This window comes from Argopecten irradians, chromosome 10 (assembly GCF_041381155.1).
Source record: "Argopecten irradians isolate NY chromosome 10, Ai_NY, whole genome shotgun sequence".
NCBI classification, from domain to species: domain Eukaryota; kingdom Metazoa; phylum Mollusca; class Bivalvia; order Pectinida; family Pectinidae; genus Argopecten; species Argopecten irradians.
Window position 1 is genome coordinate 37,406,800 of NC_091143.1, and position 122,946 is coordinate 37,529,745.

Below are 122,946 nucleotides of genomic sequence, written 5' to 3' on the forward strand. Positions count from 1 at the left end.
TTGAGGTCATAGGTATAATTTCTAGATATGGGCCAGTGCATGTGGTCCTAATTGATTCAGTATTCCCTTATCTGGAGTATGGAACCACAGATTTAGTAAGTTTTATATATTTTTGCACCAATCTCAGGACTGATTGATAAGACTGAAAAAGTATGGATTGGAAGTAAAATATAAAGCCAGGAAAATATTCCTACATGGGCTTCATGTAAATCTAAAATGGTGAAAAGAAAAACATACACTTTTAGGAATAGATTTCAATGTTGATTCACATGAGATGATAAAATTGAATGTTGATAAAAAATTTAGTGAAACCTAAAAATACTGTTAAAGAGTGGAATGGAGGTAATCTAACTCAAATAGGTAAAGTTCATCCGATCAAATCACTAATTATTTCACATTTAACCATATATATATTTCATTACCAAATCCAGGTGATAAAGTGGTGAAGAAAATTAATTCTATTTGAAGTTTTGAGACACAGATAAAAAGATGAAGCTAAATATAAAACAGATATAATAACTCAGGATTATGCTCATGGAGGATTAAATAAACATGATCAATATTAAAAATTTTGTTGAGTCTTAACAAGGATTTATACGTCCCGACTCTTTAAAACTTGGATGGATTTAACTTAATCTATCTTGTTGGAAATGGAAAACACTTTTAAGGAAGCCTGTAGATCTAATAAGCTTTTGAATATTGGAGGTAATTATATAGACAAGTATCAACAATATGTTAGTTATAACTTTTGGAAAGATGTACTTAAAGTGAATATTCGGGCAAAGAAAACCAGTCTAAATGCGTTCATTGGCCTTCCAAAAGTTCTCACATATTAATACGACGGTCAAGTTCTGCTTAGTTTCCCAGTTCTGACCATTAAAGTAAAGGAAAGTTGAAAGCATTGAAAGCGAGGCTGCGTGGAAATGTAACCACGGACATAGTGAGCCGGGAGGACGTTTTAGAATTTCCATACTTTAAATTAATTTCTTCGTACGCAGACAGATTTTGACGAGAGATTTTATTTTTCCATTTCATAAGAAATTATACTGGATAAATTCACACCATTTTTACCGACTTTAGCTATCCTTGCCCGACTGTTCACTTTAATGGGTAGATGAGATTGGATAGTTCAGATAACATGAAGATGGTGGAAGGGAGGTCACTCTTGCTTGCACCAGTTTGTCATATAATAAAGAGTTTATTAAAAAAATATAACATAAACACTGACTTTCTCAAATATAATGGAATCATTACTTCTGTAAGGAAATGTTTACAAACTTTTGATATCGAAGAAGAAACATGTAACCTTATCCGACCAATGTTACCAAAAAAGCATTGCAATATTTTTTTCAATAATACAAAATGCTCAAAGCCTTTTTATGATTTGGTAAATGCTAGAATAAATGTCTGCTAAAGATGGAGAAAAAGGATTGATGTCTTTGAATTAGATGAGAATGATTGGTTTGATATTTATATTCTTCCCTTTTAAAATCTAAAAAAAAGACTACAGTGGTTACAATCTAGAATCTCGTAACATATTTTAACCACAAACTCTTTTCTGTTCAAAACTTAATTGTTAAACAATCTTTTTTGTAAACTGTGTCAGTCAGAAAGAGAATATATTATACATTTGTTTTGGAAATGTGACAAAGGTCAAAACCTTCTCGAAAAAATGACATATTATTTGATGCATTATATATTCAATTTAGACTAAATTAAAAAAAAAAAAAAAACAAACAAACAAAACAAAACAAAACAAAACAAAAACCATGTTTTTGATAGTCCAGTTTTTAAAAAATTGATAACGAAATTATTTTGCTTATAAAATATATCTACAGTTGCAGATGCCAGCTTAAATCAATGAATACTAATTCTCTATTATATTGCGTTATATTATCAATAACAAAGGGGAGAAAGACAAAACTAAATTCCTAGCTGAATGGAAAAAGAATGGGATAAATTAATACAGATTCTTGACTAAGCTTTTATAACTATATAGAAATGAACATTTTCTCATGAAACGATAAAACATTCGTTTTAGCATCATCAAGTTTCCTCAAGTGAAACGTCTGTTACTTAAATTTGATACAATGATTCACATTGATTTCGATTTCTTTTTTAAAGTTACAAATTCAAATCTTTCGTTGAAGGTTACATGTAGTGAACTATTTCCTATAGGATATTATCATATAATTTATTATGTACCTCTAAGTTTTGGAAATGGTGCTTATTTTGTCTGAAACATAGTCGAAAATTCGATTTCCTAAAGCGAGACTTGATTGTTTGATATGCTTATTTTTAGCAGAAACATACATAATTGTATTATGAACACGTATAATTTCTCTTGATTACAATAGCAACGACAGGCTGTGGATCAGGGGAAGTAACTCGAGCAACCTTAGAAAACTAAATACTCTGTACGTAGGTCTACCCGGTAGTAGTACATTCATTTTTTTTATTATTTCCATATTAGATAGATATAGGATCGTACATGAGTGTTCATTTCATATCAGATTTTATGAAACGAGTCTAAGAAGTTTTTATTTTTGCGAGACTTGAATAGATAAACTCAACACAAAGAAAAACAGGAAGAGAAATCACTATATTTGGAAGTAAACACACAATCACGTGATCACTACTTACCCATAATAAAAGGCATACATATATTTCGGCCAATGACACGAATGTGGTATAGCACGTGACTTGTTTACTACTTTTTTACTTGAAAAAACAACAACAGGAAAAAACCGCGTGTTTTGCACCATAATAGGGGAAATCCCTCGCTGATCATGGTTTCATTTTCAAAGCTGGGAAGCAAATTATATTTCATAAATATGCATACGATGTATGTTTGCATGTATTTTTGGCCGAATAGGTTGTTATGTAATAGGGGCGTGTTGGGCCAAGTTTGTCAAACCAGAAACATATATTAGATATGTTTCTGGTCAAACTACTCTCGACTCGCCCCTGTGTATAAAAGCAATCCAGGTTCGATGGTGTTATATAACTTTTGCTTGTCTCTCTGCTGAGAGGAAGAACAAACAACTCATTTTAATGATTAACTATTTATTAAAAATACATCATGAAATATCTAGAACAAACAGAAAAAAATATCTAGAACAAAAAAAAAAAAAAAAAAAAAACCCAAACAAACAAACAAAAAAACAGACAACGGCATAGGCCTAGCCGAAAATCCTACCGTACAAATACTATGACCAGCCCCCTATTCCTATATCTAACTGCCTATAGCAGAGATATGCTAAACTCACGGGAAATAAATGCAAGAGAAATATGCTACCACATTATGGAGAAATACAAAGTTCATAATACAGGTACACAATACACTTTGGGAAACCAGCTTAACTTGTTAGTTTGCCCTGTCCATATATGTATGAACAAATCTTTGATACAATTTTTGCTCGTGGAAAACTTTGTACATTTTGCAAAAAAAATGTCCTTTTATGAAAACCAGCAGTTACCTAGACTATTGGGATATACATCCTCTTCTTACTTATTGGCATCAGTAACACAAATTCTTTAAAATCATTATCATAATCGGCACTTTCAGATTTTTTTATACAAAACTGAGATAGATTTTCTGCGTAAACAATCTGAAAGTACATAATGTGATAATGATTTTAAAGAATTTGTTGACTCTGAAGTGAAAGAATTCCTTGATAGGTTTTCTACAATATCTAATTTTAACTTTAATGATTTTACAATGTTTGAAATCTTCAGTGTTTTTAAGGAATTATCTTTAAGTAAAGCACCGGGTCATGATTCATTAGTGTATGAACACTTTCTATATGGAGGTGATTATTTAAGGTTTGTGTATCTCGGGAGTTTTTCCCATTGTGTTTGAAAACAGGTATCATATGTACACTGTTAGACTGGCTACCAGTCTCTAGAATATTAAACAAATCACTAAAAATTGGCTTGATTATTTTTGTCTCTACTACATGCCTGATTCTAGAGACTGGTCAAATCCGGATGAGGTTTGTAATTTGATACACAAGGTTTGACAAGGTGTGAAACCACAAACTCAGTAGGAGAATTAGTCTCGCTTTAGGTTCCTCATTAACACTGGCTAGCCATAGTGTTATCTGATGATATGGTGTAACCCCCACTCCCTCAAGTTATAATTACTGACCACACAGCTGGAGAAAACTGGTAGGTCACAGATAACCTGTTTGTAGTCCAGTCAATTCAGCCAAAATTTAGCCTAACTTAGAAATAATTGCGATAACTGTGTTTATTTCAGCTTTTAGGATTAGTTCTCAGTACTAAAACACTAACAGGAAATAAATATTGGAAAATCCAAATCTATGAAATATTTTTTTCGCCCATCACAAGATCAGGAAAATAGGGAAATTCACACAAATGACAATTTTTCAAGAATGATGTCTGCCTCATTTGTAATACTGCGGGTAAAAAATTAACTGTATGTGGAGTCCAACTTAAGTATAGTACATATAAGCCAAAATGGAGAGAATTAATTAATTGAACGATTAATCATTGAGAAATCAAAGTGGTAAAATATGTTTTGGAGCATCGTAATTTTAACATTTAAGCCCTCTTCAGATACAAAAAATACTAATATTTCACTCTAAACAAAACAGTTTGTGATTAGATTCTTCAAATATGACCTTTTGTCTAGTATCATTGCATATAAGACCATGCATTCACATGATACAAACGAACAGGAACCTTCAAAGCTGGTCGATCATGTCAGTGTTACATGGAAAACAACTATTGATATTATTTCCTTCACCCATATCCATATCAACAATTTACATAATGTTTTAGCAAGTAGTTTAAGAAATGGAAAAGCATGTACCTGGAATTACAAATTTCTAAAAATCACTCCGGCATTGGTGTTGGAAATCACAGGTTAAGGTTTTGATGTTGGTTTTGAAAACTCTTATCTAACACAACTGACCTTAATTTCTACAATCAGTTTGGATTATAATTGTGTTGCTATGAGTCTGAACAATCATTTAAAGGACCTAAATGCTGGATTTTGAGAATTTTAAGAGGCCCAATAGGCCGAAATAGCCAGGTTAAGGTTTTGGTGTAAGTGTTGAAAAATTAATCTATCACAACTGACATTTATTTCTACAATCGTTTTGGATTATAATTGTTGGAATGGGTGTTGATAATCATTTAAAGGAGCCAAATGGTGAATTTTGAGGAGTGTTGTAATACTGTTAACTGTCACAACTGACATTGATTTCTACAATCATTTTGGATTATTATTGTTTTGATGTGTATGGACTTCTACAATCATTTTGGATTATTATTGTTTTGATGTGTATGGACAATTACTGTGAATTTTTGTAATGACACTGCTATATTTTATAATACTGGTAAATTACAAGGAAGCTGATTTAAATAAAAAAAATATCCCAGAGGCGAACTTTGCTGTTCTCAAACAGCTCTTGTTATATGTTGAGTACATATTGAAAATGGGCCCTTGAAAATGTATACACAGTATAGAAACCCCCTCTCATGACCTCCTCCCACCCCAGCTCTTTGTTGAGGGTGTCGTAAAATCTGCCCCAGGGCTACACATTGACCACAGCCTAATCACCAGATCAACTCCTCACAGTCATGGTAATGTAATAGGGATTTGACCTTTCTGTACTCACCATTATTCTGGGGAGTGATTTCCAGATTTGGCCAGACCCTAAGTTTTAAACTAGGGGGAGATAATCTAGTAAAGAACCCTGGCTGTATGCATTGTTTATTAATGATCTTTTGGAAGAATAATGTAAGTCAAAGACTTAACTAATGATAGAAGATGTTAACGTTACATGTCCCATTCAGGCTGACGATATTGTACTTTTATCTTATACTAAATGTAATCTAGATGTTTTGATGAATATATGTTATAGATATAGTTGTAAATGGAGGTTTACGTATAATGCTTCCAAAACATGCATTGTAGTTTTTTTAATGAATCAAAAACATGTTTTGCAAGATCCGCACGCAACTGGAGTTTGGGTGGTAAAACTGTGAACGACACATGTTGGAATATTAATGTACTTCACAAATTCAGAAGAACTTGCTTCTCGTGTTTAAATGGAGGTTTAAACGAGAATTCGATATTTCGCTCTATCACACTTCCGTGCAGTTTATTTGGCTCTGAGTTATAGTTTTCATTAAATTCGGAAGATTGGTCGCTGCTTGAAACAATTCAACATTTTTTTGCCAGAGTCATTCAGGGGTTTTACTTTAAAAACTCGATCGGACTTGGCACTTGGTATGTTGGGTTTTACTTCTTTGAAGGCAAAAATCGAACAGATTAAACTTAATACTTTTGGTTCCTTGTGTCGTCTAAGATCTTCGGCTGCTGTAAAACAGCTATTTCGGTTAAGGTTGTACCAGAAACACCTTGGTGTTTATAAAAGTACTATTTAAAGGTGTCATTAACGACATCTGGGTTATTATTTTTAGGTACGGTCTAGAAGAAGACTTTAACATGTTTCTGGAAGATGGGTTTTTCCCTTCTAAACAGTCTTGGAAATTGTTTGTTGAAAATAGGAGGGGATAACAGTAACCATACAGTGTCTACCAACTTGGTATGAATTATATGAAAATAAAAATGTTAGACATAAATGAGCATACTAAGCAAGTGGACATAACGGCAGTGATAGTAGCCCCTGGAATATCGGGGATGACATTTAGTTATACATCTGTTTATTCTACAGCTTTAAGACAAATGTGTTGTCAGTTAATATAAAATAAATAATTTGGGATCAAATTATTGAGTATGTCTCTGGCGAATTGAAATCGTTAAAATCAACCCCCGTAAATATGTGTCAGTCATAGACACAGCAGAACCATGACTCCGAATCACTGAATTAAATCGCATTAATAGACAAATTCTGGTTGAAAACGTGAAATAAGACCGCGATAATAAGTTTAGAGCATGATGAACCCCATCCTCGATACTCCAGGGGTTACTTTTACTGTGGTAATATTTACTGTTAGATTACGTCATAGTTAAACTGAAAACTGAGACAACTAGTTTGGTCATGAAAATAATTGAATAATGCTACTCTGTGGTTGACTTTGTGACTTTGAAGTCGGTTTCGCTCTCTGTAATCTTCAAAGGAGGTCTTTGCAGGCCTGTGATTGGTCTCTTCATTTTTACTATGAGATAGTCCTGGGGTAGATATGACGACAGTGATAGTAACCCCTGGAGTATCGAGGATGATGATATGCACTCAGTTTTTTCATTATAGCGAAACAGAAATATTCCGTGACGTTTTCCTTGTTAACGAGTTGTGATTTGTCTCGAATTGTTACGTTTCACATATAACAGATGTGTGATCGATGAGTGGAACAAATAATGCTTTCATGATACATTTCAGAATATCAATTCAAGCAGCAAAAGAAATTCATCGCACTGGTTTATTGTTTCATTCTAGACAAATAAATTCACCTACAAAGAAGGTTTCTGGCAGCCAAGAAAAAATCGATCGTGTCTTTCAATTTAACCACAGGTTACCTGTTTCCGATTATTAAAGATACTAGTTTAATATCACTTACCGTACTACGGTGGTGCAGTGGTGAATGGAAAAAAATATTTAATGTTATATGACTGTGCGTTTTGCCGTTTTCTGATTGGTCTAGACCGCTCGGACAGGTCTTGACTAAATGCAATGTCAACCTTTGACCGATGACCACCTGTTCAGAGGTTGACATTGCAAATCTGGTAACCTGGCCATAAATAGACACAGGGAATTCCCTGTCTCTTCCACGTTTCTGACCAAACAAAATAGAGCTTTGCCGATCAACAGTGAGGTAGGATTAGGAAAGATGTTTTTTTTAACACATTTTAAATGTAGCTATTATAATTGTAAAGAAGTACTAAAAGTACCTACTTGTGGTACGTGGATAAAGATGTTCTTAATTAGCCATTGCGGTGTCCTTCAAAATTGTTCCAAGTAGCAAAACTTGTATCCTTGTATCGTGTCAATATTTGTATAATGGTGTGCTAAAAACGATGGTTATGTAGAGTAAAAAATATTTCTATTTATGTAAGACGAAATTGTCTATTTTTTTTATTCAATGACTTTTTTTTTACTTTAACGTAAAACTTACTAGGGTTGCTCACGTTATGAGTTTTACGTGAGCACGTAAAGAAAACATTTTACCCACATAAAACAAATACTGTTTATGTCACCTCCGTGCCGTCGTAGTGCACAAATGACGTGGCACACACATGGGAAATGATAATACTCGCTACCCGGCGATTTCTCTAAGATAATATTTCTGTATTAATCCTAAACAGGACACATCAATGAATAGCATCCACATTATTATCGATGAAGTGTAATACTTTTATTTATGTAGCTGAAGTTTGGGCGTTTCATAAGGCTCCTGACATTGAAAAAATATCATAGGATTTTGTAAACGATTATTGGGAGTTTAAAAAAAACACAACGAATTTCATGGTTTATCAAGAATTATGGAGGATGTCTTTAGAAATCGGGAGAAAATTGAAAATTTGACTAATAAACTTAAAACAGACTGACAATTTTATTTTGAACGCTTGCTATCATGAAATGTTAGAAAATGGAAGCGAATGGTTGGGTGGAGGGAGAAATAACTAATTTAGGATAGGGGTAGGGTATTTGTGGCAGTTTGTGGATTTATATAACATCTGACTTTATAACATGCAGGTACTATAACAGCGAGGACAATGAAGATAAATGTCATTTTATTTTAAAATATGAATGCTATCTTAATTCCAGAAAGCGTTTTATTAAGGAATAATATTTTATCAGAGCGAGGAAGCAAAAAAAATATATATATATATATAAGATACGAAATATTTTAAGTTACAATTTGCATGATATCTCTAACTAATCTTGTAAACTTGCTAGGGTTGTGTGTGTCGGTGTATGTACATCCTCGGTACTCCAGGGGTTCCGATCACTTACCATCTCTTCACCATAGACAATCTCACAGTAAAACTGGGGGCAACAGAACAGAACAGGTAATTTAGTCATTTTATGCACATAAAAAGAGACGTATAACGGTACACTATGGTTGACTGTGTGGCTTTTGAAGTTGGACATCGCTCTCTTTGGATTTTTTTTGCTTGTCTGTGATCGATTCAGATTTTCCCTCTGCGCTGCCTTCGGTTTTACTGAGATAGTCAAGGAGTGTAGAGACCGTAAGTGATTGGAACCCCTAGAGTATCGAAGATGGTGTATGAATGGATGTTTGTGTATATGTCTGCTTTAAACAGAAGGGCCAAAAGGCTCAAGGTAATAAAATAATTGAATATATTAAATTAGGTCTCCAGTGGACAATTGATTACATCGTACATGTGGAAATTCAATCACAGAATATTGTAATTACGTGCCAGCGTTCAGTTACATATACATTGTATGTGAACATATATTATAATTGTTGTCTTTAAGTTCATATTTTCAATTAGTCGCTTGAAAAACAACTATCTTGAAAACAAAACTTCATTTTCGATATCACTGCTATCTCCCTCAAACAATTTATAGACCAATCTCCTATAATAGAAGACGTCCCTTTGTACGGGGAGATGTGGGAGAGATCCTTACCAGATTGGCAGAAAAAAAATAAAATTGTGTAATGAAGATGTAAATAATGAATCTAAAATAAAATATGATATAAATAACATGATAGAAAATCACACGTTAGACAGGCAGTGACCTGTTTGACCAACCACAGGTTTACGACGCGCAAAAAAAAAAAAAAAAAAAAAATAAAAAAAAAAAAAAATAAATAAATAAACAACTAAAAATCAGTATTTTTAGTATTTTTTTTTGCGTGTCGTAAACCTGTGGACCAACATGTTGATTTCCGAACTGGGATTAACTGTTACCATGCGTACAACGTCTTTTCACTGAATACATTTTATATTTATAAGTTGACGTTTTGATGAGATATCAAGTTAATGTGTAATGTGCGGAGGTTTTACTTCGATGATATTACTAAGCATTTAAATAGAAAGTCAGAACTTTTTGTATGTAGCGTTATATATGTCAAAAATTATAAAAAAAAATGGTATGTTACATCGTCAGTTATACATGATGGTAGTTAAGATAGCACACTTCTGAATAAGAAACAATTTTTTTTCTATATACATTTTTGCAAATGAGAGCTCATACCATAGAAGAAAAGGAGAAAAAAATATATGTCCATGGCTGCGAATTTGAGCTTTTGAATATCAAATAGCTATTTGATGAAATATTTTATTTAATAACTTTTTTGTCGTTTTGCCCTTTCCGAAATAAATTAAAGCCGTATTTTGATATTATCAACATTTGCTACCCATATTCCTTATTTTTGAGAAACAAAATTCACCATTTTAAACCATTTCGCGTACTTTATGCAAAAAGTCTATCATTAAATATAAAAAAAATATTGCGTATTAAATGGAAATATATTTTGTTCTTTCCAAATCGGGCAGACAAATGGGTATTGATTTGGCTTACTTGTTTGCCCCATTAAATTTGTTTCCCAATATTTAAGAGTGTACAATATAACTTCTCAATTACCTCTATAATGTGACAAACGAGTGACATTTTTGATATTATTGCTTAATGTTCGAATTTCAATGAACCTAGATTTACAGTGAAAATTAGCTGGATACAGCTAAAAATGCTGTCACACGCAGTGATGAGTTAAATTAAAAGTAATTGATTAAAAACGATGAAAATTTGGCTTTACACAAAAGGAAGGCAGGCTCATTTTCAAAATGGCCACCACATTGGTTATTTCTTGAAATTCATATATAAAACATGTATACAAACAATATTAGCGTGTTTTTTTTTGGACAAAAATACGTATGCCAACTTGCAACAGATATTGATCATTTTTATTCGAAATTTTCAGAACATTTTTGTTGATACAAGTTGAAACGAGACTGCAATGATACTGAAACCTCTCAAAAACATCACCAACTGAATGTTTACCAATTAAAATAAATGTTCACTTTCTAGTTTATTTCTGGGCTTTTTTATGTATGTTTCTAACAATGATGACAATGACGATGTTGTCAAACGTTTGACGAAATAACCTGTGAGTGAGTTCTACTATCACATTCCTGCGAGTGGGTCTTACTGTCACACTCACCTTCCCTCGGAGGGGTAATCACAGACAAAAAGTTGTTGTTATCGTTGGGATTATTTTTATGTCTGCCTTCAGGGGCAACCGTAGTATTTCTAGAACGTTCCATGGTGCTCCTTTTTCTACGTTGGCTATTTTGTGTACGATTATATCTATTTTGAATATTGAACATATTTCCAAAAACAACCTTGACCTCCGTCCGAAAACGACTTCCACTCATGCAGTATAACAGGAAATTAAACGTATTGTTAGCATACATTAACACATTGACCAATGTCCAGACGAGGCTGAGATTGGCTCTAGTGGTCTCCGTAGCGTCTCGTGACCAGTGGACATAGCCAATCAAATAAATACTAACAGGCGTCGTACATAGCAAGAAGACACAATTGAGACAAAACAACATCACACTCATCGACGACGTTTGAGATCGTTGCGCGCGACCGTTGGGATCATGCGGAACTACCTGTCGTTTTGCCGCTCTTTGACTGGAAAATACTTTCGTTATTATCAAAACATTTCCGGTGACAAGAAAACAAAACGGAAGTCCACAGAATATTGTCAAATCAACCCATGGCCACAGTTCCTCAAAGAAATAGCGATAATCTTCCGAAATGAAATCACACAAAATACTGGTAGAATTTTCATCGACCGTTACAATCCTGTCCATGCCGTACAGAATGTGACTGTTGATTAACATTAGGACCACGAAGATGGGAGTGATGATAAACAGCGCTGCTTTCTTGGTACATTTGACCTTAGCTTTGTGGGGGAACCACACTAAGGCCACACGTTCTGCCGTGACGGCAACCAAAATCCAAGCCGAGAAATCCAGAGAAACATACACCAACCAGGTGTGGATTTTACAGATACCGGAAGTATGAGTTCGGATGTCATCCTGGAATGTGGCTGATATCCACGTCCTCAGAAGGCCAGTATATAGTACCACTAGGTCTGAACACGCTAGCACAATAAGATATACTGTACATGTGGACTGTCGAATGTTCTTCCTTGTCAGAATGTAAATAGAAAAGATGTTTCCAAACGTTCCGAAGACTAGCATGAATGGCGGCACTCCTTTGGCAACGGAGTCGGCTACATAGGCTTGGTCTGTCATAGTGTTGGCTTACACACAACTTCAGTTAAATCCAGGCATCATCTCCGGACATTAATCTGTAAATGAACAACAATAATTTAAGTCTTTATATATCTACATTTCTTGCATCAACACCAGTCAATTACACGTACATGTTGTCTGCGTCAGAAGCGATCGCCTATTCACAGTCAACAAACATGGACGTTGCTTTGCTAAGTGATGCAGTCCAGTTCGTGTAAACTGTGAATAAGGTGTGAAATAGGACTGGCTAAAATCTTATAGAACTGACCATGTGGGCATAGATAGCTGAATGCGTGGACGTGTAGATGCGTAGGTGATAACGCTTGTATTTTGGCAGTGTGTATGGATAAGGTGATAATTATCGGTAGAACTGACCATCTCGTGGTCTGAAAAGCTCTCTTTAATGAACAGTTGGTTGATAAGATACACGAGGAAATAGGTAAATAATTGGAAACAGATCCTTGGCTTAAGAAGCAGATATTGTATCATTTTTGTATAATTTATGTTATAGAACTGTTGAATTTTCCATAAGAAATTAACAAATATTGGATCTTTATCGTTTGAGGTTTTATTAAACTCTACATGCGGACGTAAGCTGTTCCAACCTAGGCATATCAAGAGAGATTTACGAAATATGACATGGATACCTAAACATTAACCCAGTGTTACCGACAAATTAATACCAATTAAGATGATGTACTGTCTAACTGTATACTGTTGGTTTTATATGGTGCAACCAGAATAAATTTATTGTATTACTAGCTGGTTACCACGACAACAATGTTGGTACCAATGGATGAACGTTATGAAATATTGTACAATCAGAATAAAAAACAATATTTGGCCCAGAAGATTGGTTGATACCAATGTATGAACGTTATTGAAGCATTGCTATCCAAACCTGATTTGTTGTATGGCATTTGTCGATCATAGATAGCTAACACATAGATTTCTATTGTAAAACGATTGTTCACCATGTGAGTGTTATATTGCACTCTTTACAATATATCTGGATCCTAATTGGGTGACCATTATATCCATATAAATATCAGCGATGGACGAGTACGAAGCGTAATCGGTTGCATAAGGCTTGCGTTTGAAACGTAATGTGCCGATTTAAATAAAGATTACTTGAACTTGTATATTGTCATTTTCAACATTTGATGACAATTTATGTAGATCACTACAAATCTTAATACATTTACATATTCTATGGTAAATACTGCATGTTCAGGGAGTTCCGAGAGATGACATGTGCACAGATGACTACTATTGTACCAAATTCCCACAATAAAATTTTATGAAGCCGAAAATATTGACATTCGTTCGATGGAGCAATATGCTTTAAAGATGCTTCACCGCCGACAGAGCATAAACGATACTCGTCAATTTAACAATAATTGGTGTCTTATCGTGTATATATATGTCTAATTAACACAAAAATAATATAAGATCATTTATTTTGCCTTTGGTGCATACGTAATCAGTACCTCATTCCATATAGGGAATAGTGCCACGGAATTTTTTCGGGATGCAATTTATTATTTTCAATATTTTTTTATCTCGAAGTAAAATTAGAAGCTCCAACTTTTCAATGGTGGTAATAATGCAAAGTAAGTAACTTTTGTAACTGAAGAAAAATAGTTAATCGTCTGCTTCTGTTTTTGATAGAGAAAAAATACCATTTGTCAGCGGTGGGGCTTCTTTAAATAATAACCAACCACTTGAGATTATAAAACGCTTTCATACCATCACATTAACCACGTCATCACATACACAAGATACGTACCTGTGCAGTTTGATATCGCGTTGTTGTAGTTCCATTTTGTTAAGAAGTAGATGCTATTCCAAGTAAAATTGTGGACGGATTTGCAACACTATTTCGTCTATGAAAGCATATTTGTCTTCAAACTGTGCTACACAAAATAAATACAAATTGATGTAAAATTGGGATATATCAATCTCTTATCTGAACATCGGTGGGCTGGTTGTTTGTTGGTTACTTGCTGTCAATATATGATACGTCATAAACAGGCATCACATATACACACACCCGGCTACGGTGGCTGAGATACTCCGCCTTTGATTATGTTAACACGATCATATACATCACCCTTTGTCCGCTTTATCCTCACATGAGAATGTGAAGACTATCAAGTGGACTAATGTCCATTGGCGCGCAGCCGAGAGGGAAACAGTTATTGAATTTTGATCGTAAGTTTGTCGTGTGGTAAACATTACGAGATCCCCTGGGGTATTAATACTGGACCACACCGTTAATCCGGACGTGTATTGATGCGTATCGCTATAACCCATATGGCCATCTGATGTGGCGATTATCATATTTATATATACTGGTATTGAAGGACTATTCGTTTTCTCTCAATCATCTCGTAAATTGAACTTGTGAAACCCGCGACAGATCTATCAACATGTGGAACTGAAAACGTCAACAGAGCAAGAAATGCAAATACAGTACTACATCAATTTGATTTTTGTTTTCAAACTGAAAAGTTATTATGAGAAAGCAAAATTTATATCAAATTTAAAATAACTACATTTCCCAATCAATGCCATATATGATGATGTTTGTGTAAAGTAGGTACAATCTAGGGTCCGTTTTCTTTTATTGTTTCATATACTCCGAAAAGTCATCGACATTACGATACAATATTCTAACAAATAATGTGTACAATCCTGTTGTATTGTCTAACGTCATTTTGAGCTAATGACCTGAGATATCAATAACAAGGGGGACGCCATTATTTCCACACCACTACTATATCCGATATAACATGACAGCATTAATTTCCTCCGACAACAAAGAGTTCCATCGCCGACAAAGAGTTTCATTCCTGGCTAATTAATGTCGACGGGCGTAAAGCATTGACCTGCAGGTGATAACCTGAATGTGCTAGATCTATGTTTTAGCTATATACAACACAAAAATCATGGTCTAAAACATAATGGTTGTCGCTGTTATCATGGTCAATGACAAATTTCTCCCGCATTTCTGATTTGAAGTAATCTTGTTCAATTGTTCTGTTCTATTCACTTAATCTCCAAGTGATCATGAGCATTGCTGTTACTTTATTGAATGAAAAAAACAAGAGGTCCAAAGGGACTGTATTGCTGACGGACATAGGGATACTGCAGAACACGAAAATTATACAGAGAATGAAGGATGTCAAAAAGTTTTATTTTCCATATTAAGATTCCATTATTCTGATAAAAGACTAGTTCTCTTTACCATAATGAAGCAATGGAAAGAGTTTCTCATTCTGGGTCCAACTTCTCCACCGAAACCTAAACCATTGGGAACAATGCAATCTTGGTCTTGGGTCTAGTCGTTTGCAATTGCTCATCTAAATGGTTTACTGAACGTAAACTAAGGCGAGTAGTTTTGTTATTATCTAATAACAGCGGATATATGCCAAATCATATATATTAGGATCAAAGACCCCTTTCCTTGCCACCAACCCTTTATCGCCAAATATTTTAGAAATGTTCGAATTCATCACATTGTTTTATCGTTAGTAGTCTGACTGTGGCATATCAGATCAACCGGGACATATATAACAACTAGTAGGCTAAGGAGACGGGGATGTTACAATCAAGCAAGGGAACATTGTAGTAATGACAGAAATTCTGTGTTTACACATCTTGGACGGTAAATGAGGCATGCGTTATATTTGTATAATATTGTATAGCATTATCTATACTGGGGAGACATCTTTACGTACAATGTATCGTCGAACAGTTGTGTATGGAATACTGATGATGTTTACTAAGTGGACATTATATGGCTATGGGTGGACAACTATAAAAACATTGGATCCGGCCCAGGACTCTTTTGGCTGAAATGCGAATTTCTTTTTAGCCCGATGACCTGTCTGCTCAATTTAATGGTCGTTTTACGTCTTTCTGTGTTCAATGACTATTGGTTTGAAACAGGTTTATAACTATCTGAATTTTGGTAGTTTTTGTAGTCAGAGATTCAAATGAAACGGATCACACCCGGCAAAGGGTCCAAGACTACATTGTGATGAAAATGTTTACCATTGCTTTGAACGGCCTATATACCTAACATCTCTGTAAGTAAGTTGTGATCAGAAATCGTGACTGGAAAATAAAAAAAAATATTTCACTGGGCATAATGCATTAATTTCAATGCTTTCCATACAGAAGAAAAAATAATAGATTTTAGATTTGTTTCTATTATAAATATTTACAATATATTCACTCTTTGGAATGACTGATATGATATTGTGATTTACACGATCATATGGTCACCAAATTATTGGTATAATTATATGAGTTACTGTAACCAGAATATGACTGCATGTTCCCATAAATAGATATCAGCTATGATTTACCACTACTAACAACAGTTGTATGATTTTTGTAATAACTATAATTTTGCATAGTATGTTATTGTGATTATCATAAATTATATTTCCTCCGAAATTGAAGATTACATAAAGAATGACATTTAACATGAAAACAACAAACAAAACAAAGCAAATAGAAATTTACAAAATATGTACAAGTTCAAGTTATAATCTTCAATATGGTAGAGATAAAGACTATCATAATTAATATAGAATTATTTGAGTAGTTTTTCCTTATTAATTCATATACTTATATATAGATATGATTGATTTCTTATCGAAAGTTATTTAAAACATCGTTACATATATATACTGGAAATCGAATTCACACGCGATTTACTTTTACGATTTTGAAAAATTCACGAAGATTTTTATCTCCGCTATTCAATATCTACATCTAAATTTGTATATGGAATTTCCAATCAATTTTAATTCCGGGAAGGTTAATATTCCTGAACTTGTTTTGAAATAGAAATATCACGGAATAGTATACTTTGGACGTACAATGCATCTTCATTTAATCACTTGTTTCCACGATTTTGATGTTTTCAGTCGGATAATGCGTGTCTTCAAAATATTTCCTATAACGGAAGGCTAAATATCGATTTTTGTGTCGATTTCTGCTGTTTATTACTTTCTTTCTTTTGATGAATGTCGATTTCTAAAAAAATGCGATTTCATTTCCGCGCGAACAAGACACTAACATTTCATATACAAGCAATAAACTTTGTGTTTCTTGTGAAATTGATGATTTTCAAATCAAACACCATACAAATATCAACTACATGCAAGCTTAGGTCACATGACCGGGGAACTTTTAATTCATACGCTAATGTACAATTGCCAATCGTTTTTATCGGTGTCAACTTAGTACAATGAGGGTTACAGGAAATATTTTTACTTCAGTAGTTATGAACAATCTTATGTGTGGCATGTAAATGACAATTAATTACACACCATCAATGTGCGTATCACTGCGTCAGACAGCAAAACAGCGAAATGAATCTTCACTGTTCATTTCGATTACGCATTTGTTTGATGTTGTAACCTCATCTGAGGCTATCGATATATGTATTTTATTGTGATATTAATATATATTTTGATTCGGAAAGCTAGTGGGCCTTAAAATCAAAACAGGCCATCTAATGAATAAACCGCTTCCCGTGTGTTTGTATAGCATTCCACATGATTCAGACAACTTTTGATGTGAACGTCAGTTTACGTTGTACGACTCGTTAACGGTTCCCTTTGATGGCCTATCTGCCAATACATCTGATTAACTTTAGACCGTGGTGTTTATTTGTCAAGAGCATATTTAATAAGCGATACAGTCTTCAATAACAGTATGATACATATCATTCGTCAGATAGAAGAGATTTCCGTTGGAAATGTTTGAAATGCTATTAGAGAAATGTTAACACTGTCTGGAAGCTATCGACATAGCAGTTTGGTATTTGTTTCGGTAGCAACCTAATACAGTGTCATGGTTTTTCCCTAACGACAGGACGGAGTTTCTTAAATTATCTGACCGACAGAGCAGTTTGGCATATGTTTTCACAACAACAGAATGAAGTGTGGGTAATCCTAATTACAGCTAAGTTTTCTAGGGTAATCTTAACAGTTCAGTTTTGTTGGTAATCTTCAACAATTCAGTTTTCGTGGATAATCTTAACAACAGTTCTGTTTTCGTGGATAATCTTATCAACAAATCAGTTTTCGTGGATAATCTTAACAACAAATCAGTTTTTGTTGGTAATCTTAACAACAGTTCTGTTTTCGTGGGTAATCTTATCAACAAATCAGTTTTCGTGGATAATCTTAACAACAAATCAGTTTTTGTTGGTAATCTTAACAACAGTTCAGTTTTTGTGGGCAATCTAACAACAGTTCAATTTTCGTGGGTAATCTTAACAACAGTTCAGTTTTTGTGAGCAATCTAACAACAGTTCAATTTTGTGGGTAATCTTAATAACAGTTCAGTTTTCGTGAGTTATCTTAACAATATATTTTTTGGTGGTAATTTTTACAACACTTCAGTTTTCGTGGATAATCTTAATAACAGATCAGTTTTTGATGTAATTTTAACAACACTTCAGTTTTTATGGGTATTTTTAACAACAGTTAATTTTTTATGGGTAATTTTAACAACAGATCAGTTTTCGTGGGTTATTTTAAGGACACTTCAGTTTTCGTGGGTTATTGGACATAAGGGCGGCGCGGCTCGCGTAGGTTTCCTTTACAGCAGAGCGGTTATGGGTTTGCCAATCTTGCCCTAAGTCTTATATCCCACGTTGTTTCCGGTACAATACTGATGTAAAGTTTCATTCTGACTCCCGATATCACCGGTATATCTACTGCGTCACCAGGGAGGCCGAGTGATCAGATCGTCGAGATGTTTATGTACTTTAGCCAGACATTTCTCCCTTCGGGCTTCTTCGCCGGATTACTAAAACAACAAATCGCTTTGTTTAGGTCCATCAAGCTGATGACTTGACAGACAAATCAATTAACTTACTACAAAACATCAGTCATGTCTTTCAACTCTGTATTGCAGATTAATGTATTAAACTTCTTTTTAACAACGACCGATTTGAAACCAGCAATATGAAACGTTCGATTAGCGTTCACAGAACATGATAGTATCTTGAGCTTCTAAAATCTCTCACCATTAACCTGCATCAGGTCTTGTTTATGTTTATTGAATGAGTCAGCAAAATGTTTACAATATCTCTCTGTATCGATGTTACGAACGGGTAATGGACCAAGTTTATTGGTATTAATTCATGTGGTTTTGAATGAAACAAGAGACCATATCGGTATTATTTATCATTACATACAACCATACACGTGTTATACCGGTCTATAGAGAATATCCACTGTTTCTAGACGAAAAAATTATATCGAGTGGATGGACATTTTGATATTTTCCCGGTTGCGAAGTACAATTGAAAAATAAAAGTTTTCATATAGCAAGATGAAATATAATTGTTATTCATGAAGAAACATGGGATATTCTATTTTTGTTTTTAAATTTATACTTCTATCCTAGGTCTAGACTAGGTATATTGGTATTAGTACTATATTTCAATTTGTCGCGATACCTGTCTTACTCCCCCTTTGAATTTCCCGCTTACTAATATTTAAAATATTTAATTAAAAAAAAAATATATATATATATATATATCAAATACGACACATTTATGTAAAAAGCAAAAAAAAAGTAAAAATGATAAATTAATTGGAAAGATTCGCATAACACATGTATTATATTTTGTGTTTGATGTGTGTAGTCCGTAGAGCAAACTTCCCGACAGAGTATGGCACGCGGGACTTATTTTTGAAATATGACAACTAGACATCAGGGGTAGCTTAAAGCTGACAATGCAACTTAAAAATTACGCGCTTTACATAGGGGTCGGCATCCTCGATACTCCAGGGGATCCGATCACTTACGATCTCTACACCCCTGGACTATCTCATAGTAAAACTGAGGGCAACAGAATAGAACAGGTAATTCAGTCCGTTGATGTTCATCAAAAGGGACGTATAACGGTACACTGGTTGACTGTGTAGCTTTGATGTTAGGCGTCGCTCTCTCTGTAGCCTTCAAAGGAAATCTTTGCTGGCCTATGATTGGTCAAATGTTTTTCGCTGAACTGCCTTCAATTTTACTATGAGATAGTTCAGGGGTGTATATATCATAAGAGTATCGAGGATGAGGGGTCGGTACCCGGTGGTTTATCCAAGCAGAGTTAAAACAAAATGGCGACTGCCCGTCCTTAGAAACGCAAGGGGTTGTCTCAGAAACGAATTTTGAAGAAAAAAAAAATACTGACTTTTTTTTAAAAATCTCCAATGTACACTTTTTAACTTTCATTCTCGGCTTTAAGTTACTGTCATGGTTTAAAAAAACTACTCATCAATAAGTCCCCCAACAACCCTACAAAGCTAATCTCTGGGTAGTCACACCAAGATGAGTTGGATCGAAGTGCAATGTCTCATAATTTTTTCGGAAAACATCGGCGGAATTTCCTCTAACATCGTCTCTCAATTGTTCCTACAAAGTCTTTGAGTTGTTTTATGATGTTCAGTCGATATCGATGTCATCAACGACAATGAAATAATTTTGAGATCGGGAATAACAGCATTATGTATTCGCAAATACCGTATTCGACCCAATAAGCGCACAGGGAATTTAAAAAATTGGAAAAAAATGAAGAAAACGTGCTTAATAAGACGAAATTATTGCAAATCTATACAGTTATGATGGTTTGGGTCGTATGAAGGCGCAATCAATTCAAATGAGGCCTCAAAAACAGGAAGGGCGCTTAAAGGGACATTGGCGCTTTTTGGGTCGAAAATGGTAAAATAGGTGAGCTAGGAAAACACACGCGAAACATAAGTGAATAGACCTCTTTATGTTATTGCTTAGTAATTGTTCAGAACTGAATAGTGCAGAACACACGACGCCATCCCGGAATCAGACACATTGTAAGGACTGTTCATTTTATACGAGATGTTATGAAACGAGAATTGAAATTCGCGAAGAGTTTCGTAATAACATTATATATGAAATGAATACTTTTAGATACAATATGCATTTTATCACATACATGTAACTACTACAACCCGTATATTTCAACGTCAAATAATTAATTTTCTCTTTGTTTCTGGCTTTCTGATTGGCCTGTTTATTTTTTTCATTCCACGATGAAAAAAAATAATCCGAAAATGGCGCGGAATCCCGACGTTATCGTGACGTCACAAGAAGAAGCATTGACGTTGCGTATCAATTTGGAAAAAAATAATCCATTGGAAATTTTTTTATGGAATCGTGCGTGTAAACGTATTTCATTTCATAAAGTAGCGTGGAAAATTAATTATAAGCATTGAAGTCACTATTTTTTATTTTTATCGGGTTATCAGGGGCGTATTATTTAAGCTTGCACAGCATGGTGTCGGAAAAAATATTTTCAAAATTGTTAGTGACATGTATGGAAAAACGCAATCCTCAATAAAATTTAAAACATTCACGACAGAATATTTTAACATTATTCGGGGGGTAAAACAAGGAGATAGTTTAAGTCCTACCCTTTTCAACATGTACATCAATGATTTACCAGTCATTCTAAATAATAATCCACTACAATTAGAAGATTTAGCAGTAGGTAGTTTGTCATTTGCGGATGATTTATTGATTTTATCAGAAACTCCCGAGGGACTGCAGCAATCATTAATTGAATTGGAAAACTACTGTGAAAAATGGCAGCTTTCAATAAATTCTAAAAAAACAAAAACGATGATTTTCCAAACTAGGCAGAAAAATATAAAAACCAAACATAATGTGAAACCGTTTATGTTTAAAAATCAGGAAATTGAACAAGTCTCTGAGTATAAATATTTAGGTACAACTTTATGTAACAACGGTAAATTCATGCTAGCTGCTAAGGAACTTAGTGTAAAAAGTAGAAAAGTTCTGTTTTCAATTAAGCAATATTTAAATAAAATAGCTGATATGCCCATATGGCTCTGGAAAAAGTTGTATAATTCTTTAGTCAGACCAATCTTAACATATAATTCTGAAATATGGTATGCTGACTTTTACAGTAAAATTGCAAATGCAAGTAAAAGAGCGCATGTGAATAATTCAACATTTGACAAATTTTCAATAATAGATAAAACGCCATTTGAACAAATAAATTTAAAATTTTGCAAAATGGCCCTTGGGGTTGGAAAATATGCAGTAAATGCTGCTTCCAGGGCTGAATTAGGACAATATACACTAGACTGTTTCATTAATACTCAAGCATTGTGTTATTTGGCTAGTAGAATATCACAAGATGACATTAATAATCTTGTAAAAGAGGCTTTGAAGGTCAGTCAAAATATTCATGAAAGTGGATCATATTCGTGGTATTCATACGTATCAAGTATTATCAACGAAAATAACATCACATTTGACATTAAAAGGGGAAAATTCAGTAGGAAGGCACAGGCCAGATTAAAACGGTCGTTAAAAAGATTCATACATGGCAGATTTGACATTATTTTCTCAAGCAAAATGCAGCTTTTAGATTGTAGTAATAAGCTATTTCTATATAGTAAACTTAAACAAAACTATAAAGAGGAATATTATCTCTCTTTGCAAAATTTTGAATATCGAAAATTGTTGACAAAACTTCGGATCAGCAATCACAACCTAGAAATTGAAGCTGGTAGGACAAAAAAGATACCTCGCCAGCACCGGTTATGCAAATTTTGCAATATTGTAGAGGATGAAGCTCACTTCATCCTCCAGTGTACAGTAAATTCTACTGAAAGAAAAAGTTTCCTATCTAAATACAACATTAATTCTATGTTCACAGACTATGAAAATTTAATAAAGTTATTGTCATCTAATGAACCACAACTTCTGCAGGATTTGGGCCTCTTCATTAAAAAGTCGTTTGAACTGAGGAAAGCGGGCTTGCTGAATGCATAAGTTGTTCTTGTTTTATTGTTATTGTGTTATACATGTAATGTTATCTTTGTAATTTGCTATCGATCCTTGTTTGTGGATGTAAAAATGCAAATAAATGAATTGAATTGAATATATATGTATACATAAAAGTTAACATTCTATGAAATTTGCCACGCGGATTCACACAGTTTGCAAACAAAATTTCTTTCATACCCCGATGAAATTAAAAAATAGTGACTTCAATGCTTAATTGAAATTCGCCCAAAGTAATAATTACACTTCTTAGCATTGATGTAATCTTGGTATGAATAAATTTTGTTTGCCATCTGCGAATCCACGTAGCGAATTCTCATAAATGTTTGCAGACAAAATTTATTTACTAATCCGACGAAATCAAAAATAGTGACATCAATTCTTATAATTAGTTTTCCAGACAACTTGATTAAATAAATATGTTTACACGTACGATTCCATTGATTTTTCCAGGGATTATTTTTCCAAATGAATACGCAACATCAATGCTGCTATTGTGATTTCACGATTATGTCGGATATTCTCGCCATTCTCGGATATATTTTTTTCCATATTTTAATTATTTTTTCTTTATTTTCAAACTAAATCTGGTTTACTGATTGGGCAGATTCTTTTTTTTTTGTATACCACTATACAAATAGAGAATGGCAGGACTACCCGGCGATATTATCACAATAAAACATTGACGTTGCATATCGATTTGGAAAATAAAGATCCCTTGGAAAGCGTATTCTATCTTATCATATAGTCTAAAATATAATTATAAGCATTGATGTCTCTCTATTTTTTAATTTCAACAGGTTATTACAAACAACTGTTTGCAAACTTTTGTGGGAATCCGCTATGCGGAATTTTTTTCATACCCCGAAGAAATTAAAAAAATAGTGACATCAATTTTAAATAAAAGAAACAGTCGCCCAATCAGAAACCAACGTTTAGTATGAGAACAAAGAAAAAAATAATTGAGATAAGCAAAAATATAAGATGGGCGAATTCGAAGTTACTAGTAGACTGTGATAAACGTACCCATTATGATTGTACGACACGTGTCTATTGACACAGTGCCCACACGACCCCTCTGACCGGTCATCTCTAACGACTTAGAGCATTACACAGGATCTGTATAGCTGCTAAAGCTGTCATTGATGTGGACAGAAATGGAGACAAGGGGTCATCACTTCCTGTAAATCATAATGGTCAGTTAACTTGACCACTCGATCGATATATACATTAACACTTAGCGACAGGTCTTCATCTATATATATCTTTAACATATATAAGTATTACACAGCTAAGGAGATGTACGAAGTTTTTGTTTCTATCATAAGTAAAACATCATAAGCCTAGTCACCTTACGCAATCACGGCCGAAACTCAAACTAATTCCGAAATAAAATCACGTCCTTAATGTCCTTATAACCTTATTAAAAAGGATTCCAAAAGAATCATTTCACATCCAAGATAGTCAAACTTCAAACTTATTCCAAACTGTCGCCAGTGTGGACGACAAATACCTCCGCTGAACAAATTTAGTTGTAACTCCATTAATAGGGGGACGTTGCTGAATTTACTCAACTCCCCTTTATGTCAAGGTTCTATGTATCAAATTTTCCCAAAATTTGTCAAGCAGTTTAGGAGGAATTCGTCGCACCAAGTTGTGTCTACGGACGGACGTACAACCCGATTTCAGTACACTCCTTGAACTTAGTTGAGGGGGGTATCAAAAATATTTCTCGGACTAAGATGGTCAAACCTAATACTAATTACCAAAGAAAAAAATTACGTCCAAAATGGTCAAATTCCAAAAGAAATATGAACCGGGCCAAGATGGTCAAACTTGGATATTCGATAAGAAACTGTTCCCAGGCCTAAAAGTCAAACCTCAAACTTATCCCATAAGAATGATTTCCCGGGACTTATCGGCCAAACCTCAAGTACTTTCAAAAGAAACATTTCCTAGACCAAGATGGCCAAACCTTAAACTAATTCCAAAAGAAACATTTCCCCCTCCACACATACTGATTTGATAAGAAACATTTCTCATGTCTAAATGGTCAAGCCTCATAGTACCTGAATGCAGCTGTAATTGTTGATGCTCAACCGTCGTCGTCATCAGCCAGGTACATCCGTTTTCGAGGGTTTCAACCCTTTTCCTGCAACTCTCTCCGAATGGTGGGTCAGTAGAGGTGATCAGTCCCTACTCTCCGACGGTTGGCTTCCACAGCCAGTGGTATGCTCTCTCTGCCTCTTTCCTCAACTCTTTGCCATATAATATAAACTCTTTTTATTTTACATCGATTACGAAACAAGTTATACAACTTGTGTAAATCACTCTCGATGGCCCGGATGTAAGCGCGCGAGGGATATAAGTGTGGGAGGAAACCGGAGTGCCCGGAGAAAAACCGAGGCCACCTAATATCCTCCATCATGACTGGCGAGGGAATCTTCTGCAGACTACCTCAAATGGGAAGTACCATGCCTGACAGCCTTTTTTTCCCCGCATTCGTCTGGCAACTATGCATACTGTCTTTTTTCGCTCGTGCGCCGAATCTCCAAGGGAATGGTCAGTTCTGTCATGTCTGGTCTTAGTGCTGTCTCGACCACCTCTGGGAAGGCCAACCTTTTCCCTCCCAGGTCAACACGCATCTCCCAGTCTCCTGCACATCCTAGGATGCCTTGGTTACTAGCTGATTTCGTTGATGTTTCTCCCTCCTTTTGAAACTGGATAAATGTTGGTCCTTTCTGTATTCCCTTTGCCTTCTTTCTCTCTCTTTCCAAGGTATCCGCAAGCTATCTGTGCATCTGGTCTTGCTTCACTGTGTATCACCCTTGTTTTATTGAGCCAGTGGCACTTCACACAAAGAAAGAATCCTGTCACACTGCTGGCATGTTGGATCTTCCACAAGTCCCCATCTGTGAAGATTGGTTGGTGTTGGAAGTACATCGTATACTCCTCTCAAGGTGAACTGGAGCTGCCATGGCGTGTATTTTCATATCTCTGCCCGGGCAATTTCCTCTCTTCCGTTCCCCACCGAGTCCATGCCCCTGACTCCTCATTTCTAGTGGTTTCACTCTCCTTGCCTCTTCTTGTTGTTGCATAATCTCTCTCTGTACTGACTCTCTTCTATCTGTTTTATGGGCTTCTTTCCATCTAGTTGTCTGACCTCTTCCCAACCCCTGTCTGCCTATGCAGATTGTCCCAATAATATCCTTGTGGCGAAGTCTGCTCTCTGCCTCAGATACAGCCTTGCTGGCTGACCACCTCCTTCCTGGTCTCACCTCTACTCATGCTTGCCTTAATTTCTCATCCCTGGAGTCTTTGAGTGCCATGACAAGACTTGCTTTCCCGGTCTTAAACTCCTCCACTAATGATGTTAATTGTTAATCCAACTGTATAGTCCTGTTGATAGCACTGAGAACCCCTAACCATCTCCAGAGATATTTATCTATTCTCCTCTCAAGTCCCTCGGTTGTTGATACGGAGATCTCGTATAACATTAACGGCTAGGATGGCCATGGCAGTAGTCCTTGTTCGAATATCCATGCCTTGAAATTTCCTAGTAGGCATGTCTTGTCGTCGATATTCCTCAGTCCTTCACAACCTTGCTGTTATTGTTGGAGTCTCTCAAGCTGTCGTCATACTATTTCCCAAGACACTAGACAGGTTTGCCAACTATACATGTAGACGGACTTTCCTCTCTTCCTGAATGAAAAGGCGAAATTGTCTAGTCACTCGGCCTTCTTCAGGATCAAACATCTTTCATCCTGGCACAGGACACTGTATCCTCCAATGCTGTCGGGATCCACCTTGCTTGTACATGTGTTGTTGCGGTGTTTGTCAGATCATCCATGAATCCCCTTCTCATTGGTTGTCTGATGTTGGTTTCTAGACACCGGGCCTCTCGTCTCCCTTTTCCCTGTTTCAATGATTATGTTCATAGCCAAAATGAACAGTACTATAGAAATTGTGCAGCCTGTCACTATTCCCTTCTCCAATTTCTGCCATGATGTTACATAGTCCTTGACCGCAAATTACAGATGAATTCCTCGGTAATAGTTTTTGATGATTCCCTTCACCTTCTCAGGGATGTGGTACTGTTCCAGAGCTGTCTCTATCAATCTGTGTGGGACGGTGCCATACGAATTAGCCAGGTCCTACTACTGCCAGGTCTCCAACACACTTAACACACTGGTATGTTCCACACATTCAGAAAAACCGGTACCCTTCCATTCTGTGCTGATGTATCCACATACTCGTTAGATGCCATGTATGTTGTCATTCGCCTGGCAAACTGATTCCATAAGAAACATTTCCCATGCCTAAATGGTCAACGATCAAACTGATTCCTTGAGAAACATATCGCCTAAATGGTCAAACCTTTACACTGATTCCAAAAGAAACATTTCCTGTACTAATATGGTTAAACCTCAATCTAATTTCCAAAGAATGATTTAACGAGCATATTGGCCAAACCCCAAGTGCTTTCAAAAGAAACATTTCCCAGGCTAAGAGGGCCAAACCTAAAATGCCTTGAAAGGGTAAACAAGGGGAGGGGAAAATAGAGGGGATGGAAGATTACAGAGGAGAGAGGGGAGGGGGAGGAGAGAGGGGGAGGGGGAGATACAGGGGAGGAGATAGGGGAGGGAAGGGGAGGGGGATACAGGAAAGAGAGAGAGATATTGGGAGATATAGGAGAGTGAGGAGGAGGGTGAGGGGAGAGGGAGATACAGGGGAGGAGGGAGGGGGAGGGAGAGAGGGAAGAGAGGGGGGGGGAAGAGAGAGGGGAAGGGGGAGATACAGGGGAGGAGATAGGAGAGAGAAGGGGTGGGGGATAAAGGAAAGAGAGAGAGAGAGTGGGAGATACAGGGGAGAGAGGATGAGGGGGAGGAGAGAGGGGAGAGGGAGATACAGGGGAGGAGGGAGGGGGAGGAGAGAGGGGAGAGAGGGGGTGGAAGGAGGGGGAGGGTGAGATACAGGGGAGGAGGGAGGGGAGGAGAGAAGGGAAGGAGAGAGGGGGAGAGAGAGGGAGAGAGAGGGGGGAGGAGTGAGGGGGAATGTGAGAAGAGAGGGGGAGGGGAGATACATGGAAGGAGAGAGGGGGAGGAGAGAGGGGGGAGAGAGGGGAGAAGAGAGGGGGAGGGGGAGATACAGGGGAGAGAGGTGGAGGAGGAGGAGAGAGAGGGAGAGGGAGACACAGGGGAGGAGGGAGGGGGAGGAGAGAGGGGGAGTGGAGGAGAGAGGGAGGGGGAGATATAGGGGAGGAGGGAGGGGGAGGGGAGAGGGGGAGGAGAGAGGGGGAGAGAGGGGAGAAGAGAGGGGGAGGGGGAGATACAGGGGAGAGAGGTGGAGGAGGAGGAGAGAGGGGAGAGGGAGACACAGGGGAGGAGGGAGGGAGGGGGAGGAGAGAGGGGGAGTGGAGGAGAGAGGGAGGGGGAGATATAGGGGGAGGAGGGGAGGGGGAGGGGAGGGGGAGGAGAGAGGGGGAGAAGAGAGGGGGAGGAGAGGGGGAGGAGAGGGGGGAAGATACAGGGAAGGAGGGAGGGGAGAAGAGAGGGGAGGAGAGAGGGGGAGGGGGAGATACAGGGGAGGGAGGGAGGGGAGAGAGGGGGGAGAGAGGGGTGGGGGAGAGAGGGGAGGAGGGAAGGGGAGGAGAGAGAGGAGCAGGGGGATACAGGAGAGAGAGAGAGAGAGAGAGAGAGAGAGAGGAAGGGGAAGATACAGGGGAGAGAGGGGGAGAAGGAGGAAGGGGGAGAGGGGGAGGAGGGAGGAGTGGAAGGGGGAAGGTGTCTGTAGGTGACTTTATTATCGACTATTACCAACATCCAATGTAATTTATATACAACGCATTAGCTTTCCGAAAAGCTGAGTGGGCTATGCAGATCAAAGCTTAACTCTTTAATTGAAAAGAATATGGAAATTAAACAATGATATTATGATATTGATTAGAAATTTTTTAATGTTCTGCAGGAAACCATTTTATAAATTGTGGGCTTGTGTAGTGCAAGGTAGCCAGGCCTATTAATGATCAGTGATCAGTTTTAATTATACTTGTGTTACCAACAAAATAAAAAGAGCCCTGTGCCTAAAGCTCAGAAAAAAAATAAATAAAGAAAGTATTGAACTTTATCACATAATCCACCGGATATCCAGTGATTTCGCCCGTGTAATATTTTTGCGTATGTCACTAGTGTAAATAGGAAAAATGACATAAAATTTCATATGAAATGAGCACTCATGTAAGATCCTTTATTTATCTCATATCTTTCTGTGTTTTCTACGGTCGGTTTTCATTCCACATTTTAGTATGTTCCGTGTTCTGTCAATATTAGAATACACATTGCCTGATATTTATTGTTCCAAATATAGTGTTCTAAATAAAAAATATAAAAATAATGCCTTTAAATATATATTTGTTCCATTTACAGACTTATTTTTTGAAAATCCAAACTCGAAATAGTTTCAACATGAATGCTTGTTCTACTCTTAAATTTCAGAGGATGCAAACACTGCATGACCATGATCTATCAAAAAAGATGGCGTCCAAATTAGGACAGATTCAAGTCTTCAACTTCAACAGATAATGCTTGTAATATTTGGATCAAGCATTTGATTCAAGCATTCTTGCTACACGACTATATCCTGCACGAAACTGCAATAAGGCGTGATTTGCTCATGAATCTAAATGCTACGCCTCAAGCAGTATGTCAATAAGAACATTCATATCAACATCAACTATCACATTTAATGACTCAGAAAATAATGACAGTAAGTTGTATTAAGTTATACTTAGAGAACAAAGATCAAATTAAATATACATCACAGCTGAATATCACAGTTAAGAAATAGGTGGACGGATTGTGTAGATTCAGTAAAAATATATAAATATGTATATCTATGAATATGAAAACAGAATATGATTATTAAAGTTAAAATCCACTTAATATATAGACAATTCAATCAACAAAATGTATCTATAAAGACCAATTACCAGTAACAAAAGCTGCCTAGAGGTTATCGGAATTAGAATGCTTGATTGTTTAGCAAATAAATACAATACATTTGTACATAATTATCACAGAATCATTATCATACTTGCTACTATCAGATAACAAGAGATCCCAGAGTGATCTGATTTGGCACCCACCATGTCAGTCAATGAAAAAAATATTTTTCTCTGTTTTTTCTTCGCTTTCCTCACAGCCAATGAATATTATCACCTCTCTCATCTTCATCTGAACAACACATATTATGACATAAAGCTATTTGTTATTAAAGTAGAACACAAGCTGATGATTTTTTGTTTGGCGACTCTGGTTTTGATTCTTGTTTATGTGCTGCTTGTTCTGTTGTTTGGTTCACATGTCTCGTCTTTTCTGCTTGTGTTTTAGCTTTCTGTTGGTTGTCATATTCTTCTTTGGCCTGCTCCTTTGATTGTTTCCCTTTAGGGATTTTGTCTGGACCTTTATCTGATGTTTGTGGGTTCCCATTAGATACAGACAGAATACCTGTATACTCCTGTATCTTACCATGGAGTTCATCAAATTTGCTGCCGTCCCAGGTCATCTGAACGTTTGGATCGCGGTAAAAGTTAATAAAGAGGAGTTGTGTAAAGACCATACTCATTGGCCCGGCTGGTGGCCAGTCTATCTTCTCCAGGAGGAGGGGCACCATTGGCTTCTTTAGAGAGTCCGCCAGACTCACCTCACGACGACAGTTGGCTGACAGTGTGTACTTGGTGGTGACACAGTTTAGGACGACCTTACAGCCTCGCACACCCCTGTCAATTTTGTCGTAGAGCGAGTCGCCGCCTCCCATCTGGTAAATATCCATCCAGCAGCTGTACCCAAGTTGGTTGAGTCTCCTGTACAGCTGTTTAATCTCCTTCTGTTTACCCCACTGATACGACAGAAACACATCGGGGGAGGTTTCATCTTCCTGTAAATAATTATTAGAATTTAAAACAAGAAAAGTACAAAAGGACACTGTACACCTGCCCTATATGATGAAAGGAGTAAGTAATTATGATATATAAGTGAATAGCCAATGATGTGACCATGTGATCATATATTGTAATTCTTGTAAAACAAAGTACACATAAACATAGGATCGGTTTCTGATTGGTTATGAAGTCAGGATTAGTTTCTGATTGGTTATGAAGTCAGGATTAGTTTCTGATTGGTTATGAAGTCAGCATCAGTTTCTGATTGGTTATGAAGTCAGGATCAGTTTCTGATTGGTTATGAAGTCAGGATTAGTTTCTGATTGGTTATGAAGTCAGGATTAGTTTCTGATTGGTTATGAAGTCAGGATCAGTTTCTGATTGGTTATGAAGTCAGGATCAGTTTCTGATTGGTTATGAAGTCAGGATTAGTTTCTGATTGGTTATGAAGTCAGGATTAGTTTCTGATTGGTTATGAAGTCAGGATTAGTTTCTGATTGGTTATGAAGTCAGGATCAGTTTCTGATTGGTTATGAAGTCAGGATCAGTTTCTGATTGGTCATGAGGTCAGGATCAGTTTCTGATTGGTTAAGTCAGGATCAGTTTCTGATTGGTTATGAGGTCAGGATCAGTTTCTGATTGGCTATGAAGTCAGGATCAGTTTCTGATTGGCTATGAAGTACTCGTACCTGTGAATCTTCTTTCTTTCCTGTTGAACTTTGACCTTTGTCTTCTTTCTTCTTGGTGATGACAATTTCTTCTGCCACGGGAGTCCACCAATTCTTGTACTCTGTATCACATAACATGACAATTATACCAACATAAATGGATTTTCAAAAAAAATCTTATTTGCATAAGATAACTTAGATTTTTGAGCTAACAAAAATAACTAACTTATTTGAATTTGACCTTTAAATGTATCTGACCTGATTAGGTAGTCAAAGCGTTTGAATGTGTTAAGTCTAAATCAACACTTCTGTGTTACAGTTATGTAAGTGGTCAATGTATTTGACTTCTAAATCACCACTTCTGTGCTATGGTGGGTCAAGGTCAAGGCCTTCAATTTGAAGCAATTTCAGTGAACTTGCCAGGATGTAAGTTGGTGGCTTTTCACCTGGAACTCCAGCCTCCAGTAAAACTGTCCTTCATTAAATGACTATAGATTTTCAAAGGAAATAAAACCATACAATCCAAGAGTTATTTTTATTGTAAGAGATTAATTTTGATATCTAATATGTATTACCTTCAGTGATAAGAGACTCCTCAGGCATGGCCTTATACATGTTGAGCTGCATCAATAGTTCCTGGAACTTTGGGACCGGCCAGTATCGTTGGTCATTTGTTTCCTCCCCTCCTCGCTGGAAGAATCTCACAAACAGATATTCACTGAAGATGGGGCCCATGGAGCCCTTAGGGGGCCATGCCATCTTCTCCATCAGTAGGGGTATCATGGGCTTTCCCAGGCTTGTGGACAGGTTCACCTACAACATTCAATACATTGACCATTCTGACTATTACAACATTTAATCCATTGACCATTCTGACCATCAAGTGGACAGGTTCACCTACAACATTCAATACATTGACCATTCTGACCATCAAGTGGACAGGTTCACCTACAAAATTCAATACATTGACCATTCTGACCATCAATTGGACAAGTTCACCTACAACATATAATCCATTGACCATTTTGACCATTACAACATTTAAACCATTCTGACCATTACAACATTTAATCCATTGACCATTCTGACCATTACAACATGTAATCCAATGACCATTCTGACCATTACAACATGTAATCCATTGACCATTCTGACCATTACAACATTTAATCCATTGACCATTCTGACCATTACAACATGTAATCCAATGACCATTCTGACCATTACAACATGTAATCTATTGACCATTCTGACCATTACAACATTTAATCCATTGACCATTCTGACCATTACAACATTTAATCCATTGACCATTCTGACCATTACAACATGTAATCCAATGACCATTCTGACCATTACAACATGTAATCTATTGACCATTCTGACTATTACAACATTTAATCCATTGACCATTCTGACCATCAAGTGGACAGGTTCACCTACAACATGTAATCCAATGACCATTCTGACCATTACAACATTTAATCCATTGACCGTTTTGACCATTGCAACATTTAATCCATTGACCATTCTGACCATTAAGTGGACAGGTTCACCTACAACATGTAATCCAATGACCATTCTGACCATTAAGTGGACAGGTTCACCTACAACATGTAATCCAATGACCATTCTGACCATTACAACATTTAATCCATTGACCATTCTGACCATTACAACATTTAATCCATTGACCATTCTGACCATTACAACATGTAATCCAATGACCATTCTGACCATTACAACATGTAATCCAATGACCATTCTGACCATTACAACATTTAATCCATTGACCATTGTAAACATATAAACATAAACACATATACTTTGTAATGTTAGAACACCCTCTAATCTTATTTGATTAACTTCTCACCTAAAACATTACAAATACACTGCTCATCTCAGCGTTTTTAAAAGTATATTTATAATTTATTTGTTTGATGAAATGTTGATGTCATCACTTTAACCTTTAAAGTCAAGGTCACAAGAATGAGTTATTCTAGCTTGTTACCTCAGCTCCATAGAAATAGTCAATGAAAGTTAATTATAAGATGAGGTGATGGAGATCACTTATTACTCTGAGACATGCTGAGTGAACTCCTTGATAAGTGAACTCCTTCAATTGAGCTAAGTGGAATAATTAGTTTTTATCTTGTGGTAACACCTTGGTGACCTTGACCTTTGTAATATTTACTATGTTTCTGACCTCCAGTGACTTGACCCCGCCACCTATTCCCTTTGACCCTTTACCCACAGGTAGGTGGTTTTTCTCTGGGTAATCTGTTTTCCTTGGCCCCCTAAACCTGCCACATCCTTATATGACTGTGACTGTTAATGTTGAACCAAACGACCCCTGGTATCATTTTCTGATACTCACCTCACGGTTACAGTTCGGAGATTTAGAATATTTCTCCGATACACAACAGATGATAATTTTTGCCCCACGGATTCCATTGTCAATCTTCTCAAACAGTTTATCTCCGCCTCCCATTTGACCAATGTCCATCCAGCATTCGTATCCGGCCATTTGTAAGTGGTTCCTTAGCAACTTCACCTCATTTTGGTGACCCCACTGGTAACTAAGGAAAATTGGCGGAGGCGTCGCATATTCTACCTCTTCTTCAACAACGCCCTCTGGTGACAGAAACAGAAAATGTCAAGCATACGAGTGACATACTTGATGCACCAATAACATTAACTATGTGAAATATAATATTTTATGACATGGACATGAAATATTTGTCCTAAAACCAACAGTGGACATTACTACTGACCTACAGCCTTCATAGCATTCTCCACAATGGCTGCCCCATCCATCCGGTTCATCTCCTGTAGGGCGTTTAGTACAGCGTGTGTGGCCTCTATCGTCTTGTGGGTGGCGTACCACTCACTAAGGAGTCCCATACAGGGGTCATGTTGGGTCGCCCAGCCCTTGATGTCATCAGGTGTATACCCCAACCTCTGGGCCAGAAGTCTCCAGTCATGTTCGGTGGTAGGATTCATCAGTTTGGTCAGATCTCGCGACCATTTTGGGGCATTGGTCATGGTCTGTAAAAAGAGGAAATGAGAACAATCATGTTAAATTTCATAACCTCACATAAATCAAGGGAAACAAGAGGCCCATGGGGCTTAACGGTCACCTGAGTTCATATACAGAATGAAACAAAGACATATAACCACCATATCTTGGCCCATCAGGCCCTTGAAGTCAGTCAGTGTTTTTTCAGAAATTTGACTTTTTTATCTGTGAAGATTATTTGGTTCCATCAAACCTGTGAATTCGGAAGAAGATTTTTGAAATTTTAGCCATTTTGATCCATTTTTGGCTCCGCCCCTCTGGTCCCTGGGGGTCAGTCAGGACCAATATTGATAGGATGTTAAAATGCTATCTCAGGCTATTAATTCTTACCCAGTTTGACTCATTTCCTATAAAAACTAAGCAAAAAATGTTCATTAATGTGTTTTTCCTATAAAAACTACAGTAAACTTGACCCCCTCCCCACGGGGAAACAGGATAACCCAGGGTCCCAATTTCAGAAGAAATTTTTTGAAGTTCTAGCTAATTTTACCCCTTTTGGCCCCGCCCCTAAGGCCCCTGGGGGTCAGTCATGGAAAATTTGTTAATAGGATTCAATGGCCATTTCATAGGGATAATTCTGACAATGTTTGAGTAATTTCCTATCACAAATGACAAATGTGTTTTCCCTGTATAAACTATAGTAAACTTTACCCCCTCCCCAGGGGAAAACATGAGACCCCAGGGTCATATAATTCACAAGTTTTGTAGAGGGCCTTGAGACTATTCTATCTATGAAGAGTATTTGATTCTATCACATCTGTGAGTGGAAATAGAAGAAGATTTTTAAAATTTTAGTCAATTTTACCCCTTTTGGTCCCCCCACAGCCCCCTGGGGGGTGGGGGTCATATAATTCACAATTTTGATTGGCCTTATGCCTTATAGAAGGTTTGTGCAAAATTTCATTGAAATTGCATCTGCGGTTTTGGAGAAGAAGTCGAAAATGTAAATTGTTTATCGTCGCACATTTGTTTGTTTGTTTGTTTGTTTAGTTTTACGTCCTATTAACAGCCAGGGTCATGTAAGGACGTGCCAGGTTTGTTGGTGGAGGAAAGCCGGAGTACCCGGAGAAAAACCACCGGCCAGCGGTCAGTACCTGGCAACTGCCCCACATGGGATTCGAACCCGCATCCCAGAGGTGGAGGGCTTGTGGTAATATGTCGGGACATCTTAACCACTCGGCTACCGCGGCCCTTCGCACAACGGAAGACGGACGATGACATACAAAAGGCAATTACAATAGGTCATCATGAAATCTCAGGTGACCCAAAAATGAAATAAAAATGAGTTGACATATAAGTTGTATTCCTTCCTCATCACCATAATAAATTGAAATCAAGACCTCTAAAATGAAGAGGGGCTCTTAAAGGGACATGGGCGCTTATTGGGTCAATTACGGTATGTTAAATATAGCTTGACCTGCAAAATATATGATTTTGATAACAAGTTTACTGATATGTGTGGGTAGCCATATTAAATCTACTTCTATTTTAGAAGATAACAACACCTACCTTGTTGTCCACCTCCTCGACCTTGATCTTGGTTTCATCCAAATCTTTTTCTACAGTATCCACACGCTTATTGACGGTACTAAGTCCAGCTTTGACCGTTACGATTTCCTTTCCTTGTTTGTCGACTTTCTTATCCACCTTGTCAACCTTCTGTGAGGTCGCGACAACCTTCGTGTTGATTACGTTGATTTCACCTTTCTGTTGTTTTACATCCTCTACAATACCTCCAACACTGAAAATATAAAATTATATAAAAACTCAGTCCCCTTTGATAGTGGAGAGAAATAAACAACACCACAGTCTCCTGTGATAGTGGAGAGATATCAACACTGCACGCCCCTGTGATAGTGGAGAGAATCTCAGTCCCCTGTGATAGTGGAGAGAAAAATAAACACTACAGTCCCCTGTGATAATGGAGGACTTTGACATTGAACATAGACGTGGCCTGAATTGTACTAACCTTATACCATCCATGGAGTTGAGTATAGACGTGGCCTGAATTATACTTACCTTATACCATCCATGGAGTTGAGTATAGACGTGGCCTGAATTATACTTACCTTATACCATCCATGGAGTTGAGTATAGACTTGGCCTGAATTATACTTACCTTATACCATCCATGGAGTTGAGTATAGACATGGCCTGAATTATACTTACCTTATACCATCCATGGAGTTGAGTATAGACGTGGCCTGAATTATACTTACCTTATACCATCCATGGAGTTGAGTATAGACGTGGCCTGAATTATACTAACCTTATACCATCCATGGAGTTGAGTATAGACGTGGCCTGAATTATACTTTATATACCTTATACCATCCATGGAGTTGAGTATAGACATGGCCTGAATTATACTTACCTTATACCATCCATGGAGTTGAGTATAGACATGGCCTGAATTATACTTACCTTATACCATCCATGGAGTTGAGTATAGACATGGCCTGAATTATACTTACCTTATACCATCCATGGAGTTGAGTATAGATATGGCCTGAATTATACTTACCTTATACCATCCATGGAGTTGAGTATAGATATGGCCTGAATTATACTTACCTTATACCATCCATGGAGTTGAGTATAGACGTGGCCTGAATTGTACTTACCTTATACCATCCATGGAGTTGAGTATAGACATGGCCTGAATTGTACTTACCTTATACCATCCATGGAGTTGAGTATAGACATGGCCTGAATTATACTTACCTTATACCATCCATGGAGTTGAGTATAGATATGGCCTGAATTATACTTACCTTATACCATCCATGGAGTTGAGTATAGATATGGCCTGAATTATACTTACCTTATACCATCCATGGAGTTGAGTATAGACGTGGCCTGAATTGTACTTACCTTATACCATCCATGGAGTTGAGTATAGACGTGGCCTGAATTGTACTTACCTTATACCATCCATGGAGTTGAGTATAGATGTGGCCTGAATTGTACTTACCTTATACCATCCATGGAGTTGTGTATAGACATGGCCTGAATTGTACTTACCTTATACCATCCATGGAGTTGAGTATAGACGTGGCCTGAATTGTACTTACCATATACCATCCATGGAGTTGAGTATAGACATGGCCTGAATTGTACTTACCTTATACCATCCATGGAGTTGAGTATAGACATGGCCTGAATTGTACTTACCTTATACCTTCCATGGTGTTGAGTATAGATGTGGCCTGAATTGTACTTACCTTATACCATCCATGGTGTTGAGTATAGACATGGCCTGAATTGTACTTACCATATACCATCCATGAAGTTGAGTATAGACGTGGCCTGAATTGTACTTACCATATACCATCCATGGAGTTGAGTATAGACATGGCCTGAATTGTACTTACCTTATAACATCCATGGAGTTGAGTATAGACATGGCCTGAATTGTACTTACCTTATACCATCCATGGTGTTGAGTATAGATGTGGCCTGAATTGTACTTACCTTATACCATCCATGGAGTTGAGTATAGACGTGGCCTGAGTTGTACTTACCTTATACCATCCGTGGAGTTGAGTATAGACGTGGCCTGAATTGTACTTACCTTATACCATCCATGGAGTTGAGTATAGACATGGCCTGAGTTGTACTTACCTTATACCATCCATGGTGTTGAGTATAGACGTGGCCTGAATTGTACTTACCTTATACCATCCATGGAGTTGAGTATAGACATGGCCTGAGTTGTACTTACCTTATACCATCCATGGAGTTGAGTATAGACGTGGCCTGAATTGTACTTACCTTATACCATCCATGGAGTTGAGTATAGACGTGGCCTGAATTGTACTAACCTTATACCATCCATGGAGTTCAGTATAGACGTGGCCTGAATTGTACTAACCTTATACCATCCATGGTGTTGAGTATAGACATGGCCTGAATTGTACTAACCTTATACCATCCATGGAGTTGAGTATAGACGTGGCCTGAGTTGTACTTACCTTATACCATCCATGGAGTTGAGTATAGACGTGGCCTGAATTGTACTTACCTTATACCATCCATGGAGTTGAGTATAGACATGGCCTGAATTGTACTTACCTTATACCTTCCATGGTGTTGAGTATAGACGTGGCCTGAGTTGTACTTACCTTATACCATCCATGGTGTTGAGTATAGATGTGGCCTGAATTATACTTACCTTATACCATCCATGGAGTTGAGTATAGATATGGCCTGAATTATACTTACCTTATACCATCCATGGAGTTGAGTATAGATGTGGCCTGAATTGTACTTACCTTATACCATCCATGGAGTTGAGTATAGACGTGGCCTGAGTTGTACTTACCTTATACCATCCATGGTGTTGAGTATAGATGTGGCCTGAATTATACTTACCTTATACCATCCATGGAGTTGAGTATAGATATGGCCTGAATTATACTTACCTTATACCATCCATGGAGTTGAGTATAGATGTGGCCTGAATTGTACTTACCTTATACCATCCATGGAGTTGAGTATAGACATGGCCTGAGTTGTACTTACCTTATACCATCCATGGAGTTGAGTATAGATGTGGCCTGAATTGTACTTACCTTATACCATCCATGGAGTTGAGTATAGACGTGGCCTGAGTTGTACTTACCTTATATACCATCCATGGAGTTGAGTATAGACATGGCCTGAATTGTACTTACCTTATACCATCCATGGAGTTGAGTATAGACATGGCCTGAATTGTACTTACCTTATACCTTCCATGGTGTTGAGTATAGATGTGGCCTGAATTGTACTTACCTTATACCATCCATGGTGTTGAGTATAGATGTGGCCTGAATTGTACTTACCTTATACCATCCATGGAGTTGAGTATAGACGTGGCCTGAATTGTACTTACCTTATAACATCCATGGAGTTGAGTATAGACATGGCCTGAATTGTACTTACCTTATACCATCCATGGTGTTGAGTATAGATGTGGCCTGAATTGTACTTACCTTATACCATCAATGGAGTTGAGTACAGACATGGCCTGAATTGTACTTACCTTATACCATCCATGGAGTTGAGTATAGACGTGGCCTGAATTGTACTTACCTTTATACCATCCATGGAGTTGAGTATAGATATGGCCTGAATTATACTTACCTTATACCATCCATGGAGTTGAGTATAGACATGGCCTGAATTGTACTTACCTTATACCATCCATGGAGTTGAGTATAGACATGGCCTGAATTGTACTTACCTTATACCATCCATGGTGTTGAGTATAGATATGGCCTGAATTATACTTACCTTATACCATCCATGGAGTTGAGTATAGACGTGGCCTGAATTATACTTACCTTATACCATCCATGGAGTTGAGTATAGACATGGCCTGAATTGTACTTACCTTATACCATCCATGGAGTTGAGTATAGATGTGGCCTGAATTGTACTTACCTTATACCATCCATGGAGTTGAGTATAGACGTGGCCTGAATTGTACTTACCTTATACCATCCATGGAGTTGAGTATAGACGTGGCCTGAATTGTACTTACCTTATACCATCCATGGAGTTGAGTATAGACGTGGCCTGAATTGTACTAACCTTATACCATCCATGGAGTTGAGTATAGACGTGGCCTGAATTGTACTTACCTTATACCATCCATGGAGTTGTGTATAGACATGGCCTGAATTGTACTTACCTTATACCATCCATGGAGTTGAGTATAGACGTGGCCTGAATTGTACTTACCTTATACCATCCATGGAGTTGAGTATAGACGTGGCCTGAATTGTACTTACCTTATACCATCCATGGAGTTGAGTATAGACATGGCCTGAATTGTACTTACCTTATACCATCCATGGTGTTGAGTATAGACGTGCCTGAATTGTACTTACCTATACCATCCATGATTGAGAGGCCTGAATTGTACTTACCTTATACCATCCTGGAGTTGAGTATAGATGTGGCCTGAATTGTACTTACCTTATACCATCCATGGAGTTGAGTATAGACGTGGCCTGAATTGTACTTACCTTATACCATCCATGGAGTTGAGTATAGACATGGCCTGAATTGTACTTACCTTATACCATCCATGGAGTTGTGTATAGACATGGCCTGAATTGTACTTACCTTATACCATCCATGGAGTTGAGTATAGACGTGGCCTGAATTGTACTTACCTTATACCATCCATGGAGTTGAGTATAGACGTGGCCTGGTCCTTGATGCCGCCTGTAGCGCCATCTTTCTGAAGCTGCTCTATATATGTTCGGTACGGTTCCAGACTGTTGGTCCCATTCTGAGTACCAATCGTGTGTATAGCATCAATCAGGGCCACTTGGTAAACTGGATTATCACACCTTTTGGCCAGGTTAACCACCTCTGCTAAAATTGTACCCACCAATTCCTAAAAACATGCAATGTATAATTATATTACTTATCAAATATGGCACCACATAGGCTTTTCACTTGGCAATTATTAGAAATTGAGAAACACATTAAGTTATATAGGACCCCTTTTAACGAGTAAAAACAATTTATATTGAACTAAATGATGATTGCTTTTGTCAAATTTCCTTAAACTAAGAACAAGCATGTATGCACTATCATTTTATTATTTGAACGAAACATAATTTTTCCACATTTAGAAACTGGAGGAGATAAAAGCCTCAGAATACAAGGACGATTTAATAAGCTTAACCAATGTATATATTAGATCACAGTGACCTACTTTTGGTATCAATGAGAATTTCACAATGTATATATTAGATCACAGTGACCTACTTTTGGTATCAATGAGAATTTCACAATGTATATATTAGATCACAGTGACCTACTTTTGGTATCAATGACAGTGACCTACTTTTGGTATCAATGAGAATTAAACAATGTATATATTACAGTGATATCAAGATGGCTTTTTGTCATTACCTCATGATTAGCTGCTAGTGCTATACCAATAGCCTGAAGGGCTGAGGTGAAGGTTAAATTTAGCTTTGGATTCTTCAGCACACGGTCAACTATATTCTTTCCGAACAGTTCTGGTTTTTTGGGAATGATGTGACTGAGAGCTGACAGAATCCTGTACTGGTTGTCTGAGTTGTCTATACACCGTTCAGCCAACATCATATCCACACTCTCCGGAGTAAACAACTGTAAAATAAATATTACCGTGTCACTATTACTTTTTCTAGTGAACCAAAATGTTATTTTCAACGAACAGACATTATACACAGGTCACTTTAATTATGTGACTTATGTACAATGTTTTTTTTTCCTTTTTTCTCTCTCTCTCTCTTTTCATCCTTATTTGTAATACACTAAAAGGCAACAGCTAGAAGTCTACAGACAGTGTCAATGTTCTATTTCATTCATACAGTCAAACCTGCCACAGCGACCACCTCCGTATAGAGACCACCTGGCTAATAAGACCACTTTCTCAAGATCCCAAATAACCAATTTCAGCATAATCTAACCTGTGTATAAAAATCACTTGGCTATATATATAAAGATCAATTTTCTCTTGTCTCTTGGGTGGTCTTTATGGACAGATTTGACAGTAGCCCAAAAACCGTAGTTTACAAGTCTGAATCTCATATGTGGCACTTTCTGTGAGTACTTAGTATTACAGTAATTTGGTCATTGTTCTTCCATCACCTTCTATATCCAACATGGCTTCAAAAAAACAGCTAACTACATAAAATTGTTAAATCAAACTAAACTAGTTAAAATCATATATATTTACAAAAGTAATGTGAGGAAAAATAAAGCCTGATAAATTTTTGAAGGATTACACAAAAATGTAGATTTTACCTCTGGCTGTTTTTCCCCAATATCCATTAAAACCACTGACTGCATAGATGAACTGTCAACATCGGTGTGTTTTTTTATGGTTTGTATCAGGTCGTTAAAGTTTTCCTCAGACATTCCATCACTCTCCTTATAAGGCCTCCAAAGGGCAGCTATCAAAATCAGAAGGACAACACACTCTAACTATTAATCCTAAACACTGTCTATACTCTCTATGGTTACACAATATACAGATTTCTGACGCTGAAAGATTTCAGAAATTCTTTAATTTCTTTCTTGGTCATATAATTCATATGAAAATGATCACTTAGCAAAAATCCAGTCTGATGTACTAAATAACAGGGCAATTAATTCTGAACCTCACCCACAGAAAACTTCAACAATTTGTTTTTGTGGTCTTATCACTTCTCTAAGCTAAATTGATAAAGTTTTACCCTAGAAATTCATTATCATTCGAGCTATGTTTTGTGGTTTCGCAAACAGCATGAAATTGAAGGAGTTTATCTATGGTATGGTAAGTTTTTAATAATGTCAAGAGGTGTCCTCTCCTTAGAGATAACCTCTTCTTAGAGATATCCTCTCTTTAGAGTTAACCTCTCCATAGAGAGGACCTCTCCTTAGAGATAACCTCTCCGTAGAGATAAGTTTTCCTTAGAGATGACCTCTCCTTAGAGATAACCTCTCCTTAGAGATAACTGCTCCTTGGAGATAATCTCTCCTTAGATATAACCTTTCCTTAGAGATGTCCTCTCCTTGGCATGATTCAGATTAAAACAAATTATCATCTTTTAAAATCTTTCGGTATGATATAAAAATATATATAACTATGTGGGAATTGTCAGGCAATACAACTTAACACTCACACAAAGCCGCAATTGAGCGCGTGGATTTGTACCATTGTATGATGGGGCTGACACAAGAGATGAGTAGAGTTGGGGCCTGGGAACTCGCCAGGGACATGATGTGTTGTGCTCCCTCCCTTAGGTTGTCATCCTCATGTCCTAATTGCTTTATAATGGCCGGCATCAATGGTGCCAACACTTGGTTACAGGTCTCAGTGGCAAGATGCTGGAATAGACGACAGAAGAACAACAGTAACATAAACAAATTGGGTAAAACAAGAAGTCCTATTATAAGGTATTACTATGTGTGTATAAATGCTGTATTTACCTCGGAGGAAATAAAACATTGTATTTCCCTGGGACGTGTGCCCCTATATGTGACCGCCCGTCTTCTACAGGGAGTTATCTCCCCTTCTGATTGTATACCACCAATAATGGACGAAGCGTAAAGCATCATTTTTAACTCATCACAAATTTCAATTATACATTTGTATTTAACACAGAGTAGCGAATCACAAATTTTCGGTATAGACCAAAAATAAACAATTTATGTAACATTGGGGTGGCAGTGTGATATGAAGGTTCATTTTCCCTCAGATGCAAGCCCTCGGGAAATATTACACCTTCGGGTAAATAAACCTTCATATCACACTTCCACTGGCAGTGGGACATAAATGCATAATTTATGGTATTAAGAATAAATCTATACACTTTCTAAGTGACTGAAACTATAAATCAAATATCATTTCCTTTATGAAAGTAGAAATTCTATTATTTTTGTATTATTATTATTTTGGGTTACATAATTTATTAATTTAAAAATTGAATACATTGGATGCATGCTCTCATTTAGTTTATCGTTTTGCAGGCATCGCGTAAGTTGAAAAAAAATTGCCAGACATTCGGACCGGCAAGGACTGTGAGTAAGCAGGACCAAACAAGATATTGACAGACAGAACAAAATGTCAATTTTTGAAGTAAAAGGTCCAAGTCAAATTTTGCCAGACATGTCCGTCGGACCGGCAACTTTCGCGATGTCTGGTTTTGTGGATTCTTAAAATCTAGAGGGAAAACCTCAATATGTATAGCTTTCTCCTCACTCCTTACCAAATTTACGAAGGTCTGTACACGGGTCGCGGCCACGCAGCCGTAGAGACTGATATGAGCCGTGACCACATCGATATAATCCAGATCCTCAGTTTCCATAGTGTACAGTATCATCTTGATCATAATTTCATTCACTTCATTTGGTATTTCTTTTCCTGAGCTAAAAAAATTAGAATATATTCATCATAATTCTTACTGGTTCAAATACACTATTTATTATACCCTCCCTTTATTGACATGATGAACTGAAATCCTGATAACGCTTTATTTTTGATAGGGTTGCAGGGAATAAGTGATTTAAAAAATATTTTTGACACTCTTGCCTCCCTGTGTTGAAACTCATAAAAATGAGGTACTGCATGTTCATAGCTGGGTTGAAATATCCCTTTGGGAGTTAATGAAGAGTATAGTCGGTCGTCTGTTTTGTAACATAGGGGCATAACTCTTTAACAAGGGGCCCAGAGGGCCTGTATCGCTCACCTGGTTTGTAATGCCAAGTAATGTTCTGAATACAGGTTCATTGTTTCTTTTCTGAAGGAATTTTAATATATACCTCTAATTCCCTTATTAGGCACCGCACCTCCTGCCCCCAGCGGGCAAAATTTAAACAAGTTCTGTTCCCCTTCTCCCAAGGATGTTTGTGGCCAAATTTGGTTACAATCCATGCTAAACTCTAGGACACGTAGTGATTTATAGGAATTACTTCTATTTCCCCTATTGGGCCCCGTCCCTCTTGTCCCCAGGGGGTCAGAGCCAAAATTTATACAAGTTCTGTTCCCCCTCCTCCAAGGATGTTTGTGGCCAAATTTGGTTACAATCCATTCAGAACTCTATGACTAGTAGGGATTAAAAGGAAATGTTGACGGACGGACGGACGACGGACGCCGCGACATGACATAAGCTCACCGGCCCTTCGGGCCAGGTGAGCTAAAAATGTGTAGGTATCTTGTTCACATTATGCACATAAACATTAGTGTCAGCGAGTTTAATTGAAATTCCTCAAGTAGTCAATCAATCATTGTGCCTTCTTATGGACAGACACGTGGACAGATAGACAGACAACCTAAATCCAGCAAACACCCCCCCCCCACCTGTTAAGGGGAAATGGGGGGGGGGGGGGGGAGTTATAATAACCAAACATAATGACTAAAACCTGGCACCTCCTGCAAAACTGCAAAAATACTTCAGCCAAACTCTGGAGTGCATGTCCATCTAACCCTACCGTGTACCTGTACGTGCTGAGGACAATATTGAAGATGTTATCGGCCGTGACCCTAAGTATGTTTTGAGGACAATATTGAAGATGTTATTGGTCAGTTACCCTATAGTGAAGTACCTGTATATGTTGAGGACAATATCAAAGATGTTATTGACCAGTTACCCTACAGTGAAGTACCTGTATATGTTGAGGAAAATATCGAAGATGTCATTGGCCAGTTACCCTATAGTGAAATACCTGTAGGCCCTGAGGACAATATCGAAGATGTTATCGCCCAGTTTTTGAGTGTTGTTATCCTCCCATGGGTAGTCCTGGTCCATGTACAGTACCGAAAACTTCTTTAGTAGGCTAGGGATCACTTCTTTGTTGTTCTGAAATGATAACAAAATACAGACATTAAATTCTCAGGCTTCTTACATGATATTGTGTCTACAAGATGTATCATACAACAATACATTGCATATTTACCAAGTCATCTTACATTCTATACCAGAACAGATACAAAGATAGCTTAAGACTGCATTCCTCAAGCACCTCTCACTTGCTTAACTTGGTCCAAATGATGTATCTGATGAACTTTTGAATACCCATAAGCTTATTCTTCAAACAGTATCATATCCACTTTCAATATGTATGGTACAACAAACCATTTTATATGGTAAACATGTGAATATCCCTAGTGTAATAAAGTACATGGTAGTCAAAAAATGACTAAAATAAAATATTTCTCACATAAAGTTGTAAAAATGGAAAAAAACTGAAGTTTTGACTTAAGTCTAAGCTTTTGTTTTGATATATCAGAGGCAGGTTTCTAATCTTACCTCCAGTGTAATGTTGCCTACGAATCCTTCAGCAAATTCATTGAGGGCTTCCGATCGTTTCTCCATTATGTTCACTACAAAGTTAGCAACTCCACCCATAGCTTTGTCTGCAACTTTTACAATTCTGAATAGGGAAACAATTTTTTTAAATTAAACAAAACATAAAATTTAGCTGTGTCGCATTGTAAGTATGGGGAATAATGTCCAACTTTTGATCACTAGTGGTCACCTGTGGGACGGAGGAATCACCTTGTAGGACGGAGAAATCACCTGTGGGACTGAGAAATCAGAGGGCCACATTGTCTGGTACTGGCTGTGTAGGGCGAGGGGTTTTCTCTGGGAACTCCTAACTAGCTCTCCTCTACCAACATAGCCTGGTACAAAATCTTAATGGTCTTGATGGAAGTAAAAAAACTAAAAGACAACCATCCTTTAAATGTTAGGGGAATGAAAATAGTTCTTATATTGAGATATATTGCCATTTTATTTAAAGATGCTCCACCGCCAGAGCATAAATGATATTCATAATTTGAACAATAATTGGTGTTTAATCGTGTATATATATGTCTAATTAGCACAAAAAATGTAATAAAATAATTTATTTTGTCTTTGGTGCATGTGCAATCAGTATTTCATTCCATATAGGATATAGTGACATGGATTTTGTTCGGGATGCAATTAATTATTTTTCATATTTTAAACTTGAAGTAAAGTTAGAAGCTCAAACTTTTCAATGGTGGTAATGGTGTAAAGTAAGTAACTTTTTTAACTGAAGAAAAATACTAAATCATCTGCTCATGTTTTTTATAGTGAAAAAATATAATTTGTCAGCGGTGAAGCATCTTTAAAAGATACATATCTATACAATACGTAAATAGCACACATCACATTATACTGTAATTTGGTAAAATACTTGAAGGATGATTCTAAAGTATGATAAGGTCATAATGAGCGATCTATATATACTGTAAACATTTTTATCAATGAAAGTCAAACACACCAGACAAGTTGAACAGTTCATTAAATTCAGGTTTCAAATGAATAGAAACTAATTTCCATCTTTTCCCCAAAATTCATGCAAAGTTAACACCTATAAATCCTATTGGTATATATTAATTGTGACAGTATGATATTGCGATAGACTCGTGCGATATTATTGTCCATCCCTGATTAGTCACTCTACCTTAGCTGTTCGAGTATACTGTTGATGTTATCTCCGTAGGCTCGGAGTAGTCGGGACGTATCACTTTTCCCGTCTGTTGGAAAGTCCACAGTACTTATGATTTCTATCATTTCTACGGCCTCTTTATAGTTTGCCTGTAAAGACATTTATTTAAACTATACTGACGAAAATGGACTCCCCCCCCCCCCAGGTATAGAAAGCAGATCTAGATAGGGCTACACAATAGGGCTACACAATGTATTGTAAGTGATTTAGCTTCTGGTGAAAGTGTTTTGATGACATTTAGCAAAAGAATGAAATGAGTTATCATGCATTTCTTTCAATTTTAAGAATCTGTTCAATGTCATATATGTCACTTGTTCCATAGATTTCACTGTTTTCAAAAAACAATTTGTCAGATATCCCGCTCGCAGAAAACAATTTACAATCTTCTGAATTGTGTAGTTAAAATGCGAAATTTAAAAATACATTCTTCCATTTGAAATCATTAAAATGTTCACAATAACATCAAGTTATGTAATTTTAGTTATTATCTTACTACTAATAGTTAAAGATGCTCCACTGCCGACAGAGCATAAATGATATTCATCATTTGAACAATAATTGGTGATTAATCGTGTGTATATATGTCAAATTAACACAAAAAATAATATAAAATAATTTATTTTGCTTTTGGTGCATGCACAATCAGAACTTCATTCCATATAGGATATAGTGCCACCGAATTTTTTCGGGATGCAATTAATTATTTTTCATATTTTGAACTTGAAGTAAAATTAAAAGCTCAAACTTTTCAATGGTGGTAATGGTGTAAAGTAAGTAACTTTTGTAACTGTAGAAAAATACTAAATCGTCTGCTCCTGTTTTTGATAGTGAAAAAATACCATTTGTCAGCGGTGGAGCATGTTTAAAGAACAATATCATACCTTCCAGGTCCAAACTTTCCTGAACTTTGTATTATCCAGAATGTTGTTGGCTATAGATGCGCTGTCCTTTAGACCACACTTAAGCAGTCCCTTAACAATTGGAAACCACAGAGCAACAGACTCCTTCCTACAATGAGAGGGCATTGACAATCATCTGTCTCATATATACTTCATAAGTCTTAGTCTAGAGAAGCTGGATTCATATGAAGCATATAGCAGTACTGAAAATGATTTTAATTCCATGAAAGGCCTTTGTCGAAATTATGGAGAGTATAATTATTGTCAGAATCATTTGATGCAAATCTGAGTTATATTTACAGTTATGGTGAAATCAGAGCTATATCTACAGTTATGGTATAAATTCAAACCAACCTGGAAAACAAGGGCCTAAAGAGCCCAAATCACTCACTTATTACAGTTAAACTGTAATTGGTAATCATGGTGCAAACTAAAAGCAAGCGGTGTGCCCTTTTTGAGGTCTAAAATGGCTATGTTGTTTTGAAGTTAAAAATAACAACTGTACTCTTTATGGTTCTTTTACAGCCCTAATCAGATTTCAGCTGAATCACATCTGTTTAACTGGAGAAGTTTCAAAATTTGTTTTCCAGAATGGCTTGGTTGGTACTGTGTATGTATTGTAAGTGAATGTATACAGCTACATACATTCATATCATTTTTAACTGTCATCACATATTGAATTAAAGACTGATTATTTCAACATTTTTTTGTGAGAATCAAGGAAAAGTAAGCAAAAACACAATTTTCCCCTACATAAATTATCAAATAGCAAACTCGCCCCGCCTCCCTCATTCAATCCAGAAACCAATGATTCCTGAAGTTCATCAACAAATAAAACATATTGGAAATGTGCAATCCGGTGTCATATCAAAAAAGTATCCCCCATCAAAAAAGTATCTGGATACTTTTTGATGGGGGATACAAATTTGATATGACACCAGCATGACACCTGTGATGAGTAGAAGCCCTTTTTGCTTACAACAGACCGAAGATCAGGTATATTAGATAATTACCTGACAGACAGACATGGGGAGCAGTCTCGTACATTTGTGACTATAATAAAGGATATTTGAAGCTTACTTTACAGTGGCTGATTTCTGTACCGAGTCTGCCATTCTGAAGGCCCAGTTCTCCAGAGATTTCGGTGATGGTGCATTCGTTAGTATCTCGGCAAAGACAGGAGCCCACTTGACAACAATCTCAGGGTGATTCTGAAAAGATCATACTTTCATTTTAGATCATATACATTTATTTGTACTTTTTATATAACCTCCTAAATATAATTTAGTTAAATATAATAGATAAGCTGAGTTCAACTTAGAAATCAAAAGTTTAATTTATCAATAAGAAAGAGAAGATTAATTAGGTAATCAAGGTTATAGATAACAAATTAATTTCAATATAGAACTTGAATCCCAAAAAATACCTTGGAATAATTAGTGTAGAACCTCCTTATCTCCTATTGGTTTATACAAAATGTATTCAATTTATAATTATTTACATGTAATGATCGTAGGGTGGTGGTTTTTCTCCGGGTCCTTCTTAATAATTAGCTTTCCTCTATGTTCTTAAATGACGTACCATGGCTGTTACATAGGATGAAAAACAAACATGCAAATACTTGTTTTTTTAGTACTCGGTACTACGGATCTTTGACGTTCTGAAATACAAACGAAAGTTGGTAGAGAAAAACGGGAGTATGTTATACATATAAACATTTGCCTATGAAAAATATAAGGACACGATGAGGTCAAAGACAGACAGTATATATTCACAAGTGTCCTCATTTACCCGAAATTTTAAGTGAAATAACAAATTATTAAAACATCTCTTTTAACTGATAATAACATAAATGAAGTCAAGCACGACTGCAACTCGATTACGAAGTTTCCACTTTTAACTTGCGTGTTGTACAAATTACGTGTACAACCGTAATTATTAAGAGAGCAATTGTATTTATTGAAAGTTTGCATATTTATACGATATTTTAATAAATAACAAACAAATTGTTACAACAACACTTTATTAAATAATATTAACCGGTCCACAAATAATTAAATTTTAGTGAAGCGAGCAGCGTATACCGAGTCCTTTAAATAGTATCAATGTATTGAAATGACGAATAAAAGATTTTTCCACACAAACAACACATTAAAATGCATTTCATCAAATATCCATCTATAGTGCTTGAATTTCATATTATCGATATTTCATAACTCAACAATTTGTAATAAGTAACATAGTATAGCTGTTTCCCGTCATCAATCACAAGTTTAAGTTTGTTTTTATTTTTTTCAGATTGTTCGAAAGGCTCTTCCGCTTACCGTGAAAAAAGTAATTCCCTTCGGAATATTTTTTCATAACCGATTAAACTACAAGGGTGGTCCATTCATGATCATATGGTAATACATTATAATGTGTAGCATATAAAGTTCATGACGAATGCATCGATTTTAGGGTCGCCCATGTACATATACAAATGTGTACTACTACAAACGCCACAGCTACTGTAAAAAAGATTGAACATTTTGAATTCGTGTTTCTTCGTCATTTTGCAGTTCTCTCATGCATAACAAAGATATAAAGTAATGAAAATATTTCCTTTCCAGTTATCTATATTCAAATTAAGTCAATTATGGCATAATCAATGATGAACAACAACGTTGAAGATAGTTTGATGCAGATGGATACATGTATATACATAACACTGAAGAATACGTGTAAAATTGCATGTTGGCTAATCTCATTCCAAGCGAAGAATCTCTAAGAAAAGCATATTTGTAAAACATCAAACTTTGTAAAAATACGAACAGAACGTGAAATGTACTGTCCACATTGGACGGGCACAGGTAAGTTGTTTATAGATTTAATCTCACTCCAAGAAGTTGTGTTAATTACAGGTGAAGTTTCAGAACTCCTCCCCCGGCCCGTGGCAAGCGACAGGAGGGTTCGACGACACAAAAGTAACACCTGTCGTGACCTATCTACCTGTACAGGGTAAAATACCCGTGCGCGTCACGCTGGGAAATTGAAGAGATTCCAGGTACAAATAACAACGAACACGTGTGTGAGAAAGTAATTGTCCAGTTTTTATTGATAATGAAGCAGAAACGTATATCACGCTGTCTGATTTAGACACGCACGCGTACCAGTACGTGTGAAGGCCTTACAATGTAACGTACCTGCACAGTTAGAATTCTGTACACGTTTACATCTTTTGAATTCCCCTTTTCCATTTTCATATAAATACAAGTACTTATTTATTGCGTTTAAAAAATATGTACATGTAGATGCCAAATCTCACCTCTTTCCCGTGTTTACAAACTCGTCATGTTAATGATTTTTAAACTTTCGAATTTATTTACAAATCTCCCGAGTTTGCGTTCTTCGCTACATTGATAATATTTAACATAACAAGAACAATATTATGCCAGCGTGTCTGTAATATCGTTTTATTATTTTTTATTATCTTTTGTTTTAGCTATTTTTCTTGTGTAATCTTTCAGTTGTCGTGGATTTTTTTTCTAAAATAATGCTTTTTTGACATTAATGTTTCTGTAAGACAGTTTGTTTCGTTAATATTTGGAATTGCTTTCGCAGAAATAATAATAACAGCTAGAAACATATATACATATATTATAATATGTTCTCTGAATAATAATAATAAAAAAGTGAAAATCACATTAAATTTTGTAGTAGTTTTTGATAATTATTACTTTATTATTTTCATGTAAATTGACTGAATGAAATGTTATTTAAATACGAAGGTAATTTTCAAGGACGTTTTTCACGGATCACGGAGCGTCATGTATGCGATCTTGTTACTGTACATATTATTATTTCCAACCACATCTAACAAACATATATACATCCAAAAGATATATTAAAATGCAATACAATACACTTTATTATTCATTTTTTTTTTATTTCATAGATGTTACGATGATCGCTTTCTACACGAAGCGGTAAACGTAATATCTATAGGAGAAAAGTTAATGAACATTAAATACCCGGATCGTCAAAGCGTCTCACCGGTAATGGTTCTATTAATTTAGTGGTTAACGTTAGCGGAAGTTGGAATCCTGCTAACGATTAACTCTCAAACGATTTCTTTCTAACGCAAACGATATATAAAACGCAACAACTAACGATTAACGATTGCTAACACGCAAACGATAGAACGATTAACGATATAAACGATTGCTAACGCTAACGATTGCTAACGGAAAATAACGCAAACGCAAACGAAACGCAAAATTTGGAACGCAAAAACAAAAAACGGTTCAAGTACTGTTAAGACCCCTGCCCCCCCCCCCCTCCAGCCTCCAATGTAAACCTTTCTTCTAAATGTCGGTTGTCTACACCAGGAATTTTAGTTAACGATTGTATCCTACAATTAGAGAAAAAACTCACCGCTATGGAGCCTTCTGGCAATTCCTCAAAGAGACACCTCCCAAACGGTTCCATAACTTGTGGATATTTAGCACTTTGATTTGATACGGCCACTTTCTTCATGAACGTTAAAAGACTATCTAAAATATCTGTCAAGTCTTTTGGATCTCCACTGCAACATGTGCAATGTATCAATGATAATTAAAATAAATTTCATATTACAGCATTTATTTCATTTTAAAATGGTAAAATCCAGCACTTTGCTTTATCGGAGTGATTTTCTTGGTCCTTGTAAAACATGTTAATTAACATTAATTTTTTTATAACATATAACACTTAATTGGAGTAACAAGTCCTTCCAACTTATATAGTTTTCTTATACAAAAATTAACACGTAGCTACTATGGTCATTAATTAATCTGAATTTTTTACCAGATGTTAAAGGTAATCATTTTTGAATACCTGATGCTGTAATTTATCATTTTTGAATACCTGATGCCGTAAAGGTATAATTTTTGGATACTTGATTCTGTAAAGTATGATTTTTGGATATCTTGAATTACTGTAAAAATTTTGAAGTATAATACTTGGATACCTGACAGTGTGTAAAGTATGTTTTTTTGGATACCTGACGCTGTATAGTATAATTTTGGATACCTGAAGCTGTAAAGAATAATTTTGGATACCTGACAGTGTAAAGTAATATTTTTTGGATACCTGACGCTGTATATGATATAATTTTGGAATACCTAGAAGCTGTAAAGAATATTTTTGGATACCTGACAGTTGTAAAGTATATTTTTTGGATACCTGACAGTGTAAAAGTTATATATTATTGATACCTGACGCTGAAAAGTATAATTTTGGATACCTGACGCTGTAAAGTATAATCTTTGGATACCTGACAGTGTATAGTATAAATTTGGATACCTGACAGTGTTAAATGTATAATTTTGGATACTGACAGTGTAAAGTATAATTTTGGATACCTGACAGTGTATACAGTATAATTTTGGATACCTGACAGTGTATAGTAATAATTTTGGATACCTGGACAGTGTAAAGTATAATTTTGGATACCTGACCCGTATAGTATAATTCTTTCATTTTTAAAAAAACCTGTGGGATACCTGACGCTGTATTAGTATAATTTTTTGGATACCTGAAGCTGTAAAGTATAATTTTGGATACCTGACGCTGAAAAGTAAAATTTTTGGATACCTGACAGGTGTAAAGTATATTTTTTGGATACCTGACGCTGTAGTATGTATAATTTTGGATACCTGACGCTGTATAGTATAATTTTTGATGGATACCTGACAGTGTAAAGTAACCTTATTTTTTGGATACCTGACGCTGTAAAGAATAATTTTGGATACCTGACGCTGAAAAGTAAAATTTTTGGATAACTGACAGTGTAAAGTAGTATTTTTTTGGATACCTGACGCTGTATATGTATAATTTTGGATACCTGAAGCTGTAAAGAATAATTTTTGGATACCTGACGCTGTAAAGAATAATTTTGGATACCTGTAACGCTGTAAAGTATAAGATTTTTTGGATACCCTGACCCTGTAAAGTATAATTTTGGATACCTGACAGTGAAATAGTATATATTTTTTGGATACCTGACGCTGTATAGTATAATTTTGGATACCTGAAGCTGTAAAGAATAATTTTTGGATACCTGACAGTGTAAAGTATAATTTTGGATACCTGACGCAGTAAAGTATAATTTTTGGATACCTGACGCTGTAAAGTATAATTTTGGATACCTGACGCTTGTATAGTATAATTTTGGATACCTGACGCTTGTATAGCATAATTTTGGATACCTGACAGTGTAAAAGTATAAATTTTTTTGGATACCTGACGCTGTATAGCATAATTTTGGATACCTGAAGCTGTACAAGTATAATTTTGGGATACCTGACGCTGTATAGTATAATTTTGGATACCTGACAGTGTAAAGTATAATTTTGGATACCTGACGCTTGTAAAGTATAATTTTGGGATACCTGAGGGCTGTATAGTATAATTTTGGATACCTGACAGTGTAAAGTATATATTTTTTGGATACCTGACGCTGTATAGTATAATTTTGGATACCTGACGCTGTAAAGTATAAATTTTGGGTACCTGACCCTGTAAAGAATAATTTTGGATACCTGACCTGTAAAGTATAATTTTGGATACCTGACAGTGTAATAGTATAATTTTGGATACCTGACCCTGTAAAGTATAATTTTGGATACCTGACAGTGTAAAGTATATTTTGGATACCTGACGCTGTAATAGTATAATTTTGGATACCTGACGCTGTATAGTATAATTTTGGATACCTGACGCTGTATAGTATAATTTTGGATACCTGACGCTGTAAAGTATAATTTTGGATACCTGACGCTGTATAGTATAATTTTGGATACCTGACGCTGTATAGTATAATTTTGGATACCTGACGCTGTATAGTATAATTTTGGATACCTGACGCTGTAAAGTATAATTTTGGATACCTGACAGTGTATAGTATAATTTTGGATACCTGACGCTGTATAGTATAATTTTGGATACCTGACAGTGTATAGTAATAATTTTGGATACCTGACCTGTAAAGTATAATTTTGGATACCTGACGCTGTATAGTATAATTTTGGATACCTGACGCTGTATAGTATAATTTTGGATACCTGACGCTGTAAAGTATAATTTTTGGATACCTGACCCTGTAAAGAATAATTTTTGATACCTGACCCTGTAAAGTATAATTTTTGATACCTGACAGTGTATATTATAATTTTGGATACCTGAACAGTGTAAAGTATATAATTTTTGGATACCTGACCCTGTAAAGTATAATTTTGGATACCTGACGCTGTATAGTATAATTTTGGATACCTGACGCTGTAAAGTATAATTTTGGGTACCTGACCCTGTAAAGAATAATTTTGGATACCTGACCCTGTAAAGTATAATTTTTGGATACCTGACAGTGTATAGTATAATTTTGGATACCTGACCCTGTAAAGTATAATTTTGGATACCTGACGCTGTAAAAAGTATATTTTTGGATACCTGACGCTGTAAAGTATAATTTTGGATACCTGACAGTGGTAAAGTATAATTTTGGATACCTGACTCTGTAAAGTATAATTTTGGATACCTGAGGCTGTATAGTATAATAATTTAGATACCTGACAGTGTAAAGTATATTTTTTGGATACCTGACGCTGTATAGTATAATTTTGGATACCTGACGCTGTAAAGTATAATTTTGGGTACCTGACCCTGTAAAAGAATAATTTTGGATACCTGACCCTGTAAAGTATAAATTTTGGATAATACCTGACAGTGTATAGTATAATTTTGGATACCTGAACCCTGTAAAGTATAATTTTGGATACCTGACGCTGTAAAGTATATATTTTTGGGATACCTGACGCTGTATAGTATAATTTTGGATACCTGACCTCTGTATAGTATAATTTTTGGATACCTGACGCTGTAAAGTATAATTTTTGGATACCTGACGCTGTAAAGTATAAATTTTGGATACCTGACGCTGTAAAGAATAATTTTGGATACCTGACCCTGTAAAAAGTATAATTTTGGATACCTGAGAGTGTATAGTATAATTTTGGATACCTGACGCTGTATAGTATAATTTTGGATACTTTACGCTGTATAGTATAATTTTGGATACCTGACGCTGTATAGTATAATTTTGGATACCTGACGCTGTATAGTATAATTTTGGATACCTGACGCTGTATAGTATAATTTTGGATACCTGACGCTGTATAGTATAATTTTGGATACCTGACGCTGTATAGTATAATTTTGGATACCTGACGCTGTAAAGTATAAAATAATTTTGGATACCTGACCCTGTAAAGAATAATTTTTGATACCTGAACCCTGTAAAGTATAATTTTTTGATACCTGACAGTGTATATTATAATTTTGGATACCTGACAGTGTAAAGTATAATTTTGGATACCTGACCCTGTATAGTATAATTTTGGATACCTGACGCTGTATAGTATAATTTTGGATACCTGACGCTGTATAGTATAATTTTGGATACCTGACGCTGTAAAGTATAATTTTGATACCTGACAGTGTAAAGTATATTTTTTGGATATGACAGTGTAAAGTATGGATACCTAGTTAAAGTATATTTTTTTTATATCTGATGCTATAAAGTATAATATTTGGTATATCTGACACTGTAAAGTATAATTTTGGATACCTGACGCTGTATAGTATAAGTTTGACAACATTCACTGTCATATCAACTTGTTTCTCACTTCGTCCAAAGTTTTCGTCACAAATCACCCCTTGTATAGTTTCCAGGTGTTTGCCAGTCACATCTTTGTTCTTCACAGCCTAAAAAAAACCTGACTAAATTAAACAGATATTTTTGTAAGTGGAAACCAATGATGCACCTGGTTTCAGTTTTACTAGAAAAGACCAAATAATGAATTTTACAATACATAAGATATACAGTACAATATGTATATATCATAATGCCCCCTTGATCCATGCGGGATGTATGCAGACAATTTGGATTAAGAAATAATTTGTGAAGATTGTAAACACCTTTGTATTTTTGGTTATAGAAAGTGCAGCCCAAAGGCCTGTTTGTTCACAGAGAAATTTTTTGTGATAGTGGTGTCTCAGCAACAGTAATCTAGTATGTAAATCACCCATAAATATATGTAAGGTTGGAAAACTGTCTCAGTAACCAGAAACCAGAAGTCAAAACAAGATCCAGTGTTGGGCAAGCTAGACCATATCCAAAGTCACACTCACGGGAGATTACAAAATATTCATATTTTAAAAATAAAATCATTCATGAAAGGTAAACCCATAAATGGGATATCAATTTTAAACATAATCTTATTGACTTTTCGCTTTAAATCTGAACTTTAATACGATTTATGTGCCTCTACTGCTTCGGAATTTTCTGCCTGGCAATGGAGAATGACGTTGAGATATATTTTATAGCTGCAATCACATATTTTAGCATAAAATAAAAGTAGAAGTGTTCAACGCTATATCTATATAGTTATAAATTCAATACCAGGAATTAAGCACTTGGTTATCATTCTAAATATAAATATTGTTTCTAGCGGTACAGCAAGTCAAAACACAATAAGCAATTCTGAACAAAACACATGGCATCAATAACCGTCTGATGAGTGAGGGTAGATAACTCTTTTGACGATTGGAAATCCTTATTAAATATATTTGCCTATCATCTAAACTGCATTCATAACAATTTTTCAATGGATTAACTACTGCACTCTCAGATAGGCTTAAAATGCTAAACTGCATTCATAAGAATTTTTCAATGGATTAACTACTGCGCTCTCAGATGGGCTTTGCCTAAAATTATATTATTCATTATGACTAACCTTGAAAGGATTACGGTCGTATTTTTCTCTGTAGAAGTCTTGAATCCTAAACATGACTCTATGGAGAGCTAGGCCGTACTCTACTGGTAGATCTGTCATCCTTAGGTAGTAGAACACATACAGGTCCAGTAACAGGTCCTCACACTCGGGGGTATGGATGTGCTGGTTTTCACTATCAAAACATATAAATATTATTATATACATGTTTGTACATAATTTGTTTGTATTTAATGGATACAGTCAGTCATATTATCTACCCTTGTGGAGGGGGGGGAGGGGTAAGTCTGTACCTAGTAAGTCTAAAATGACACCAATGACGTATTTGTGTTCGTGGAGGAGTACTTTCCAGTTTGCTTAGCAAAAGTTGTGAAAGTTATTTTTTTCTCTTTAGCAAATAAGAATTTCATACAGAAGATCCTGATGTTGGACAATCCCGACATAACTCGATTACACATTTCTTACTCAATTAATTGGTCAAATACCCCAAACCAACGATACTCGACGAACTTGATCAATCGGAACACCACTAGTGATAATTAAGTATACACATAACCAAACTGTACCTTAGTAAGTCTAGAATGACGCCACTAACACAGTCGTCCCAGGCACTGGCCTGAGCTGCTGTGGATACTGTGGGCTCCTCAGAGGTGTGACTCGCTTCCTTCAGGGCAGCAAAGATCTTTTTCAGATCACCTGGTTTCATTTCCTAGATTTTGAAACATTTAAAATGTTACAATGTTGGCGTTCTACATCAGGCATCTTGATAAGATACATATGAGCACATTTGCTGTAAATCATGTGCCAAAATGTGACATCACTGTTGAACAAAATAGAATGTGCTAAGCACTATACAGTGCTTAATGCTTGTTAAAATTAAAATAACGAAAATATGTCAAGGACAGTGTTCTACTGAACCTAGTTTTGATAGCACATTAAGGTTCATGTCATCATAATTAACATTAATTTGAATGAAATTAACTTACTAATAATCTAAATTAGTAGATTCTAATTTAAAGTACAATTTAACCAATTTCGGATCATTATAAGAAAGAATACAGTGTAGCTATAGTTAGGTGTTTTGCAGAAATGATATATTTTCATGATTTTGCATATTACCGTATTCGACCCAATCAGCCCCCATGTCCCTAAAAGCGCCCATACCCCTTTTATGAGGCCTCAAGTTCAATTGTCCAAGCATAAATAAAGACCAAAACTACACTCAGCTGCATAGATTTGCAATAATTTCATCTTATTAGCACCTTTTCATTTTTTTTTCAATTTTTCAAGCACCCTGGGCGCTTATTAGGTCGAATACAGTATTTAAAGATGGTCAAAATAATTTCATCAGTAACATGAGAAATGATGGAAATGTGTAAAGCTTGAAAAGTCAAACTGTTGAAACTTAAATTCATTAATCTATTGTAAGAACTTAAACTTTATTTTCTAATTTGAGAAATTAACATGAAAATCAGAGAAATTTTGACCACCATAGCTGGCTATTTAGTAATAATCCTATATTGTATACCTGTATACAATCACTGAGCTCCTGGGCATTAAGAAGTTTTGGTATTATTGTTTTGGTTTTATTAGTTTAATGTCATATTCACAGCCAGGGTCATGTAAGGACGTGCCAGGTTTGTTGGTGGAGGAAAGCCGGAGCACCCGGAAAAAAACCACTGACCAGCGGTCAGTATCTGGTAACTGCCCCACATATGGGATTTGAACCCTTACCCCAGAGGTGGAGGGCCTGTGGTAATATGTCGGGACATTAGCCACTCGGCCACCGCGGCCACTGTGGCTACTGTATTATTACTATTCGGAAATAAGTGATAGTGGACCTGTATACAGTCACTGAGCTGCTGTGTATTGAGAAGCTTTGGTATTATCTCCATGTTTGTAGATCCTGGCCCAGTACCAATACAACCCAGTAGGAAATCAAACAACAGTGCCTGACATTCCTTATCCTTGATTCTTCCATCATCCACACTACAACTACAAATTTAACATTTCTGAGTTAATAATGACTTTGTCACAATAAAGAAACATTCTCTGACTAATATAACAAATGTAACAAATCATGAAAAATCTTAATTATTTTTTTTTGTTTTACCTGTCCTTTATATTACAAGGTCTTCTTTTCAATTACCTATAATTGATATCAATATTATTATTATCAAGGATGTTCAATTGATAAACAGATATATCCTTGTGAACCTATAAAATTGAACTGAACATCAAGAAAATTACTATCAATCTTCATTTTTGTTTGATAACCCTTGTAATGTCTATTGTATCCTTGATGCTCCAGGGGTTACTATCACTGACGTTATATCCACCCCTGGACTATTTCAAAGTAAAACTGGAGGCAGTTCAGGAAAAAAAAGACCAATCACAAACCTGGAGAGACTTCCTAAATGAAGATTACAGAGAGCTATGCCCAACTTCAAAGCAACATCGTCAACCACTGTGTATCATATAATTCCTTTGATGTACAACAAAGATTTAAATTACCTGACATGCATTTTACTATGAGATAGTCCAGGGGTGGATATATAATGTCAGTGATAGTAACTCATGTAGTATCAAGGATGTGTCTATTGATAGATCAGAGAATACCACAAATACTCACTCCATGACATCTCTGATGACGCCAACGGAGCGCATGGCCATCTCATAGCCTGGCCGCCCATCTACTGGGAGCCCTTTCACACAGATCTTCTGTTGTAGTGCTAACACACTTTCTGGAATATTTTTGGAATTCCCAGCATCCTCAAAATCTCTTTTATTGCGATGTAATAACTCAAGTAATTCATTTTCTTTGTCTTCAGTGGCATGAACAAAGTCAAACTTTTTAAAAACTGTTTCAAGCTCCATTTTTAATCTGAAATAAAAAAAAAATCATTACTAATAATAAAAACATAGGTGTTCCATATATCATGTATCATAATCGTCGTAATTAGCACCCAGGGTGTTTTAAAAAATTGTAATAAACCGGGCGATTATTAGGGAACAGAACTGTAACTTGCAGGCAAAAATATCACCATATTTATGGCATATTTTTCTGTTACTGTGACAGCTAGTAAACACACATATGGTAATACATTGCATATGTCTTTTTTCCATTGAGCCACATTATTACAAGAAATAACATGAATTTCATGTAATATGGGATACAGTGTCAATGTTATGAGCATCATACAAAATGTATATAAAACTTTTTTTAATTCATGGGATATTAGTGGCATTTCATAACTTCAATGGTTATACCTTATCCAGAAGAGGGGAGGGGCACTTATATGGGGGAGGCACTAATTACAATAAACATGGTATCAGTTGTTTTACTCAAAAACTAAATATCGCTCTTTTTATTGGCGTTTATGGTCTACCACAGAGTTTTGCAAACTATCTTCAAAATGAACACTCAATTTGTTGGTCGGAATGACTACATTTCTCTGTCAGCCTTTAATTCTTCCATCTGGTGCAGTTATCAAGCATTAGGAATACCGGTATGTTACACAGGGGATTCTTGATCTTGCAAGGGTGGATATAACGTACATCAGTGATAGTAACCCATGGAGTATTGAGGATAAGTACCCCTTTTCCTTTGAAATTGTGTCCCACGGTTTTGCACCTCCATATATATAGGCTTAAATGTACATATGTAGGTTGTCATGTTTAATTATCGTTATCAGCACAACGAGATTTGTAATTTTCTTTAAAGATCGGTCTACAAGTTTAAAATTCAAATTTATTTTAATATTGTGAAAAATGTGAAAAATGTACACTGTACGTGAATTTAAAAAATGTTTACTAGAGCTCTGTCCACTGACAAAAAACAAACCTGAGCAAACGACATCTGTAAAAAATTATGACTCATAACCAAATGTTTGTTTTCCTGCTTGTGGAATTGAAGAAAATTGCAGTGTTAGCAGTTTTTAACTTCATGTTGACCAGCCTGAATATTGATTGCGGATTTCCCCGTGTAGTATGTCATGTCATTTGAAAGCTTGAGTTGACCAAAATCGTTGTCACTTAGCGTTTAAATGGTGCGTTCGTGTCGATATATATGCGCTAGTTAGTTCTAAATACATATCTTCATGAAATTAGAGTGGATATCAAATGCATTTGAATATCATTTTAGTTTTAAAATCATTTTACAGTGTTAACTAACTTTCAGTAATGACCCGCTGCACAATTACAATATGTATACTATATGTACGGACCAACCTGTTTAAATCGAACGCACCCAAACAGGTGCGCGCTCCTGATTACAACCTCTAGTGTAATTCGAACACTGTCAATAGACATGGGATTGATTTACTGTTAGGACGTTTTACAAGCTGTCAAGATAGGCGAGCACTACATCCTTTGGTTTTCTGATAGTGAATTGTTAGTGATTAACATACAGACATCCTGGTCTGACTTCCACAGGTAAAATCAACGACCAAACAACATCATTGTTTACATTAGTTACCACGCTATACGTGTACGTTTTGTATCTGTTGATATGTTCACGGTAGGCGGCGGTTGAGTGGTTTAGATTTCCTGACATCTTACCGCACATCTAGGTCGTGTGATCGATTCCATATGAGACAATATCGCCAGGTACAGACTGTTGAACGGTGGTTTTTCTCCGGGTACTCCGGCTTTCCTCCGCCATTTTAACCTGACATGTTCTCAAAAGACACTGGCCATAAATATGATGTTAGGCTTAATAACAATCAAATGAAACTGTTGACATGTTCTCTGTCTATATTTATATTCTTTGGAGGTCCATCCTCCAAACATGGAGTTTGCACCATCATATCTGGCTGCCTATATATCTCCTGTTTGATATGTGACAGAGAGGAGTGTAGTACATTTGTACATGTGAAACTAGGAATCACAATTATGACCAATAAAGAATAATTACTGACAGTTGTATAATTGTTTTTACTCTTGTATTTATAATTTTCATTTATGCTGCAGGTAAAACAAAATGGCACTGGATGAGGTTTTCAAAAAGTATGACTATATACATGCTACTGAAGAAACAAAAGATGAATTGACAGAAATTCTTGTGGATAAACGTTCTGATTTTGAAGATGCAGGCACACTAAAAAATCTTCAGAAGTCACTGTCCGTTCTGAAAGAAAAAATATGTGTGAAAGGATTCCCAGGAACAGATTCACATGGCTGTGAAATGGCTTGTGATTCAGTGTCAGTCATTAAATATGTCACAGAGTGAGTAAACCTGCCTTAGTGACCACCTCTGTATATAGACCACCTGCTCAATAAAACCACTTTTTTAAAGTCCCACATGGTCAATGCTCATCTTAACATGTGTGTAAATAAAGACCATTTTTCTATGTCCAAAGGGGGAGAAGATGTCGCTTGAGAAAGATCTCCCTATGTTTTTTCGAAGAAAATCTAGAATACGTGTGATAATATCTGATGAGAGGATAGGTTTAGGTGAGATTTTATTTAATAAGTTAATCTTTATAAATGCTTCCAATTAAAATTCTAGATTTAAAACTCAACATCGATTATATTCTCTCCTCTGGCTTTTCTCTTGATAGTTTAATTAGGCTAGTTGCTGCTAGATGGTTCTCAGGTTTAGATCTAGAAGTCTAGCTTTTAAATTTATTGCCTTATATGTACTATGTAAAACTCGATTTATAATAAAGAAATCAAAGTAAATGTCCTAGGCTTGACTATTATATCTATTTATAGCATACTTTATCTTATTGATGGAATTTTGTAAAGGTACGATATAAGTTTTCTATTTAATCATTTTAAAGATTAAGAAAAAAGAAACAATAACTTAGTGAAACTTCATTATCAGAAAGTCTGTCAATGGAATCTGTAGTGACTAAATCTTCACCTAAAAGATCCTGATCAAGTGTGATTATTTTTTTAGGTTCATCTGAAATTCAAGATGGTTGCTGTACAGGCCATCCTGAAAACAAAATATATATAGACTTTTTACAAAGTTTTATTTGTTCCACTGAATTTTTTTTTATATTTTTTTTTCTAGTTTTGACATGTATAATCTGCAATGCAATAATGGACATTTTGTAGCAAAATTAAGTGGAATTATTGTTTTGCAAAACAACTCCAAATTCCATTTTTTTTCAAATTACAACAGTTGCATCAAACTAAAACTAGACTGAATGAAAGTGTCAATTATTCTAAGATGGTCCTGACCCTGTGTTGTTATTTCATTTCAAAACCCATGATGACGTACATGAGCTAGCTAGCTGTCACCTTAAAAAGCTTTTTGACCCTTCATCTGTGTTCTCTTTCGAGATCGAGCTGAAAATAGAAGGAATGTTGTTGAGGCATGGGCTGTATAGCTGTCCATTCAGTGCTTTATCTAGTTGCCATGAATTATCTGACTAACAGTAGGTTTCAAAATGTTCTACAATTTAAAACTATTTTCGTTATATTAGAACTTATATATCATAATGTGATTTCTATTTCACCAAGAAAAGTGTAAAATAAAATAGTTGATTTATCTTCTTAGTTTGACATGAAAATTAAGCCTAATTATCTCTTCTATTATCATTTTAATTTTGTAATCATAATAAATGAATCTATAAAATCCATCTCTTGAACATACATTTTTTCTTCATTTTCAGTGAAATTTGCTCAGAAAATCGAGCGAGAGTTGAAGAATGTCAGAAAGTCCTGATGGATTTCCTGTGTGCTTGTTTACGTACGGGGCCAGGAACTACACATGCAAAAATTATACCAGATATTTTAGATATTCAAAACTTGGACCGTTCCCTGGAGGTGGGTACTGATAGTAGGTTGTTGGTTTTTCTCATGGAACTCCACCTTGTAATCCAGTGGGATGTTCTTTATTGACCCTGAATTTAAACCTATGTCATTAATTGTGTTAATTAAATGTAGAGAGGGATTATTTTATCAATGACTGTAAATTATAAAATGTGAAAGAATAGAACATTAATTAACGATAACGGGTAAATAAATTTGAAATTAAGGAAAAGGAAAAAGTATAAGGTACATTATATATACAAAAAATCATATGACAAGAGGATTTTTGATAGATGTCATATTTTTACAAATTCGGAGGATGCTGACAATAATGTTGTGAAATTTACCGCAATAAGAATATCATTATATGTATTATAATAGAATATGTTTATTTATGATTTAATTTCTCTTAGCATCCACTTTGTAAAATTTTCAATTAATATCCTTTTTTGTTCCAAAAAAAATTTCAGACTCTACAACACAAAATAAGAGCTTATTATAGACAGCTTGATGGTGTTAAATTTTCCAAATCTTAACAAAAATATTTGCTAAATCACAGTTCAATTATATTTTTTTATAACTGTTAAATTTTTATTCTTTTCAAATTGTTAGCTTTTTCTACAGAGAAATGATACGTTTATTGGTTTTATTATATAGGCTTGCACTGGAGATGAGTTGAAAAAACTGACAGCTGCTCTGAAGGATTTGACTCACACTTCGGAGGAACCAGGAACCTCGTTGTCTGATCAATGTACCGCCTGGGATAACTGTATATGTAGGGTACTAGATCCACTGAGGTACGATGCACACATAATTATGACGATTAGATTATTATTTAAAGCTTCGCTAACTTTCTGAAACAAAAATTTAAAGTTTCTTTAAAACAACATTATTAACATAAGAAAATACATATTTATGACCTAAAAAACAACACAAAATAAATGCAAGATTCTCTCCGTAATGCTAAAATAAAAAAATAAATCTGTTTAGGGTTACCTAATGTACCCTAAATTTATTACCCCTGACCCTAATTTTTTTCCACTTTTCTACAAAAAAAAAAAAATTTAAAAGTTGGGATTTCGATCTCAGACTCCAGTTCCGACCATTAATGTAGAGTGAAAGACACTGAAATAAAACAAAACCCAACCCTTTTTTTGCCAATGTAACCCTAAACAGACATATTTTTTTTGGCCTAATCTATGTTAACAGTGAAGATTCATTTCGCTTTTTGGCAATCTGGCTCATTTAATTAGATTTGATTTTATCGGTCAGAAGGTAATGATAAGCATACAGTAGTATTAATGGTATTAATGCGAATCTGCAAAATTATATGTCTCGTTTTACATTAACATTTTAAAAATTAAAAGTGCGAATCCATTATTCCTTTATAGCGAAAGTGAATCAAAACAGAAGGCTACCTTCCAGGAACCGATCCTGGATCTTTATATGTTTTACTTCGTGAAGATGAACGAGATGCCTGAGGAATATATTGAACCCCTACATAACGTCATGAGACGGATCGAGGCGATATACAGCGGAGACTTTGACAGAAACCCCTACATGGTAATGTCATTGAAACTTTTCTGAAATGATCCTGTGTTGTTATTTTTTGGGTCAATCCAAAATCAAAGATGGCTGCCACAGCCAGCATCTTGAAAATACATTTTGAACTTCTTCTCAAGTTCTTCTAGTGCAACTGAAACTTGCCTGAAATGATCCTATCATGGTATCAATCAAGTGTTGTTATTTTTTGGATCAATTCGAAATTCAAAATTTCTATCAGTTCAATTCAGCTGAAACTTGCTTGAAATTAATGGTCCTGACATGGTTTTGAACAAGGTTTATCATTTTTGGGGTTACTCCAAAATCCAAGATGGCCACCATGCCACTATACATGTTCAAACATTTCCTGATTAGCTGTTGTCAAGGTTATCAGATGAGGGTTAAGGCTCATGGGCTTCTTGTCATGAATGTCTTCTTGGTAACTGTTGACATATTTCACACTCTTTATCCTAAAGGTTAGATTACAGTTCCTATTTAAATGTAGATTTAACTAATATTAATATAATTTTAATGATTATTAGTCTTGTTTTAATACCCAATTTGACTTGTGTTCTGTTTTCAGAATCTGGAGAATAAAGATATTATTTGCAAGCATATGGTTCACATACAAGAAGCAGTTGGTAACGACAAATTTGGGCGACAAAAACCACAAGTAGAACAGACAGAGAACACCATAGTACTGATCCTTGACAGTGTAAGGTGAGTTAATGGCCGGGGATGGTATTCACTGTGTTGATATATACTCTGAACCTGCCTTAATATAAAGTAAGTTACAATGTACAGTTACTGTAATTAGGAGACATACTGCAGTCTCCCAAATTGTCCACAAGGAGACATACTGCAGTCTCTCAAATTGCCCACAAGGAGACATACTGCAGTCTCCCAAATTGCCCACAAGGAGACATACTGCAGTCTCCCAAATTGCCCACAAGGAGACATACTGCAGTCTCCCAAATTGCCCACAAGGAGACATACTGCAGTCTCCCAAATTGCCCACAAGGAGACATACTGCAGTCTCCCAAATTGCCCACAAGGAGACATACTGCAGTCTCCCAAATTGCCCACAAGGAGACATACTGCAGTCTCCCAAATTGCCCACAAGGAGACATACTGCAGTCTCCCAAATTGCCCACAAGGAGACATACTGCAGTCTCCCAAATTGCCCACAATGAGACATACTGCAGTCTCCCAAATTGTCCACAAGGAGACATACTGCAGTCTCCCAAATTGTCCACAAGGAGACATACTGCAGTCTCCCAAATTGTCCACAAGGAGACATACTGCAGTCTCCCAAATTGCTCACAAGGAGACATACTGCAGTCTCCAAATTGCCAACAAGGAGACATCCTGCAGTCTCCCAAATTGCTCACAAGGAGACATACTGCAGTCTCCAAATTGCCAACAAGGAGACATCCTGCAGTCTCCCAAATTGCTCACAAGGAGACATACTGCAGTCTCCTAAATTGCCCACAAGGAGACATACTGCAGTCTCCAAATTGCCAACAAGGAGACATCCTGCAGTCTCCCAAATTGCTCACAAGGAGACATACTGCAGTCTCCTAAATTGCCCACAAGGAGACATACTGCAGTCTCCAAATTGCCAACAAGGAGACATCCTGCAGTCTCTCATTAAGCCCACAAGGAGACATACTGCAGTCTCCCAAATTGCCCACAAGGAGACATACTGCAGTCTCTCATTAAGCCCACAAGGAGACATACTGCAGTCTCCCAAATTGCCCACAAGGAGACATACTGCAGTCTCTCATTAAGCCCACAAGGAGACATACTGCAGTCTCCTAAATTGCCCACAAGGAGACATACTGCAGTCTCCAAATTGCCAACAAGGAGACATCCTGCAGTCTCTCATTAAGCCCACAAGGAGACATACTGCAGTCTCCCAAATTGCCCACAAGGAGACATACTGCAGTCTCTCATTAAGCCCACAAGGAGACATACTGCAGTCTCTCAAATTGCCCACAAGGAGACATACTGCAGTCTCTCATTAAGCCCACAAGGAGACATACTGCAGTCTCTCATTAAGCCCACAAGGAGACATACTGCAGTCTCCCAAATTGCCCACAAGGAGACATACTGCAGTCTCCCAAATTGCCCACAAGGAGACATACTGCAGTCTCCCAAATTGCCCACAAGGAGACATACTGCAGTCTCCCAAATTGCCCACAAGGAGACATACTGCAGTCTCCCAAATTGCCCACAAGGAGACATACTGCAGTCTCCCAAATTGCCCACAAGGAGACATACTGCAGTCACCCAAATTGCCCACACTTTATAAAAAAAAACCTAGAAGCTACACATTGCATAAAGGAGATGACTTTAAATAACCTGTATTAATAGTTAAAATGAGTTGTTGACAAAAATATTCCAATTCTGTAAGTGAAGACTTTTAATGTTTAGTTATATATTAGAGCGTCAGGTTGTACTTTAACTTATAAAACATGAGAGGAGAAAATGTAGCAGCCAGACCATACCCGTACCTCCAAAACCTAGATTGATGCTCTCCTTATTCTAAGTTTGTATATTACAGAGTTGTCTGCCCTTTTCAGGTAGGTATTGATTGTGACGTCATGTGTTTGCGAGCATAACCTCATGCTTTTCGGAGAAAACAACGTGAATTGCACTCACAAAATAATGACGTAACAATCGATACCTATCCACAAGGGAGGTTCCTCTGTAATATGCAAAGACAGAATAGGGAACCTCAAACCACTAGCTCAATGCTCTCCTGACTGAGCTACCTGGTCACTGCTGATCAGCTCAGTCCAATACCACTACTTTTACATCTAATTAATGTTTATTTTACATGATCACTATTTACAATTAACTAATTTCATTATGACAGAAAAAATCCAAAGGCCTTAAAAAATGTTTGGGACAAAGTTCTGGAGTTTATGAAGACCCTGGCCTTTTCAAAGAAATGTGCTGAATTTCCAGTGATTATGAAAGGCTTCAAATATTTGTTTGATGATATGACAGAAGACACATTTAAGGTGTGTATTTAAAAGTTTCGTATCATTGATGATATTAAAGTCTTTAAAAAAGTTTAACAATTGTTATCTAACTTTCCAACTGTACTTAGATGTGTTAAAAGTCTCATTAGCTAGCTAAGTTTTCCTGATTGGACAGAAGAATATTTTATTTTAAGGAATTTTATCTAATTTAAATAAATATTTCTGTAAATGTCTGGAAAGGAAAGGAAACAGATTATTATCATGTATTTTTTGTGCAAGTGTTTTTAACATAGTGAGTCTCTGACATTCAGATTGAGCGTGCTTCGTTAGTTCAGTTTGTAGAGTTATAGGTTTATCATGCTTTCTGAATAGATGTTTATTTGTTGTACAGTAAGTGTTAATATGAATAATAACACATTTTTAAAACAAAATTTTAGTCACACCCTGAAATCATAGACAAGTGGGCACCTGTCTTTGGTGAGACTATGCTGAAGGCGCCGTCAGTAAAGGCTTTAGAGTTCTGGGTCTTCAGGATGGCCAACGAGGCACAGGACAAATGTACCGTCAAGTAAGTCTAAACAGTCGACAAATGTACTGCCATGTAACTCTTATCAAACGAAGAGTTTTAATTAGCGATACCAGATAATTACTAAATAAACCAGATGAGTGATACAGGCCCTCTGGCCCTCTTACTACACCAACCTACTTGATGTCCTTATACCTTTTTGAAATGGAAGAAATGGCGAATTTAGAAAAAAATGTTTTTCGTGAGACTGGTTAGGATTACTTTGGGGTAGATGCTGACATGTATTAGATTGGTTACCATGGCAATAGGTTTGTTACTACAGATACAGAGTTTGTGATGTGATATGTAATTACCGTATTTGCCGTACATAACACCCAGAATGCTTAAATAATTATAACAAAGGGGGCGTTTATGAATGAACCAAAATGTAAGTTGTGGACGAAAAAAGTCAGCCATATGTTAAATATTTCTGTACTTAAGGTACATTGATCTGTTACAGTTAACATGCATATGCCTTTTATCCTTTTTGATGCATTATTATGTTGAGATTCATATGTAAAAGACTCGCAACTTCAAGCAATATGGGTTGCAATGCTTATGTACGTTAGAGGCATCACATGTTGTAAAACTTTGTTAAATTCATGGGATGGGGGGCGTTTATACAACTTCAACTCTTCTCCACCGCTAATTACGGCGAATACGGTATCTGGATTCTGATTAAACAGGAAAGAGTCTGTTGGCATGTGGTTCCCAGTCTTAAAAGGTCTCCTCAGATGTGGTCGGCAAGAAGGGGCCAAAAGGGCGGAGAGAATTCTGGAGGAAGCAAAATTCAAGAAAATATGGACTTGGAAAGTATGACATTTGTGATGATTTATTTCCTTTTTGAAAATTAATTATGAATAAATATTTACCATTCGTTAAAAATATTTTGTTTTGGTTAACAAAAATGTTTTCTATCGGTAAAAAAATGAAGAGGAATTTTTGTATGTTTTTAAAAATCATAACTTTATCATAGGAACGGTGATCATTAAATTAATCTAAAGAAATTATATGACACTGTAACTTCATGTAAATAAATAAGTGGTTATCATATTTTAAATTAATGTTTTTCCTGTCAGGCTTTTTGCACTAAAATATGGTTACACCAATGGTATTTTCTGTATATAGCAACTGTAACTACAGATGCATGAATTCAACAGAGTGTTTTACCTCTTCCAAATAATTTTTTTATTTATTTGTTTGTTTTTCTTTCTTTCTTTCTTTCTTTCTTTCTTTCTTTCTTTCTTTCTTTCTTTTCTTTCTTTCTTTCTTTCTTTCTTAATTGTTAATTTTGTGAATGTGTTTCTAGAAAAACTTCCAGGAGGCTGCAGAAATGATTGAAGTCATCAGTAAAGTAGATTTCCCGACCTCTGGTAACCGTGACGACACTAGTATGCTACATGACTATGGCGATGTCATAAAAGCTCTCTTGGAACAATTGAAGTATGTTGTCCTAAGCCTAAGTCCTAACTTTCTCTCATGTTATCCTCTTTTAAGGTCACACGAGTCTCAGTTGACCAGTAATGGTCACTTTTTATGTTTTGTTGACCAGAAGTGGCTACTTTTTATCATGTTGACCATTAGTGGTCACTTTTTATCTTGTTGACCAGAAGAGGTCACTATTTATCCTGTTGACATGTAGTGATCACTTTTTATCCTGTTGACCAGTAGTGGTCACTTTTTATCCTGTGTCTTGGATTATTTGTCATTTGTCATTCAACAGACATCGTTACCTATTTTACATTTTTCAACTTTTTCTTGTTAACCAAAATTATACAAACTAAAAGATACAGCATATATTGAATGAAACTTTTTCAATTTCATATTATTTGATTGACATATGTGTAGGCGTTAGCTATATTGAGGGGCGAGATTCTTATGTCTCTCAGAGAAAAAGATGAAATGATCTTGATATTCATTCTTTAATAATTTTTTCCAGATTGGCCAAAGTTGCAGACAAGGTGATGGGAAGTGTTGCTGTCTTTGTTGTGTCAATGCTGGAGAAACGCTCAGAGGAACTCAATGAGTTTACAGAAAGATTTGCAGACAATGTCTCGCTGGAGGTAAAGTCAACATGTTAAGATGTTCAAACACAAAGCTAGTCGGAGTCTTATCACAACCCCACCATATCTTGTTAGGAAACTTCTGGTTAAATTTCAATGTAGATGTCCATGCTGGTTTTCTTCTGTAAAGTCACCAATGACTCTTTGGCTTATTGTGGCCAATAGCTCTTCGGCGTGTTGTGGCTATTGACTTTTGACTTGTTGTGGCCAATATCTGTTTGGCTTGTTGTGGCCAATAGCCCTTTGGCTGGTTGTGGCCAATAGCCCTTTGGCTGGTTGTGGCCAATAGCCCTTTGGCATGTTGTGGCTATTGACTTTTGGCTTGTTGTGGCCAATAGCTTTTTGGCTTTTTGTGGCAAATATCTCTTTGGCTTGTTGTGGCCAATATCTCTTTGGCTTGTAGTGGCCAATAACTCTTTGGCTTGTTGTGGCCAATATCTCTTTGGCTTGTTGTGGCCAATATCTCTTTGGCTTGTTGTGGCCAATATCTCTTTGGCTTGTTGTGGCCAATGCCTTTTTGACTTGTTGTGGCTGGCCATTAACTCTTTGGCTTATTTTGGCTAATAGCCCTTTGGCTTGCTTGTTGTGGCCAATAGCCCTTTGGCTTGTTGTGGCCAATAGCCCTTTGGCTTGTTGTGGCCAATAGCCCTTTGGCTTGTTGTGGCCAATATCCCTTTGGCTTGTTGTGGCCAATATCCCTTTGGCTTGTTGTGGCCTATAGCCCTTTGGCTTGTTGTGGCCAATATCCCTTTGGCTTGTTGTGGTCAATATCCCTTTGGCTTGTTGTGGTCAATATCCCTTTGGCTTGTTGTGGCCAATAGCCCTTTGGCTTGTTGTGGCCTATAGCCCTTTGGCTTGTTGTAGTCAATAATCTGTAGCTTGTTATGGCCAATAATTCTCTTGCTTGTTGTAGCAAATAACTCTATGGCTTGTTGAGGCCATTAACTCTTTGGCTTGTTGTGGCAAAAGCACTTTGGCTTGTTGTGGCCAACAAATCTTTGGCTTGTTGTAGCCAATGACTCTTTGGCTTGTTGTGGCTAGCCAATAATGCTTTGGCTTCTTGTGGCAGGCTAATATTTCTTTGGCTAGTTGTGGCCATTAACTCTTTGGCTTGTTATGGCCAATAGCTCTTTGGCTTGTTGTGGCCAACATCTGTTTGTCTTAATGTGGCAAAGAAGTCTTTGGCTTGTTGTGACCATAAACTCTTTGGCTTGTTGTGGCCAATATCTCTTTGATGAGTTTTGGCTATTGAATCCTTAGCTTGTTGTGGCAAATAACTCTTTTGATTGCTGTGACCAATGACTCTTTTCCTTGTCGTAGCCAATAGCCCTTTGGCTTGTTATGGCCAATAGCCCTTTGGCTTGTTGTGGTCAATGACTCATGGGCTTGTGTTAAGATATGGATGCCTATAATTTGACAAATCACATAATTATGTTTCAATGACAGTTACCATGAAAACATAATAGAGAACCATTTGGTTGCCAGGCTAAGTCTGATGATGTGTATGAGGCGGGTATCAGCTACTGGCTTACAGTTCTAGTTATTAAATAAAAGATGTCAACAAAATTCATCACCATTTTTCTTTTTCTAGAACAACCATGATGTGATTCCTGATTTGATAAAAAGATATTCTGTGTTGTACATGGATGCAGACTATCCGTGGGATAACGCCGACTCCCAAAGCTGTGGACAGGCTGTCATGAATAGTACTATAGAGGCTTATAGGTAAAGATCCAAATGGTCGCTATGAGAGAATACATCCTTTGATATTATTCTGGAGATTGTTCCTGTTGTATCTCCTCTTGCATGCTCTACAGTATCGTACGTAGCTTGCAGACTATAGCCAGTTTATAGTATGTAGCTTCTCAATTATAAATAAATTACAATTCCAATTAAATTAGTGTTTTATCCTACATTGACATTGGTTAAGATCTTGGTTAAGACTAAGATATATGTACTTAGATCTGGCTCAGACATGTCTGATGATGTCAATTAGATCTTGATTAAAATATTTCTGTTTTTGTAGATCTAGTTCAAACATGTCTGATGGTGTTGATTAAGATACTTAAGATATTTCTGTATAAATTATAGCTCTGGCTCAGAATGACTGATGACGTCAATAAGATCTTGATTAAGATATTTCTGTACTTGTAGCTCTGGTTCAGATATGCCTGATGATGTCAATAAGATCTTGATTAAGATATTTCTGTACTTGTAGCTCTGGTTCAGACATGCCTGATGATGTCAATAAGATCTTGATTAAGATATTTCTGTACTTGTAGCTCTGGTTCAGACATGCCTGATGATGTCAATGAGATCTTGATTAAGATATTTCTGTACTTGTAGCTCTGGTTCAGACATGCCTGATGATGTCAATGAGATCTTGATTAAGATATTTCTGTACTTGTAGCTCTGGTTCAGACATGCCTGATGATGTCAATGAGACCTTAATTAAGATATTTCTCTACGCCACCCAAACAGAGGACTTAGATTACACAGATGTGGTTCGCGGTTGTCCGAGTCTCCATGGCTTAATTGCATCAGCGTGTCTGTTGATGTTCATCAGCAAGGTAAGTGAAGTTGTAGATTTACCGGTGAAATATATGAAAATCAATATAAAGGGAGATAACTCTGATAAATTAGAATATCACGTACCATGAACAACTACCGGTATCAAAAGAGATGTTTATTAAAAGTGATTTAGACACATTAATTTGATCAAGCGTTTCTGTTTCTGTGCTATACCTGCTTCTGAAATACTCTTTTAAGATTACCTTGAATCAGATTTGCTAGGGCTGTTATTTTATTTCAGATTTTTGTCAGTAAACAATAAAGACCATTGGTCCAATGTTCTCGCAAAATAAATCGGCATGAGATCAGTTCATGATCGGATACTGTTGTCCTAGCAGTTGGATGATGCCTCTTAGCGTTTCGACATCAGATGAGATTATTTCTTGCTTTAAGTTCCCCTATTTCAGCGTGTGGTTATTTTTTCTCCAGCATGTTGCGTGTGACAATGCTGAGCGTGCTCTGAAGCCCCTGATGCCCGTCATAATAAAGCAGTTGACCCACGAGGATGAGGAACTGAAGGAGGCGGCCCAGAGCATTGTGACACTCATCAGTCCCCAGGTTCCCACTATAATCAGCCCACATCTGGCAACACTCATAACTTGGTATCAGGAGGAGTACTCTGTTGAAGCACTCTGTAAGTTCCAGTTTCATTTTCTTAATTTGATTTTTAATTCTGAGTCATGAAATTTCTCAAATTTCAGATCTTCTAGGTACCCCAAGTTTCACATATTGGATTTTAGGATTAATCGATCAGTCAACAAGATGACTGATAAGCAGCCATCCTATAATATACAATGTAGTGAAAAGTTTTTTCACAGAAAGTACTCACGGGTTCTGTCTCTTATGATATTGTATGATTATAGGCCAAAAACATTACATGTCTGTTTAGGGTTACCCGACCGACCCTAATTTATTACCCCCGGCCCTAATTTTTTTTCCACTTTTCTATAAAAAAAATTTAAAGTCGGGATTTCGATCTCAGACTACGGTTCCAGCCATTATTTTAGAGTGAAAGACACTAAAAAAAAAGAAAGAAAAATAAATCCGCCCGACCTTCCAACCCTATTATTTTTGCCAATGTATCCCTAAACAGACATTTATTTTTTTCGCCTAAACTCCCTTAGTGGCCTTGGATTTTGACAAGTTAAACAGCTCAGTGGTTTGTTCGTTAAAAGTATAAAGTGCCCAGATATGACATTGTTTGAATGTATAATGTGTCCAGATATGACTTGGTGTGGAATATAATGTGTCCAGATATATGACTTGTTGATTTTCTTATTTGTTTTAACAGATGCTTTAAGCAAACCGTACAAGGAAGGCCCAGGAATCTCCAAAGAAGAATTCAATGAATTGATGAAAGCTATAGGAGATGACCCGAATTATGCGGTCACAGGCCCGATGATGTCTGTTGTAATAATGGATATGGGTGAAAAACAGCCAGAGGTATGGTCATCATATTTTAAAGGGCATTCATTCATTTTATACAGGTCTGCATGACTGTAGGTTCATTCTGGTCCCCAACACTCTTTTGAAGCAAAGATTTATGTCTCATTAATATTCCAATAAAATAATTAATACACAAATGGATACTGTACAGCTGCTAATTTCATGCAGCCTTTTATTTTCGCTAAATTTGTGACTCCATCCTTTGTGAAATTTGTTACCATGCAAAAATCAAAATCATGGTTTTACCTATTATAGTCTGTCATAAGAATGATGCTTCCAAAGGCTTACAGTACACAGATGATTTTGAATCAAACTAAACCCCCACAAACAATTTCCAATTAATAAATCACGAAATTTTCCACCAGTAAAATCTAACAACTATGCAATATGATAGAAAGAATTGGCCTCAACCATTGTAAGACCCTTGCAATACACTATATAATCATTTGCCGTCTTTCATGCTCAGGGCCCTTGAAAAATTTTTAGCAAAGAGGGGGGCTTATTGATGAACCAAAATGTAAGTTGTGGACGAAAAGAGTCAGCCATATTTAAATCTTTCTGTACCTATGGTACATTAATTTGTTGTAGTAAACATATATATAATAATATATGATAAATTTAAAGAAAAATCCTTATGGACGAAATCTAAACGAGAAAAGGCATATAATTATATATATATATATATAATATTATAAGAAATAAAAACAATAATGACTGACTAGTGAGCGCTTTCACCCTATTCAAGGAAGCTCTTGAATGGGGCGATAGCGCTCACTAGTCAGTCGTTGTTGTTTTTATTTCTTATAATATTATATATATATATATATATATAATTATATGCCTTTTCTCGTTTAAGACACATTATCTAGTCATGATTCACATGTGAAAAGACTCCCAAGTTCATGCAATACTGGATACAATGCTGATGTTAGAGGCATCACATGTTATAAAACATTATTAAATCCATTGGATGGGAGCGTTTATACAACTTCAAATCTTCTCCAGAAAAGGGGAGGGGCACTTACTGGGTGAGGGGCGCTAATTACGGCGAATACATTACATTTATTTACATGATGTTTACACTGCACTGTTCTGTTTGTTTTCAATTTCAGCTATTTACCCAGGAGCACGTGGACATGCTTCTCGGCCCAAATATGCTAGACAATACCAATAACCAGTACAGGATTCTTGAAGCATTGGCTTCAGTTATCACAAAACAACCACAGCTGTTTGGACAGAACGTTCTGGACAGAGTCATGAAAAATCCGAAGATTGAGTCCACATACTCATTTGCTGTAAAGAATATAGGCATCAGTCTGGCTTCGGCCCACAAGGTAATAAATAGACGCTTTTTGTTTTTATACCCCCAACATGACATCGGGAGGTGGAGGGGCTGCAGATAGTGAAACATAAACCTCAATAATCAGGGCTATTTACGAATGTGCCAGGTTTCGATGGTGGAGGAAATTAAGCCGGAGTACCTGGTGAAAAAATGTTGACCAGCAGTCAGCACCTGGAAACTAACCCACATGGGATATGAACTTTTAACCCAGAGTTGGAAGGAAGGTTCGATTGTGGTGATATATCTTGACATCTAAATTACAGACAGTCATCAGAATTAACAGACCTAAAATGTCTTTCATTTTCTATGTATGAAAAGAAATAAAAGTGTGTTCACTTACAATATACATTAATTACAAATTTCCAAAATTGTCTTTTTAATATGATTTTGTGTTTTACAGGAATTGATGGACACAGTTTTGGCTGAGTTTGTGAGGCTATCAAAACAATGTGAGAATCCCCAGTATCAAGTAGCACTCATCGATGGTATCCATACTATAGGTAGTCAGCATGGAACAGATCGACTGACACCATACCGACCTTACATAGAGGAGCTGCAGAAAAATGGCGCTACAGGCGGAATCCAGGATCAGGCCACGTCTATACTCAACGCCATGGATGGTATAAGGTAAGTACAATTCAGGCCACTTCTATACTCAATGCCATAGGGGACGTTGGTGTTTTTTATGTCCATTATCATAGGGGACTGAGGTGTTTATTTCTGTCCACTATCACAGGGGACTGTGGTGTGCATTTATCTCCAATATCACAGGGGACTGTGTTGTTTTTTCTCTCCACTATCACAGGGGCTTGTGTTGTGTGTTGCTCTCCACTACACATTGGCCTGTGTTGTGTGTTGCTCTCCACTACACATTGGCCTGTGTTGTGTGCTGCATTCCACTACCACAGGGGACTGTGTTGTGTGATGCATTCCACTATCACAGGGGCCTGTGTTGTGTGTTGCTCTCCACTATCACAGGGGCATGTGTTGTGTGTTGCTCTCCACTACACATTGGCCTGTGTTGTGTGCTGCATTCCACTACCACAGGGGATTGTGTTGTTTGATGCATTCCACTATCACAGGGGCCTGTGTTGTGTGTTGCTCTCCACTATCACATTGGCCTGTGTTGTGTGTTGCTCTCCGCTATCACAGGGGACTGTGTTGTGTGTTGCTCTCCACTTTCACAGGGACCTGTGTTGTGTGTTGCTCTCCACTATCACAGGGAACTGTGGCGTGGGTTTCTCTTCACTATCACAGGGGACTGAGTTTTTACATAATTTTGTAATTTCAGTGTTGAAGGTATTGCAGAGGATGTAAGACAACAGAAAGATGAAATCAATGTCATCAACACAAAGGTTGTCGCAACCTCAGAGAAGGTTGACAAGGTGGATAAGAAAGTCGACAAACAGGGAAAGGAAATTGTAACGGTCAAAGCTGGACTTAGTACCGTCAATAAGCGTGTGGATACTGTAGAAAAAGATTTGGATGAAACCAAGATCAAGGTCGAGGAGGTGGACAACAAGGTTGGTGGTGTTATCTTCTAAAATAGAAGTAGATTTAATATGGCTACCCACACATATCAGTAAACTTGTTATCAAAATCATATATTTTATAAGTAAAGGAATATTTAATATACCGTATTTGACCCAATAAGCGCCCATGTCCAATTGCCCAGGCATAATTAAAGACCAAAAAATGACAAAACTGTATAGATTTGCAATAATTTTGTCTTATTAACCACTTTTTTCAATTTTTTAAACGCCCTGGGCGCTTATTGGGTCGAATACGGTATCCTTTATTATGTTGATCATGAAAGAATACAATACAAATTATGTGTAAACACATGTTGATTTCTATTCTTGATATTTTTTCTTCATTATGTGAGGTTATGAAAGTTAACATGATTGTTCTGATTTCCTCTTTTTACAGACCATGACCAATGCCCCAAAATGGTCGCGAGATCTGACCAAACTGATGAATCCTACCACCGAACATGACTGGAGACTTCTGGCCCAGAGGTTGGGGTATACACCTGATGACATCAAGGGCTGGGCGACCCAACATGACCCCTGTATGGGACTCCTTAGTGAGTGGTACGCCACCCACAAGACGATAGAGGCCACACACGCTGTACTAAACGCCCTACAAGAGATGAACCGGATGGATGGGGCAGCCATTGTGGAGAATGCCATGAAGGCTGTAGGTCAGTAGTAATGTCCACTGTTGGTGTTTAGGACAGCCATTGTGGAGAATGCCATGAAGGCTGTAGGTCAGTAGTAATGTCCATTGTTGGTGTTTAGGACAGCCATTGTGGAGAATGCCATGAAGGCTGTAGGTCAGTAGTAATGTCCACTGTTAGTTTTTAGGACAGCCATTGTGGAGAATGCCATGAAGGCTGTAGGTCAGTAGTTATGTCCACAGTTGGTTTTTAGGACCATGTTTTATAATGAAGTGATGTCCATATTTCTTAATATTATATTTCACTTTGCTATTGTCATCATACAATTATATATGTCACTGGTATAGCTATTAGTGTCTGTTTCTCTTACCAGAGGGCGTTGTTGAAGAAGAGGTAGAATATGCGACGCCTCCGCCAATTTTCCTTAGTTACCAGTGGGGTCACCAAAATGAGGTCAAGTTGCTAAGGAACCACTTACAAATGGCCGGATACGAATGCTGGATGGACATTGGTCAAATGGGAGGCGGAGATAAACTGTTTGAGAAGATTGACAATGGAATTCGTGGGGCAAAAATTATCATCTGTTGTGTGTCGGAGAAATATTCTAAATCCCCCAACTGTAACCGTGAGGTGAGTATCAGGAAATGATACCAGGGGTCGTTTGGTTCAACATTAACAGCCACAGTGATGTAAGGATGTGGCAGGTTTAGGGGGCAAAGGAAAACAGATTACCCAGAGAAAAACCACCGACCTGTGGGTTTAGGGTCAAAGTGTCCTACCTGTAACAGGGAGGTAAGAAGGGATCAAAGATATGATGTTGATACCAGATAGAAACCAACTTGTGTCGTGACACATTTGTGGACTTTATATCTGTGTAGGGGAATGGTCTGACTGGGTCACTGTAGGGGAATAGTCGGACTGGGTCAGGTGACTAGAGGTCAGAAACATGGTACATATTACAAAGGTCAAGGTCATAAAGAAGTTACCATAAGACAAAAATTAATTATTTCAATGAACTCAATTTGAAGGAGTTCACTCATGAAGGAGTTCACTCAGCATGTCACAGAGTAATTAATGATCCCCATCATGTCATCTTATAATTAATTTTCATTAACTATTTCTATGGAGCTGAGGTAAAGAGCTAGGATAACTCATTCTTGTGACCTTGACTTTAAAGGTTAAAGTGATGACATCAACATTTCATTAAACAAATATACTTTAAAAATGCTGAGACGAGCATTGTATTTGGTATATTACATGTGAGAAATTGATCAATCAAGATTAAAGGGTGTTCTCACCTTTAAATGGTCAGAATGGTCAATGTATTGAATGTTGTAGGTGAACCTGTCCACAAGCCTGGGAAAGCCCATGATACCCCTACTGATGGAGAAGATGGCGTGGCCCCCTAAGGGCTCCATGGGCCCCATCTTCAGTGAGTATCTGTTTGTGAGATTCTTCCAGCGAGGAGGGGAGGAAACAAATGACCAACGATACTGGCCGGTCCCAAAGTTCCAGGAACTATTGATGCAGCTCAACATGTATAAGGCCATGCCTGATGAATCTCTTATCACTGAAGGTAATACGATTAAGATGGTTACAACCCACATGTACATATAAAGGGTGACAAATTACTTATCACGACAGCTATAAAAGCTTGAGTTCCAAGTGAAAAACCACAAACTAACAACCTACCCAGTGTAATGAAATGAACTCAAATTCAAAACCACCATAGCACACAAGTGTTGATTTAGAGGTCAAACACCTTGACCATTGAACCACCTCAAGGTCAAATGGTCAGATAAATTTAGATGTTATCTTCAAACAATGAGGGCAATAATTTAAAGATTCAAATAGATGCAAATGGGGTTAGCTCAAAAATCTAAGTTATCATAAACAAATAATTACCATATTGCCATAATTAGCGCCCCTCCTCCGCAAGTTCCCCTCCCACTTCTGGAAAAGATGTTGAAGTTATATAAATATATAACCCCCTCTCCCATCCGATGGATTTAAAGATGTGTAACAACTGTACGTGTGTTGCTATATATATAACATTCAGCAATGTATACCAAAAATAGTACATAATTTTTTGAAATGCAAGTCTTTTAATTCATATATGAATTCCGATGTATAATGTGCCTCAAAAGAAAGAAAGAGGTATACATGTTTACTGTAACAGATTGGTGTGCCATGAATATGGAAAGAGTTGAAATATAGCTGACTATTTTTAGAGGTTGTTTTTGTCCAAAATAAGTTATATTTTGGTTCTTTAGTAATTAAGTTCCCCTTTGTTATAATTTCAAGTGCCCTGGGTGCTAATTACGATGAATATGGTATCAAGTGATGATAATCCATTTATGTTGGTATAATTGTCATGTTATGTGATACAGAGTACAAGAATTGGTGGACTCCCGTGGCAGAAGAAATTGTCATCACCAAGAAGAAAGAAGACAAAGGTCAAAGTTCAACAGGAAAGAAAGAAGATTCACAGGTATGCATGAGCCAATCAGAACTGATCCTGACTTCATAACCAATCAGAATTGTTTCTTTTTGTGTTCGTGGAACCTGGCTATGAAATTTACATAAACCAGAAGTTTTAAGTTTAATGATTTGAACAAAGTTTATATTGCTGTATAGAAGATATCAAAATTACAAGAAAATCTTAAGTAGAATCACAATCTTTGATCGTATAGGGCAGGTAAACTGTGTATTTGTATTTTTCTTGTTTTAAATCATAATAATTATATTTACAGGAAGAAGAAACCTCCCCCGATGTGTTCCTGTCGTATCAGTGGGGTAAACAGAAGGAGATTAAACAGCTGTACAGGAGACTCAACCAACTTGGGTACAGCTGCTGGATGGATATTTACCAGATGGGAGGCGGCGACTCGCTCTACGACAAAATTGACAGGGGTGTGCGAGGCTGTAAGGTCGTCCTAAACTGTATAACCACCAAGTACTCACTGTCAGCCAACTGTCGTCGTGAGGTGAGTCTGGCGGACTCTCTAAAGAAGCCAATGGTGCCCCTCCTCCTGGAGAAGATAGACTGGCCACCAGCCGGGCCAATGAGTATGGTCTTTACGCAACTTCTCTTTATCAACTTTTACCGCGATCCAAACGTTCAGATGACCTGGGACGGCAGCAAATTTGATGAACTCCATGGTAAGATACAGGAGTATACAGGTATTCTGTCTGTATCTAATGGGAACCAACAAACATCAGATAAAGGTCCAAAATCAGAAAATGTTGGACAGAAATCAGATGATAAAAGCTCGGCGCCAAAAACACCAAAACCTTCTGAAGACAACAGTCAAAAGGCCACATCAGCTAGCTCAAAACCTGAAGATAAAGCAAAGACCACAACGACGAAAAACGAAGCAAAACCAGCTGCTAAAGAAAACAAGAAGTCTTCATCTTGTGTACTTCTGTAAATTGTCCTTTTTTATTATGTACGGTAAAACCTGTCCTTAGTGACCACCTACGTATACCAACCACCTGATTAATAGGACAACATTCTTTTGATCTTAAATGGCCAATTTGAACAAAGTTTTAACCAGTAAGGCCACTTTGCTATAACGATCCTTTTTCTTTGTAATTTGGATTGTCTTAGACTGGTTTAACTGTACTTTTATTTTATTTATTTTCTAGGACATTTCAATATGTATAAAAACTTGCAAGACAATGACACACTAGTTTTAGAACTGTGATAGTTTTGTTTGTATGTACTAGACATATATGTAGTTTCATTGTGGGTGAATGTGGTGGTATAATTGTGGCTAAAATATTTAGAGGTGAGAAGAAAAGGTCATAAGTAAAGTAATAACACATAGTCATAAATGATAGTTTTTTTCTGTATCATCACATTATCTTCTGCCTACTGTGAAATAGTGCTAGTGAAAATATAGACTTTGTCATTTGCCTACTGTGAAATAGTGCTATAGTTAAAATATAGACTTTGTCATTTGTCTACTGTGAAATAGCGCTAGTTAAAATATAGACTTTGTCATTTGCCTACTGTGAAATAGTGCTAGTTAAAATATAGACTTTGTCATTTGCCTACTGTGAAATAGTGCTAGTGAAAATATAGACTTTGTCATTTGCCTACTGTGAAATAGTGCTAGTGAAAATATAGACTTTGTCATTTGCCTACTGTGAAATTGCTAGTTAAAATATAGACTTTGTTATTTGCCTACTGTGAAATAATGCTAGTTAAAATATAGATTTTGTCATTTGATCATTTCGTAGATTCATGTTTCACATTGGATAAATAATTTCTAATTTCTAACTGATTAACAAAAAGTCATTAACAAACATAATTGTTGACAATCATGATCGATATAAGAATTTTCCTAAATGTATCTTGTCCACCTCGATACATGACACTGAATCTTTGTGGCATTCATACATGTATATTTACCAATGACGATCAGTAAAACACTTTTTGTGTCTGTGATAATTTGTTTATAACTTTTTCTATTTTTTTTTTCTTTTTATATAACAGTTATATGCTATTGTGATAAAATTGATAAATAGCATCTATTTTTTCTGATTCAATTTTAAAAAACAATTTTTACATAATACATTGGTTATAAATATATCTTTGATAATATACATCATGTTGTTATAAATGAATGTATACATGTATATCTTTTTATTATGCATAATTTAAAAACTTTTCATATCAGGATAATTTTGAAAAGATAATACTACTAGGTATTTGCTTACAAATCTTAGAATTGAATAGTTACTAGATATATACGCATGAACATGTATTGCTCCAGTCATATCATTTTAACATTATTTTAACACTCTAGTCTTAAAATTTTAATAGTTTGTGAATTATTGACTGATTGACATTAAACAAACACATGACTGTATACTTTGCTGAAAACATTTTTTTAATTAATCATCAAGCTAAAGATTCAATACTGTAAGGGTAAATTTTGATATTCAAGTATAATATAATTAATCTGACAATACGCAGTAATATTGTAATTAGTGTATGATAACTCGTATTATTAATTAACTACTTGCGTATTGGTAAAAATATGAAAAAACGGTCCGATCAATATCACTGCAAAACTGGGCCAATATCGGCAAAAGTGAGCCAATATTGAAAAACTGAGCCAATACGAGAAAACTGAGCCAATATGGATAACGCGCTAATCGAACGCACGCAGAGACGTTCGGAACACATTTCGGCTTTTCGTCAGCGACTACGTATATTTCCGAGGCGATAACGACCTTCACCTTATCATCCATTCCGCTTCACTGGGGGCAGACGACAACAAACTGAAACATGGAGAGAGTGTCAGACAGGTACGCAAAAAACGGCGAGGACATGCTCGCTGTTTTAATGCATGACATCGATAGATACGAGGCTTTGGGCGAACTAGATGATTTTAACGATGTTCTAAAGAATAATACAGCTGTAAACACAGCGCAAGATCTTGACGGAATCGACATCCAACCCATTTCAACAAGGTTCCAGGATGTGTCTTACGACGAAACTGACGATTTCATAAAAGAACACGCAAACAAGAAATTGTTGTTATTAAATTTGTTGAACTGATTACATATATTGTTGTCATTACTAAATATGCAAGTAGTTAATTAATAATAGTATCATTAATCAGCCAATTCCAATATGGCCCTGTTATTAGGCCTCGGCCTGTCACATTGACCCTCGGCCTACGGCCTCGGGCCAATATGACAGACCTTGGCCTAATAACAGGGCCAATATGGAATTGGCTGATTAATAACCCTATAATATAGATTCTATTAATGCTTTTTGTTTATGTTATAAATGATGTGGATATTTTCAACCACTCCGTTTATAAGTTATTTTGTTTGTTCTTTTTGTGTCTCATAAACACATTTGACAATATTTTTTGTCCACACTATGAATTATTTCTTTGCACCATATACTCTGTATTTCCCAGTGACACCACCCATGTACAATACATTTATATATGTCACTAGTGATATAGCCTCGACCAATTTTCATTGGCTATATATGCTGGGAACAGAATTCAATGCGACATCATGATTCGATGTAGGTATACAAAATGGCGACGTCTGATGTTTTTTTACATTAAATCTCTACTTAATGTAGGTATCTATGTGATAAAAAGTATCTTTAGGTAGATTTGTATTCATTCTATACAAGGTTTGAAACTTGTCTTAAAAGTTTCAAATGTGTTGCAAAAATTCAGCGGAGGCAGCCATTTTGTCCCACCTCCCTCAAAATCTTGACATCACTTTCTATCATGACGTAATGAATTTCCTGTCCAGGTTTTATTACATTGGTGACAAATGCATATCAGGCAGATTATGTGATAAAATAGCTTTCCATTGCCAGAAGCATAATCCTACATATATGTTATGTAGGTCCATATTCAACTCAAATATTGTAAACCATATTGTATCGTGTGCAATTTATTTTCGCAAATTTCACGAAAGTTTATTTCCGCGAATTGAAATCTTCCACCATTCTTTTACAAATAAATTCAAATGTATTAATTTCCGTTAAATTTCAAATCTGCCAAAGTTTTTATCTTTGACAAAAATATCGCAAAATTTAATATCCACAAAAGAAAGGTGGTTTACAAGTTGGTAAATAGTGCCTTAAGTTAAACAATGGTAAGGGATGATATGTGCATTAATCCTAGGGACTTGACTTCCTATGGCCTGTGTGTGATCCTCCTAATGCTTTGTTATAATTATATTAATTAATTAATTAATCAATTAATTAATTAATCAATTAATTAATTAATTCAATAATTTGTTTGATTATGAAGTAGACTTAATTACACAGTAGGTATGGAGACATTTTTTTCATTTCTCATGTTGCAACTACAGCTTTTTTGTGGCAATTTCATTTGAAAATTATTTATGAAATAGTCTAAAGTAAAGAATAAACTTATTTTTGCATTGTTTTATTATGATTGTAAACAATATTTTGATGAAATGATTTAAAAACCTCTGTGATATATACTTGACAATAGGTTTGTGAGTATTTAATGTGCATTATACATAATGTACGTATCGTGTTATTTATGAAGGTTGAGAAATGGTGATAATTCAATATATATTCCATATGTATCTTCCTAGCAATTGAGGAATTTGCAATTTATTTTTTTTGTACATTTTTACATGATATGCTTTTTGCACCAATACCCTCAATAGCATTATAATTATGTTTTGTATATGGTTTAGTTTCAGTATGCAAAGTCTATCTACACAAGGTCTTTTCTTGTTACTAGATATTATAACTTTCTTTAAATCTTTACATACATACAGTGTAACATTGACTTGCTTTAAAAATCATTTAGAAATCATTTTAATATGTTGTCTAGAAATCATTTTATTGCGTTGTTGAGAAATCGTTTTATTGTGTTGCAGTAACTAGGAATTATGTAGCTGGAGTTTGTTAGTGGTTTGTAGATTGGAAATGTTGATGCATGTGATTCAGGTAAGTATTTTATAAGCAATATCATAACAGTCATGTATAGGTGATGTTATAGGATGAGTAGACTTTAATTTACAAAAAAAAAAAAAAAATCATTCAAAATATTAAAAAAAAATCTACATATGATTATAGGCCTATATATTTATATGTAGACCAAGGCTGTTCTGTTTAAAATACATACAATGTTACTCTGATTGGTTATTCTTATCATTCATGTTACTGTACCAATGAATTGGAACCTTTGGGCTGTTCAAGAGTTCGTTTTTTGTTTTCAGCAAGATTATAAAAATAAGTTTTCTTTCATGGTAAATGTATTTATTTTGCTGTTTTATTGACAAATGATAATGTCATATTTCTTCATTCACGTATGGCAACTCACCTGAATTGATAAATTGATATGTGATTGCCGATTAACATTAAGAGAATTACACCTTAACAGTCATCCTCAATACTCCAGGGGTTACTATCACTATAATTATATCCATGCATTCGTGCATTATTTCAAAGCAAAATTGAAGGCAGTTCATTCAGCTAGGATAAAGGAATTTAAAACTTGGATTTAACTAGTGATAACCTTAATAGTTAGATTCTTTGTAGATTTAATTTATGGAAAAAATATCAAATTCATTGCCTGCATGCTTCCATAATAATCAAAACATATCATAAAAACTGACCAATCACAAGCCAGCAGAGACTTCCTTTGAAGATTATAGAGAGAGCGACGCCCAACTTCAAAGATACACAGTCTACCACAGTGTATCACATGCATTATTCAATGCTTCTGATGAACATACCATCGGACCAAACTACCTGTCTCATCTCATACTGCACACAGAGCCTTCAATTTAGCTAGAAATAATCCAGGGGTGGATATCATGACAGTGAAAGTAACCCATGGAATATTGAGGATGCTCAACAGTAGACTTCATAAGTTGGTAAAAAAAATTAATTCTGAAATAAAAGCTCTAGTTATTTTCTTTAAACATTATTGAGTGTTGTCTATCAACGTAAGTTGCGCCCTTAAACAATTCTACATGCAATCCCGATTTCAATCAAGAACACACAGATCGATTCCTTGATTTGTTTGTCGACATTTGTCGTAAATACACTAATGAAGTGAGAAAAAAGAAATGGAAAAGGGGAAGGAAAAGAAGGGGAAAATGAAAGGAGAGAAAGAGAAAAAATAATAGAGAAAGATAGAGAGAAGAGCAGAACGTTTCATTATAGGTCTGCGCCGTTACGGATTGTCATTTTCATTTATCAATTAATCTTTTTATCCAAGGACGTAAATCCTTGTTTTATCCAATGCAAGATATGATGTGTCATAGTCCGCTAAACCTGCCCATATTATTAGGCTTTTTTAATTTTTTTTTTTTTTGCCTAATATATAGACTATATATTAGGCAAAAAAAATAAAAAAAAAGCCTAATAACATAGGCAGGTTTAGCGGACTAGATGTGTCAATACATGTACATTGTACCTATATATATAGTAGTCTCGTGCATAACGTCAACAACGGTGAGTTAAGATCGTTCCACATGTTTGTATTTCTATTTGCTAGAGTCGATTCCAACATTTCAGAAAGAAATCCGTTCTAGCTGAGTCCATTGTCGTCTTATTTAATTACAATCTGTATCCCTTCAATACGTAAACTCAAGGATTTATCAGCGAGTCTCACTTATAAATCCTTGGTAAAATCCACAGGGACCTGACACGAAAATTTTTAACATATATAATATATATATATTATAGTATATTTTATACTATGGTTTAAAATATTTCGTGCCAGGTCCCTGTGGTAAAATCAATAATAGACATTTTTCATAATAATTTTATGATCAATAGTTCTATATTGTGTAGATGAAATATTGGCTGGAAATATTCGGAAAATCCCGCTTATCCTTCGAATACATCAAAATGTAATTATATATATCATGTCTCATCATTGTACATGTAGATGTAAACGACTAAAATATGCATTTCCACACTAAATCATTGGGCAAATCAATATAGTGTAAGAACAAAGCAATGTATTAACAAATTAAAATTTAAACCTAAAGAGGCCCTTATTATTCTTTACAAATAAGACCTCAAGGCCATATAAAACAAGTTTTTTTGCAGAATTTACTTAGGAGTTGGCCTGAATAGCCCAGTTCCCGTCTTTTTTATTATATATATATACCACCACTCACACTGCAAAGCTTACAAATTATATCCGTATTTGCATGTTACAGAGTTATCTACTCTTGCGGGTAGGTATTGATTGTGACGTCATGAGTTTGCGAGCGTAACGTCACACGTTTCGGAGAAAACGACGTGAAATCACTGGTAACCAAAAATGTGTTAATCTTGCCGAAACTTGTTAGAATAACGGCAGAATACTTAATTTTTAACAAGTTTCGGCAGGATTAGCATATGTGCTTTTTTATTCAGTATTAACCCTTTATATTAAGACTTTTCCTCAGAATTCCAATTCGATTAATAAAATTAAGTATTTCTGCCGTAAAATTAAGTATTTTTCTGTCCGCCGTGGGTCGTGACGGCTGACGGCCGAATAACAGAGGGTATCGGTCACAATTACCCAACTTCGTTACGTGCACGGCTATTTTATTGCTACATTGTCGGAGGTTGGGTGTACCTGCACGGGACTATTAGTAGGGCGACAAACTACACAACCCTTCCTTTAAAGTGCGTGGCAACTTTATTCCAACGTAACGTAGTAAAAGACTGTAACAAACAGAAATAACCTTGTCTGAGTATTTTGACTTAATCTACAATGCGACCATAGACTTAAAATATCACAATACAACATACTTGAAATGTACTTGAAAAGTACTTAAGTAAACTTGAAATGTACTTGAAAAGTACTTAAACTGTTATAAGACTGACTAGAAACATGCCTTAATAATCATGATAACAATATACACTTTGCTATACTACTTATGGGTATACCTAATTATCTGACTAAATGTGATACAAACATAACTCACTTCAATTAATGTAATTCCTAGCTACAAATACTATACAATCCTTACAGGAAATCCGTTATTTCTAGCTCTATACAGCGTTCAATATAATAAACACTCTCGGTACACTGAACATACGTATGGTCAACTCGACTCAAAACCTACACTAGTATATAGGGACAATTTGTGGGCGAAATGACTTACAGAAAAGACCCTAGGCCACATGGCATTGTTTATCGCGACAAATGCCAGGGCTTCTATCAACTAATTTCTGACAACAATACTGTAATCTTATTTATCGAAACATATTTCAACATTATAGTTCATGTAATAGATATAAAACTTACATTATGGCCTCATAAACTTCTCAAATTATCTTTACAAATATATCAGCGTTCTTCTCCATTCATGACTGCCACTCTTTCTTCCTTACAGTGTTGAAGAGTTCTCTAAGGCGCGAAAACACCACAAGCGAGCTTACGTTCAAAGGGAAATAACTCTTTGACAAATGAACAACTTTCAGCGCAACTGTAACAACACATTGGGAATCGCCAAACATTTCCGATGCGACGGTGAAATTAACAGATTCGGCGATAGAATTAAGAGTTTCTGCGTTTACATTCAGTGTTTCTGCGTTTATATTCAATGTTTCTGCGCTAATATTAACACATTTCGTCGCTTACATCGAGCGGGGCGCGCCGAGCCGTGACGGCCGAGCACACGGCTTACACAGGTAAACTTTACCTTGTGAAACGAGACTTACAGTACGTACAGCCGCCAGCCGATTGTACCTGTAAAATAATTATGTTTACAATTCTCTTTTCCCCTTTAAAAATACATATATCCTCATTATCCTATTCTCCTATCTTTTGTTGTTTTCTTTCCCGCGTCTCGTCATTTGAGCTATGCATTTTGCACCTTTTTTCGGAAGAGTTCCGATACGTGCGGTAACAAATGATATGTGTATATACACGGGGATTAACTATGACAAACAAATTATGGGTTTGATTATGTGCAATTACATGTATGTATATTCTTCTCACAAATTTGAATTGTTGACGATATTAAAATAAGATCGTTTTCCATAAAATAAATAAATATTTGTTATTTACAGACGTTTTGAAAGATATTTTGCTGTTGCCTTTAATTGTAAAATGCTGATTAAGTGTTATACATAATGATCTGCTTTTCAGGTTTGCTGAATTGATTTGATATACATAAAACGACTGATATCCATATTCTGGTAATATTTGATGTACTTTGTTGCATGTAATTCCAGTATTTATTTATTTCTGCGTTTATATTCAATGTTTCTCCGTTTATATTCAATGTTTCTGCGTTTATATTAACACATTTCGTCGCTTACATCGAGCGGGCGCGCCGAGCCGTGACGCAAGGTAAGCCTAGTACTATACATGTATACAGCATATATACGTATACGTTAGATCTACAATTTGAGTTTTTCGAATAAATGGTTATTCTAGCTTTATGATGTAGATATTTTCAATTTCAAAACATTCCATTTACACCACTTCAAAAATTCAAACAAGCATATATTTAACTTTAGATAATCAGTCCAATTTGATAGCGATATCAAAATGATGTTCGGATCAGTCTGGACTGAGATTTAGATAGCATATGATGTAAATTTCAGTGTAATAAAAAAAAGTATAATGTAACACTATCTTTTTACGAGTAAAATCCCAAAATTTAGCATGAATATATATAGAATCCGTGTTTTTATTTCATTCAAACTTCTGCTATAACGATATGATGCAAACACGGCACCGTTTTTGAGTAAAAATAAAATGTGGACGGTTATCAGTTATGGAGTTACAGTACCGAACTTATACCGAAAATAATATGTATATCTATATTGTTGCCTTTGAAACTTTATCCATAACGTTTACTAAAAAACAGAAATACATCAATGGTATTTCTGATATATGTTCCTATATTACAGTTTAAGTGTAGATTTAAATTCATTATTTCAAAATTATACTAAATTCTTAATAGTATATTCATTGTCGACCGTTTTGTATATCATACCGAGATTTAATAGTATGATATATGTACATTTATCGTATAATCCAAAAAGTAACCACATACAGTGTTCAAATGTAATTGAAATTATTCGTATACAGGCATTAAAAATAGATATGATCTTGTACCTTTTTAAAAATATATTAAGTGATATTTAAATATTTATAATTAGTGTGATAATGTTGTAACCCTTCTTGTATGACTATACATGTACATTAAGATTCGAAACGGTGAAAATACATGCTTAGAATTTTTACTAATACCTTAGAAATTACTGGAGATTGCTATATGCCACGATTCCGTAATTACAGTCTAGACTGGAATAATTTTTAAGGTTAAACCTTTAGTTGAACTAGTTCTTAGAACCATTTTTGTTTCTGAATAAGTCACCTTCCATTTTTGTTTTACCTGCGTACGACATATATATATATATATATATGTGTATGTAATATGTATTCCTAGGTATGATCAGGTATATTTTATTTCCATTTGCTTTTACATCTTCATTCTAAAAATGGAGGTGACAATAAAAAAAACCAAGAGCATAGATGTACGGGGTTTCCATAATTCAAATCACAATCCAATTAACGGATGTCCTAACCTGATTGACAGTAAGACAATAGCAAATACCCGATATAGTCCACCGAATAGCAAATTGCCCGCGGCCAGGTAATTACAGGTGAGTTCGATGAATGGCGTTGTGTAACAGGTAAATAACATCCTGGTCAAGGTATTACATAACCATCAAACCAAAGGCATGCTATATATAATCTATAATGTCGGTGTATCTACTAGTATATCGATTAAAAATTGAAAGCGACCGCACGGTCTGAAAAAAATAGTTTGTTTTGCTTAATATCTCAATATTTAGATCTTTTATAATATCGAAAGTAAATTCTTTCTACCACATGTTGAAATGTTTTACGGTATTGTAATAAATGTATCTCGATTTATTCGGTTAGCAACACACAACACAATGTTTGTAATGATAAATCATCGGTGTGTACGTATGTCAAGCATCATATCCTTGATGCTTTAATCAAGAATTTCTTCAATTGTTACGTAAAATTTCATTCTACAGTCACAAACTTTGCAATTCACAATGTATCAAAGATACAGACTACAGGAAAATATTATTTAATTAAAGCGTATTCGTTGCTGAACTCCTCGACAAAAAATCGGAAACTTTTATTTCTGTGTGGATTTTCTTTCATAATTACACGAAGATACCTGCTATTAGAGCACAAATTAGAGTATTAGAGAATTTCACTCTTTTAGTTATTTATATTCGAGACAAAGTTATTGTACGATTAACTTCACTCAAAAGTAATCATAAAAAAAATCTTTGATCGGCTTTTCATGTGACCGTTGATGTAAGTGATAGCACATCAGTTAAAGTACAGCAATAAGCCACGGACTATTGTGACGTCACACGGTTTAGGGCTAGAAAATATGCATAATCGGGCGGTCAGAAAATTTGACCTCGATATCGGCGGTTTACAGGTTATTCCGGTCGCGCGCGGCACGGAGAGGTTTCTACACGGTCTAATAAAGCCATTTCCAGCATAAACTGAAATTATCATTTTTGACTGCACAAATCCTTTAAATATATCATGGAATTATAAATGCTTATAAATCCTTGTATATATGTAATCGTGTTCCGTATTTTATTAACACTTTTTGAACTTGATTTAGGCCTAATAGTTATCGGACTAACGCACCATTTTATCATAATAAAAATGTAAATGTGTACAGATTACCGAGTACCCGGATGTACTGTTACGTGAATCTCCTAAAATTGCTGACTTGCAATATGGCGTGTGTGTGTCAATGATTATATATATAAAGTCAAGTGAATGTATTATATATGCCAATTCATAAATACTTGGTACTGAAACCACCCCCATTTTGTATCCCAACATCGTCAAAAGTATCATCAAGGATTTATAAGTGAGAACTGTCTCTTTACCCTACTAAACACCACGCGTAACGCTAGACGAACCGGGAAATCGAGTCCAACGAAACACCAATGTAAAGTTAATAAAATTTCACAACGTTTAGTACTTGCTTTAAGGACGGAAGATTTAGAAGATATGTCTTAAATTTTTGTTAAAAAATACGACAACTCATGAAATGACGCTTCAGAAAGTAAGACGGTAACCCTCGCACCCACAAGCTACATCAAAGGTTGCGCCGGCAGATATCAACGGAAAATCAGTCGTCGCCCAATTAACGTCACGGTCAGTACACAAACGCAAAAGCTCCTACGTCGTACTTGCCCAAAACCCAGCGTGACTGATTCACCTCACATACGTCCTTGGTATCATCAAGGATGTATTTTAGACAAAAATCCTTAGTATCATATTATCATCTTATTATAAACGACCGCGGTGTGAAAAAGTGCTCACAGAAATTAGACATACACTACATATGAAACTATATATACTATGGTCTCATTAAATTATTAGGTAGCTGTATGACTGTGTTTCTGGTGTTAAAAATCATACACATATGATCGCATTGAAAAAGTGTATACAACTATCGTCGGCCATTTTTCTCACTTCGAGCTCCCCAAAATGCATACGCATCCCCTTCGTAACCCCGCAGGGTACCGCTAGCTAGCTCCTACCCGTGGTGTCAGGATGGCCCCAATATAGGGCAAGCAATATAGCTAAATTTGTCCACGGCGTCCGTTATCTGTGGAGTTAATTAGTCGGATGACACGTGTGCGGTACACAGTACACCTGAGAGGTGTATCTATGGCGACAACATATAAGTAAATGTACAGGTAATATAATTCACCTGACAGAGAGAGAAGAACATATACTGGCAATAAGTTTTTTTTTTGTAAAGTTCATTCTTTGTAAACCCCCATTAAAGTGTACTGAGTTAAAAAGGGTCTTCCCGAACTTCACTGACAATCTAGTCTCTGTCTTTCGTTGATTAGCATTTTGAGTATATAATTTTTAACAAATGTATAGCACAGTGATCGTTCATATGATATTTTATGTTTATCATAGTGACGTTGTGTATCGATTACGTCACGCACTAAATATAGCCTTGAAAAAATTGCTAGCCGTTGGTCGGTTTGTGTTGACACAATATTCCATGTTAATGTGTATTTTATGATGTAATAAATAACATGCCAGCTATGATAACTCCCAGTAACTGGGTTTCGAAAGGTGTGCTCTTAAACTGAAAATTGTATGAAAATTCTGTTATTATGTGACCTTCTTATTAGTGCTTTATTCGATTCGTGCCATGACGGTTCATCAGGTTATTTATTCAAACCAATATTATTTTCACTTTTGTGTCTCTTTTTAAGAAATAAGATAGGATGATTAATACAGACACCGGTATATCCCGATGTCATTTCCTATAACGAGTTGTACATAGATCTAACAAATATCCCCAGCTAACCAGTTGCTTTTAAAGACGTTTTTAATATTGTCCAGTGATAGTAATATTAGGAAAAAACCCTTTTAAAGATATTTTTAGGTGTAACGACGTCACGAGTATATAAAAAATGCATACTGAATCAGAAACGTATAAAAAATTAATGTATGTCGTTAAGTTTCAGATTCAATAAGTTAATCGACAAAGAAATAATAATTTTAAAAAATTCGTTGAAACCTCACTACCATTATGTGTAAACTGGAATATGAAGAAATATACACGTTTTATCATTTAACCAATCGATGAATACAGCTCCCTATACTACTCTCCTTATGGTCGTATCCAGAGTACCTCTCTTTGACGACACAAAAGAAATCATACATGACCAAGCTAAGTTCGCTTCGTTGTAATAACATAGGCCTGGGCATGGCCTCGTAATTAGGGTAGTAGTAAAAACCTTTACCATAACACTGACTAATTAGCAAAGACAGTATATCACCATTGTTTATTTAAGTCAAACATGTAATTATGTAATATCAAATAAAATAAAAAAAACAATTGTGAGAAAGAGTGATCTTTTTAATGACCAATTAAACTTCTTAATTGCCGGAATCTTGTTTTGATTTTATAGTCTTTGTCATTCCGACAAAAAATATCAGTGGCCAAGGCTATAAATACTCCCTCACACAATCCTTATAGTATCATACAACATGAATACCTTTCAAGAAGCAACTTACCGATAACTGTCCAGCGACACCAAGAAGACCTGCATCCTCGGTCACAGCTTTATCAGACGCCTCATCGCCCGATGGAGAAAAGAAGAAATTCCACTACCCAATTGGTCATTCCATGCCTTCAGACGAGGTGGTTTGAAGCTTCGACAGCTGAGAGACATCGTACTAGCCGAAGATTTTTCCATCTATCACTCTGTCTTTGTACAGATAGGCGAAAATGACATCGCTGACCAGTCAACGGCCCGTACAATTGGACTTCTTCAAGAAATCCATCAACTGTTTATCGCCCAGGGTGTAGAAGTGGTGATGTTCGGCGAGCTTTTCCCGAGACACGATCGCAAATTCAACAAGACCGCATTACTTATCAACAGAATGATGAAGAAACAACACCCTGACATCATTTGCCAACACGACAGAGACTTGTTGAAGACAACCTCAATCCGAGCTAAAGATGGTACACACCTGAAACCGTCGGCGGAAGTTGCTTTCTCCAACAGCATTGACCGGGCCATCAGACACATGAGGGCTTGATCTTATAATCAGCCAATCCTTTATAAAAAAAAGCCATTTTCATGGCTACCCAAATATCACAAAAAGACCCATGAACACTCGAAAATACGCATTTATATATTATGAATTATATATCTTTAGCATGAATAAAAACAACTGAAAATTGACACGTGTATACTATTTATAATTTTATTATAAACTAGAAATTGTCACCGGGACAATTTGACGGGCTTTTCGCCTAAAAGCTACTTCGTTCAAGGTCATTTATAAAACACTTGGTAGCGCTTAGATTCAACGTACCAAAAGTCCAATACCAGGTCTTAGGCCTTTCAGAACTTTACAATAAGTCATTTGAAGATTTTAGGATTGTTAGCCCGAGTGCCCTTTGATATAGGTCAAGGTCAATCACATTAACAAACTTGGTAGGCATTTATGTCAGCATGCTTCATGCTTAATATTAGGTCTCTAGGCCTTCTAGAAATTGAGAAGAAGATTTTTTAATGATTTTGTCGAAAAATTGCATTTTTGAACTTTGTCCCTTATTTCCTACCGGAAGTTGACGTTTTACAGAAAAGTTGTCACAAAATGAATTGTTTCATTTTTGATTCTACATAACATATCCAAAAATGAAAGTAATTGGATTTGTGGTTTACGAGCTACGGCTGTCTCAATGAGCTGACTTTTCACAGGATTATTTTCATAACTCTACAATCACACGCACTTTGTGACCTTGGATGAAGGTCAAGCTCGTTTATTTTTTCAAACCCGATTGTCAACTACCTAAGCTTACTTCATGCAAATCATGAAGCCTCTATACTATGTAGAACTTGACAAGAAGATTTTTTCGTGATTTTCACCGAAAATGACGAATTTCCATTATGAGTCAATGATCAACCGGAAGTTGACATTTTAGAGAAAAATGTACAATTACAAAGTTTCTCAGTATGCTATTCTACATAACATGTAAAAAAAATATAAGAATTTGGCTCAGTGGTTAACGAGTTATGGCTGTCAAGGTTAAACCGGAAGTGACGTCATTGCGGCCATATTTGAATTCAAATCAACACCATATTAACAAGAATTGGTCACGGTGATAAGTGGAAGATCATGTGTGAGTTTGGGTTTAATCGGACCGGTGAAATAAGAGGAGATGTTCAAAATATAATTTTCGAAATTTGCAAAAAATTCTTAGTTAAATATTAAATACGTCATAAAAAATTATTTAGTGGATCAATTTTAAGTTTGAAGAAATTAAAATCTTCAGAATGACATACTGCATCGATGTAATGCAAAAATATTGGCAAAATTTGAATAATGAAAAAAAAATCTAAAAATAGTAACATTAGGTAAATTTTGACCTCTAGCGAGCTTTTTAACGAGATATATTTTGTGGACACATGTCATGGGTAAAAATTAGATATGTTCATTCCCTACAATGAAATACCTTCAGATTTGCAATAGCTTTCATATTTTTTGAGTTATAGCAGTTTTTGTGTTTTTAGGTTTTACGTCATGGCGGCCATTTTGGATTTTTTGACCTACTTAATTTTGTTCATGGATCACCTTCAGATGTTTGGTTTGAACATACTGAAATCATTTTTATCCTATGTCTTACCGATTGAGCGATTGAGCGTTCACAAAAACAGGAAGAAGAATAATAAGAATAACTAGAAATTGTCACCGGGACAATTTGACGGGCTTTTCACCTTAAAGCTACTCCGTTCAAGGTCATTCATAAAACACTTGGCAGTGCTTATAAGTTTCAACATACCAAAAGTCCAATACCAGGTCTTAGGCCTTTCAGAACTCTACAATAATTCATTTGAAGATTTTAGGATTGTTCGCCCGAGTGCGCTTTGATATAGGTCAAGGTCAATCACATTAACAAACTTGGTAGGCATTTATGTCAGTATGCTTCATGCTTAATATTAGGTCTCTAGGCCTTCTAGAAATTGATAAGAAGATTTTTTATTGATTTTGTCGAAAAATTGCATTTTTGAACTTTGTCCCTTATTTCCTACCGGAAGTTGATGTTTTACAGAAAAGTTGTCACAAAATGAATTGTTTCATTTTTGATTCTACATAACATATCCAAAAATGAAAGTAATTGGCTTTGTGGTTAACGAGCTACGGCTGTCTCAATGAGCTGAATTTTCACAGGATTATTTTCATAACTCTACAATCACACGCACTTTGTGACCTTGGATGAAGGTCAAGCTCGTTTATTTTTTCAAACCCGATAGTCAACTACCTAAGCTTACTTCATGCAAAACGTGAAGCCTCTATACTATGTAGATCTTGAGAAGAAGATTTTTTCGTGATTTTCACCGAAAACGGCGATTTTGCACTATGAGTCAATAAACAACCGGAAGTTGACATTTTAGAGAAAAATGTACAATTACAAAGTTTCTCAGTATGCTATTCTACACAACATATAAAAAACTGAAAGAGATTAGCTCAGTGGTTAACGAGTTGTGGCTGTCTAGGTTGAACCGGAAGTGACGTCATTGCGGCCATATTTGAATTTGAATCAACACCATATTAACAAGAATTAGTCACGGTAATCAGTTGAAGATCTTGTGTAAGTTTGGGCTTGATCGGACTGGTGGAATCAGAGGAGATGTTTAAAATATAATTATCGAAATTTGCAAAAAAAATCTTAGTTAAATATTAATTACGTCATAAAAAATTAATTAGTGGACTAATTTTTAATTTGAAGACATCAAAGCCTTCAGAATGAGATACTGCATCGATGCAATGGAAAAAATTTGGAAAAAATTGAATAATAAAAAAATTCTAAAAATAGTCACTTTTTTGTAAACTTTGACCTCTAGCGAGCTTTTTAACAAGACATATTTTGTGGAAACATGTCATGGGTAAAAGTTAGATATGTTCATTCCCTACAATAAAATACTTTCAGATTTGCAATAGCTTTCATATTTTTTGAGTTATAGCAGTTTTTGTGGTTTTAAGGTTTTACGTCATGGCGGCCATTTTGGAATTTTTGACCTACTTAATTTTGTTCATGGAACACCTTCAGATGTTTGGTTTAAACATACTGAAATCATTTTTAACCCGTGTGTTACCGTTTGACCGAGAGAGCGTTCACAAAAACAGGAAGAAGAATAATAATAATAAGAACTAGAAATTGTCACCGGGACAATTTGACGGGCTTTTCACCTTAAAGCTACTCCGTTCAAGGTCATTCATAAAACACTTGGCAGTGCTTATAAGTTTCAACATACCAAAAGTCCAATACCAGGTCTTAGGCCTTTCAGAACTCTACAATAATTCATTTGAAGATTTTAGGATTGTTAGCCCGAGTGCGCTTTGATATAGGTCAAGGTCAATCACATTAACAAACTTGGTAGGCATTTATGTCAGTATGCTTCATGCTTAATATTAGGTCTCTAGGCCTTCTAGAAATTGATAAGAAGATTTTTTATTGATTTTGTCGAAAAATTGCATTTTTGAACTTTGTCCCTTATTTCCAACCGGAAGTTGACGTTTTACAGAAAAGTTGTAATTAAATGAATTGTTTCATTTTCGATTCTACATAACATATCCAAAAATGAAAGTAATTGGCTTTGTGGTTAACGAGCTACGGCTGTCTCAATGAGCTGAATTTTCACAGGATTATTTTCATAACTCTACAATCACACGCACTCTGTGACCTTGGATGAAGGTCAAGCTCGTTTATTTTTTCAAACCCGATAGTCAACTACCTAAGCTTACTTCATGCAAAACATGAAGCCTCTATACTATGTAGATCTTGAGAAGAAGATTTTTTCGTGATTTTCACCGAAAACGGCGATTTTGCACTATGAGTCAATAAACAACCGGAAGTTGACATTTTAGAGAAAAATGTACAATTACAAAGTTTCTCAGTATGCTATTCTACACAACATATAAAAAACTGAAAGAGATTAGCTCAGTGGTTAACGAGTTGTGGCTGTCTAGGTTGAACCGGAAGTGACGTCATTGCGGCCATATTTGAATTTGAATCAACACCATATTAACAAGAATTAGTCACGGTAATCAGTTGAAGATCTTGTGTAAGTTTGGGCTTGATCGGACTGGTGGAATCAGAGGAGATGTTTAAAATATAATTATCGAAATTTGCAAAAAAATCTTAGTTAAATATTAATTACGTCATAAAAAATTAATTAGTGGACTAATTTTTAATTTGAAGACATCAAAGCCTTCAGAATGAGATACTGCATCGATGCAATGGAAAAAATTTGGAAAAAATTGAATAATGAAAAAAATTCTAAAAATAGTCACTTTTTTGTAAACTTTGACCTCTAGCGAGCTTTTTAAAAAGACATATTTTGTGGAAACATGTCATGGGTAAAAGTTAGATATGTTCATTCCCTACAATAAAATACTTTCAGATTTGCAATAGCTTTCATATTTTTTTAGTTATAGCAGTTTTTGTGGTTTTAAGGTTTTACGTCATGGCGGCCATTTTGGAATTTTTGACCTACTTAATTTTGTTCATGGAACACCTTCAGATGTTTGGTTTAAACATACTGAAATCATTTTTAACCCGTGTGTTACCGTTTGACCGAGAGAGCGTTCACAAAAACAGGAAGAAGAATAATAAGAATAATAATACTAGATTTGATCGCGATCAAAACACGGGATTTCCACCTATGTAATGATATAAGTAATGTTAGCGAACAGACGATTGGTTGAACGAACGGACGATCTCACTCAATATTAATCAGAGAGCGTTTCTTACGAAAGCAGTCTGGTCCAACCGAAAAACAGATTTAGGGGAATCCCCCTTTGGGCACAAGATTTCATAGAGAGGTGAATATATAGGAGCCTGCTGATTGGATATATTCAGGGTACACCAGTTAATGGTTTAAGTGTGGGTCGGACAATACATGTAGATGTAAAATTTGTAAAGAATTTTGATAACTTCATTTAACCTGAATAGTAGCAAACGTTAACACGGTCCTCTATGGGAATTTATTTGGTTCTGTGATCTCAAAACGGCCGGGTAGTTTCTCAAAATAGCACCGGTTGTGTTTGAACATCCGGTGTCACAGGTGACGGCTCTGCCACACACTTAAAAGGTTTTTAAACCTGTCAGTTTTTGTGTTTGTGCATTACTTTTATTGTTTGTATGTTCAAATGTACGTCCTATTAACAGCTAGGGTCACGTAAGGACGGCCTCCCATGTATGCGGTGTAGCTACACATAGCTACACATGTACGTGTATTTACGCAAACATGTGTACATTGTTCATATATACGTGTACATGTAGAACTTAAAACATCTCGAAAAGTATTCAAAACTAAATGAAGAAAGACCTTCGAAACGGCCCGTGTGTATATATAAGATTGAGCCCAGGACAGAATTTTAACCCGGCCGCTGATTGGATTGTTTGATTCTGAATTTCAAAATCAAAAATGTTTTCTGACAGGTAATTATTCCTTGATAACCGTGATATGAATTTGGAAATTCCGATTGAGATTTAGGTTCAAAATATCAATTTTGATAATGAATAGGTAAACACATTAGAATTTCAGGTTTTTTTAAAGTGCAAAAATTCTCCATTTCTTATAAAGATCTTGAACCAATGCGGAATAACACGTACGATTAGAGTTTTAGTATTAGATACCGATTATCTCCCTTTGGCCACATGCCACATCATGTAATCACAACTCAAAATCGCTGAAAGTTCTATACCTCCGCCACTTTGAATCATATGACATTGAAATTGGTCATTTTATGTATCTGAAAGCATGAATTTTCACATCCAATTCAAAACATTTCACCTTTGAATTTTCATGAATTACGCTAAAATTTACGTTAAAAAATGAACGAAACGCCATATTCGGAGGTCTATATTTCCGCCATTTTCAAATTCATGTCTTTGAAATTAAAAACCTTTAAAGACAATAGGCTAAAGCTAACATTTACAAAAATTCAACACTCTACATGAGATGATAAAGGCCCTACGAGCTCACAAATAACGGACAAAAATAAGAAAAAGAAACAAATTGCCATATTTGGAGAGCTATATTTTCGCCATTTTTCTATATAACCCCTTAAAAATAAATAACTTTTGAAGACAAAAGTTCATACAACATAGGTATGAAAAATCAACACTGTACATACAGGTTTAAAGGCGCTGAAACGTCTCGGGCAAGGACAAATATAAACTAAAATTTCGATTTTCGATGTCCTATATCTCCGCCATTTTGAATCTTATGACCTTGAACTTGGTCATTTTATGTGTCTGAAAGCATGATCTTTCACATCAAATTCAAAACATTTCACCTTTGAATTTTCATGAATTACGCTAAAATTAACGTTAAAAAATGAACGAAACGCCATATTCGGAGGTCTATATTTCCGCCATTTTCACATTCATGTCTTTGAAATTAAAAATATTTACAGATAATAGGCTAAAGTTTACATTTACAAAAAATCAACACCCTACATGAGACGATAAAGGCCCTACGAGCTCACAAATAACGGACAAAAATAAGAAAATGAAACAAATTGCCATATTTGGAGAGCTATATTTTCGCCATTTTTCTATATAACCTCTTAAAAATAAATAACTTTTGAAGACAAAAGTTCATACAACATAGGTATGAAAAATAAACACTGTACATACAGGTTTAAAGGCGCTGAAACGTCTCGTGCAAGGACAAATATAAACTAAAATTTCGATTTTCGATGTCCTGTATCTCCGCCATTTTGAATCTTATGACCTTGAACTTGGTCATTTTATGTGTCTGAAAGCATGATCTTTCACATCCAATTCAAAACATTTCACCTTTGAATTTTCATGAATTACGCTAAAATTTACGTTAAAAAATGAACGAAACGCCATATTCGGAGGTCTATATTTCCGCCATTTTCACATTCATGTCTTTGAAATTAAAAACATTTACAGATAATAGGCTAAAGTTTACATTTACAAAAAATCAACACCCTATATGAGACGATAAAGGCCCTACGAGCTCACAAATAACGGACAAAAATAAGAAAATGAAACAAATTGCCATATTTGGAGAGCTATATTTTCGCCATTTTTCTATATAACCCCTTAAAAATAAATAACTTTTGAAGACAAAAGTTCATACAACATAGGTATGAGAAATCAACACTGTACATACAGGTTTAAAGGCGCTGAAACGTCTCGTGCAAGGACAAATATAAACTAAAAATTCGATTTTCGATGTCCTATATCTCCGCCATTTTGAATCTTATGACCTTGAACTTGGTCATTTTATGTGTCTGAAAGCATGATCTTTCACATCAAATTCAAAACATTTCACCTTTGAATTTTCATGAATTACGCTAAAATTTACGTTAAAAAATGAACGAAACGCCATATTCGGAGGTCTATATTTCCGCCATTTTCCAATTCATGTCTTTGAAATTAAAAACCTGTACAGACAATAGGCTAAAGCTAACATTTACAAAAAATCAACACCCTACATGAGAGGATAAAGGCCCTACGAGCTCACAAAGAACGGACAAAAATAAGAAAATGAAACAAATTGCCATATTTGGAGAGCTATATTTTCGCCATTTTTCTATATAACCCCTTAAAAATAAATAACTTTTGAAGACAAAAGTTCATACAACATAGGTATGAGAAATCATCACTGTACATACAGGTTTAAAGGCGCTGAAACGTCTCGGGCAAGGACAAATATAAACTAAAAATTCGATTTTCGATGTCCTATATCTCCGCCATTTTGAATCTTATGACCTTGAACTTGGTCATTTTATGTGTCTGAAAGCATGATCTTTCACATCCAATTCAAAACATTTCACCTTTGAATTTTCATGAATTACGCTAAAATTTACGTTAAAAAATGAACGAAACGCCATATTCGGAGGTCTATATTTCCGCCATTTTCCAATTCATGTCTTTGAAATTAAAAACCTGTACAGACAATAGGCTAAAGCTAACATTTACAAAAAATCAACACCCTACATGAGAGGATAAAGGCCCTACGAGCTCACAAAGAACGGACAAAAATAAGAAAATGAAACAAATTGCCATATTTGGAGAGCTATATTTTCGCCATTTTTCTATATAACCCCTTAAAAATAAATAACTTGTGAAGACAAAAGTTCATACAACATAGGTATGAAAAATCAACACTGTACATACAGGTTTAAAGGCGCTGAAACGTCTCGTGCAAGGACAAATATAAACTAAAATTTCGATTTTTGATGTCCTATATCTCCGCCATTTTTGATCATATGACCTTGAAATAGGTCATTTTATGTTCCTGAGAACATGGTCTTTCATATGCGCCCTTCAGAACATTTCTACGGTAAAGTTCATATTTGACCTTTGTTTGACCTCATTTGACCCTCTAGCGAACTCATGACCTAGACATAATCTCTGATAACATGTAATGAGAAAAAAACTTTCAATATCGCGATCTACCTGAATAACTAAACATGGACGATGTACAGCGTATAGTTATGAAGTTATGAGCATTTAAACTTCGTTCGAAAAAAGTAGTTTTTTATGTCTGTGACCTTGACCTTGACCTTTATCGTACAAAATCGAACGTACGTTTCAAGCACTCATGTACCTACATAACATGTCCAAATTTGAACGTCGTACCTTGTTCCGTTCTTGAGAAAAAGTGTTAAGAAGGTTTCGTGGAAATAATAAGAATAATAAGAAAAAACAGAACAATAACAATAGGGATTTCCATCCTGAATGGAAATCCCTAAATAATAAGAAGAAGAATAAGAAACTTAACGAAAACAATAGGTCTTTTCACCAAAAAGTGAAAAGCCCTAATAAGAACTAGAAATTGTCACCGGGACAATTTGACGGGCTTTTCACCTAAAAGCTACTTCGTTCAAGGTCATTTATAAAACACTCGGTTACACTTAGTTTCAACGTACCAAAAGTCCAATACCAGGTCTTAGGCCTTTCAGAACTTTACAATAAGTCATTTGAAGACTTTAGGATTGTTAGCCTGAGTGCCCTTTGATATAGGTCAAGGTCAATCACATTAACAAACTTGGTAGGCGCATTTATGTCAGCATGCTTCATGCTTAATATTAGGTCTCTAGGCCTTCTAGAAATTGAGAAGATTTTTTTAATGATTTTGTCGAAAAATTGCATTTTTGAACTTTGTCCCTTATTTCCCACCGGAAGATGACGTTTAACAGAAAAATGATACAAAACTAATTGTTTCATTTTTGATTCTACATAACATATCCAAAAATGAAAGTAATTGGCTGTGTGGTTAACGAGCTACGGCTGTCTCAATGAGCTGAATTTTCACAGGATTATTTTCATAACTCTACAATCACACGCACTCTGTGACCTTGGATGACGGTCAAGCTCGTTAATTTTTCAAACCCGATAGTCAACTACCTAAGCTGACTTCATGCAAATCATGAAGCCTCTATACTATGTAGAACTTGACAAGAAGATTTTTTTCGTGATTTTCACCGAAAATGGCGAATTTCCATTATGAGTCAATGATCAACCGGAAGTTGACATTTTAGAGAAAAATGTACAATTACAAAGTTTCTCAGTATGCTATTCTACATAACATACAAAAACATGAAAGGAATTGGCTCAGTGGTTAACGAGTTATGGATGTCTAGGTTAAACCGGAAGAGCCGTCATTGCGGCCATATTTGAATTTGAATCAACACCATATTAACAAGAATTGGTCACGGTGACAAGTGGAAGATTTGTAGTGCGTTTGGGCTTGATTGCACTGGTGGAATCAGAGAAGATGTTTAAAATATAATTGTCGAAATTTGAAAAAAAAATCTTAGTTAAATATTAATTACGTCATAAAAAATTATTTAGTGGACTAATTTTTAATTTGAAGACATCAAAGCCTTCAGAATGAGATACTGCATCGATGCAATGGAAAAAATTTGGAAAAAATTGAATAATAAAAAAAATTCTAAAAATAGTCACTTTTTTGTAAACTTTGACCTCTAGCGAGCTTTTTAACAAGACATATTTTGTGGAAACATGTCATGGGTAAAAGTTAGATATGTTCATTCCCTACAATAAAATACCTTCAGATTTGCAATAGCTTTCATATTTTTTGAGTTAAAGCAGTTTTTGTGGTTTTAAGGTTTTACGTCATGGCGGCCATTTTGGAATTTTTGACCTACTTAATTTTGTTCATGGAACACCTTCAGATGTTTGGTTAAAACATACTGAAATCATTTTTAACCTGTGTGTTACCGTTTGACCGAGAGAGCGTTCACAAAAACAGGAAGAAGAATAATAAGAATAATAATAACTAGAAATTGTCACCGGGACAATTTGACGGGCTTTTCACCTAAAAGCTACTCCGTTCAAGGTCATTCATAACACACTTGGTAGCGCTTAGTTTCAACGTACCAAAAGTCCAATACCAGGCCGTAGGCCTTTCAGAACTTTACAATAAGTCATTTGAAGATTTTAGGATTGTTAGCCCGAGTGCCCTTTGATATAGGTCAAGGTCAATCACATTAAAAAACTTGGTAGACATCGATATCAGCATGCTTCATGCTTAAAATTAGGTCTCTATGCCTTCTAGAAATTGACAAGAAGATTTTTTAATGATTTTGTCGAAAAATTGCATTTTTGAACTTTGTCCCTTATTTCCAACCGGAAGTTGACGTTTTACAGAAAAGTGGTTGTTAAATTAATTGTTTCATTTTTGATTCTTCATAACATATCCAAAAATGAAAGGAATTGGCTGTGTGGTTAACCGGCTACGGCTGTCTCAATGAGCTGAATTTTCACAGGATTATTTTCATAACTCTACAATCAAACGCACTCTGTGACCTTGGATGATGGTCAAGCTCGTTTATTTTTTTCAAATCCGGTAGTCAACTACCTAAGCTTACTTCATGCAAAACATGAAGCCTCTATACCATGTAGAACTTGACAAGAAGATTTTTTCGTGATTTTCACCGAAAACGGCGATTTTGCACTATGAGTCAATAAACAACCGGAAGTTGACATTTTAGAGAAAAATGTACAATTACAAAGTTTCTCAGTATGCTATTCTACACAACATATAAAAAACTGAAAGAAATTGGCTCAGTGGTTAACGAGTTATGGCTGTCTAGGTTAAACCGGAAGTGACGTCATTGCGGCCATATTTGAATTTGAATCAACACCATATTAACAAGAATTAGTCACGGTAATCAGTTGAAGATCTTGTGTGAGTTTGGGCTTGATTGGTCTGGTGGAATCAGAGGAGATGTTTAAAATATAATTGTCGAAATTTGCAAAAAAATCTTAGTTAAATATTAATTACGTCATAAAAAATTAATTAGTGGACCAATTTGATTTTTGAAGACATCCAAACCTTCAAAATGACATCCGGAGTCGATGTATTGAAAAAAGTTGGAGAAAAAACGAATAATAAAAAAAAATCTAAAAATAGTCACTTTTGGTAAACTTCGACCTCATAGCGAGCTTTTTAACGAGACATATTTTGTGGAAACATGTCATGGGTAAAAGTTAGATATGTTCATTCCCTACAATAACATACCTTCAGATTTGAAAAAGCTTGCATACTTTTTGAGTTATAGCATTTTTTGTGTTTTAAGGTTTTACGTCATGGCGGCCATTTTGGATTTTTTGACCTACTTAATTTTGTTCATGGAACACCTTCAGATGTTTGGTTTAAACATACTGAAATCATTTTTAACCCGTGTGTTACCGTTTGACCGAGAGAGCGTTCACAAAAACAGGAAGAAGAAATAATAAGAATAATAATACTAGATTTGATCGCGATCAAAACACGGGATTTCCACCTATGTAATGATATAAGTAATGTTAGCGAACAGACGATTGGTTGAACGAACGGACGATCTCACTCAATATTAATCAGAGAGCGTTTCTTACGAAAGCAGTCTGGTCCAACCGAAAAACAGATTTAGGGGAATCCCCCTTTGGGCACAAGATTTCATAGAGAGGTGAATATATAGGAGCCTGCTGATTGGATATATTCAGGGTACACCAGTTAATGGTTTAAGTGTGGGTCGGACAATACATGTAGATGTAAAATTTGTAAAGAATTTTGATAACTTCATTTAACCTGAATAGTAGCAAACGTTAACACGGTCCTCTATGGGAATTTATTTGGTTCTGTGATCTCAAAACGGCCGGGTAGTTTCTCAAAATAGCACCGGTTGTGTTTGAACATCCGGTGTCACAGGTGACGGCTCTGCCACACACTTAAAAGGTTTTTAAACCTGTCAGTTTTTGTGTTTGTGCATTACTTTTATTGTTTGTATGTTCAAATGTACGTCCTATTAACAGCTAGGGTCACGTAAGGACGGCCTCCCATGTATGCGGTGTAGCTACACATGTACGTGTATTTACGCAAACATGTGTACATTGTTCATATATACGTGTACATGTAGAACTTAAAACATCTCGAAAAGTATTCAAAACTAAATGAAGAAAGACCTTCGAAACGGCCCGTGTGTATATATAAGATTGAGCCCAGGACAGAATTTTTAACCCGGCCCGCTGATTGGATTGTTTGATTCTGAATTTCAAAATCAAAAAATGTTTTCTGACAGGTAATTATTCCTTGATAACCGTGATATGAATTTGGAAATTCCGATTGAGATTTAGGTTCAAAATATCAATTTTGATAATGAATAGGTAAACACATTAGAATTTCAGGTTTTTTTAAAGTGCAAAAATTCTCCATTTCTTATAAAGATCTTGAACCAATGCGGAATAACACGTACGATTAGAGTTTTAGTATTAGATACCGATTATCTCCCTTTGGCCACATGCCACATCATGTAATCACAACTCAAAATCGCTGAAAGTTCTATACCTCCGCCACTTTGAATCATATGACATTGAAATTGGTCATTTTATGTATCTGAAAGCATGAATTTTCACATCCAATTCAAAACATTTCACCTTTGAATTTTCATGAATTACGCTAAAATTTACGTTAAAAAATGAACGAAACGCCATATTCGGAGGTCTATATTTCCGCCATTTTCAAATTCATGTCTTTGAAATTAAAAACCTTTAAAGACAATAGGCTAAAGCTAACATTTACAAAAATTCAACACTCTACATGAGATGATAAAGGCCCTACGAGCTCACAAATAACGGACAAAAATAAAAAAAGAAACAAATTGCCATATTTGGAGAGCTATATTTTCGCCATTTTTCTATATAACCCCTTAAAAATAAATAACTTTTGAAGACAAAAGTTCATACAACATAGGTATGAAAAATCAACACTGTACATACAGGTTTAAAGGCGCTGAAACGTCTCGGGCAAGGACAAATATAAACTAAAATTTCGATTTTCGATGTCCTAAATCTCCGCCATTTTGAATCTTATGACCTTGAACTTGGTCATTTTATGTGTCTGAAAGCATGATCTTTCACATCAAATTCAAAACATTTCACCTTTGAATTTTCATGAATTACGCTAAAATTAACGTTAAAAAAATGAACGAAACGCCATATTCGGAGGTCTATATTTCCGCCATTTTCACATTCATGTCTTTGAAATTAAAAACATTTACAGATAATAGGCTAAAGTTTACATTTACAAAAAATCAACACACCTACATGAGAGGATAAAGGCCCTACGAGCTCACAAATAACGGACAAAAATAAGAAAATGAAACAAATTGCCATATTTGGAGAGCTATATTTTCGCCATTTTTCTATATAACCTCTTAAAAATAAATAACTTTTGAAGACAAAAGTTCATACAACATAGGTATGAAAAAAAAACACTGTACATACAGGTTTATAAAGGCGCTGAAACGTCTCGTGCAAGGACAAATATAAACTAAAATTTCGATTTTCGATGTCCTGTATCTCCGCCATTTTGAAATCTTATGACCTTGAACTTGGTCATTTTATGTGTCTGAAAGCATGATCTTTTCACATCCAATTCAAAACATTTCACCTTTGAATTTTCATGAATTACGCTAAAATTTGCGTTAAAAAATGAACGAAACGCCATATTCGGAGGTCTATATTTCCGCCATTTTCCAATTCATGTCTTTGAAATTAAAAACATTTACAGATAATAGGCTAAAGTTTACATTTACAAAGGCCCTTTTGCTGTATGACAACCATGAGACAAATGTTTTTATTTTAGAAGTTACCAAGCATTGTCGATAGTCACTATCCTGTGACCTTACCATATACCATCTAGAGTGAGAGATCTGCGAATTTCTATTTGAGATGGTACATGATAAGATGTCCTATATTAATATTATTATTCACTTCTAAATTATTGAGATATGCGTGTTAGACTGTTTCTACTGTTTATTTTATGTTTATTATTGATTAATTGTTATGTGATTAACTTGTATGTCGTCAACTACATTGTTCTCACATTGGTTCTAGAGTATCAATTTAATGCATATCTTAGAGTTTTCTATGATGAGTGATCATTAATTTGTATATTTTGCGCTACTGTGTGGACAACCTTTGTGATTTTGTTTTTTAAACTGTCTACTTGTTAAACGAAATAAAAATACAGCGCCCTTTACCTAAAAATTGATCTAATATAAACACTAGATGAATATATGTGCCCTCCGATATAATTTTGTAAAGTTCTATATATGGCATTTTTTATGTAGCAATTATATTGTATCAGCTAATATTTATTTTTACATTAAATAGAAATGCAAAATATTATTCGTTCAGTGAAATGTAACTCCAACACAAAGACATCACTGCTAATTAACTAGTATTTGAGAAGTTTGGAGTTAATTTACATTCAGATCTGCTGTTATCTCGTATTCATCAACACTGTATATTTAGCTGATTTAAAATCAAAATTTTGGTGCAATTACAAAATAATGTCTAGAACAAGTTATATATTGGTAGTTAATGTAGAGTACCGTCTAGCCGGGTTTTTTTTCGGGGAAAAACATTCACATTATTAAAAGTTTACAAAATCATTTTTTTCTATTGAAATTTCACGACCTAGTTGAAGAGGATTTAGCCCTTTTCACATGTTTTCGCAGATTAAATTTGGCGACTTCAATAATCCCCCAAATAGTGGAATAATCGGCTACACGCTACTAATTATTGCTTCTTAATTAATATGATTATGATGTAAATAGTTTGGAGATATTTTATTTGTAATTAAGAGTTGGTGGTTCAATCTGAAGATACTAACATTGACGTTCGTTGATCGATGCGTATCCCGTAAGTGTCTGGTCAACTTTTCGTGGATGTTAACGACGATACGCTCATCAGAGATATACGATTTCAAAGTATTTCTTCTTTTTTGGATGATTTGTCTCAAATTATTAATGACTTATTTTTTCTGATGATACGCTACTATTTCATTAATTATTGCCAAAAGTAAAGTTAAAATGATAACTTACGATAAACGTTTTCTTTTCAAAAATTCAACTATTTGAACGAGTTTTTGATGATCGAGGAATTTTCGACACGAAATGCTACAAGCTTTGCTTCTCGCTTCCACCATTGTGTAAATTCCTCGAAATTTATCATGCTTCACATGCGTACTTGTTATTTTGTATAAGACATTAATTGCTGAAGTACTCATTTTATGCTGCGATATACCGTTGTCTTTCAAGTCTTATTGAAGTTCTAGGAAATTGATGTTTGATCTGGTTGTCTGCTATAAAGCCATATACTTTGTGACGTAGAGTCTCCTGTGTGTGATGCTACAGTCTGGAATCCGATAAATTTTATTTCATTTCATAGGCATTGCTTGATTCTTTAGCACATTGTAAGGATATTGATTTATTAAGTTTATCCTGGTTTTTCTTCATTTGTTGAATTCAGCGACTAATAACTTGTAATCTAATTCATGGTTCATGTTAGAGTTACTTCCCCTAGATCTGTTCACAATAACTTAAATTTGTCTCGTAGTATATGTTTTGCATCTGTGTTAACATGGACCAGAATCGAAGCCATCAAGATGTGAAGAAAATATTCGTTCAATATAAGAAAATTTCATTACAATTTAATATGTTTATATACTATGTGATAAACAGTGTTACCTTTTCTGCTATATTTATTGATACAGTCTCGTTTGTTTTAAAGAATTTAATTAAAATATATATATTTATTTTCCATTCTGTTTTTGAAATGTGATTTTGTGAGATTTTATGTAATATTTAACAGCATTGAACTCAAAGCAGCTGTTAATAATCGTACGGTTGTTTAATATTACGATACAAAAGGAGTGACGCCAAGTTTAGTGTTGATTCTAATAGATATATAGCGTATATGTGGAGGTCAATTGTTTCGTTCACTGCAGCTGTAATGTGTTGATGAAAATCTCGGAATATTGATGTAATAGATATAAGTTGACATGTGGAGTCAATCTTCTTGTGTAGAACATCTGGCAGTTAATAATTAATATTGACGTGTTTCACAACACGTTATTATAGTTAGACGTATCAGAAAAGTGAGTACGATTCAGCAATATATGGTATATTCAGTTTCAATTTGATTTTTTTTTTTTTCAATTTCCCCGAGATTGAAATTTATTGCAGTTAATTAAGATTTCATTTGTACTTAAATGATACGTCATACGTGGCAAATCAATTTCAGTTTTGGAAAAAATAGTGATTAATTTATTCTAATGAAAAATATAATGCAAGATTAATTAAATGTAACGTAATGGTTTGATTTTATGCCACAAGAAAACATGTATTTTATGTCTAGAATTTGAAGCTGCATGATTGAGCTTGTAGCGAATCTAAATGTTTTGCGACTTTTTATAATATAAAAGAGTCTGTTGTAAAATCATCCGACATTGTTATCAAAGATGCATTACCATTATTCATAAAATATTCAGAAAATAGCATGTAGATTTCAGACATTTTCACACCACAATTTACTTTTAATTCCTGTTTCATGTTGTATATAATACTGTTACAGAGAACGTACCCCATATTTATTTGAAACTAGTATAAATAGCTTGTTTAAGCCTCTTGTGTATATTTGTAAACTGGTTGATCGTTTGTGCTTTGCCTTAAAATGGAGCACATGATGCTTTGAATCGATTGTGATGAGTTGAAATACGAAGGATTATCATTGCTAACTACATAAGTAAAACATGTGGTTTAATGCGGGTAAAACAACATAAAATCTAACATTCCATCCAGCATGTTACACGTTTTCATGATAGAGGCATGCCAACTACTTATTGTTTTATTGTTGAATCTCTCTGCAAACGCAGCTATGGCAAACCTTACACTGAAAAGTCGTGTCAAGTACTGGTAACTTTTCATCGTTCGGTGTCTTGGGAAGAATGGTGAAGATACCGAGAATATGGGTGATTACCATGATGTTATATACAGAGATGTAATATTAAAGGTGACGACTTATGGCTTCGAGAGTACGATATATGGGAACTTTTATGTATAGTCGTTCTATATCAAAAGTACAATGTGTGATGCATGATAAACCTGATTGTGATTCCTTTGACCTATATAACGAGGTGAGCATTAATTTTACGATATATATCTACATGATATGTGTTATACCTGAGAAAATTGTTATAGTTACAATAATTCCTAGCCAGAGCCAAATTCAAGATGACAGTACGGACATTAAACCCGGTCCTAATTAGGTTTCATTCCATAGTATAAATATTTCACCCGTGAACTTGCGCCAATCTACACGGGACTATATTGTTGGCGTTAGGACATCCGTGTAAAGATGATTATTGCGTAGTGAATATGTTTTCAAACCTCCTGATTTGAATGCTACTTTGAGCTTTCTTACGTAGACACCTGATAGTCATCACGTAAACTGATTTAATTAAATAGTTCGGGTCCTGGCTAGGTATTACTGTAAAGTATTTATTGCTTGACATGTGAAGACCTCGTGTGTAATAATTATTGAACTAGTGATATAACTTTCTAAATGGATCGGCCAGTTAAGTCATCTCAAGGGTTGCATGGGCAATACTTTATGGCAGAACAGGTCATGTTAGTACGACCGCCTCTACATAAGTAATCTATCTAGTTGCTATCGATATGATGATGGCTACGATCATGGAATTATTTTAGAAATACGATAGTAACTGTCTGTCCATCGATTATAGTTTTAAGAAAAACAAGTTCGTTGTTTAATTTTGACTCTTTACCGTTACATTGAAGTCTGTTGACATCCTTTTGACATCCTGCATTTTTAGTAGGAACGAAATTAAGATCGTTGATAATACTCGTGATTGTAAAAATCATTAGTTATATTTATTATGAAGCACTTTATTCCGTTTTGCATTTTTAACAGGTTAACATTAATATTGCGAACATCAATTTTCCTATAAACTGTGTGCTTCACACGGAGAACATGCTGTAGTTTAAGTGAACTTCATTGTAAACTGTAATCAAATCTTTTTCTGCAAATTCTATCTCATTCAGTAGACGAAGATAAATAGCAGAAATCCATCCTAGATATTGCCATAGATGTTTATCGTTTTGGTGGAACGCAGCTCAGGTACATTTTGACGAAAATGACTTACAGTTATCGACATTTGGTACCAACAATCAAAGTTATACGTGCGGATTATATGGCCTACAATTAATGTAAGAAATACTGAAATCTGTCTGATGTTTCGATCGAGCCTTGTGGCAGTTACATGTTGAAGTCTACACCAGACTGTTGTATACAAATCTTTTTTCTAGTCATGTGTCGAGCTGACAATCATTGCTCGGTTTGTTTGGTGCCAGGCGTTGTCACAGGGCGCATTTCAATGTTTGTATAGAAATGTTTTAAAGTGAACATCACTGTGTAGATTAAGTTTGTTGTATTTTAATGATACCGCTGTGCGGGAGAGCCATGTGATTTGGACATATTGTATATTCACGTCTTGATGGTGTATTATCCTATTTATTGCTGCAAACATCATGTAATTGTGTCCTGGTTTCTAGAAGGAAAACGTCTTATTTTGGAGAAATAAATTATTGCTTCATTTTCTGTGAAGAGGTGTGTGTCGTAGTTAAAAGTAGATTAAGTATGACGAATAAAAGCTTTATATTACGGAATTCAACATGAAGCGTGAACTTTATAAAACGTCGTAAGACAAAACGAATATTCATTATTGTTCCATTTGACGGTTTATTTCTTTTAGAAACCATGACTTTTAACATCAAACGGGTACTCGAGGACCAAGCGAATACTTCATTTATGAAAAAGACCTATGCTAGTGCCAAAGTGATTTTATCATTCAATATGCCTTTGTCAAGATCTTGTTATCCTATTCATGAAAACTTAGTGCAAATACATACATGAACAACTGTTGTTATTGTTAAAGCTAATATGAGAAAGAATTGGAAAAAGTTTTATTGTAAATTACTTAAAGTTGAACGTCAATAAAGTTTTGAGCATCTGTGCTCCAATGCTGCCTTCTCTTTGTTTTTTTAGACTTAAAAATGCTTCACCGCAGACAGACCATCAATGATACTCATCATTCAAACAATATTTGGTATATGATCGTGTATATATATGTTTAATTAACACAAACATGAATGAATATGAAATACTTTATTTTGCTTTTTGTGCATGCGCAATCAGTACTTCATTCCACATGTTCTATGAGATAGTCCAGGAATGTAGGGATCGTACGTGATCGGAACCCCTGGACTATCGAGGATGCAGATGTAGGGATATTAAAATCTCTAAAAGTACCGAAGGGATTTTTCTCTTTCATATGTAGGTTCCCCTTGGATTTTCTTACCGCTACTTCTTAAAATGTAATGAAGGGATCAGTGTCAAATTTCATATATAGGTCTAGGTGTGCATATTGCATTTTGTGACCTATCTGTCAACAAAGTGGCCGACAGGCATCTATCTTGGATTTTGATAGTTGAAGTTTTTTACGGATATGTATCTGAAAATACTGAAGAGATCTGTCCCGTATATATGATATATTAATATTTGATATGTAGATTCCCTTAGTGCCCATTTTAATTCGCATATTGCATTTTGGGACAGATCGGTCAACAAGATGCTACCATCTTGGACTTGGGTTTTGATAGTTAAAATTTGAAAAACTGATCCTCTTTCCATTGTCAGATATTCTTTGGTGGACCCAAGATCCATCTGTGGTCTCTTTGTTATAGGATTATTAGTTTTTGCAAAGTAATTCCTGCGAACATGTTTTTCATCAAAACATGAATCGAACATAAAAAAAACTACTTTTACGCTGCAAAAGTTCTGTGCTGTAACTATTCATCAAAACCGATGGTTTTCAATACATTACTGAAGAAATTGAATGTCAAAATTTCCACCAAAGATGGCACATATAAATTTAAGTATGCAATTGGGGAATACAGAAAGTTTCCAGTTTCCCAAGACTTGTCTGCATGTAAAGGGGCAATATCGAGGGAAACTAGAAAGTTGCTATATCCCTCAACTACATACTTTAAAGACCAACTACATTTTCTTTACTAGACAAAAAAAAATTAATAGAAGTTTCCTCAAAGCAATAATATCAAACGAATCTTCGTATACCAAGATGAGATTAGAACAGCAAATTAATTTAATTTTCCCTGCAAATTCTATGTTAACTGTGAAGATACATTTCGTTGTTTTGCCGTCTGGCGGAGTGATAAATAATCAACTAACGGATGATTCCAATGGGAATATTACAGTCAAAAATAGTAATGGTACAAGTCATATTGATTATATCCTAACCTTTAATGCTATTTTCCTAGACATTGTTGAAGATGCATGTGCCATTTTGTTCATACTCACGATTCAAAGAAAAGGTTTTAATATCCCTTTCACCATAAAAAATACCAACATTTTGAGAATCAAAATACTTACAATTTTACAAGTACAATTAAGAGCTTAAAATCATTTTGTGCAATACTTATAATGACTTCATTACAATTGTGACGTCACAATTGTGCCAGCGATGGCGGAATGGCTGTTCCATCTTTGACGATAATGATTTCTTTATTCATTATAGATGCAAAAAATCTCTTGGGATTTCATTATAAAATTGTTATCAAATGTGAATATAAACATAGCCAAAATTGAACGTCTTTCAGTTGGCATTCATAGCCAAAATGAATGCCAACTGGACAAATGCAAATTCCATGAATCGCGCTAGCATATTGGCTATGAAAGCCAAGTGATTATCAAAGTTACGTCAACTCTTTCCGAAGCAAACTTTAAAAATTTCTTAAAAACATTCATAACAAAAGAAAATACATATCTAAGGCAAAAGATAAGGTTATAACACCGAACATATGCAAGATTTTCTGCGTAATATAAGATAACTGGAGATTCGTTTCGTTGTTTTGCCGTCTGGTGCAGTGATATTCAACTACCGCGCGGTATTTAGGACGACGACGGGAAACACAAGACGACCCGCGTTATGAAAATTCACATTTAATTAATTTTAATTATTTTTTTAGAAGATGATGATACGTGTAGTATTAACAAAAAGTTAATTACTTTTGCGACAATACAATATTATCAATCTCGGTTTACCTTCCCATCTTAAAAATTAAAAGCCGTATCGGAAAGGTAATGAGCCTTTAATATACTGATATTACTGATATATGGAAACTTAACCGTCGATGTTGAAAACAACCAAAAGTGATGGTCTTCAGAAATGGTTTTGAATTAAACGAGGTAGTTTACACACAATACATTGAGGAAAGATTATTAAGTTTATTATTTTATCACAACTAAAACAGTATCCATCTAATTAAAAAACAAACAGATCCTACAATGAGATGTACAAATTAAACCCTAAAACCTAAACTATGTGTAAATAACCTAACATGTGGCTTCTTGAGAATTACTCATACGACTACAAACACACTTGTTATATAGGAAGACTTCTACCCTTAATTTAATATGTTATTTAACCTTATTTATCAGGGATGACCCATCTGGTATCAGGTTATACTTTAGAAATATTGCAGGTAGACTTCTACCATGCATTTAGAGGTGACCTTATATATATTTACCAGGGGCGGACCCATCTGGTATCAAGTCAATTTCTGGTTTAATTGATAAATCTTATATATAGGTATAACTTTTATTTCAAGGACAACCTTATTTACCAGGGGTACAACCTTAACCGGTATCAAATTAAATCCTAGTTGTACCTATTCATTTCAGAAAACATCAATTATCTGAAGTGGGGGTAAAAAATGTTGTTTGCTACCATTTGATTGCCTTGTAACCAGTTGTTTGCAATTTTTGAGTAACTCCAAAGATATTAATTAACATATGTTAATTAGTATCTTCAGAAAACATATTACAATAACATGTAATCAAAGATATGTAATCAATAAAACAACATACACATTAGGTGCAGACACTGTGGATGGTGGGAGGGTTGGTAAATCTGGCACAATAACAACCAGCTGATTCTGTAATGAAACTGACCAAAACCTAGCTACCTAGTACCTGTTTTTCCCCTCTCCTAAAGTCTTGTCCAATCCTAATAGACTGCCTGGTCATGTGACTAATCAGCGCAAGACTAAATATGGAAACTGTTAAGCAAATGTCCTCCTCTGATTGGTTAAAGGCTAGATCCACTAAACTCTTTATAATCTAAACTATGCACACGCCCCCCACCCCCTACCCAACGTGCACGACCCCACTCCCTTTCTGACATCACTGCCCTTCCTTGTCCAGACCCTATAGAAAATAATACCAGCCGCAGACTGAATAACATCCCACTGTGAACTGTCCAGCCTCAGATGATCAGAAAATACAAATGACATCATCCCTGACTGTTTTGACCTCAATTAAAACTTCCTGCCAAACTCCCCTAACTAAACAAAGTTAGGCCATATTTGACACCCATATCCAATTCTGACCCCCTCCCGTTCCCCATGTGTCTGCATTAATGCCCCGATTACAACATAGGCAAACACAGTACAACATATAAATCACAAGAACTGAAAGCTTGGTACAGAACAAATATTAATATAGGTGAAAAGGTATATATTGTGTATAAACAAAAATTAAACAAATCTACATTATATAGTGGTTTTTATAAAGCTAGATAAAAAGTAAATGATTTTGGTTATCTGGGAATACTAATGAAAATTATGGTCAACACATGTGCAAATAGCTGAACAGGGACGAAAAGTGTCATTTGCAATGAAACTCATATTAGCGTATTTGACACCTATGTTAGCAGTGTTTTAAATTATAAATCTGAAGTTTGGGGGATTCCATAAAGCGCCAAATGATGAAAAAATACATTGACGAGAATTTTAGCCGTGAAGACATGTATTTCATGATTTATTATAGACTAGAATAATGCCATTACCATAACCATTGACTAGAAAATTACGATTTAAAAAAAATATTGGCTCAAAGTAAACAAAAATATCAGATAATTGTATTTTCAAGGCTTGAAACCATATCTTACTAGAACAGTTCGAATTATCTTTAATATCAAAGCAATTATTAGAATATCAGATTGTTGGAAGTTGACAGAAAAAAATTTGTTGGGTTTAGAAAACAAAAGAGGAAAATAAGGAGGTGCTATATGCACGGCATTGATGGAAATACAGCTTCAGAAGCTGCTATGAGAGTATTCTTACATCTGTCTGGTGTTCGATATTCCAGAAAAGGCGAAAGGGAACGGCGTTTCGCAACTCAACATTGATGTGGATGATGGACACATAATTAAAAAGTGAACACTTCTGGCCTAGAAATATCCGGAATGAGAGAATGGCTACCAAGGGATGTGTCTTCATGGAAAACCAACGCAGCTACATTTGTATAATGGACAATTTTAACACTATGTGTTGGAACACAGGAGGCATCATGTCTGGTGCTTCCTACCTAATCAAGTGTTAACGAAAAACATGATGTTCACTTGTGTGGTTTATCAGAACATTGGTTAAAAAACCACAATATTTCTTTCCTTGACAAAGCTAATATGAACCTGACCCATTCAGACAGTGATGTACAGTGTAAGAGGTTGTGTGGTACTTCGTCCTAAACCATCATATATAAGTATCCATATTCACACATTGTATGTTTTACAATAGTTTGTGATATAGAAATTTACAAGAAATATATAACTTTTTTATAAAATGCTAAGATAGCAAATATAACGATACCAGTGAAGGATATTACTAGTGATAACATTGAAAACTTTAATTATTTAAGAATTTTGCCCTAAAAGTTAGTTTCGTAAGCATATGTATGCCCCTATATAGTCAATGGGAGGAGAGTTGCTTTCAAATTAGCGTAATGTCGTATGAATACAAACGCAATGCAGGTTCGGACTACTTCTAGTTCACGCTTTGATAAGGTTTTTTTGTCATAAGTTGACGGATTTCAACCCCCTGGGGTATCGAGGATAATGGCAAAGTGATCTCCCAACTCCTCCCCGTCCTTTCTTTCCTTAACTCCTGACCATTTCTCCACTGTATCTCTCTCTTTTCTTGACTTAAATTACATTTTAAGTGTGTATGTTTGTTATCCTTCAGTATAAAAGATAACAGAGAAATTAGAATTTGATAAAAGTTAGATGTGTGTGTGTGATTGATCATGTTATAAATATCATGTATGTGTTTTGAAAATCTTTAAAACATAAAAAAAAATATATATAGGAATTGAATGTATTTTTCTAATTTTCATAGTGGTTATAAATTTCAGAAGCTATCTACATATCCCGTGGAGGCAAATGTTTGTTTTCGTCAGTTGGTTGATTCATATCAATTTTAAAGTAAATTAATGCACTGAACTAACGTGTGGTAATAATGATGACGGCGGTAAACATAATACGATCCGTGATATAGAAATTAACATTAAATTAAACTGACCAGAAGGTAAATGTTTAATGTAGCATTGACGTTAAGCTCATTACTGTTTCGACTTTACAAAATTTTCAATTTCTTTTTACATTCTCATAATAAAAATCAAAAGCGATCTCGGACAGGGAGTGGGCCGTTATAATTAACAGTAATTGTTATATACCGATATATACAAAAAAGATGTTTTGACCGAAAGCTGTATTTGCTTCTTGTGCTTTAAACCACTTAATTCAATGGTCATTGTCGTTATTGATCGAAATAAAAAACAACTTTTTTTTACATTATAAAGTAGAAACTTGCATTGGCGATGACGATAGTGAATAGTTGTCCGTTTTGAATAACTCTCTGTTACATTGTCGTCCGGGAATGACAAATAATTTAGTGTCTCAATAAGTATTGCTTTTGGCCTCTGGAAACTCGTGGTCAACCTTCGTGAATACTAGCCGCAATATTCTTCGCGGGTAGAGAGATCCCCGTTTGATTCCTAGCTGAGGCAGTGATTAAATGTATGTAAAATAATGTAAAACATGTTAAAACATCTACGATGCAATGACGTCAAAATGACGTAAATTAAAATCGCGTCATGTCACATATTCATCTTGTGTTTCTCAGTATCAAATACACCGTATCATTCACAGCGCCGTATTTAAATAGGTAAACTCGATTAAATATAGCAGTGATGAAAAAGAACTTGCATCTAGATCTGTCTTCTTCCACATTTATTCAATTCTCAATGTACAAAACAATTGCCGGTGATGGTCGGACGCATATTCCGGAACAACACAAACTGAAATAAAAAGACAACATTAAAGTTCCGGACACATACTTTATGATCAATAATATATATATTTGTGAGAATCATATATATAACAACAGCAATATAGAGTAAAATCTTCTGGTTTGACTGGATCTGATAACCGACCTATATTATGTATTATTCACAGCTGTTTCATGTTGTCTTTATAATTACATTGTTACATGTAATATCCTGGTGATATTGATAGGAGTATCGCGGTGTTATATTCTCAGTTTTCAGAATTCTACGGTTAGGTAAGTAGAACAACA

The 122,946-nt window shown here is 35.5% G+C and overlaps 3 protein-coding genes across 4 annotated transcripts; 1 reads left to right on the forward strand and 2 right to left on the reverse strand.

Annotated features, from left to right (window-relative positions):
• Nucleotides 1-10,853: 10,853 nt before the first annotated feature.
• On the reverse strand, nucleotides 10,854-12,363 carry LOC138332822 (cysteinyl leukotriene receptor 2-like). The gene has a single exon (XM_069280778.1). It carries the CDS (start codon nucleotides 12,233-12,235, stop codon nucleotides 11,051-11,053), a length of 1,185 nt encoding a protein of 394 aa, XP_069136879.1. The 5' UTR covers nucleotides 12,236-12,363; the 3' UTR covers nucleotides 10,854-11,050.
• A 17,484-nt stretch (nucleotides 12,364-29,847) lies between these two features.
• LOC138333822 (uncharacterized) lies at nucleotides 29,848-62,525 on the reverse strand. The gene is made up of 23 exons (XM_069282437.1): nucleotides 62,369-62,525; nucleotides 61,157-61,408; nucleotides 60,366-60,519; nucleotides 59,091-59,233; nucleotides 58,528-58,699; nucleotides 57,360-57,496; nucleotides 53,129-53,279; nucleotides 49,796-49,926; nucleotides 48,698-48,824; nucleotides 47,772-47,905; nucleotides 46,589-46,712; nucleotides 46,005-46,138; nucleotides 44,549-44,708; nucleotides 43,463-43,667; nucleotides 42,603-42,751; nucleotides 41,721-41,942; nucleotides 40,970-41,196; nucleotides 36,315-36,546; nucleotides 34,501-34,774; nucleotides 34,104-34,360; nucleotides 32,302-32,539; nucleotides 31,748-31,848; nucleotides 29,848-31,054 (listed from the first exon to the last, which is right to left on the reverse strand). Exons 2-23 carry the CDS (start codon nucleotides 61,399-61,401, stop codon nucleotides 30,389-30,391), a joined length of 4,383 nt encoding a protein of 1,460 aa, XP_069138538.1. The 5' UTR covers nucleotides 61,402-61,408; nucleotides 62,369-62,525; the 3' UTR covers nucleotides 29,848-30,388.
• Nucleotides 62,526-62,779: 254 nt separating this feature from the next.
• On the forward strand, nucleotides 62,780-84,526 carry LOC138333823 (uncharacterized). 2 transcript variants are annotated; one of them, XM_069282438.1, is made up of 23 exons: nucleotides 62,780-62,958; nucleotides 63,496-63,750; nucleotides 65,148-65,301; nucleotides 65,944-66,083; nucleotides 66,678-66,849; nucleotides 67,412-67,548; nucleotides 69,710-69,857; nucleotides 70,256-70,386; nucleotides 71,070-71,196; nucleotides 71,693-71,826; nucleotides 72,323-72,446; nucleotides 74,038-74,171; nucleotides 74,857-75,016; nucleotides 75,447-75,651; nucleotides 76,309-76,460; nucleotides 77,576-77,797; nucleotides 78,206-78,432; nucleotides 79,097-79,328; nucleotides 79,735-80,008; nucleotides 80,358-80,614; nucleotides 81,323-81,560; nucleotides 82,375-82,475; nucleotides 82,738-84,526. In XM_069282438.1, exons 2-23 carry the CDS (start codon nucleotides 63,506-63,508, stop codon nucleotides 83,413-83,415), a joined length of 4,392 nt encoding a protein of 1,463 aa, XP_069138539.1. In that variant the 5' UTR covers nucleotides 62,780-62,958; nucleotides 63,496-63,505; the 3' UTR covers nucleotides 83,416-84,526. The 2 variants fall into 2 exon arrangements, with proteins under 2 accessions (XP_069138539.1, XP_069138540.1); XM_069282439.1 differs by lacking the exon at nucleotides 62,780-62,958 and adding an exon at nucleotides 63,013-63,132.
• The last annotated feature ends 38,420 nt before the right edge of the window (nucleotides 84,527-122,946 follow it).

Excerpts from the sequence above, each read along its gene's own strand:
- LOC138332822 (XM_069280778.1), bottom strand. The coding sequence starts at position 12,235 with ATGACAGACCAAGCCTATGTAGCCGACTCCGTTGCCAAAGGAGTGCCG.
- LOC138333822 (XM_069282437.1), bottom strand. The coding sequence starts at position 61,401 with ATGGAGCTTGAAACAGTTTTTAAAAAGTTTGACTTTGTTCATGCCACT. Across the intron at positions 46,713-47,771 it reads AGTATACTCGAACAGCTAAG|AATTGTAAAAGTTGCAGACA; the intron begins GTAGAGTGACTA and ends TTCCCTATTCAG. Across the intron at positions 34,775-36,314 it reads TCGAGGAGGTGGACAACAAG|ACCATGACCAATGCCCCAAA; the intron begins GTAGGTGTTGTT and ends CTCTTTTTACAG.
- LOC138333823 (XM_069282438.1), top strand. The coding sequence starts at position 63,506 with ATGGCACTGGATGAGGTTTTCAAAAAGTATGACTATATACATGCTACT. Across the intron at positions 71,197-71,692 it reads AGAAAATATGGACTTGGAAA|AAAAACTTCCAGGAGGCTGC; the intron begins GTATGACATTTG and ends ATGTGTTTCTAG. Across the intron at positions 74,172-74,856 it reads AGTACTATAGAGGCTTATAG|CTCTGGTTCAGACATGCCTG; the intron begins GTAAAGATCCAA and ends CTGTACTTGTAG.